At 44.2% G+C, this 144179-nt stretch overlaps 2 protein-coding genes, 1 long non-coding RNA gene and 1 pseudogene across 4 annotated transcripts; 2 read left to right on the top strand and 2 right to left on the bottom strand.

Annotated features, from left to right (window-relative positions):
* Nucleotides 1-14697: 14697 nt before the first annotated feature.
* Nucleotides 14698-15042, bottom strand: LOC308423572 (homeobox protein Crxos-like; annotated as a pseudogene). The gene has a single exon. The product of its transcript is annotated as a homeobox protein Crxos-like (transcript).
* A 43307-nt stretch (nucleotides 15043-58349) lies between these two features.
* NDFIP1 (Nedd4 family interacting protein 1) lies at nucleotides 58350-96853 on the bottom strand. The gene is made up of 8 exons (XM_080920468.1): nucleotides 96605-96853; nucleotides 76873-76960; nucleotides 72513-72643; nucleotides 69887-69974; nucleotides 69096-69220; nucleotides 66081-66147; nucleotides 62916-63021; nucleotides 58350-59248 (listed from the first exon to the last, which is right to left on the bottom strand). Exons 1-7 carry the CDS (start codon nucleotides 96665-96667, stop codon nucleotides 62918-62920), a joined length of 666 nt encoding a protein of 221 aa, XP_080776594.1. The 5' UTR covers nucleotides 96668-96853; the 3' UTR covers nucleotides 58350-59248; nucleotides 62916-62917.
* Nucleotides 96854-102030: 5177 nt separating this feature from the next.
* LOC308423368 (large ribosomal subunit protein eL31-like) lies at nucleotides 102031-105035 on the top strand (the record flags this gene model as incomplete). The annotated part of the gene is made up of 2 exons (XM_080920101.1): nucleotides 102031-102339; nucleotides 105015-105035. 2 exons carry the CDS (start codon nucleotides 102031-102033, stop codon nucleotides 105033-105035), a joined length of 330 nt encoding a protein of 109 aa, XP_080776227.1.
* A 2162-nt stretch (nucleotides 105036-107197) lies between these two features.
* On the top strand, nucleotides 107198-121459 carry LOC308423334. The gene is made up of 3 exons (XR_013975104.1): nucleotides 107198-107455; nucleotides 113579-113723; nucleotides 121312-121459. It is a non-coding gene; the product is annotated as an uncharacterized lncRNA (long non-coding RNA).
* Nucleotides 121460-144179: the final 22720 nt, after the last annotated feature.

Raw genomic sequence — 144179 nt, 5'->3', positions numbered from 1 at the left:
CCGCTGTCTGTTTTTTTTTTTTTTTTTTTTTTTAATTTAAAAAAATATTTAACTATGAAGGACCCTAGGGGCTTTTGACAGCCTTATACCCAACACCTCAGGTCAATACTAGACCAAGTATCAGCTTCCTGCCTCGGGTCAAGGCTAGGCCAAGTTCCATTCTCCACCCATGGTTCTTTGGAGGAGCAGGAACATTCTTGAAAAACCGAAGAATGTACTGACTGATAGTCACCTGACCCTTTGGTCCCAGAAAGAGTTTGAATATACATCATAATCTGCCAATACCTGCTAGCCAATAGATTCAAAAGTCAATATGCTTAGCCAATAAGTCTAAACTGTAACCTTGCTGATGTAACCTGTACCCCTAAAAAGTATAAAAAACTGTTATAGCCATTTGGAGTCTCCTTCTAGACACTCACCAATGAAGGGCTGATTGAGGACTGACCCCGACACCCCGAAAAATAAACCTCTTGTGTTTGCATCAAACTCCGTTCTTGTGTCTCACTTGGGAGGGTCTCCTGGTAGTTAAGACTCACTGGGAGCCTTACAACTATATTGGAGCTGGAGAGACGGCTCTATAGTTAAGAACACCGGCTTCTCTTCCAGAGGACCCAGGTTCCATTCCCAGCACCCACATGGCAGCTCACAACCAGCTGCAGTTATAGGAAGTCTGACATGCTCTTTGGGCCACTATGGGCACCAGGCACACATGTGGAGCACAGACACACACAGCTAAAGTACCCATATATACAGCATAAAATAAACTACATTTAAAAATACGCCTTGGGGTCTGGTCAACTTTGGTATGCAATGTTTTTTCGTTTTTAGTAGAGTCGTTGTTTTTAAGTTAAGCTTTATTTATGCAGACATGAGGATGTATGTGTGCCCCGTACATATGTGGTAGTAAGATAAATGGTAGGGATATGTGTCACCTTCCACTCTGTGTGTCCCAAGGCCTGGACACAGACTGCCAAGCCTGCTGGCGAACACCTTTGACACTGGCCTTTTATTTTATTTTATTTTACTGCCTTTTGAGACAGGTCTTACTATGTACCCGTGGCTGTCCTAGAATTTAGTATATAGTTTGAGCTGGCTTCAAACTCATAGATATCCACCTGCCTCTGCCCCACAACTGCTGGGGTTAAGAGTGCATACTGTTTGTCTAATATAGCTCAGGCTGGTCTCTGACTCCTCATCGTAGCCAAAGATGACCTTGAAGCGCTGTTTCCTGCTTTCATCTTCCAAGTGCCAGGATCACAGGCTTAAGGCTACAATAACCACTTTCAAGTGTTGCTGGGCAGGCATTGTCCCAAATGAGTGACATCCTTCAGTTCCATGACATTTTCTAATGTTTTAAAATTACATTTACTTACTATGTGTGCTTGGGGGCGTGGGGCACATATATGCCATGGTGTGAGTTTAGAACTCAAGGGGCAACTCCCAGGAGCCAGTTCTCCCTTCTGCCATTGAGTCATGAGGACTGAACTCAGGGTTGTCAGGCTCAGCTTTACCTACTGAGCCACCTCCACTCCACAGCTCCCAGGACTCTTTGCAACTCTCTCCCCTGTAAACTTACCTGTTCTCCCTTTTCTGTGTGGAATTGACTTCTTGCTGTGCCCAAGGCTCAAGTCCATTTTCCCTCCTCAGTGGGACCCTCTCTTTCTCCCACTGTTCCAGCCCCTTTCTGCCGTCAGCCTAACCTTCGGTATTACCTTCAGTATTATCCTGGTCATGTGCTCATAGATTCTTCTCCTCTGGCTTAAACTCCCTCCAGAGGGCCCTTGCTTTCTCCTAGTTGGCTATCCTTCTCCCCGTCCCAAGAATTCGAAGTCCAGAGGCCAAAAAGACTGTTGGAAATCCCTGTGCTTCTCACCTGGGATCTTCAGGACAGGATCTGGCCTCCTCACAGAAAGGCTCTCTCTACTTTAAACCGTGGGGAACAACAAAAGTTGTTTACAGACCTTTGAGCTGCATCTTGCCCACCTCCCGCAGCCAAACCCAAGCTCCCCTCACTGCCTGGTGGGTGGGTGATGGTCACAGGACAGGAAGATTTGGCAATCCAAGGTCACCAGGGAAGTTCCTCTGCTCAAGGAGAGGGTAAGAGCCATGAGAAGTTATATGTGAGCACCCCAGCTTTTGGCTGTAGGGGATCCACATTTCCAGGCAGCTTTGGTGGGGGCTGATCAGCCTAACCTGTCACACACTGGCTGGCTTGGAGCCTCAGTTTCTTCATTATACTCTCTCCTGTCACAATTAAGGTCAAGTGTGGCCACCTTCACAGTACTGGTTTTGTGTGACTGAAATAGGTCTCTAAGCCCCAAGCTCTCTGGTTGATAAAGAAACCCAGTGTCCACCTTACACGTTGGCAACATCTTTAAGTAAGATAAAGAGTACGGACATGATCCGGAAGTGTAAAATATAGGGCACACTAAGGAGAGGCTTTGTTTCTAACCAGTGACGTGATTTTAACGTTGATCTGTCATAGGCAGGGTTTCCTGGGCCCACGGGACGGATAAGGAAACCGAGGCTCTCAGAGCAACTTGCCTCCGGCTACTAAACAAGGAAATGGAAATTGTTTTCATTGTTTATGTTGAATGTATCCTGCCAGGATGTGGCAACGTGAGCGCAGGCCTCATCCAAAGAGATAAAATCCTGGAGGCTGGGGTGTGGTAGGGGAGGGGCCTCGGGCTGCAAGATGAAGATGGAGAGGGGCCAGAGATTAGGTCATGGGCAAAGGCTATGGAGAGTGGGTTTTATGATTTGGTTTCGAGTTGTAAAAAGAAGGCCTGAGAAGGACAGCCCTTCAGACACAGCTCTGGAAGGCGTCCTGGAGAAGGAAGGCTGGGACTTGGGACGGGAGAAGGCTGAGCTCGGAAGAGACCATGGCAGGGTACCGGGAATGGCAGGGACTGTTGGGTGTGGATGATGTTTGAAGCTTGAAGCTGCTCTGCAAATGGGTAATGCAAACTCCAGAGCTGTGGGTAAATCTATAGATTTACAGCAACAATCCCTAGGAATCAAGAGGCCCAGCCTGAAGGAGAGGCCAGTCACATAGATTGGATGCAGTCCTGCACCCAATGGGCTCTGCTGCTCTACATTAATGGAACACCTGGGGAGGGCCTGCTGGATCACATGGATAGATGACTGGCTGTCCCTAAGGAGACTTACCTACATCCTCAAGGAACTAGGAGGGAAATGTTTTTTATTTTGATCAGCTGTAGCCGGTCCTTTTCTCAGTCTCCAAGTTAGTCATTCCCCATCCTGGGTGGGCCACAGCCTTGAGTTTCCAGCCTTATAGTTACCTTGTTAAGAAATGCCTTAATGTAATCCAGGTTCTGTGGCACAGGCACATCTCTGTTCCCTGGGAGGTAGACATAGAAGGTTCTCAAGTTCAAGGCCCACCTGGTCTACTGAGTGAATTTAAGATCCACCTGGGAAATTAGTAAGACCCTATCTCAAAAGAAACAAGAAGGCAAGGGCTGGGGATATAAGGGACAAGCTAGGCTCAGAGATTCAGATTCTCCCTAGTGACCACTGGGATTGAACATGGAGCCCCATTTGAGGCCCTACAGTGTTTTCTTGGGAGCTAAAGCACAGCTCCCTCCATGAGGCCTTCCCTGCCTTTTCTAAGACAGAAGTTCTGTTTCTCTGTGACTATCCGTCTGGCTACACAGAGCACTCTCCATCCATAGGTGTTGTCATGATAAACCTAAAACCACCTATTGATGATTCTCACTCACTCTTGGGTCTGCCATAATACTTCTATAACTATTTTCCCACTAGACTTGCAGCACCCCTCCAGGCCTTAGGAATTCCAGCCAGTCCTTCCCCTTTTCTGTCATCTTGTTGCCTGGGAAACTCAGCACTTCCATTTTCAGCACCTAAATCACATCACTGAGGTCAAAGGCAAGAAAGCCAAGCTTGTCTTGCTAAAATGATAACACCCAAAGAACAGTTACAGGTTTGTCTGTCCAGGAAAGGACTGTGAATCCAAGACACTGGTCAAAGCTGTCAAGATGGTTGGTTCTCACAATCTAGTGGGCTTGTTGGAGTCTTTTCCGGAACCATCATCCCTCACCCCAGCCCCAGAATGAATCTCTGTTCAGCAGGGAACAGGTGCCCCGACCCTGTGCCTGGCTCTTTCAGCTTTGCCTTGAAAGGAACCCACATCGCCAGCCCACCTCCTCCAAGTTCAAGCCAAAGGAATCGGGTGTTTTTTTTTCCTTTCATCTTTTTCTTTCTCTTTCTTTCCTTCCTTTATTGACTCAGGCAGAGTCCCCTGTCACTCGGGCTGGCTTCAAATTCATTGGAGTTAAGGGTGGCCTTGAACTGCTCCTTCTGCCTCCATTTCTCACGCGGGGATTACAGATGTGCACAGCCACATCTGGTTTAGGATTTGTGTATGTTAGGCAAGCACTTTACCAACTGAGCTACATCCCTAGTCCAGAAGGGACATGTTCATATTTCAGTGCTGTGTCTCATCTCTCAGAGCTTAATTTCTTTACCTGCACAAGGGCACTCCAGAGACCTCAACCCACAGGACTGTCATCGGATCAAGTTCAACAAGGATCATAATTATTTTGCACGTCATGTGAGCCATTTACTAGAGTAGAAGCTTTGTGGAGATCATCACATTTAATCTCCCTAAGGACCCTGTGAGGAAGGCTGTTAACACCCTTTATTTTAGAGGTGAGACAAGCAACTCACGTCATGGCCCAGTGCCACATCGGGCTGGGATGCAGACCCCACCACCCTACATCTGAGTCTATATTATGGTCCCTTGACGTACACAGCTCCTCTATGAATGTGGCTTGAAGCCTGAGAGGCAAAAGTGCCCCACTGTGCTGGCAGAAACAAAGATATTCTAGAAAGACACCTCTCTTCTGCTATTAGACTACTGAAACAAGGCTGGGGCCCTACTATCAGCCGGAGGAAATGCAGTTCTGATAATGTCAGACTAACTTACAGGAGAGATTAGCCAGAGGCAACCATGATGGATGGGGCTTAGAGATACATACCTCTTGTCCTCTGTTTAAATGTAACCATCCCAGGGCCCTAATCTATAAAGACAGATGGCTGAACCCCAATGGTTAGGGAATTCCAGGGCCCAGGCTTGGTCCTAACCACTCCGGTAACAATATGGCTTATTGAACAGCTGGGAGCTTCCAATATGAGGCTCCCTTAGCCCTGACTAGTCTTCAGAATGGGCCTGGAAATCACCCAACAGTCAGAGGCCTTCTGAACCTGCTCCCGTTCCAATTCTGCATTCTTGCAAAAGTGCAGATTAGAACAGACCGTGACTGGAAAGCCCGACTTCTCCATGCTTTTTCCTCTGCAGCCCAGTCGGTCCCAGCGGTCAGCTGGAGCTCAGGCCTGGGTGAAGATTCAGAGCCTCCGTGGAGAAGTTGAATGGCTGATGACCACACTGCCTAATTTTGTTCTTCCTGTTTCTTTTATCTGACCTGTCAGATACCAGGCTGAATCAATAGATCAGGAACTGGGAGGCAGCTCCAGGTACCATCGGGGCAAGGAAGACTGGATTCCAAAGGAAATGATAGTATGAGATCATTCATTATAATATTTAGCTCCCAGAAGAAACCACTGTGAGCCCCATCCAAACCACAGACAGCTTTGGCAGCTGCGCTATCCTCTGACAGTTACATAAGCTTTGCAGGGAAGTAAATACCAACTCATCTCAAAGGAATTTTAAGGGGTAATAAACCTTAACCAGTCTGTGCAGAGAAGGTTCCCTTCCGAGGGCAGGACTGCGGTTTGAGAGAGGAAAGAACTGAGCCCTAGGGCTCTGGGGCAGGTTTGGGAGGCAGACCTTGTGGGCCAGACTGCGCATGTTCCTCAGAGATGCTAATTCCGCAGGCTCAGAGACTCCTTCCCAGTCTCTCTTCACTCGTACTAAGCAGGTCCAGGATCCCCCATTCCAGCTCATACACCATGAGGATCTGTTCTCTGTTCCTATAGATACTGAGCTTCCCATCACTGGAGCTGCTCAAGCAGATTTAAATGTAGAGTACTGGCTTTAAGGACAGGCTACTTCTAAGGTTTCACTGTAACCTCTCCAAGGTGAAGCATCTGCCCTCACCATCTAAACAAAAGGCACAGTAGTAGATGGGAGACCTTTGTACCCAGAGCTTGTTACAGCACACTAACTGGGTGATCTTGGACCGATGCTTTGCCTCTTCCTGCAAAGGACAGTCACTTCTGCCTACTTCCCCTGATTGCTGGGACAAGCGGATAAATGGCAGGTGTGTAAAAATCACCTTGCAAATTGCAAACTGTTTTGCCATCGGCAAGATGCCACCACAAGCCAGGCGCTCAGCAGGGATGGTGGTTCTCTGACTGCCACATTAGGTAGAGGTAGTCAGTTCCTTCCACAGCTCTCTGGATGCTCTCTTCCACAGCCTCTTTTCTAGGGGAACTAAGTCAAATAAATATGTTATGAGTAGGGCTGTAGATCCCAGAGACAGACTCCGGAATCCTTGATATTCTGAGCAGCATTTTCTTTTCCTTTTAAAATGTGTTTAATTTTGGAGACAGAATCTCAAACAGGGATGGTGTAGCCCTGGCTGTCCTGGAACTCACTCTGTAGAGCAGTCTGGCTTCAAATCCACAGAAATCTGCCTGCCTCTGTCTTGTGAGTGTTGGGATTAAAAGATTGTGCTGTACACCTGGATGTTTTTTAAAATTACATTTAGTGTGTGCTAGTGCCCCCCCCATGTCTGTGTATCTGTGTGTTTGTGAGGGAGGGCAGAGAGTGCATGCTCATGTCATAGTACACATACAGAGCTTATAGGGCCACCTGCAGGAGTGGTTTGGTCCTTCCACTATGTGAATCCAGGAATTGAGCGAGGATGGTAGAGCTTACTGGTCGGTGCCTTTATTGGCTGAATCATCTTTTCTCCACTTTACCCACTGTGCCTCATTCTCTTTACTTGATATTTGCATAATAACCGAGCCTATCTTACTTCTCAGGAGAACATTGTCTGGCACCAAAGCTAGTGCTCTGTAATGTGCTGGTAATTATTAATGTCTTAGCTAGCCAATCAACTTAATTTCTTCTAGTCACTGATCCAAGTTAAGGAATACAATATAAGATGAGTAGATTTTCTTTTTTTCCAAGATTTATGTTTAGTTTTTGTGTATGTGTACCGTGTGTGTTTAGGAGCCCCCTGGAGGCCAGAAGAGGGTGCAAAATCCCCTAGAACTGGACAACTGCAGTTTGAGCTGCCCGCTGTAGGTGCTAGCAATATAACCCAGTTCCTTCTCTGCAAGAACAGTAAACACTAAGTCATCTTCCCAGACCCAAGATAGGTGGACCATGTAGAGAACAATAAAGGCATGAAGGACATTTAATGAGCACGTACTACGTCCTGGGCACTGTGTTGTCCATATTACTATTCCATAGTAGTCATAGTGCCTTCGAGGAATCAGAGTCAGCGGTCTGTGCTTTAGTAAAAGACTTGTTCAAGAAGAAAGAGTGGATCCTTAATGGCATCAGTGTTTAGACAAAAGCAGCCTGGAATAGACCCTGTTTTTTTTTTTTTTTTTTTTTTTTCTTTTCTTTTTTTAAAAAATTATTTATTATATATAAATACAGTGTAGGTGTCTTCAGACACACCAGAAGAGGACATCAGATCCCATTACAGATGTTTGTGGGCCACCATGTGGTTGCTGAGATTTGAACTCAGCACCTCTGGAAGAGCAGTCAGTGCTCTCAACCACTGAGCCATCTCTCCAGCTCAGAAAGGCTGCTTTTAAGTCCAAAGTATTTGAAAATAAATGTCAAATCTGCGAGGACTTTCATGTTCGGGGGAGACTGAGTCTTACCCCTGCTGTGTAGACAGAGAGGATTATACTTCCAGAGATGGAGGTCTAGGGGTAGGAGTGGGCAAAACAAACAACCCCTAAAAAACAAAAACAAAAACAACAATGAAAACCACTAAGAGGCAAAGTTACCTGCTCTGCTCAGGCCAAGCCCAACATAGAGGTAACTGGGCTCTCTGAGCAACAATCTGGGTAACCATAGCAACTTCACGGTTAAGTCGTTCAGAGACTCCTTAGGCTACTAAAGGAGTGCCAGAGCCCAGCAGCCACATTCCCAGAGTGCTGGGCCCTAGGTATCCAGATGTCCCTGCTTCCTGCCCTCTAGCAAGAGCCTAAGCCTTGTCCCAGAGCTCTTACTGGCTGACCCCATCCATGGGACGAAAGCTTAACTCTTTGACTAGACCTCCACCTGTTTTCCAGACACACCCAGGCTTAAGAGTGCCCTAGAAAGGCAGAGGACTCACACCTAGCCCAGCACTGTGATCCAATTCTAGCACACTTGGAGATCTGAGATGAGGCCGCCGAAGGGCGCAGCTGGGAGAGAGTACGGCCAAAGGGAAACTCAGAAGAGAATGGAAATCTTTGGGAAATCCTGCAAGGGTGTAGTGTGAAGTCCACTACCAATTGGCAAGCAGGTTCTGCATTAGCTCTGAGGAAGGGTTCTTGGTCAGCAACCAGGAGGCTCCTGGTCCAAGTGTGTTGGGACCTGTTAGCCCACCCAAGCAAGGCACTTGTCCCTCAGCCTCCCCCACTTTGCAGACAGGCAGCTGGCAGCTTGTTTTATGAACATCCAAAATCCATAAGGAACCACAAAACCACACTGAGCTGCCGACAGCCAACTGCAAAGGATGCCAAGGCTGGGGGTGCTGCCTGATCCTCCTCCCATGGTGAGGCCCACCAGGAAGTCTGCCCTCTGGGAAGCAGGGCTGGGCATCTGCTTTTTCTCTGCCAGGCTTTGCTGATTTCCCATCTCTGTGAGCTGTGAACAGCTGCTTTTTCCCAGTGTAGACTTGAAGATGGGGAAAGAGAAGTAGCTGGTAACCTAGCTCCAAGGGTCGGGGAGTGATGGAGACAGCTTGGGACCTTCTCAAAGACCTGTAACCTTTCCACAGTCTGTCACAAACTTCTCACAAGGGGGACAGTCAGAAGCTTGGGGAACCTGGTAGCTGGAAGATTGTACGGGAGAAGGTGACCTTATTTTCTGAAGCTATTTGTCTGTCTTTCTTCCTTTCTTTCCTTATTTCCTCCTTTCTTTCTTTCTTTCTTTCTTTCTTTCTTTCTTTCTTTCTTTCTTTCTTATTTCCTTCTTCCTTTCTCTTTCTTTCTTTCTTTCTTTCCTTCCTTCCTTCCTTCTCCCTCTCTCTTTTTTTGAAACAGAGCTTTTCTGTGTAGCCTTGGCTGTCCTAGAACTTCCTTTGTAGACCAGGCTAGCCTCAGATTCATAGATCAACCTGTCTCTGCAAGCTAGGATTAAAGGTGTGCACCAGCAGCACCTCAGTACCATGTAAATCAAACATGGTAGTACATTCCTATAACCCCAGCACTCAGGAATTAGAGTGTCTTCGCTTATTTTCCTATTGCTACAATGAAAAATACTCTGACAAGCCAGGCACAGTGGCAAATACCTTTAATGAAAGTACTTGGGAGGTGGAGTCAGGCAGATTTTGTAAATTCAAGACCAGCCAGGCCTGCATAGCAAGTTCTAAGACATCAGGCCTACATAGTGAGATATCTATCTATCTATCTATCTATCTATCTATCTATCTATCTATCCCTTTCTCTATCCATATATATTTGTATGCATATAGAAATGTATATATTTGGATACATAGATAAGATATATTGATAGATAGATAGATAGATAGATAGATAGATAGATAGATAGATAGGGGTTATTAGATTGGCTCACAGGCTGTGGTCCAGGTGGTCCAACAATAGCTGTCAGATAATGGAAAGATTGATGTGCTCTGGTAGTTCTTGAGTCCATGAAGGTGGCTCTCTCAGTAATCCCAATCTAGCAGTAGAATCCTAGAGGATTCCTAGAGAGCAGCTGGTCTTCAGTCTACATTGGAATCCCAAAGAAGTTAATCTTTTGCTTTTTTGTTTTTCCAAGCCAGGGTTTTTCTGTGTAGCCCTGGCTGTCATGGGACCCGAGCTAGGTTAATTCTAATATCAATGAAGGGATACCTCAACAGCAGGATAGATAAACTTGCCAGCAAGAGTGAGTAGAAATAGGCGAAAAGCAGTGTCTTTCCTCCATATCTTTTTACGGCTGCCACTAGTTGTGGTCCAGATTTAGGGTCTTCTTTCATCAAATAATCTGATTAAGAAAATCCTTCACAGACATACCCAAAAACTTGCATTTTTGTTGATTCCAGATACGGTCAGGCCGACAGCCAAGATCTGCCACACACAGCAAGAGATAAATGTCAGTTCTGGCTCACAGTTGAGGTTAGTCCATCATGGTGGGGACATCACAGTGGCAGGATTAAGGGAACTGTTTCCATCACAACCGAAATGGTGAAACAGTAGCTCTAGCAGCACCACAGGGGCTGTACAGCCTTCTTTGCTACTGACCAGCAGACTCAGGTCTGCCACCACCCAGCATTGAGGGAGAGGCTTAAATCACATATCCCCCAAAAGAGCAAATCAAAATTCCAAGCTCTAAACCAGGCCTGGCAGCTCACACCTTTAATCCCAGCACTCGGGAGGCAGAGACAGGTAGATCTCTGAGTTTGAGGCCAGTCTGGTCTATAGAACAAGTCCTAGGATGGCCAGGGCTACACAAAGAAACCCTGTCTCAAAAAACAAAAGAACAAATAAATGAATGAATGAAGCAAAATTCCAAGCAGAGTTTCATTTGGATGTTTAGTTTCATATCCTAAATTGGGGGCCATCTGTCTCACTATTTGTGGTGGTTTGTATATACTCAGCCCAGGGAGTGACAGTATTAGAAGGTGTAGCCTTATTGGAGTAGGTGTGTATTTGTGGGTGTGGGCTTTTAAGACCCTCATCCTAGCTGCCTGGAAGCGGTATTCTCCTAGCAACCTTCAGATGAAGATGTAGAACTCTCAGTTCCTCCTGCACCATGCCTGCCTGGATGTTGCCACGTTCCTGCCTTGAGGATACTAGACTGAACCTCTGAACCTGTAAGGCAGCCCCAATTAAATGTTGTCCTTATAAGACTTGCCTTGGTCATGGTGTCTGCTTACAGCAGTAAAACCCTAAGACACTAGTAAAGGGTCACTAGGCGAACCTTTGGCCTTATTACAGAGCCCTGAAATACCTACTTCCTTGCTTATTCTGGAAGGATAAAAACTGAGGGTTCTCACCCAAAGGGAAAGCAGTGTAGACGTGCGAAGAGACTAACAGAGAAGGGCTTCCCCCCCTTTCTTTTTTAATGTTTACTTTCAATTGTTATTAAATATAGATAAGCTCAAAGTCCTCTTGGCCCATTTCTCTGGCTACCATCCCTTTCCAGAAGTGACCATAGGTGGTGTTTATTTCTCCAAGCTTGTCTTTGCAAGCACGTTCCCATGTGTATACAGATGGAACTGATTTTTATAGAAGCATGTTTCCTACCCCTACCCCTCACCCCCCCCCCCCCCCAGTATGTCCTGGAAACCACCAGCACTCCTAGCTTTACAAGGCATCAGTTTAGGAAGTGCCGAGTTCCATTTCCAGATGTCTCTTCCCTGTGAGGAGTCAGCTGGAGCCAAGAGATGTCTGTGCAGCAACCCCTGCTTATCTCTGCTGCTCCTCTGCCTGAAGCCTCTTACCTTCCACCTGGCCGGGTATGGAGGAAGCTCGGTAATGAAGGCTGTGCCTGCCAGGCACGCATCCCAACTAGATGCAGCTGAGAAAGGCAGACTAGGTGTACATGTGCCCCAGCTGGTTCTTGCTTGTTCTTACTTTATATCCCCTTCTTCTACTTGGCCCAAATTCTACTATCAGGTAAGAAGACAGTGGTGTTACTGGAGAAACTGCAGTTCCCTTTTGGGTCTTGGGACCAGAGGAACCTAAAACTGGGCTCAGAAGGAAGATCAAAGACCATTTTATTTATCAGAGTTTGGATGAAAAATAAAAGGGCAGCTGGTGAGGTGGGGGATGGGAAAGAGAAAATCGGTCAAGCCTTTTGAGTTAGGGTCTAAGGAAACCAGCATGTTCAGCAATGGAGGTTGTCAAACAGCTGTATGCTAGACTGGGGGTGGGGTGGGGGGGAACTTCAGAGAAAAAGTAAGAAAGCCCAGAGTGTCAGAGAAAGCTGACTTACCTTATGCTTGTATTGAGTATCAGAAAGGAAAGAATAGAAAGAAAAACAAAGTTATTCTGTTTGAGTGAGAGCCTGGAAGAGTGGACGGGCTCAGCACTGATACATGCCAGACACTCTGCAGGCCCGTCAAGAGACAGCTTCTGGGAAGTATAGTGTCTCATTAAAGGGACAAGCATTCCAACCATCACCTTAGTTTATCCTCAGGTGAATTATCATTCCTGAGGAGTGGTCTCCTGCCCAGTGATTGGTGGGCCCTGATGAATTAACTCAAAAGGGAGGAGACAGTATCATGTTTAATCTTTTCACCTGATCAGAATGGCAGGCCACTGGTAGAATTGATTCCGCTCTTTTATCAAGAGGAAGAAGCTTTGAGTATCAACGGAACCCCAATGTTTCCATATTTTCATACAGCATTTTAAACCCTAAAGAGAGATGTGATGCTTCCCCTCCTAGTGTCACTAGGGAAACAGTCAGGGACCATCACCAAGCGCAAAAGAGGGGATCATCTTAAATGGCTTTGGAACCTTTCTCACCATGGAGCAGAAACCTAGTGAGACCTTTGACACTCTTCCTCAATGGTTGAAAGCCTAAAAACTATTTAGAAGATGATCCGAAGTTGGAGTGTAGAAGGCTTTAGGATTTCTCTTCTCACTGACCTTCAGGCCCTGGAGTTCAAGGGACTCAGATAAATGGAGGTGAACTGCATCCTTTCCTGCTTGGTGCACAGCAGCTCCTGGAGACCCCAAGGGAAGAAGCCAAAAATGGAACCACACCATAGTAACCCAGAAGCTCATCATGGATATTACATACAGCTGGACAAAGAGGCAGGGTCATCACAGACATAGCAAGGAGGCACGTCATTATTTACAAGTAAGGAAAGAGGTGGGATTAATATATATATGTGTGTGTATATATATATATTATTGTACTACACAGTTAAACAAGGAGACAGGATATTATATAGTTGGTTGTGAGCCTAGCTTTTAACTGCTGAGTCATCTCTCCAGCCTTGGAGTTATAGGGTTATTACACATATAAACAAGGAGCAGCGGTATTATACCCAGGTGAACATTGGGGCAGGTGTAGCTAATCTCTGTAGGAGCTATCTATGTAGGGGAGCAGTCTTTGAGTCTTAAACAGCCTGGGGAGAAATCTCTGACGACTATTTTCTGCACACACTAACAACATTCACACTCAGAACACAAGGGAAGGCTCTGCCCTTTCCTGTCTAAGGTACTGAGGTTCTTGACATGGCTGTACCTAGGCCAACAATACACATTCGCTGGGGACTTTTTTCATTCCCTGCAAAGACCTTGTTTAAAAAGAAGAAAGAGTAAAGAAGTAAAAGAAACCAAAGAAAGAAAGAAATACATAGGACATAGAAAGTATGGCCGATCACATTTCTGGTCTCATGCCTTCCCTGCCTGATTATAACACAATTATTTTCCCATTTTGGGGCTTGAGGTTGACTTGCATTCGCTAATTAGAATTCCCAACTGTGAAGTGACCTGAACTCGAGACACAGTTGCATAGTTGAAGTTGCTCTGCTTTTTTCCCCCATGCAAACAGTATGCCTGAGCCACTTGCTCATCCAATAGCAATGAGAGATGTGTAGTGCAGACCTGGACTAAATCTACAGTCTGCAGCCGAGATCTAAGCAACCAGCCTAGCTCCCTGGACCCCAGCTGGCCAGACAGTTCAGCACCATATGCTACATTTAGTCATCGTCTTTCTTTGGTCTCCTTCAATTTCAAACAGTTCTGGGCTGTTCTGTAGCCTGCAAGAGTCTGGCTCTTTTCAACATGTCGGTCGGCAGGTCCACAGACTGTCTTTCTGTTTGGCCCTCTGATTAGATCCTGGCTGTGTGTCATTCAAACACATTTCAGGAAAGTGATACTGTTTCTCACGGTATCTGAGCATCAGCATGAGCTTGTATTTGCCCCATTGATAATGAGGTTCACTCCAATCACCTGATTAGTCTCAGGTCCCTTACACCCCACTGTAAAGTTACTCTTTTTTTTTTTTTAATTTAAAACCAATTTTAGTCATCAACAATTTCATCTCATCAGTGAGCCACTCCCAGATCTAAATCCCCAAACAGGTGCCTCAGAAGCCCCAATAGACCAAAAACAAACAAACAAACCAATAAAATACTCATGATCAAGGTCACAAAGGAAAAGAAGCTAGCAATGTTAGAGTTAATCTCATGGAAAATGGTTGTTCCGGAGGTATATATATATAAGTCTGGAATCATGCCTTGGGAAGAGGAGGCAAGAAGTCAGTGCCATACTGTGACAGACCTTGTTGACAGCTAGCCTGAAGTATACCACCTTTAAGGGGAGGATGTTAAAAGACCTGGAACCACAGGCTTCAGCCAGAGACGGACCTCTGGGATGTGGCTCTGAAAGTTCTAGTGGAGGCCCAGTTGGAGACTTAGTATCTGGCATACCATGTCTGTCCAGTGCTATCTGTCCTGGCACCCAGGAATTCAAATATGGACCCTGAGGTCAGTCAGGAGTCTGAAAGGGAGTTGGGGGAAGCAGTTTGTGTGCTACATGTTGGAGTGGCCCCATGGGGAAGGAGGATCAGCAACTGTGCTTACAGCTGGTTGAGGACTCAGGGGATTGGTGGGAATGAGCCTGTACTTCCAGCTTGGTGGCTGGCAGCAGAGGGCTTTGTGGGAAGGAGAAGAGGTATCATCCCGGGCAGTCTGCTGCAGCCTGGCCAAGGATGGCCAAGGATGGCTGGATAAACCAAGCCCCAACTCGTTCCTCCTTTAGTTTGAGTCTGGTGGCCATGATCTTTGGAGCCTCGAGGTCTGGGTATGGTTCCACCTTGAAGTGTTCCAGCTCTCCAAGATGCTCCCAACTGTACCTCTGGTCAAGGGGACCCAGGGTGTAGGAGGTCAGAGAATGCGGAAATGCCTCCATCTGGTCTGTGGCTCACTTCAGGTGTGAGGGAGGTCTGTTCTATGAATTTAGAATTACATCTCAGGTCTGTGTTGGGCCCGTTCAGCAGGACCCTTCCACCTCTGAAAAGTTACTTTTTACTCTTAAAATTGTGGGTACACATGGGGAGAGGAACAGGTACTTGAACCCATATGAATGTTTCTTTATATTAGTGCAGCCTTGTGATTTCTTTTATACAAATTTTACTATTATACACAAACTGATTATATGTGTATATGTGTGCATCTGAAAACATATGTGCAACTGCATGTATGTAGTGCCTACAGAGGTCAGGGTGGAGCATCAGATCCTCTATTATTGGGGTTGCAGATGGTTGTCTGCTGCCTAATGGGGGTCCTGAGAATTGAACCTCTATTCAAGCTACAGGTTATAGAACATTAAGCTGAAGGCATGGCTCTGTGGTAGAGAATTTGCCTGCTTCGTGTGAAACAAGCTCTGATTTCGATCCTCAGGAATGCAAAGCCAAAGGAAGGTATTAATGGCATTGCTTATTTTGATTTTGATATTCAAATTGTCACAGCTTTAGCCAGTGGGCAGTCTTTTGGTGGCTTCATTGGTGGCATTAACCTGTTTCCATTATCTATTTATTTGTATCACACCCGTGTTCTCTGACACAATAGAATTTCCCCTGGTCCTTTTAAACTTCTGTGTCATGTTATAGCAATCGGCCATTTCTCATGGGCACTATGGTTCCTGAGATTGTAAAACAAGAAGCCAAGGTCTGGGAGGTATGCCAAGTGCTAGTAGAAGTGCCTCTATGCCCAGACCATCTGTGTAATGAGCTAGGAAGCATTTATAGTTTGTCTACGTGTCTCTCTGTTTTTCTGGACCTTCGTGGGGCTTAAAAGCCATGAGTTCTGATAAATGCTTTCCATTCCAACCCAATTGCTACCACTCTCCACAAACGTAACTTCCTCTCCTGATGATGAGGTGTGGTACCCATTACTTCCCCATCATCATCAGTGTGCTCTCATCTCTCTCCATCACCACCTCTGACTTCCCATCCAAGCCCATCCCTCCCTTTGCTCAGATTCTGCTTGCCAAGGCAGGCTTTCCCCGTGTAAACCATCTTCACTTCAGTCCTTGAGAGTCGAGCTGAGGTCTCTGATCCCCATGGACTCTTTTTTTCTCCTACCCAGGCTCTTCCTGCCTACATAACAGTGCTACCCCACATCACTGGGACATTTCCGTACCCTTCAAGGCTCTGCATGCATCCTTGCTCCTTGTATGATGCCATGCCTTTGCATCCTCTTCCTCACAAGAAGCATCTTTTTGATGTTGACACTCTCCTAACTCCACCCATCCAATGCCTGCTTCTGGACTATGGGAGCTCTCCTCAAGGGCAGCAGGGGTCCTACCCATCTCTGTCCTACTGATTTGGGGACCAATCAGTTCAGAAAGGGATGAGAAATCAGTGGGGAGAAAGGCACAACTATGGTTGGCAGATGGGGACTAGGCTGCAGGGCGGAATGGGGAGAAGGGAGAGCAGCTGGGGGCCTACGGAAACTGTCTAAGGGCGGTAATGAAGCCTCAGGAGCAGTGGTTTTTGGAGGTGAAAAGGTGCTTCATTCTAGATGTGTCCTAGAAGCAGAGCTGATGCCATGAGCTCATGAAATACTTGGGAATTCAATATAAGGATCGTTTATTGTTCTTGCTTAGTTAAGGTCTGTGGTTGCAAGCAGAAACCCACCGAGATGAGCAGAAATAAAAAGATGAACCAATAGAGATTCTGGTTCTCAGAACCCATAGGGAGACCTCGTGAAGGGCAGAAGCCAGGATCTGAAGCCTGCAATGGCCTCCTCATCCTTAATCCTCCCACCCTACCCCCACCCCTACTGTCCCAGGTCACATGGACAATCATGAATACTGTTTCCTGCATGTGCTCCACATTTTCTCTCAGTAGAGCTTCTGTGTTCCAAGAATGTGGTAGAAGATGGCAATGAGGAGTAACAGCTCCTGTTCCAAAGACTGGTGGAGACTGAGTGTCTGACCAGTTTCAAGTGTCCAAAAAAATGTTAATGTTCTTAACAACATCTCGTGTGTTAGTTATTTTTATTGCTATGCAGAGACCCAACGACTACAGCAACTCTTATAAAGGAAAACGTTAAATTGGGCCTGGCTTCGGAGGTTTAGTCCATTATCTTGGCAGGAAGCATGGCAGTATCCAGGCAGATGTGGCGCTAGAAGACCTGGGAGTTCTACGCCTTGATTCACAGGCAGCAGGAGTCTGGGCAACACACTGGGAATAGTTTGAGCATATATAAGACTCCAGAGTCCTGCACAGTGACTCACTTCCTCCAACAAGGCTACACCTACCCCAACAAAGCCATGCCTCTGAATAGTGCCACTCCCTATAGACCAAGCAGTCTATGGGGGCCATACATATTCAAACCACCACCCCTGTGTGAGTCAAGAGCCTATCTTTTGTAACCAAGTGGCAGAAAGAACCTGAACTTGGTTTTTGGACCCTTTCTTGATAGGAATGAGGAAGTTGATAGATTGACCAGAAAGATCACCTTTAAAAATGCTCTACCAGTGACAATAGAGGTAGCTCAGTAGCTCTTCCAGAGGACCAGGGTTTAATTCTCACCTCCCACATAAAAGCTCACATAGTCTGAAATTCCAACTTCAGGGGATCTAATGCTTCCCCCCCCCCCCCCCCGGCCTCCTGATGCACCAGGTTTGCAAAGCCCTCATAAACAGAAAACAAAAATAAATAAAAGCAATTTTATCTATTCACAGATGGTCACACAGTTACAGATAGCTGTAAGCTGCCATGTTGGTGCTAAGAACAGAACTCAGATCTTTTGCAAAAGTAGCAAGTGCTCTTAACTGCTGCGCCATCACCTTTTATACAAAAGGACTTATAACAACCCAAAGCTGTAAAGCACACAGGTACACAGAAATACAGACACCGTGTCCTCAAAGCTAATCCCTAACTTATGAAGGAAACAAGCATCTGAAACAGTAGGAAGAAAACTCAAGACAGCAGGACTTCATGGCAGAAGCTTGGAGAAGCACCCACAGCTTCCAGAAATGATCCGAGCTCTACCTACCCCAGGCTGTAACCCACAGGACTCAGTTCACAGGGCAGAGGCTGTGGGGGAGGTGTTTGGTTACTGTAGTGGGAAGGGCAGGCCAGGGAAAGGCCCCTGAGCTACAGTGCCCAGTTACTTTGCAAGCATTGTGCTCTGCAGGGCCATGGATACCACACCACTGATTTATGACCTGTGCAGTCAGAAAAGTTAGATCTCTTGGTTTCGTTTTTGTAATAGCACTTCCATTAAACTGGCTTTGAGCCTCCCTCATATAAGTCCAATGGAGAGTGGTAAATGGCCCAAGAGGTCCATTCCTGGTAAGCAGGATTTCATGGTTTTCTATAAATCGTTTTAGAGTCCTCCCAACCCAGGCTCTCCTTCCTGTATTGAGGTTGACTTTATTCCCTGGAAAAGTCAACTCAACACATGCTGTACTGCATTTCAGACTCGGGGCCTAGTTTTGTTCTGAAGTTACCACCCCACCCCACCCCACCCCACCCCACCCCACCCCACCCCACAAGCTGGAGTTATCACAGAGAAAGGAGTCTCCCTTGAGGAAATGCCTCTATGAGATCCAGCTGGAAGGTATTTTCTCAATTAGTGATCAAGTGGGGAGGGCCCCTTGTGGGTGGTGCCATTCCTGGGATGGTGGTCTTGGGTTCTATAGAAATCAGGCTGAGCAAGGCAGGGGAAGCAAGCTAGTAAGTAACATCCCTCCATGACCTCTGCATCAGCTCCTGCTTCCCGACCTGCTTGAGTTCCAGTCCTGACTTCCTTTGGTGATGAGCAGCAATGTGGAAGTATAAGCTGAATAAACCCTTTCCTCCCCAACTTGCTTCTTGGTCATGATGTTTTCTGCAGGAATAGAAACACCTGACTAAGATAGTAGGTTTATTGGGAAACTGCTCTTGAGTTAGTTCACTGGTCCTAAAGAACGAGGATAGGGAAGTGGCCACCCCCCTCATCCCTGTGACACATGTCCTCTAACAAGATCAGACCTCCCCCTAATCCTTCCTAAACAATTTAACCAGGAAACAAGAAGTCAAAAAATATGAGCCTGTGAGCCCATGGGGGCTTTTCTCATTCAAACTACTACAGTTACCCATCAAGGAATTTGCTACGATCCACTTCTTCTAGTTAGTTCAACATTTATGACCTTAGCCAAATGGGTTCCTAACAAAACAGGCAGAATTCTGTCACAACTAATTTTGCTTGTCACTTAAAGTCTTAGAGGGTTAGCATATCTGCAACCTACAGTAAAATGCAGCCAGGACAAAGAAGGCAATGCATGTACATTCTTGAATTCTATTCTTTCCCCCTTGTCTTAGGGTTTCTATTGCTGTGAAGAGACACCATGACCATGTTAAGACTTATAAAGGAGAACATTTAACTGGCACATAGTTCAGAGGTTCAGCCCATCATCACCAGAGAGGCCTGCAGGCAGACATGGTTCTGGGCAGGTAGCTGAGAGTTCTGGGTCATCACAGGCTAAAGATGAAGCAAGTGAGCCACTGGGCCTGACTTGAGCATCTGAAACCTCAAAGCCCCCCGCCCCCACACTCCCTCAGGGATACACTTCCTCCAACGAGGCCATGCCCACTCCAATGGTAGTGCCTCTCCCTATGGGCCTGTGGAGGCCATGTTTATTGAAAGCATCACTGCTTTTCTTCTGTGGATGCTTAGGTTAGAGGAAAGCTTTAGCTTTGGATACAGGGAAGGAGACAAGAGTGAGCACCTCCCAGCTCTCAGCCAAGCAGCATATTCTCCATAGTCGACTTGGGGAGCAATGAACTTCCTTCCTTTAGAGGTTCATGAGACAAGTTCTGGGACCCTGGGATTCTCTGCTGACTGTGATATTCATCTGATTTGCTGACTTCTCCTTTGACTCAGGGGCCATGGATGTTCACAAGGAAATAGCACATAATTTAAAAAAATGTAAAACCTCCTGCACAGTTCGCTTTAGGCCGTACTTTCTGGCATGTTTCATGGAATGGCTCACTGGGAACTAATGTTGGGCTTTCGAAATGTATCTCAGTGGTTCAGTGTTTCCCCCGAATACACAAGGCCTTGTGCTTAGTGTTTGCATCTCAAGCATTCAGAAAACATTTTTTCCTTTAGAGGAATAGAATGTAACATTTGGGGCTGGTTACCATGGTACATGCCGGTAACCCTAGCACTTGGAGGCTGAAGCAGGTGGAGCCTGGGCCACATTGCAACCTCAGAACCATTTAGAGATGTATAATGAGAACATGAGAGACAGAGAGGTGGTGAGTAAGTTGGAGAGAAAGAGAAGGAAGAAGAAAGAGAAGAGGGAAACATTTCCCAAGTCTAGGAGACTGGGGAACACAAGCCTCCTTCCCAGGCAACACAATGCACCCCCCAGATCCCACCCCCAAATGAGGACCGGAAGGGACAATCACAAGGGAAGTGTTACCCCTGACTGTTTTGTCAGGAATGAGAATTTGAGGTCACCAGATATCGACACATTCAGTTCACAAAACGGCACACTTAAAAAGTTATGGCTGTCTGTGTGTATGAGTGTGGTCCCTGCATCTTAAAGAAAAAATGAAAGAGAACACAATATTTTGAGAAATTAAATGACAAGATTTCTCTATGTAGCCCCTGCTGTCCTGGGAACTCTGTAGACCAAGCTGGTCTTAAACTCACAGATCTATCTGACTCTGTGTCCCAAGTGCTGAAATTAAAGGCATTCACCAGCACTGCCTGGCCTTAAATATTTTATAGTTAATTTTATTTTCATATCTAAAGTGGAATTTGACCCTGATAAGCCAAACAAATCAAACAGATAATCTATAAGCCTATGGAAGGGTGTGTGAAACGTATAATTAGATGAATTATCTTAAATTCAACAGTGTCTACTACAAACTCCTTTTATTGGCCCAGCTCTTTTGGAGCTAGCTGATGGTATTTATTTATTTAGGTTTTCACGACAGGGTTTCACTCTGTAGACCAGGCTGGGCTTGAGCTCAGAGACCCACCTATCTTTGCCTCCCAAGTGTTAGGATTAAAGGTGTGTATCACCACCATCCATCGATGATGTTTATTCCTTAAGGTTGATCCATGGGTCAAATATGTGACCCAGAAAGTCTCAGAACATATGTATGCATATACTCAAGCCCACACGTGTACACATGCATGCAGTCACTGCAATTCTAGAGACCCCAGATGTTGAACATGGATCTTCCTTAATTTTCATAGAGTTCCCAAGGACCAAAACCAAGTGAGATCTGAAGAGGAAGCCGTGAGGAATGATTTTGGAACCCTTTGCAAACGTTGACCTGAGGGCATAAAAGGAAGAGACTTGAGTTAGAGACTACCAACGGAGAAAAACAGTTGAGTTTGGCATCCCATCTCTCACTGCTTGTTCACTATTCAGACTTAGCTCCAAAGTTGATTGTAGAGGAAGGAAAGGAGGAACCCACCCTTTCCTGCCCAAAGGACTATGGGAGGAGAGCAAGTGTCAGAAGAATCTAGACTAGAGGTAAGGACAGATTTTTCAGGACAGAAGGACAGCAGGTAGGCCAGGATCAGTAAACACAAAGGGGGTTTATAGCTTAGCAAGATGCCAGGCCAGCAGACAGCCAAGGAGCAAGGTCTCAGGAGAGGGCCTCAGTGCCTTCTGCTCGTGGTGTTAAAAGCTGAGGGCAGCTGCATTCTTACCCACTGTGGGAGGGAAGCTGTGGAGGATAAGGGGCAGGAGTGAGCTGAACTGATAGGCATGGACTGGAACCATAGGGGCAGAAGATGCAGCCGATACAGGGGTAGACCGTGGACGGACTCATGATACCAGCCAGCTCTCAGCCAAGGTAGAAAGACCATGGGGTTGGAGGTTGGTCTGTTGCTATGTCTACAAATGCTAAATTCTCAGTCCCAAGATCTGGTTGCTGTTCAGACAGATGAGTGTATTCTCACGTACACCGGCATATGTTGTGTAAACCTTGTTCCCCAATTTCAAGCTGACTGGTTAATAAAAGGCTAGAGCCTGTGATTGGGGAGTAGAGAGAGAAAGGCGGGACTCAAGGTTCAAGTGATGGGGGAGCTCAGTAGAGACCAGGGGGAGAAAGAAGAAGATAGAGGGAGAGAAGGTCATATGCAGAGGAGATCGACCGTGAGCATGTGGCCAGGACAGGCTGAGGAACAGAGGTAGCCAGATGAGACTCCAAGAGTAAGTAACAAGGGGTATGTGGTTTGGATATAGGCAAGAACAGCATAGAACCTGTCCAGTCTAGGCTTAGAGCTTGTAAATAAAACACAAGGTTTCTGTGTCTGTTATACAGGCTAGCTAAAACAAATAATTCCGTTAGACTCCCCTTTATCCCATGGGTTCTCACAATGCCTCCCTATACACTGTTCAGATAGGGAGAAAGGCTGAATTTAGTCTGAAGGGGGGTTGAAAAGCTCAGACCTCATGGGCAGTTGCAATTGCTGGCTGTGTTTGCTCTTCCTGCCTCACAGCAAGTAGGAGCAGGGTGGGGTTTCAACCCGGACAGGATAAAATGTGCACCCTACACTCCCTCTGCTCAGCTGAGAAAGTCTGAAGAAAATCCCATGGTCCTATTACCAACGAATGTGATGTTGCTTTTTATGAAACCATGCTACCTCAGGACAGGATGCAGTGAGCTAACTCACCTACCAGACTAAAAGTGGAGTAGCCTAGGATTGAGCCATTGCTTCTATAAACAGTGAATTGCTTATTTTAATAGGATGTTTTTTATTCTGGAATGAGTTGTCAAGGGGTAGATCAGTGGCTTCCCAGTGCCAGGTGGGTGAGTGTCTTAAGGTTATTGTTGCTATGAAGAAACACCATGACCAAAAGCAAGTTGGGGAAGAAATGTTTTTTTTGACTTACTGACACATAGTTTATCACTGAAGGGAGTCAGGACAAGAACACAAGTAAGACAGGAGCCTGGGGCCAGGAGCTGATGCAGAGAACATGGAGGGGTGCTGCTTACTGACTTGGTTTGTTCAACCTGCCTCTTTATAGAACCCAGGACCACAGCCCAGGGGTGGCCCCACCTACAATCAATCAATCACAGTGGTCCTTGGTTTTCCTCAGAGCCTATAGTCTGGGCATTGAAATCAGGAGGTTCTAGGTATGAATGTGTGTTGTCTACTGCACCCCACCTTCTGACCGTGAGCTTTCTCTCTCTGAGTCAGGTGCTCTGCTGTAGGACAGGGTTTCCTGCTAGGGACAGGCTCTTGGGAGAGCAGAGTCGAGCTAAGGAAGCAGCTGGTACAGGCCCTGGGTCCTGGACACAACAGTGATCAGCCTGCTTGCCTGGAAGGATCGTTACTATTTCCACCCCTACTCCCTTCTTTTTACGGTACTATAGGACACGTGACTGCCAAGTGCATTAAAAACCAAACCAAACCAAAAACCCAAAGTAAAACATCTATGTCTAAAGCCACCTTCGTAGTGTGCTACCTCATCTTACACACACACACACACACACACACACACACACACACACACACACACCTCACTGTTGGACTGACAGCCCCAGGCCAGCACCTGTGTCCCTTGGGGACTGTGCTGAGCTGTGGCATAGCTATCCCTGTATCCCTAGAGCCCAGCCTGAGGCCTGGAACACAGCAAGCGGGGCTCCTCTCTGGGGGCACCTCACTTTTGTTCTCAAGGTTTCCTGGCTTCTTCTTTCAGAGGCCTCTTCAGAGTCAGAGCCTTGAGCTCTGCCACAACTGGTGGTGACGAGTCTTCAACTTTATTTTTAGAAACTGTCCGACATTTGGAGCCCAGATAGGAAAAAAAAAAAAAAAAAAAAAAAAAAAAAAAAAAAAAAAACAGTCAGAGAGTGTGTCAGATAGTGCTGAGTAAGACCATTTTTGGTCACAAGTAGGAGCAGCTGAGGCCCTGTGAACAGAGAACTCTGGCAGGAATGAACACCCAAGTGTGTAGAACCCACTGGAGCTGGTGGTCACTCAGCTGCATTCACCACACCAGCTAGAGATGCTTCTCTAACACCAGGAGCCTGTTACTATGATTAATGATAATAATAATAATGATAATAATGATAATAATAATAGTCTTCTTTTAATGAATTTGTTTTTATGGGTGGGGGTGTTTTGCTTGCAAGTTTGGTGCCCTCGGGAGCATTGCTTCCCTGGAACTGGAGTTCCGGGCAGTTGTGAACCTCCCTGTGTGCTGGGAATTGAACCCGGGGTTTTCTAGAAAAGCAGTCAGTGATCCAACCACTGAGTCATCTATCCAATCCCTTAATCACTTTCTTTTAAAGAACAACGAAAAAAAGAGGATTAATCTTAAAATCTGTGTTTTATGCAAACAGCCATGGACTCTCAGAAGGACACATTGTGACAGATGCCAGGAAAGGCCTCTTCCGGCAAAAATTGGGGGTGGGGGGAGGGATGGAAGTTCCCATGGCTCTGTATTTTTCCATATAGCATTTTGTCTTTCACGTTTCAACTATTTGTGTGTTATAATCTATTAAATTATTAACAGCAACAACACAGGAAAAGCAGGAGGAAGCAGCAGCTCTCCTTTCCTGTATAATAAATATTTAACCTGAGTTTTCACTTAAAAAAAAAAAAAAGAGTAAGCCATAAAAGGATTAGCAGGAGGTTGATGGTCCCATTGGGCCTATTAGCACATCCAGTGCTGTTTCCTAGCCTGGCAAGGAGGTACATTTTGTATCCCCAAATTATATAGGTTTGAGGTTGTCAAAATATAGACTTTGACCTAATGAATAATTTGAGATACTTTGTTTTACAAATATCATACTCTTGGAAATTAAATTTCTAAAGGAATCCATCCACGTTACCTGGTACAAGTCTCCTCTTCTCGTTGGTTGCCTGGCAACCACTCAGATGCCTTTTCTCAATGCCAACAAGAGGAAGCATATGGACCAAGGAGGACCAGGGGACAGCCATTTTGTCCATGGCACCTCTAGAGTCCCCCCTGTGCCTTTAGGAAAGGGTTCCCAGGAGCCTTTCTGCTTCCTGTCTCAAGTGAAGCTCCAAAAACAGAGTTGGAGACTGTGAAAATGGGGTTTACATCTTATTCAGTCCAGTCAGTGTGTCAGATTTGCCAGGCTTCACAGCTTGGAGCGAGGGAGTAAAAAAGACCCAAGGGAAGCAACCAGCCCCGGAGACATGATCTGGGAAACAGCTAGAACCAGGCACTCTCCTTGGCTGGACTCAACCCAGAGAAGGAGGGGTTCACATTCAACTGTCTTTTCCTTCACAGGGTGCTGGGTGAGCAGACTGAAGAGGTGAGCCTGGTGCTGATGAGGGCTTCCTGAAGCTCCTGAGCCCACTCATTCCCTTCTCTGGCCCGAGACAACCTGACACCACGCCAATGAGTGCTGTGTGGCTTTACTGTATCTTATAACCGGATGGATCCTTGTTTGAAGTGGGTATGGTGACAAATCCTTGTAAGTTTGACAAACACTTGGGAGGCTGAGGCAGGAGGATGGCAACTTTGAGCCAGTCTGGTCTAGAGTATATAAGGAGACACTGACAACCCCAAACTACAAGAAGGTCGTATAGATGTTCTTGTGGGAGGGAGGTCTATGAGGCTTGGATTCAAAGCTTTCCAGAGGTACCTGACCTCAGCCATTAAAGCTGAATTAAGTCCCAGGCAATTTCACCATCTTCCTAGGGCCTGAATCTTTTTACTGCCCTTCTCTTGGGGAAGTAGGAAAAAGAGATGGGAAAACCCAAAATGGGTATTAAATAGCAGCTTTTCTTCCCAGTCTTACAGCCTATGCCTTCCTTTGCTTGCCCAGCCTTGGCCTCACACTGCTACGCTGCCTCACAGTTCTAGGAAAGGACAGATCTTCTCTGGTTGGGAATTTCAGGGCACACTGGACAGGCATGTCTGAGTAAGCGAATGCAGAGCCAGGGACAGCGGCTTAATAATTTGCTCACCACATCCTGAAACCCTCTACTACTGAGCCACCTGCAGAGGCTCTGAACGGAGACCTCAGGGATATTTTTATTCTCTCTAAACCCCCTTCCCCACTCTCTCTCACCATCATCTTGTTCCTTGGATGACACAGGAAATACATAAACTTCTTCTCAGTGTGAAGAATAATAAATCACAAAAAGACACTCAAATACTACAATAGAAAGAAGATACAATTATTTATCTATCAGATTGACAAAGATGAAAACACCGGGAAATGTTCATCCCTGGTGAGGCTGTGGAGGAAGGAGTCTTGAGCCTGTCTTATGAAAGCAAACACGTACGGCTATAACCTTGTTGGAGGCCGTTTGGCAGTGGCTAGTGGGGTCTCAACATACCTCAGCACCAATGATTTGCTTTGAGGGCTTAACCTCAAAGCTACCCTTATATAGTCACAGGGGAATGTGAAGAACCAGTCAGCCACTTGGAGACATTGGTGAGATTTCAGCGGCATCCCACAGAAGAACCACTCAGACAATCAGAGTAATGTGAGAAATAAGAAGAAATAAGAAGGTTGGGGATTTAGCTCAGTGATAGAGCACTTGCTTAGAAAGGATAAGGCTGAGGGTCTGCTCCTCCTCCTCCTTCTTCTTCTCATTCTCTCTCTCTCTCTCTCTCTCTCTCTCTCTCTCTCTCTCTCTCTCTCTGTGTGTGTGTGTGTGTGTGTATGTCTGTCTGTCTTTGTCTCTGTCTCTCATTCCCTCCACCTCTGTGTGTGTGTGTGTGTGTGTGTGCATGTCTGTCTGTCTTTGTCTCTGTCTCTCATTCCCTCCATATCTCTCTCTCTCTCTCTCTCTCTCTCTCTCTGTGTGTGTGTGTGTGTGTGTGTGTGTGTGTGTATATAGAGAATTGTTGATATTGAGCCCAGAGCCTTGTGTATGCTAGACAGGTGCTCTTCCACTGGTCTACCCTCAGATTTTACATTTTGATTTCTTTTTATTTATTTACTTATGGAAACAGGGCCTTGCCATGTAGCTGGCTTTAGAGATATGCCTCCTCTAATGCCTCTGCCTCCTGTGTTGCTGGGATTTCATTGGCCACTATGCCTGGCTTGTACTGATTTTTACTTTTCAAAACAGTCTCACTATTTAGACCAGGCTGGCCTTGAACTCACAGAGATCAGTCTGCCTGTGCTTCCCAAGTGCTGAGAGTAAAGGTGTGTGCCACTACACTCTGCGTCAAATTGATTTTTAAAAAACATGTTACAGATCGTTTCTAGGTCCTTTTGTGTCCGTGCCTCACCGACTTGTCTATGACACAGTCTCATGGTTTACCCTCCGTGACCCTGAACTCTGTTTGTAGATCAAGCTGGCCTCTTGTCTTTGCATCTGGAGTACTAGAATTACACACACAGGCCTGGCCTGAATTCTGACACACCCCACCCCCATTTCAGAACTGTATAATCCAATGAAAGATGGAGGATAGATCCTAAGCCTGTTCCCTCTGGTCCCTGGCTCCCTGAGCTCACAGGGCAGGTGGATTTATGCAAGCTGTCCACTACTGGGCCCTTTGATAAATCACATGGTCTATGACTATTTCCCGTTCTCACAACAACCTAGACAAGTAGGCGTTCTTTTTTCCTATATTAGAAATGTGACCATTTAGGTTCAGAATGGACTGATAACACTTCAAGTATCACACATCTGAGCTGTGGAAGCAGTGTTTGAATGAAGGGGCCAAGCTCAGTGACCCCCCCCCCAACTACCACACACACCCCATCTCTGCCAGGGGCCTGATGAGGAAGCCGCTGAGTGCAGCATCTGCTGACCAGGTGTGCTGTCACAGAAAAAGACGGCATCCTGTCTCACTCTTCCATTGAACAAGCCCAGGGACCAGGTGTTGTTCGTGCAGCGTCTCCAGCCCCTTGGAAGGAAAACCCCTGCCTGCTTGGGGCTCATGATATAAGCCAGATATCAACCACGTGAGATAAGTGCAAAGATGAAGGCTAAGTAGAAGAAATAGAGGAGGGGTGCATGTGTAGTGTTTATAAAAAGATAGAGTGGGATATGGAAGTATGGTGAGGTGTGGGGAAGGGGATGCCTCTGAGGGCCCATGCCAAGGTTTCCCTTCCCCCTAAGGGACCAGCCACAGGACAGTATAGTATAGAATAGAGTTTATTTAGGGCATGGGGAGGGGAGCCAAGAGAGTAGTAAAGGCAGAGGGAGAGAGAGAGTAGAGAAGTAGAGGTCAACCATGATCCCTTGAAGAGAGGGGGGAGGGGAATGGGGAGAAAAGGGATAAAGGGGAAGAGGCTAAGGTTGCAAGAAAGCAAGAAAGGGCTGGAAAGATAGATGCCTCGGTGGATAAGAGCACTAGCTGCTCTCTTACAGAGGTCCTGAGTTCAATTTCCAGCTACCACATGGTGGCTCACAACCATCTGTAATAGAATCTAATGCCCTCTTCTGGTGTGTCTGAAGACAGCTACAGCACACTCATATAAATAAAATAAATCAGAGAGGGAGGGAGGGAGGGAGGGAGGGAGGGAGGGAGGGAGGGAGAGAGAGAGAGAGAGAGAGAGAGAGAGAGAGAGAGAGCAAGGTGGGGAGGTGACAAACAGCCTCTTTTATAGTGACTCAGGCCTACCTGGCTGTTGACAGGTGACTGTGGGGTGGAGCTTGAGCTCAGAATGCTAACAGCAGGTGTGTGTGTGTGTGTGTGTGTGTGTGTGTGTGTGTGTGTGTTGGTAGAGTGTTCACTCAACATGAAGCCCTGGATTTGCTCTTTACCACATCAAACAAGAATGGTGGGACATCTCTGTAATCACTGAACTTGGGAGGCAGAGGCAGGAGAATCAGAAGTTCAACATTAACCTCTGCAGTCTGGGCTCCATGAGAGGACCAGGGTTTGATTCCTATTGGGTAGCTTACAATGGCTTGGAATTTAGTTCCAGGGAACCTTAAGTCTTCTCTAGTTTCTGTGGGCACCAGGCATGAAAGCACACAAAACACCCATACACATAAAACAATACTAATAAAACAGTAACGTGAGAAATAATACCCGACAAAGGGAAAGAGTGGTGCTAACGTCATGTGCTGAGTGAACAAACTAATTGCTATGAAATGCTTACAGCTGACTGTACCGTGGAGAACCAATAACTGGGGTGATGTGCTAAAGCCTGTCTGTACAGGCTGTAAAAAAATGTGGGGGTGCAGAACAAACACAAGTTAGCTGAGTGTAACTGAGGGACCACCATCTGGACCAAAGCAGTCAAAAGGAGCCTCTCGGGAAGCTGGAACAAGCTCTGTTGGCAAAGCAAAGTCCTCACCCTGCCCTGAGGGCTATGCAGTGTCCCCACACCAGACAGAGGTGCTGCCAAGCTCCTGCTAATGTGGTTAACTGAGCCTTATCTCAGAGCAGAGCTGGCCTCGATGCCTGACCTGCTGGGCTGACCGCAGGGAAAGCAACCGGAAGAAGCCTGCTGCTGCCCTCAGCAGGAGGGTGGATGGTGGCCTGGGCTTCGGAGGAAGTCTACAGAGTGCATTATTTGTTACAGGGTGAGGAGGAAGCTGTAAGTGGTCCTCTGTCCTCCATTAACAGCAGGCTGGAGTCAGACTGGAGCCGCAGGCTTCACAGTCAGCCTTGTTTTTAAACACACATGGCCAGTCCAGGCCTTTTAACCCCGAACACCCCAGGGTTCCCACAGGAAGAAAACAGTAGTCTTTGGTCTACAAACCCCACAGCTGGGTGTAGCTTAGGGCATTTCTTTTCAGCTCAGAAACAAACAGAAGATAAGAATATTGTAATTTAAAAAGGGGGGGGGGGAGGGCTGTACTTTTAAAATGAATTATTCCAAGTCAGAGACTCTGGACACTTATAATTTGGTTATTCCCAACTTGCTATTGTACATACACAAAGCTAAGAGCATATAAAAATAGATTACTCTTGTCTGCAGAGAAATACAAATTATTTCTACTTCACACCCCACTAGAGTATCTTTTCTCCTTTTCCCCAAGTCCTTCTCACTACTGAAAATCACCTAAAAGTTCTTGAAGGGCTGAGGCTGTGACCTCTGTACAAGGCCACAGAATCTGTTCTTTGGAAAATGTACACCCCACAATACAGCTGTGTCCTCCCTGGTCACACTGACAGGTGGACAATTCTCTGTCTATGATTGATCTGATCCCATTTAGAACAAGAGAAAACCTCTTAGGGGTGTGCCAGGCTTGAAGTCAGAGGCCCGTGGTCTCTCTTACTGAACATGAAGACCTTTGAATGAGTGCCTAGGTAGAGTGTGATCTGATGCTCTCTTGGACAGGATGCACTTTCTTGGACAGGCTTTCCGTGGCCCAGCAAGAGTCCTTCACCTCAAATGTACCTGCAGACATGTGAAGGCTGCTAACAACATTCTCTTTAGGGAACTTGGTCCAAGGCCTGTCAGCTTCTAGACTCCCCCCCCCCCCCCCCCCCCGGAGGAGCAGGGCCCTGTCTCTTAGCAGAGGCATGAGGGCCTGGAGGCTAGTTCAGACAGGTTTCTGTCCTTTAAACCTCACAGGAAAGGAAGCAGTCGACCCAGGTGAGGGACAAAGGGGTTCATTTCCAGAGCCTTAGCGCTTTACAGATTGGAGTTCTGTGCCACCATCTCCCAGCTTTCCCTGCTCCCAAACCCAGAAGAAAGGCTGAGGCTGGAGGATGAGAATCCATAGCAGTTAGTCATGCTCAGTGGGAACTGGCCGGTTTCTAAATGCAAGCTTGATTACTAACAGATATTCAGTCCCAACCCTACACATGGTCCACACAAATAAACTGGAAAAAGAAAGTCAAATTAAATACGGACCAGGAAAGAGAGATAAAGTGCTGTGCGCACAGTGCACACAAACTCACACACTCTTCTAGTTAGCATGGGGAAGAAAGCCAGGGGTGGCGATTTTTAATTAGAAAGGAGGGAGCTAATAGTATCCCTGGGCCATGCCACAGAGTGGCTTTAACTCTTGCCACTCCAGGCTCCGCTCCTTACAGTAATGACCTTGCTGCCGGAGAAAACATGGAAGAAAGGTATTTATTTAATTCCATTTAACTTTAGAAGTTTTGTGTGTGTGGTGTTTAGATAGCTTAGGTGCTTGTATTTGAGCACGCACACACACAGGAGTCAGAAGAGCCTGTTACAAGTCTGCCTGTACTGTTCTCTGTCTTAATTTCTGAAACTGAATTGAAGCTCAGCCTTTTGGGCTAGGCTGTCTGTCTAGCAAGCTCCTAGTATATGCCTGGCTCTGTCTTCCAGTGTTAGGGTTACAGGTGACACACACGGGGTGGGCTGGAGATTTGAACTCAAGACTCTTGCTTTTACATAAGTGTTCTTACCCAGTGAACCATCTCTTCAGCCCCACACCCAAAGAGTTTCTAAGCCTTATTAACAAAAGAATCCTTAAGAAAGGGATGGAGGAAAGACTGAAGAGGGAAGAGGAAATGGAGGGGAGGGGAGAAGAATAAGGAGGGGAGGGAGGCATGTCTTTCAAAGCCTGACAGTGATGGTTCCACCCTCAGCCCTCTGGATTAACAGCCACGTGACTGGGGACTCACCTTTAATCTCGGTTTCCTTGTTTGTGGAAGGAGCCAGTGTGGCGTTGCACAAAGCTGTTGTCAGGATTAAAAGAGAAAGGAGATAATGCATGAAGAGCAGGGTGATTTCCCACTCACAGCCTTGGAGAAGTGGTAGCCACTCCCTGGCCGCTGTCAAATTAGCTTCATTATTACCCCGTCTACTCCTTAACTTGTCGAGGGAGGCGGTCTTCTCCCCTAGGGAACTGAGAGAATGCAATAAGCTTTCTCCCATCCATATTGATTTCAGCCTGTGGGGGGGGGGTAGTGGGCAGAAGTAGTCATTGCCCTTCCTTGAGCAGATTGAAACAACCAATCCCACCCCACCCCACCCCACCAGGTCAGCTGAGAATAAATCAGAACATCCTGAATGAGAGACTTCAGCCTCTGCCTCTATCCAAATTAGGACCTTGGATGAGGCCCCTTGTCCCCGATTTTTCTCTGTTCAGCACCCCTCTAAAAAGCCTTTGACTCTACCTTAACTTGTGGCTAAGATAGCTCAGTCCAGGCAGCCACTTGACCCAGTCTGCATGAGAGGGACAAGCAGGAAAAAAAAAACAGGCCTGAATCTTTCTAAAGCAAAAATCAGTCATCTTAGAGGTTGTTCTTCCGACCCTGTGAGTGCTCTATAATCTCGTTTAAGTAGCTAGCATGTGGATAACAGTGTGGGAGGAACATAGTAGGTATGTATGTCATAAATATCTGTTAAGTGCCTGACTGGGTAGATGAAAACACACGGTGGCTATTCTTAGCATGCACATTAAGACGGAAGAGACACGCGTGAATCGTTCTCCCTGCCACAGTTTCCAGTTATAGGGTCCCCCAAAAGTGGTTTAATTGTGACCTCCAAAAACATTTCTGATCTTACGAAATTCATTTAGAAAAAAAAAGTTTTTGTTTTGTTCCCCTCGCCTTTTTGTGTTCCTCACACAGTGGACTCAGGACTGGACACGCAGCCGCCGTAGGAAGCAAGTGTAGAGTCAAAGGTGATCGATAATTGTATTTACGGATGCCAAGGGCCACAATGTTTACTGACACAATTGTCCGAAGGAGGCGGTGGTGCCCGGAGCCAGGCAGCTGTGTATGCTTCCTGCCACCGGCTCCTTGTCCCGGATATGGCGTCGTAAGAGCAGACCTGGCCTGGAAGCATAGTGTAGTGGTCACTGCAGGGACCTTAAGGAATGCAGGGTGTGGTAATAGTGTCACCAGTGGACATTCAGCATTTGTACGGCAGCACACCCCACGCTGGCTGACTTACATCTGAGATAACCTTTTCAGGGGACCAAGATCTTGCCATGTGTCCCCAAGCTGGACTCAAACACCTGGGCTCGAACACTTCTTCAGTCTCTGCCTCTGGAGTAGTTTGAGGGATATAGCAACAATATAGTCTTTAATGCTCACAGTCTTACCATGTGGGTTTTATTACTCACACTGCATAGAAACAACTGAGGGACACGAAGCAACGTGGTTCCTCTACTCCAAAGAGTTCATTACCTCTGCGATGCCTGCCCGGCCCCATCCCACCCATAGGCATCTGCTGGGCATATTTTCCTTGGATAGAAGGCTTATAAATGGATACCTTGTCCCTGCTGTGGTGCGCTGCAGGGAGATGCAGACATCATACAAATACATCAGACAATCCCCCGGTCTACACAGGGGAGCAGTCTACTCAGCCGACTCCGATCCGGGTGGAGGAGGGCTGTTCCCGAGTCCTACAGCCTGGAACCTGGAACCCTATAACCCAGGTAGTAGCCCTTTCTAAATGCCTCCTTGTCCTTCAAAGCTTTGTTCAAAGGCTGCTTCTTTCTGGAGTCTTCCATCGTCCTTCTCACAGTCAGGGGCAGAACCACTGTTCTCCTCCTGGCCCCTACAGTTAAGGGCATCGTGCCCACAAGGCAGGACTCCACAGGCAGGAATCCGAACTCTCTCCTTTGGCATAGTACCTTCAGCATCTTGCAGAGTGACCAGCCTGACACCTGACAGGCCCTTAGTAACTGCTCTGTGATTAGATGTCTATGACTCCCAGAAAAACAGAAGAAAAGTAAGCCCTCTGCCCCAAGGTACATCCATGTTGCCCTGTCTGCTCTCAGGGAAGCAGCTGCTGAATGGACAGGAAGGGGCGGAAACAGAAGGAAGAGAAGCAGGAAAGACCAGACAGCCCTGGGCAGGAGCTCACTCAAGCAATTCAACGCTGCCCTGGGTGGGCGTGGCCCTCACTTCACAGACAGGCCCAGCAACACTATCTCTGCCCACCTAACATCCCTTTTATTGGCTCCTCACTTGTACTGGCTTCTTTCCCTGTGTCTAAGATGCTACCTCAGATAATAAAATTTCTCTCTCAATCAAGGGAGCCAAAGAAGGTTCTTAACTTGCCGGCCCCAGGCTTTCCAGCCGTGGGAACAGGAGGTCATTCCCCAGTGGGCCCAGCTATTCCCATTTTCCCACCCTCTTCTCATCAGAGGATCTGAGCAGAGGAGATGAAGAGTGAATCTTATCACTGAGAAGGCCACAGTCGCCCTGCCGTGGACTGAGTCCCTCTGGCTGGCAGAGCAGGCGCTCTGCTTACTCAGCAACAGAACAGACAAAAGGTTTCTAGAAGGCCCCTCGGGCCTGAGGTACCAAGATATTTCTGGAGAGAGATCACATGTGCCTACAGGCAGGGGTGGCTGTCATTTATTGTTCAGACAGGGAACCCCTGTCAAGTGAAAGCAGTTCCAGGCATACCTGGGCCTGCCCGAGGCCGGCTGGGAAGCCTGGTCCCTGCACCTGTGCAGTTTGAGGACAAGGAACCTTCCCCAAAAGCCAGGATTACACAGAGTTGAGATTTATACCTGGGGCTGCTACTCAAACTTTCCCGGAAGAAATAGCCACTTTTTGAAGAGCTTAGCAGCCCATTTCCCCGGGGGTGACATCAACAGATACATGATGTCATACCATTAGGTGGCTTTTGCCTGTGTCCCCTGCTCACTGCTGTGGGAGGTCTGCACATGGCACTTGCGATTTCTGGGTAAAAGCAGCTGCTGAGTGGAGAAGAAGATGGCCCCAAACACTAAGTCTACAGAGAGGTTACACCAGGGCTCCTCCTGAGAGGCAGGAAGGTTTTAATTACCTCTTCCCAGGTGGACAGGTCAGGTGCCTTGCCACCAGCCTCTGACTTCTGGGTAGATTCCCTCTGTATAGCATCCTCTGGGGGGGGGTATGGAAGGTGTCTGTAAGGGTTAGCTGAAAGGAGGAAGAGTAAGGACCACGCTTCTCCTGATCAGAATGTGGGCGGGGACTCCCTGCTTCCCTTCCTTCCTCCCACCTGGCTGTACTCAGAATAGTCCTCAGATCAGAGGGCAGGCTCCAGGCTGTGGGACTCAGGAACAGCCCTCTTCCATCCAGCCCTGGGTGAGCTGAGTAGACTGCTCCCCTGTGTAGACTAAGGGATTGTTTGGGGTGATGGCTCAGGAGGCTTCTGTTGTATGATTTCTGCATCTCCCTGCAATGTGCCACACCAGGGACAAGTAGCCACTGGTGACCCCTTTACCTTGTGCAGGTTATTGCAGGAGAGAGAGAGAGAGAGAGAGAGAGAGACAGAGACAGAGACAGAGACAGAGAAGGAGAGAGAGAGGGAGGGAGAGGGAAGGAGAGAGAGAGAGAGGGAAGGAGAGAGAGAGAGAGGGAAAGAGAGAGAGAAGGAGAGAGAGAGAGGGAGGGAGAGGGAGAGAGGGAGGGAAGGAGAGAGAGCGCAGAGGACTGTATGAATCTCTGCAGAGAATGGCTTTCACCAGCCTGTGTAGCACACTATACAACAACCCAGGGAATCTTCTTTGGCTGGCCCTGTCCAGTCAGAGCCAGTGTGCCTGCCGGACACACAGCACCCTTATGAAACCTGCTCCCACTCCCTCCTTGCGTGGACTCTGGCTTCTACCAGGAGCTGCTGTGTCCCTTGTTTCTCTGGCTCATTCACAAACAATCTGTTTATTAAACTCATGTATGTTCACAAGTGTAATGTGTACATTCATCTCGGAACACACAATGATGGCCAAGGCCCCAAGCCAAAAGGAGACAAGGCTCAGGAAAGGCAATCCATATAGAAGAAATTTAAATACTAAACAGATGAAGTAACACTCAATCATCTTTGTAATCGACAATAAGTACATCTATGAAGCACAGTCAGGGTCACACTCCACCTAGTCAGGAACACAGGACAACACACCAGCCCAGGTACCACTCAGCATTGACAAGGCCTTGGCTCATGATGGTTTAGTCTTTCCAGAGAGCAACTTAGCAACACCTGTCAAGTACCATCAAGTGCCAGGTGGTGGTAGCATATACCTTTAATTTCAGCACTTGGCAGAGGAGGAAGAGGCAGAGCTTTTTGTGTCAGGTACCCAACCTCTAGGAGTTTCCCTTAAGAATTTACAAGAGGGTCAAAAGAAAAATCCACAAAGAACCTCACTTAAAAAATATTTATTTATTTGTGTATTTGATGTACATGAATGTTTCGTCTGCATGTACATCTGGACACCAGAAGGAGGCACAGAATCCCGTGGAATATAGTTATGGAGTCTAAGAACCACCTTGTGGGTGCTGGGATTTGAACTCAGGTCTTCTGGAACAGCAGTCAGTGGTTTTAACTGCTGAGCCATCTCCCCAGACCCACTTTCTTTTTCTTTTTATAGCACAAATGTAAACCTGTCCAGACGAGACCTATAAGAGTGAGACTGGTTATGTAAATAATGCTAGGTTCACTCAGTGCAGTAAGAGCCAGTCTGTAACACTGAAAATATAAGGGATTCATAAAAATATTTATAATGCATGTAAAGTCAAACAAGAAAGCATGAAATAGCATCTGTGCTGATCAGTACAACACAGGAATACCAATGCCCAGGAGCAAAGATCTGAGGGAGATATTAAAAAATAAAAGCACTTATTAAATTAAGGTGCTGTGGTTATAAGGCATATTTTTCCCTGTGAAGGTTTTCTTTACTGTGCAATATATTTAATATGTAGTTAACACAATATTGTTTCAATAGTTACATGCAAAATGGGGGAAATCCCAAAGCAACAATGTTACATGGTAACCATGACAACCTCATTTCTCTACACTCCTGTTTCATAGAACATTTGGTAAGAGAACAGTCTGGTGAGCTAGATGGGGTGCAGGTGTGGCTTGAACAGGGCCTGAATGGAAAAGCCACGTGGCTCTGGGTAGGTTGTGTAGTTTTCTTATCAGAAATATAGGCCGATGATATCCATCTCCCAGAGGCTTTTTAGGATAACGGATCAATATATGACAGGAGATCAATAGGTGATCAGGGTAGGGGATTTAGGGGGTTCCACACACCCATTTGGGCTGACATTTCCCACTCCACTTTTTACACTCAAGTATCAATCATTCAAACTGAACAGTGGGCTCCTTAAGGTTGGCCCCCGGAGGGTCAGCTGGGTAATAAACTGAACCACAGATGGTGTTTTATTACCATTAGGTGAATGTAGGACAGATAACCCTTTGGCCTGTTGTTAGTCAGGGCAAAGTAAGTAAAGACTGGAACACACATGGCCATTTGGAAAAAAGACGGACAGGAGCTTGTTCCTTTACAAGCAGAGCCAGAGTGAGGAGGCCCAGGATGGGGATGAGAGTTCCACTCCAAAGATCTTCCCCGCACATTCCAAAGGAATGAAGACCCTAAGTATCTGGGGAGGAAGGAACCGAGTCTAACACCCTTCCTTTCTGCTTCGGTGGAAAACTCTGGAAGCTCTGCAGCTGCCTGCCACAAACGCTCCTACCCGTGAACGTGCGAGAACACGTGTGGCCCTCTGGCTGGTTTTCAAAAAAGTAGGGTGATCTGGGGGGAATGAGGGAAATGAAGTTTCCTCCAGAGAACCCCAAGCCCTAGGTCACATTCATTATTCAGCCCTCAAGACTGGGGCTTCCCTGGCTCCTTCCTTGGAAAATTTGGAATTTAGCCTTTAACCCAACTTGCCAGAAGGAACTTAATTTCAGGGTAATAAGAGAGGGCCATTGTTCTTTACAGATCCACGATGACAGAACGGAAGGCCAATAACTAGGAGGTCACCTTTGCGAAGCTCCAGTGGAGCAGAGGGTTCCTTCAGGGATAATAAAAGACTCAGATGCTGTTGGGGAAATCTTGTCTTTGGTGAACTGGTTACTCAGGTGGCACCAAAGCACTGTACCCTGCACCGTGTTGTGTGCTGACTACAAGTAGAACCATGGCAAAAGTAATTCGACAGTGACTGGACCTTCTTACTCGAGACGGTCTGAACAGCAGGGGCAAACAAGATACGCCTCTTACTGGGAGACTCCAGGAAGGGGAACATGTGACCGTGCCAGAACAGAGTCAAGGTCACCACCCTAACTTCCAGCCTTCCGGAGAGGTGATGGCCAGGGAGGAGTCAAACATCACCTCCGGGAGACAGTCCGACCCACCCATAGGAGCAGGCATCCTGCCCAGAATCTTAACAAGGCAGTGTCTGATATCATAGAAGGAGGAGGGAAAGGAACCAGGAACGGTTTAGAATAAAAGTATCTCAAAAGCGATAACTACCAGGCTCCATGTCTGGTCCTGATTTGAACAAGTCAGCTACAGGCGATACTTTGGAGACAAGGGAAGAAATGCAGACGTGGATCTGGTATCTAACGGTATTTACAGCATTCATAAGTTGTGATACAGCACCGAAGCCGCCGAGGAACACACTCCTGCTTCTTAGACACGCACATGGAAATGTTCAGGGAAACTGCACAAAGCTCATAGCATACTTTAAGAGTTTGGCTTTTTAAAAAGGCCAACAAACATGACCAAATGTTACTGATTCCAGTGGTATCTGTACAGACGGAATACACAACATGTACGAATGTGTGGTGCCCAAGGCACCAGAGACAAAGTGACAGAAACAGACAAGAGAGTAGCAGCGGGGAATGATGTCACTTGTCAACTCATCCTGGCAGAAGGCGGGAGAAACTGGTACTAGAGAACTGTCCTCTGAATTCCACACTCATGCCTGCACACACACACACACACACACACACACACACTATTTAATACATTAATTAAGAAAGAGAAAGAGGACTGCAGAGACGGTTGAGAGCACTTGTAGCACAACCACAAGGACCGGAGTTCAAATCTCAGCACCCAGGTAGCAAGCAGAAAGTGGTCTTCAGGGGGCCTGTAGTTGCAGGTCTGTGGGGAGTGGAGGCAGGAGGACTGCTGTGTGTGACTTGCTAGCTGTCAGTTTAGCTGAAAAAGAAAATACAAGCTTCAGGTTCAGGGAGAGACTTTGGTTCAAAGGAATAAACCCAGTTCCCTCCTCTGGCCTGGGCTCCTGATCTGTCTACACACAGGTGCACAAACACCATACACAGGAAAAATTAAAATTAAATTAGGTAGGAACAACTGGGGAAAGATGCCCGACATCTACTTCTCTCTTACACACACACACACACACACACACACACACACACACACACACATATGTGCATACACATATGCACATACACACATACATGCATGTACATGCACACATGTACATAAATACACAAACACATATGCACACACAAAAACACATGTACATATACACACATATATACACAAACACACATGTACACATATACACATGTACACATAAACACACACGTTCATGCATACACACATACACAAATATGTGTATTAAATCTCAAGGACTGATCTCTTTCCTAGATTTCTGTTTATATGTACATACATGTGTCTGTGAGTGTGTAACACATAGTGTTTGGTGCCTGTGAAGGCCAGAAGAGGGCAGTGGATTTGGGTGCCCTGGAGCTGGAGGCCCAGTTAGTTGTGAACTCTGGAGTGAGCTCTGGGAACTGAACTTAGGTCCTTTGGAAGAGCATTACGTACTCTTAACATAGAGTCGTCTCTCTAACCTCCCTTTCCTGGATCTCTATAGCATTTTGCAGGAAGGAGAAGGTGGGTTCTAAAAAGTCCAAATGGCTAAAAGAACTCTGACCCCTCTGGCCTTAGTAGTCAGGCACTCTGTGTTCCAAGAGCCCTTCAGGAAATCACACTGTTAACCCACTCTTGAGATTAGGGAACAGCTCCGAGAGGGTAAGTTACTGTCTAAAGGTGGCTCAGCCATTGGGTGGTGGCTTTTAGACAAGAAGGCTCAGTGAAGACAGACTTCAGTCCTTGAAAATGAAGTTTGTCTGTTTCTTGTCTTGAAAGGTCCTTGGGGCTAAAATCTTCAAAAGATCTATCACCCACCCCCAACCTGGCCACGAGATTCAGGGCTAACTGGTCAGTTTCAAAGCATGGTTCACCATTGACTATAATCATTGAATCCTGTAAGCTTTTGAAAACCACATATCTGGTTTAAAAGTGCCCACCTTCCCTTGTGAAAACAGGAAGACACTCACTCACTAGAGGTGACATTCTAGCCACAGGCTTCTCCTCAACTGCTGCTACACTCACTGCAAGAACAGGGCTCTCTCTCTCTCCTTTCTCTCTCTCTCTCTCTCTCTCTCTCTCTCTCTCTCTCTGTGTGTGTGTGTGTGTGTGTGTGTCTGTGTATCTCTGTCTCTGTGTCTCTGTCTGTCTCTCTCTCTATCTCTCTGTCTATCTCTCTTTGAGGACCACAATCTCAGCTCAGTTTAGGAGTTCCTGGTTTGTAGGGACATACTGAGTTTGTGGTATACAGAGAGATCTCCAGCCCCCTCCACCCCGCCCCAGACCTCCCCACCACACAGTCTCTGAGTGGGACTTGAGGATCCATCAAGTGTGCTCCTGTTTCCCTCGTTGTTCTTCCAATGCCCCCATCACACTTGAGTGCTGTGGGCTGAATTGTGTTCTCCCAGAACTCCTAAGTGGAAAGCTGTGTGTGACTGCATTTGGAGACAGGGCCTGTGAGGAAGTCGAGGCATTAGTGATGTACACCCCGAGTGACACCTTTATAAAAAAGAGGCAGATGGCTCTTTGCCAGGCAAGGACTTGCTTGCCTTTGACAAGGAAGCAAGAAGGGAAGTCCTCGCCAGGAACCAGCTGAGCACCTTGAGCGAACTTCCCAGCCTCCTGAGCTGTGAGAAAATTGCTTGTGTTGCTTAAGCCACGCTGGCGAGGTATGTTGCAACTGCCCAACCTGGTAATAAAACAGCGCAGGGCGGTCGAAAAGTTTGAAGAAACACTTTCCCATGCGAGCGTGCTATCTGCACATGGAGGCAGTGGGAGACTGGAGGCAGGCTCCACTGCTGAATGAAGGGTAAACCTGCCCTCCCAGTTCTACAGTGGCAGACCTTTCTCTCCCCACGCCCCTGAACAAGCCGTGGTCTCACCCTTGCTCCCATGCCCAAGTCTAGCCTAGGAGATAAAGAAAAATAAAGTGCTGGTTGGGGAGGCGAGGGGGGGGGGGAGGCGGGGGGGAGGGGGGGAGAGGCTGCTCGCCTTGTCGCTGTCCCAGAGCGAGCACGGGGCCTGGCGGGAGTTGCTTTCCAACACGTCCCAACATGTGTTTCCAGTAACGCGGTTTGTGGCCGCTTTCTTGTTCTTATCGCTCCTCCAGTGACCTTTGCTGGTTACAGACTTACTGACTGGAGCCAGGTGGATTTGTTTGATTTCTGTTGATGTCATTAGGAAGAGGAAGTGCCAGAAGGGATTACCTCAAGTTTAAACTTATTTCCAGCAGAGTCCCGGGGCCTTTAATTACACATCTTGGGTCTGTTTGGTAAAGAAGTGGTCAAAGATGTGCTTTTTATCTCCCTTGGGATCTCCTGCGACTGGCAGCATTCCACGTGTGCCTGGCGTGCCTGCGGACTCCAGCCGGGCTGGCGAAGGGGGGGTGAGGTGGGGGGGCGGGGGAGGGCTGGCGGTTGTTCGGAGCTGAGGAGGAACCTTTTGAAAAGCAGGGCTCGGGAGTCCTTGACCAGACCAGGCCATTTTGGAGTGGAAAGAGTAGGAGACTAGGAACTGCACTCAGAGAGAACCAAGCATTTTGTTGGGGGAAGGTTAGAGGGGGGTGGGGGATGGGGTGGGACGGATGCTGGTCAGCTACTGCAGAATCACAAGGAATAAATAGTACAGTCAGAAAGCTAAAGCCAGCCAGGTTCAAAAGCAGACTTCCCTCCCTCCTAACCCACTTCATTTTTTTAATCGGCTCTTCATTCTTTGTAGATTTATTTCCTACTGAAAGAGTAACTCAAGTCCTCTGGATGGGCAGTGGCTGGCCCTGGCATAGACCAGGAGAGATGGAGCTATGGAGCTATGGAGCGGACAAATGCCATCTTCTGCTATCAAATATGCCTGGCCAGAGAGATCTGACCAGGGGAATCCTCTGAAGTTCTTTCCTTCCCACTCTGATTTCTCCAGGGTCCAAGGGGCCTCTTCCCCATATTGCATGCATGTTGTCCTTTATTCAGCTTGTCACATAAAGTCACTTATGGCCCAAGACACAAAAGCTTAACATGTAAAATGTAACTTTATTTGAGGGTTGGGGGTGGTGGCTTGTAATCATTGTAACCATTTTGATGAGGAATGTGGCCCACAAACTCATGTGTTTGACATTTGGTCCCTAGTTGGTGGTCTCTTTGGGGGCGGCTATACAATTTCTAGGGCGTTAGCCTAACCTGCTGAAAAGGATGCTGGGAGTGGGTCTTGAAGGTGGCATCAATGTCAGGTTCTGGCCTGCGTGCGGCCCCAAGAGTCAGCTCCATGGCTGCCTCCGAAGATGCCTTCCCTGCCCCCAGGACTGTCACTGAGCTGTCATCTTTCCTCCTTGAAGTCGCTTCCTATGGTTATCTTGTCACAGGGTCATGGAGGATTTTGCACATTCTGGAATAACCGTGAAGGCAGGAAATTAGAAATTTTTCTCTCCCAGTTTGTGTGCAAGCCAGCGGGGCAGGTTAAACATGCACACAATTTCAGATAACAGGACTCTTAAGTTTCCCTTTAGGTTTTGCTTTAGTTAGGATGGGATTTAGGAAGGACTACCTGGTAAGAATGGAAATAGGGACAGGAGAACCTTAGGATAGGTTCCCTCCATCCTAGGTGGGGACCCTTTTTTTTGTCTGCATCCCACCCCTGGCAAGACTGTTCTCCATTACCCCACCCCCACCACCAAGATCCAGCAATTTCCCTAGGCTACACCACACAGCTAAAGCACAAAGAACCTTTCTTGCCTGTTCCTGGGATAATAATTATTATTACTATTGTTGTCGTTTCTGAAATTATCATTATTACTAGTAATAATCATGATGATAATCTTTGTCCTGTTGCCCCATTAGAGTAATTTAAGCAGGTCCTCAGAGACACAGGCAAAGTCTCCCTCAGAAGAGGTGCCTCTGTGGGGTCAACCCAGCCACTGGTAGGGTTCTGGGCATCTTCGACAGCCCAGCCTACTTCTGAGAAGGAAGAGGGACTGCCGAGGGTGGGGGCGCAGTATGGATGTGATCTTGGTTTGCCCTCATCTTTGCTGCAATAGAGACACGCAGAGCCTTTATAACCTCAGCCATTTCTCCAAGGCTGATGCGACCCGGTGCCGGAGTGCTAGAGGCTGTTGTCACTGGGTAATACCAACACGATACCGGAGTGCCAAAGGATGTGCTCACAGGTGACGCCAAGCACAAGGAGGGCATGCCAAAGGACGTTTCTACGCTGTAACACTAACACAGTGTTGGTGTGCTGAAGGGTGTTCTCATCTTAATGTTTAACACGTCAGTAGCTACTTCATGGATATTATTTAGGATGAGGCTGAGTAATGGCCAATCTAATTAGACAATTTAAATAATAAGCTAATGGTATAATGACCTACAAGTAGCACAAAGTTCAGGAAACAGACATTTCCCCCACTGTGTGCCAGCAAGGTAATTTAACAGTGTGTATGAAATTACTATACTTATTTTAACCCCAGCTAATAACTTATTCTGACTATTTATTGGACGAGGAGTAGAAATTATATCATTTCTCCTCCTCGGGCGGTGGTTTGGTCGTGCAGACACAAACACTGCAGTTCTCCAAGCAATTCTAGAACAGTATTGGAGACGCTGGCTTCATTCTAGCCATACCATGATTTTGTCTAAATATTAACTCTTGAGAACTTCAACAAATCTTTCTAATCAACAATGGGCCTCAGCCCCAAGAGCTGTGAATTTAGAACACCCAGGTTCAGAGTTGGACATTGTAGCACATGCCTGAAATCCCAGCACCAAGGAAACTTTGGCAAGAGAACTGAGAGTTTGAGGGCAGATTGGCAAGACCCCTGTCTCAAACCAAACCAAACCTAACCTAACCTAACCTAACCTAACCAAACCAAACCTAACAAAATCTAACCAAACCTAACCTAACCAAACCAAGTGTACCAAAAAAAGGTTCAGATCCTATTTAATTATCTGTCTTGCTCTGTAACCCAGAGCAAATCATCTCTCTCTCTCTCTCTCTCTCTCTCTCTCTCTCTCCCTTTCCCTCTCTCTGCAACGTCTCATGTACTCCAGGCTGGGTGCAAACTCTCTGTATAGCTGAGGCTGCCCCCAAGTACTGGGATTGCAGCTAATTTACAACTCTTTGAGCTTCAGCTTCTTCATCTATAAGACAGAATTTAAAATCTCTACCCTAGAAGACTGTTCTGATAATTTAGTGAGATAACACCCATAAGGTAATTAGCAGCAACAGGTAAGGCAAGGGCATGGGAAGTATCGGTAGTGATAAGGTAAAAAACGAACAAAGTCCTTGGTTTTAGTCAAAAGGCCAAGGACAGGTGCCTAGGGGTTAAGAACCCTTGTTGCTCCTGCAGACAACCCTGTTGGTGACCTCTGCAGATGCCAGGCACACACAAGGTACATGCAGACAGGCAAACTTCTAACATATGAAAATAAAATAAATAAATCTAAGAAAAAACCTTTAAGATAAATGCAAAGAACTTTTTTTGGTTTTAAGAACTTTTTAAGAAATTAATTTTATTTTGTGTGTGTATACCTACATGTGTGGCATGTAGACATGTGTGAGGGTCAGAGGACAACTGGGAATTGCTTCTTTTCTTCTACCTCTGGTTCAGGCTTGGCATCATGCACTTTTACCTGCTGACCCATCTCACCAGTGTGTGTGTATGTGTGTGTGTGTGTGTAGCATGCACATGCATTTTTGTTAGTTAGTTTGATTTGGTTTGGTTTGGTTTTGGCTTTTTGAGACAAACAGTTTCTCTGTGTAGCCCTGGCTGTCCTAGAACTCAATGTGTAGACAAGGCTGGCCTTGAACTCAGAGATGTGGCCGCCTCTGCCTCCCAAGTGCTGGATTAAAGGAACGGGTCACCACTGCCTCTGTTTGTTTTGCCTTGTTCAAGACTGGACTGTGTAGTCCAAGCTGGCCTCAAACTTACAGAGATCCTTCTGCCTCAGCCTCTGGAAATCTGGGGCTACACCAGGCCTGACCTTATAGAACTCATTTCTAAAATAGGCTACTCATTCCCTTTTCTGCCCTGAGGGTGATTAATTTTCTAGGAAGATTTAACCCATACTGTCCAGAACCATCTTTGCCAGAGAATATGCAAGAGATATGCCCAAGAAATACGCAGAGACATCTACAAGTGTCTCCCGTCTCAGAGCTCACGATCCTCTAGCCCCTCTGAAGACTTCCTTTTTAACCTATTCTAGGATACTGCAGATCTGGTGAACAAGGGCTATCTCGGTCCACTTCCACACTCCTATGGCTTAGAGTCACCTTGCCCCATACGTGCACTCCTTATCAGACTCCAGTTGCTCTGGTGGCCTCTTACCTAGCCCAGACCATGCTGTCTTTCATCTCTATGAGGGTAGAAAGCCAGCTGTGCTTGCTCTGTTGGTACAGTACAGCCTACCGTGCACTGAAGGGGTTGGTGAGTCCAGTTGACTTTTCAATCTACAGGGGAAAGCCTGGGCTAGATAAACTAAATGCTGATGGTGTGGGTCTGCCCTTCTGTCGTTTCTACTTAAACATCATGAAACCCTTAAGTTTTGTGTTCTGGGCCTCCACAGCTGCCATCTGGGGTCCAATTTGGATATATTGTGGCTCACCTGGTACGGTAGGAGAAAGGTGGTTTCCTGTACCTTACCAGACAAATGCAGACAGGGAACACCAGGCTATCTTTACTCCTGGGAACTCACCATACTTATCACTTCACAGATTCTCAGCAACCAAGACTTAGGAAAAGTCTTCTAGAAAATTCTCTACTGATCATTCAAGCAGGACAGGTGACCAGCTCAAACCACGGCCCTCCCCATATCACCCTGGAAAGAGAGGCCTGACTCAGCTCACTGGAGGTGTGTGCTTGCCTATCTCTCTCTCTCTCTCTCTCTCTCTCTCTCTCTGTGTGTGTGTGTGTGTGTGTGTGTGTGCTCGCATAAGCATGCATGGTGAGAAATGTGTGGGGACCTGGTGAGTTTACCTGCTCTTAGATCCTGTATTCCCAAAAGGAAGTCAGAAGCAAGCTTAGAAACACTCCTTTGAAGACAGAAAACCCCAGACAGGGTTTGTGAGGTTTTGGTTTCAGTTTTTCCACAACCACCGAGTACTTACAGCTCTGTACAGCTCTGTGCCTCATGTGAATCTTTCGTGAATATCACTGGGGACCAGAGTTTGGCTCTGCCACCTGGGCAATCTGTGATTTCCTGGTGTGATGGCTTGTACATGCTCAGCTGAGGGAGTGACACTATTAGAAGGTATGGCCCTGTTAGAGTATGTGTGTCACCGTAGGCATGGGCTTTAAGACCCTCATCCTAGCTGCCTGGAAGTCAGTCTTCCACCAGCAGCCTTCAGATGAAGAGGGTGAACCCTCAGCTCTGCCTGCACCATGCCTGCCTGGATGCTGCCATGTTCTTGTCTTGATGACAATGGACTGAACCTCTGAACCTGTGAGCACATACAATAACAACAATAATAAAATTTAAAGTTAAAAACAAACACAAACGGGGGGAGCTCCAGAGGAATGACGCAGATGGGGCTGGGAGTATAGTTCAGGGGTAGAGAGCACTTGCTTATCATGCACGAGGTCCTGGGTTTGAGCGCTGCAGTGATTACAGTAAGTAAGGCCCATGAAGAATGAAGCAGGGTGCTGAGAACATAGTAAATACGAAAAGCCACCTGTTACTGTGACAAGCACCTATGACAGTCATTATATATTTACCAAAGGTTTAATGTTTCACATGGTGTCATTTGATACAAGTTTCCAACCAACAGAGAAACCGCTTGGACACTGTATGGTTGAAGACCCACATCCAACAAAGATCGTCTGTGACCCATCTGGTCATGTTCTGCAAATGGCCTAGGAGGGGCGCTACAGTTTCTGCCTCTATAACTCAGCAAATGAGTGCTTACTGAATTTATAGTGTTTTGATGGGATTGAACATTGAAGATTATTTGCTGGGGGAGCAAGGACTTTGCTCACTTGGTGGGAAAGAATGCAAAATAATCCCTTTCCTACTAATCTTCGAGGATCAAATAAATCCGCACATGAGCATCGACACAAATACTTGAAGGCATTATAAGAAAAGCAGTGCACCACACATTCTCATGGGGGGCCTAATAACAACCTTTGGGACTGCAGGAGTAAGGAAAAGAGAGTGGGTATGCAGCTACACAGTCCTGAGAAGAAAATGAACGCCCTAGATTGAATGACAGGTTGGGGCTTTAGTGTCCCACCCCCGGATTTAATGCAGAAGCTGTCTGGAGTGCTCAGGGCACCTTAATCTACTTTATCTTCTTTTTAGGTTTGTTTATCCCAAAGATGTTTCTGCATGGACATATGCATGTGTGTGCAGAGCCCACAGAGGCCAGAGAGGATGCAGGATCCCGTGAGCCGTATGAGCTGGTCCTGAGAGCTGAACTGTAGTCGGCTGCAAGGGCAGTGGGTGCTCTTAGTGCCCCATCTCTGCAGCCTCTACTTATATTATCCTTATTAAGAACTCAAAACAGCCTTGGTGCTGAGGATGGAGCTCAGGTGGCTCAGCACACAAAGGCCTGGGTTCAACCCCTAGGACCTCGTAAACCCAGTGTGGTACCCTGAGCCTGTGCGCCGAGAACTCAGGAGGTGGAAGCAGGAGAATCAGAAGCTCTCCGTCATCCTCTGCCACTTGCTAAGTTGGAAGCCAGACTAGGCTACGTGGGACTCTGTCTCAACAGAAAAGCAAACAACTAAAGCCCAGAGAAAATAAGCTAGCACACAGACAGGAACACCAAAGTGCAGGCCCGGCAAGCAGATGAGCTGGCTAAGGGAGGGTGTGGAACCCTAGGCTAACAGCTTCCCTCTATAGCTAGTTGGAAGGCCTAGGATGCCAGTCCTAGGGCGTTTCCCTCTGCATCCTTCTAGGCTCTCTCTTCTGGAGCATTTGGCTTTATGAAGAACTTTGGTGAACTTCTAAAGTGGATGATGATCACAGCTTGAAAGGTGAAAGGGCTACTTGTCTGTTGCTCGCACAGAGTAACCCGGCGGAATCAACCCAATGGCTTATTTGAGCTCACAGTCCAAGGTGCATTCCATCATAGCGGGGGAAGCCGCAGCAGCAGCCACACTGAAGAAGAGCACAATGAATGCTTCTGTCCAGCTCATCTCTCTCTCTTCTATACAGCCCAGGATTCCAGCCCAGGGAATGGTTGCTACCTACAGTAAAGAAATCTTCCAACTAATTGGCCTAATCAATATATTCCCCCAGAAGCATATCCAGAGACCATTTCCCAGCTGATTGCAACAAGCCAACAGTTGGGATTAACCATTGCATCAAGTAGGACAGAGAAACATTGTGACAAACTGTCATCCATACCCAAATCAGCTAGTAAAAATGAAATGTTTACAGAGCTGGAGGTAGAGCTTCTAATGCCTGCCTGGTGATATGTTATGAGGCTGTCACACATGCACATGCACGCACATGCACACGCGAGTGCGCATACACACACACACACACACACACACACACACACACACACACACCAATGCTACAAAAAGCCATGTAGAGCCAAGCCTATCAGCTTATGCTTGTAATCCCAGCATTAGGGAGGCCGAGGCAGGAAGACTGCTGGGTTTAAGGCCATGACTTGGGTCACAAAGTGAGTTCAAAGGGCTTTGGGTATACAGGTGAGACCCTGTCTTAAAATAAGCCAGTCAGGTTGGAGAGATGGCTCAGTGGTTAAGGGCACTGACTGCTCTTCCAAGAGGTCCCGAGTTCAAATCCCAGCAACCACATGCTGTAATGGGATCCAATGCCCTTTTCTGATGTGTCTGAAGACAGCTACAGTGTACTCACATAAATAAATAATTAATAAAAAAAATCTTAAAAACAACAATCCAGTCAACAAATGGCTTTGGTTCATTTTACACAAAATAGTTTCTAATCACTTTATAAACAAAACGCAATAGGGAAATGAACTTAACAAAAAGAATGTCTGCCTTTAATCCCAGCACTCAGGAGACAGAAGTAGGTGATCTGACTTACTAGAAGGAAAGGTAAATGTTTTGCAGAAAATACATGGTGTGGGCGCCCGTAGCTGTTATCTAACTGGATGGTGAGGCAGTTACACACTTGGTTTATTAGTGACTTTCCCAGAAAGGTTTTAGGAACAGACTTCCCATAGAAGTTCAAGGCCAGCCTGGTCTACATAGTAAGTCCCAGGCCAGCCAGGGCTAAACAGACCTTGTCTCAAAGCAGTAACAAGGCCGGACTGTAACTATTTTTCAGGAGTTGAGAGCGCTGGACTCAGGCTCTGTTCCTGGCACCCGCATACTGGCTCACAACTTGGAACTCAAATTCTCCAAGGGAATCTGATGCCCTTTCCTGGCCCACACAGGCACTTCATGAACATTTACATGCATGCAGGTAAAACATATACATATAGACCTTTTTGAAAAGAAAGGAAAGAGTGCTTGCAGTTCTCCAACAAGAGCAGTTGTCCCCTGCACCCACAGGCAGCAGTTCACAACCACATGTAACTCCAGGGCCAGGGTTTCTTCCGGCCTCATGGGCACCTTGATAGATACACACTCAGGGACATGGACACACACAAATAAAAATAAATCTAAAAAAAGAAATTACAACTTGCTCATTGCCAACACAAGACCCAAATCTCATTTGTGTTGTTTCTGAGGAGGATGAAGACCACACACGGAGAGAAGATGACCTGGTGACTTGGAGTCTGAAATGTAGGCAACATTTCCTAGCTTCCTTTCAGCTGTCTGATGTCACCCAAGAAGTGCTCCAGGGAGCTGACTTGGATAAACTTTTGACCTCCGTCTGGCCCTGATTCCTAAAACTTTTATGGGAAAGTCACCAATAAACTAAGTGTGTAACTGCTCCGCCATCCGGCTAAAAAATAACAGCTACCGGTGCCCACAACACGTATTTTCTGCAAAACATTTATTTACCTTTCCTTCTAGTAAAATACTCACTGATATATGAAGGACCGTAAAAATGTCCACAGCCTGCAGTTAAATCCGCTATGTTCTTACAGGTTTTCATACAGTTTCTGGGTGGATCAGGCATTACTTGAGAACAAGCACCTAATGAGGGCCTGACTGAGATTAGCACCAAGGCACAAACCCCGTCATTTGTCCAAGTACAATGTCTGTCCTGAGAGTTTCAATGTCTCCATCTGAAAGATCTGATTACCTGTTAAAATGGCCAATATACTTCTAGCAATGAGTCACTTGTGTGAAAATGCCACCATAAAACTCATTAGACTTTTGGGGGTTTTCTGTTTTGTTCTGCTTATTTAACTTTAAACTGCAGTCTGGTGAATTTAATTCATCACGTTCTCACTAAAGTACTGCAGCAGCAAAGAGAACCTCTCCGCAGTATCTAGTGTCTTCTGGGAGGCAGAACATATGTAAAGAAAAATGACCTTACTCGGGACTTTCCAAACTCCTTAGTCTTTCTTTTAACTTCTGCTGACTCCCTTTTATGGGGTCAGGGGGCTTCTGCAATCAGCAAGCAGTACAACCGATGGTCGGGATGATCACAGTGGGACAAAGAACAGAAGGTGTCCATCTGCTCCATCCTACACCCCCGCCCCCAGCCCTTTCTCACACACCAGGCTTTGGTTCCTAGGCTATTGCCCTTGTCAGCATCTCCATCTTCTCCACCTACAGTCCCTTAGCAGAAGGATTCTAAAGGCACATTAAGGAACAGCACACCAATAAAATTCCTTCAGAATCAACAAATGTTTGCAAAGAGGCCAAGGTCTAGACGGTGATTTTTGTCTCCTTATGTTAAGAGTTCAGGATAAAGGGCTGGTGAGAGGTGAAATGGCTCACTGGGTAAGTGTGCTTGTCCTGGAAACTTAATGACCTGACTTTAGTCCCTGGATTCCCAAGACGAAAACTTCCCAACGTTGTCCTCTGACCTCTACACACACGTATTCACGCTCACACACATACGCTTCTCATGCAGAAACAAATAAAAACGCCTAGGCAGACAGAGCCTTTCTGAACTACTGACTCTTTAAAAATGAAGCAACCAGCATGGATAAGCAGACCCCATGCTCTACCAAAGCCCGATTCATTCGCTCTTTTCCCTCGTGATGACGTGATGACCTAGCACTATACTCACAGAAGGTCCCATTAAGGAAAGTGCAGGCTGACAGTAGCAGGCAGCACATCTGTTGCTGTATCATCTGTCACTGACGTGGGCCCATATAAACCTCTAGAACACTGAGGTCTTGCAGAAGCTTTGGTCCCTTTACCCGTGGATCATTCTTAACAGGAGGATCTACCATGCTTCTGTTTGTATTTATTGCATTTTATTTGTGTATGCCCTCGGTATATGTGCAAATAACTCAGCATGCTTCCTCTAGGGTGACTTGTGTTGACAATCAACAAGAGTAGACTGACTGCATTGCCTAGGGTGCCGGTCTTAGTAATCAGTAAGGTAATGGTAATCAGAAGTGATGGCTGTAGTCTTCTCTTCATGGCTCTGGGAGACTGCACACACAGAAGCAGTTCTTAGAAGGGACACAAATGCAAACTCAACTGCAAGCTGCATTCAGGCCAGGCTGCATTTCTCTTTTATGAGATAGTCTCACTGCAGCCCTGGCTGGCCGGGAACATACTATATAGACTAGGCTGATCTCAAACTCACCAAAGCAGCACTTCTAAACCAGAAGGTGGCATCTGGATTCTGCTTTTTCTAACAATGCTGTATCAAGGACTTATTATATTTTCATTAGGCTTTGTTCCACTTTGCCCCGCCAGGCTGTATCACTCTTCAGATGTGAGTTACTCTTCATTGTCACCTTGTCTAGATTTAGAAATCACCCAGGACACACTCCTTTGAATATGCCCATTCTGAATTTCCTTTTACTGAAGGAAAAGGCAGAAAGCAGGGGACACTGCTTCTCTCTTCTCTGCTTCCTGGCCAGGGCCACTGCTCCACCATCCCCTCCCTCCACACTTCCAAGTCTCCCTTCTTAAGCCCCGAGCCAAAGAAATCCTTCTTCCTTTTGGTCACAGCAATGATAAAATTAACAAACACATCAGACAACTAAAGAAAAACAATGACGGTCTCCTTAGCCCTCCAGGACACATCTTCTAAGACTTCAAGGAACCACTTTTTCTCAGTTTGGATATCTATCAGCACATGATCACTAACAGATGGGAAATATCTTTTCATTTCCCACATGAATGACAGGGCTGCTGCTTGTGGTGCTGAATAGTGGTCGCCAGGCTTCGCAAACACCAAGCACATGCTCTCCCACCATGCTGTCCCCAGCCGGTAGGTGATTTTAATTAACTGCTCCTGGAGAAGCAGGGACAATATGCAAAGCAAGTTGGAGGATGTGGGTTTTGCACACCTCCCATCCCAACTGGCAACTGGAGCAACTGTCTGCACAAATCTATGGACACCCCGTTCCTTCACAATACCCTGTGCTTGGTTTAATTTACATTGAAGGCTGGAGAGATGACTTGGTGGTTCACAGTGCATACTGTTCTTGCAGGGGACCGAGTTTGGCTCTTAGTACCTGAGGCAGGCTGCTCACATACATACACCCACACACAGCAACACACGCAAGCACAGTTAAAAGATAATAAAAAGCCAGGTGTGGTGGCGCACACCCTTATTCCCAGTGCTTGAGAGGCAGAGACAGGGATCTCTCAGTTTGATGCCAGTTTTAAGACCAGTCAGAGTTAAGTGGTGCATCTCAAAATCCAATAAACAGGAAAACATCTTAGATTTATATTGTAATTTTAGTGGTCTTAAAAAATTTGTTTATGGAAATATAGAACATTCTTATTTCTTTGAGGCAGAGTTTCTCCCTGAACCTAGGGCCTATTTTTTTTTCCCTCAGCTTGTCTGAAAGCCAGCAAGCCCAACAATCCTGCCTTGATGCTGGGGTTACAGGTATATGCTAGACCCTGGACTCATTTTGTAGGTGCTAAACTCTGGGCCTCATGGTTCTACAAGTAGTCTCAACACCCCTGAGTTGTCTCTCCAGCTAATGTTTTGATAAAATGTTTATTTACTTATTTATGTGATATGTATGCATGTGTGCCTGCATGAGTTTACATGTATCATGTGTGTTCAGAACTCCATGGAGGTTAGAAGAGACCAACAGACACCCCGGAACTGGAGTTATGGTCAGTTGTGTGCTGCAATGTGGGTACTGGTGATCAAATCCAGGTCCTCTGAAAAAGCAACACATACTTCCTTATTGTTTTTTGAGACAGGGTTTCTCTGTGTAGCCCTGGTTGACCTGGAATTCACTTGGTAGACCAGGCTGGCCTCAAACTCACAGAGATCTGCCTGCCTCTATCTGCCAAGTGCTGGGATTAAAGGTGTTCGCTACCACTGGCAGGCTGTAACATGTACTCTTAACTACTGATCCATCTCTTCAATTTCCCTTGTTTTTAATTGCTTACTCATGCCTGTGGGGTGTGTGTGTGTGTGTGTGTGTGCTATAGAATACATGTGTGGAGATTAGAGGAAACTTCAGGTGTTGGTTCTTGCCATCTACCTTGAGTCGGGGTCTTGTTCTTCCCATTGGGTATGACAAGCTAATCCACCCACAGAGCATGAAGGGGTGCTCCTGTCTTTGCCCATCTTCCTATAGAAGCACTGGGCTCACACCCATTACTGCATGGGTCCAAAGAATTTGAACTCAGGTCCTCAAGCTTGCACTCGAACAGCAAATGCTAACCTCCCCGAGCCATCTCTTCAACCTCATGTGTCTTCTGCTGCTGGTGGGGAAGGTGGAGGTAGAAGGCTGTATGGAGATGTGCCCAGCTCCAGTTACCTTACACTCTTATCCCCACCACTCTGCAAATGAGGAGTTTAAACTCAAAGATGTTTTGTTGTTGTTCGTTTTTTTTTTTTTTTTTTTTTTTTTTTTTTGAAAAAGAATAAAAACAAAACAGCCTTTTAAGATTCGGAATCTGGTCTCTGCTCCTCCTGTTCCAGAGATAGTCTTCCCATGCAGTGCCAGCCTCGTCCCATATACAAGATGGTGAAGGTCGGTGTGAATGGATTTGGCTGTATTGAGTACCTGGTTACCAAGGCCGCCTTCTGCTCTGCATATGAGCTAAGTGGAGATTGATGCCATCAATGACCCCTTCATTGACCTCAACTACATGGTCTCCATGTTGCAGTGTGACTCTACCCACGGCAAATTCAATGGCACAGTCAAGGCTGAGAATGGGAAGCTGGTCATCAGCGGGAAGCCCATCACTATCTTCCAGGAGCGAGATCCCGCTAACATCAAATGGGCTGATGCTGGTGCTGAGTATGTTGTGGATTCTACTGGTGTCTTCACCACCATGGAGAAGGCCAGGGCCCACTTGAAGGGTGGGGCCAAAAGGGTCATCATCTCTGCCCCTTCGGCCGGTGCCCCCATGTTTGTGATGGGTGTGAACCATGAGAAATATGACAACTCCCTCAAGATTGTCAGCAATGCGTCCTACACCATCAATTGCTTATCCCCCCCTGGCTAAGGTCATCCATGACAGCTTTGGCATCATGGAAGGGCTCATGACCACTGTCTATGCCATCACTGCCACTCAGAAGACTGTGGATGGCCCTCTGGAAAGCTGTGGCATGATGGCCATGGGGCAGCCCAGAACAGCATCCCTGCATCCACTGGTGCTGCCAAGGCTGTGGGCAAGGTCATCCCAGAGCTGAATGGGAAGCTTACTGGCACGGCTTTCCATGTTCCTACCCCTCAATGTATCCACTGTGGATCTGACATGCCGCCTGGAGAAACCTGCCAAGTATGATGACTTCAAGAAGGTGGTGAAGTAGGCAGCCAAGGGCCCACTAAAGGGCATCCGGGGCTACACCGAGCACCAGGTTGTCTCCTGTGACTTCAACAGCAACTCCCACTCTTCCACCTTTGATGCTGGAGCTGGTATTGCTCTCAGTGACAACTTTATGCAGCTCATTTTTTGGTATGACAATGAATACGGCTACAGCAACAGGGTGGTGGACCTCATGGCCTACATGGCCTCCCAGGAGTAAGAAACCCTGGACCACCCACCACCCAGCAAGGACACTGAGAGCAAGAGAGTGGCCCTCAGTTGCTGTGAGTCCCTGTCCCAACTCAGATTCCAACTCTGAGCATCTCCCTGGCAATTTCCATCCTAGACCCCTCCCCATAATAACAGGAGGGGCCTAGGGAGCCCTCCCTGCTCTCATTAATACCATCAATAAAGTTTGCTGCACTCACAAAAATAAAAAATAAAAATTAAAAAATAAAAAATAAAGAGAGATTTTGGATCAAATTAAACTGAACCTTTGAACAATACACTTAGTTTTCAAGTAGCAAATTTGACAAGGATACATGAGGGGATTAAAACACTATGCAGTAGGGCTGAGTTTGGTGGTGCCCAACAGGCAAATCTATGAGTTTGAGGCCAGCCTAATCTATGTAGCCTGGGCTACAAGGTGAGACCCTGTTTCAAAATATGAAACCGAACAAAAACACTATTCATTAGATGGAGTGCTTAAAATCTTATCAACAGGGAGACCAGCCTGGAATAGCAGGCCTTACACAAAAGCAGAGTTTTCGTAGACATGTGATCACTGGGGATACAGCCTCTTGCTGGAATAGGGATGAAGTTGGTTGTGCTGGCAAACTTGAGAGGCTATGGCAAGAAAATTGCTGCTGAGTTTGAGGCCACTCTAGGCTATACAGTAAATTCTAGCCAAGCAGGGCAACAACAATCTTGTCTCAAACGAAGCAAAACTGGGGCTGGAGAGGTGGCTGAGCGTTAAAAGTGCTGATCAATCAGGAGAACCTGACTTCAAATCCATGATACACACCGATCAGTTCACAATCACCAACACCTTCTTTTGGTTTCCATAGGTACCCCACTCTAGCACATTCAAAGGGACACACACACACACACACACACAAATGAAAGTAATCTTCAGCAAAGTATGAGGATGATAAAATACAAGGTTCAGAAACATCCTTTCTTTCTCTTTTCCCTTAACCTACCCTTTCCCTTTGGGAGTTTTTTTCCCCTCCCCTAGCAGCTTATGAATATACTCAGAGCCCTCCAGTTGCAAAGCACTTCTTGCGGGTGTTAGGTGAGAACTACCACACAATAGCACAGTGTGCACTGAAACTGCAGCCCCTCAATACTGGTTTGGTAAGTGTCCGGTCAGCCCACCTCACTAACTGCACGGGATGCACACACTCTAGGAGCTCTAAAATCGGCAAAACAAAAGAAAAAGCAAACCATCTGTGGAAACACACTTTGCATTCTGCATCTTGTTACACCTTCATTATTTCCCAAATCACCTTCACTGAAAGGTGGACATCTTCCAACTAGATGGAAACGAACCAGTTAAAGGCCAGCAGAGGGGACAGATCAGCTGCATCTTCCCAGCTGTTACTGTTTATTGTTTTTTGTTGTTTTGCTTTGTTCCCCAAGACAGGGTCTCACTATGTAATTCCAGTGTTTACTATTTCTCAATAAGAAAGCTTTATCAATGCCCTTTACTGCCATACAAAGCAATTTAGAGCTTTTTAGAAAAAGAAATTGATAATAAAGAATATTTTAAACACAGCATGCCTACTTCAAACGGCAATGACAGAGCTCCGTGGTCCTGAATGAGGCCTGGTGTTGAACCAAGTGTGTTTATTCCCAGCCCTTCAGCTATTAGTTTCCTTCTTCTTGTTCCAATCTCTATTTACCCTTTATCCTAGTTTATGCTGTTCTGCAAGATGATTTAAATGGTCTCTCTGCTGATTTTTCATACTTACTTTCATTTAGAACCGTAAGAGGTCATAAACATTTCTGAAGTGTATTGCTGGTATAGTCTAGTGGAGGAGGACTTCAGAGACAACCTGCAAGTAAGAATAAACAGCTGGACATGGTGGTGGCGCCTTTGTAAAGCTAGGGCAGGAGGGCGTGAATTCAAAGTCAGCCTGGGCTCTAGAGGAAGCTGCTCATCCTCCTCACAAACAATACTATAGGTTACAATTATTGGCACGTCACTCTAGGCAAGGTGCAGTAATACACACCGTCATTCCTGTACTCGGGGCAGAGGCTTGAGGACTGATACGAATTCAAGGCCAGCTGGGTCTACGTAGTAAGCTTCAGGCCAGCCAAAGCTACATCGTGAGCATCAGTCTCAAAACAGACAGACAGGCAGATATGAACATTTTTAAGAAAGGAAGTAAAATCTCACAACTCACACACATACAGAACAAAGCGATTCCAGGAGCTTGGACATTTCTGTTTGCGGTATACAGACACCCTGACAGACCTCCTATGTTGTTCACAGATATTTATAAGCAGCAGACAAATGAGCACTTATAAATGTGTAACTATCACACATGCTAATGCTGGTTTACTATACAGTTTGACAACCTTGTTGCATTTTTTAAAAAATCAAATGGCTGATAAAACAATCACTGGTCTCTAAACAAGCAAACGGGAATAAAAACATGGAGGGATGAGGACCCTTCTGTCTCAGGCTGGTCCAAGCAGACTTTCTATTGTTGTGGCTACACAATGAAGCCTCCTGGGTGTTTCTCATCAGCTTACACAGGATTTTCATGCTCCTCTTATTTTGGTCCATGGTCATTTGCAGAGGCAATTTGTAGGAAGGTTGTGAGTGGGACTTCTGTTCCTATATGTGAACCAGGAAATGAACTGTGTGCGGAAGTGCAACCGTAATGTGTTGAATAGTTTTATGTCAGTTTGACACAGCTAATGCTGGGAAGAAGAAACCTCGATTGAGAAGACACCCCCAGCTCCAGAATGACTGGTGGGCAAACCTGTAGTGCATTTTCTTGATTCTAAACAGTTCACTGTAGGTGGTGCCATCCCTAGGCAGGTGGTCCTGGAAACTATAAGCTATGAGAAACAAACCAGCAGGCAGCACACTTCCATGGCCTCTACTCCAGTCTCTGCCTTGAGCATTCATTCCTACCTGCACCTCCCTCCATGACAGACAGTGTGGCGGAACTCTACATGGATGTAAACCCTTTATAAGCTGCTTTTGGTCATGGTGGTTTTTTTTGGTGTGTGTGTGTGTGCGCGCGCGCGCGCGTGCATGTGTTTAGGGACAAAATTTCTCTATGTAGCTCTGGCTGGCTTTAACTCAAAGATTCTTACCTCTCTGTCTGAGTGTTGGGATTAAAGGTGTGCACCACCAGACCTGGCTTGGTCATTGTGTTTTATCACAGCCATAAACCCCTAAGACACATAAAGTTTTAATTTTTAGTGTAAGATTAGAAAATGTTTTTTTTTATAATCAGCAAATGTAAACTCCAAAATTAAACACTAATCTACAGTAAAAGGTGCTACACAAGAGACATTTATTAATGTTCTATTGTATTTACAGTTTAATAGAGCAACCAAAGTGAGCTAACTAGCACTTGGGCAGCAAGCACATCATTCTACAGTTATAACAGTTGTAAAAGCTAGGAGTACAGAATGTTAGGGATCCTCTCAAAAGTTCCAAACTAATTCTTTGCTCCTGACCCTCTGAGATTCTATCCAGTTTTCAGAATAATATTTAATATTTAATCTGAATCTGTCTTTGCTTTTTCCATTTTATTTGAACTACACAGAACTACAGAATGAAAGGTAATTTCTGAATATAGACTATGAAAAATTAATGCTTATTTACCAATTGAGAACATTTTTGTTAACATTACAATAAACTTTGCACTATGATTTTGCTTCCAGATGTTCACACAGCACAATTAAACATATTTCTAGATTAATTTGAACAGGAAATATGGATTGTATGCAGAAATACAGTCATAATCAAAGTTTTGACTTCTGAGAAAACCCCTTTTCAAACATCCAGCCTTATACATAGCTTACACTAATCTGTAATTTCAAAAGGCTTTGAGATGGAGGGTGAATAAAGCAAGATTGCCCCCTACTGACTATAGGGACATGGCTCATGCTATTTTAAATGACTACAAACAATATATAAGGCATTATTAATACATCACAGACTTGATTGCAAGAGCTTTTTCAAACATTAACCACTAATGATTCGATGATTACAGAATTCTGCATTAACTATTAACATTTTACACCTAAGAACAAATAGAGAGAAATGATCTTTTTCAACAGTACTTTATTTTTTAAAGCAGGTGACTGTCCTCTATTCTGGTGGTGATTCACTTCCTGCAGGTGCTCTCACTTCTCAGGGACTTCATCAGAGCAGGAAGCCTTTGCCAGAAAACATCTGCCAGAGAAGGACACTCAACAGTCAAACTCTAGTTAGCCTATTATGTTGGTTAAGAGCAGGGTATAGTCAGAGAGGACAAGATGCTTGGAAACACACATGCTGCATTTCAACATAATTTGAAAATTACTATAAATGAACACCATTGTAGCCAATAAAGTCAATTTTCAGTTAACACCAAGCCCCTCCTCCCACTATAAATAACTGGCATGTTCTCTCTGAAGATTTATTTTATGTGTATGGGTGTTTTGTCTGCGTGTCTGTTGGTGCACTGCATGGGTACAGCACCTTCTGAGATCATTAAGAGGACACTGGAGCCTCTGGAATTAGAGTTAAAGATAGTTTTGACTATCATGTGGGGGCTGGGAAATCGAACCAAGGTCCTGTGGAGGAGCAGTCAGTGCTCTTAAACCCTGACCATCTTTCCTGTCCCAGTATGCTCTCTCTTAAAAAACAAGTCAGGGGGCTGGAGAGATGGCTCAGCACTTAAGAACACTGACTGCTCTTCCAGAGGTCCTGAGTTCAAATCCCATGGTGAGTTTAAAAACCACATGGTGGCTCACAATCATCTGTAATGGGATCCAATGCCCTTTTCTGGTGTGTCTGAAGACAGCTACTGTGTACTCATTTACATAAAATAAATATATCTTTAAAAAACAAAACAAAAAACATAAAGAGATTCTCACTTTTTTCTTCTGTTCTAACAAAGAGAGAAAAAAAAAAATGGAAGTGGCGGTTCTTCATCCCATACTTGAGTCTCATTAGGACAGATTAAAATGGACTATTTCTCAATACATAGCTGTTACCATTCATTTGACAATTCTGTCAGATCTCACACAGGAAAAATTCCAGTGAGGATGCCGATGATGTCACCTTCTATGTAAACTGGGGCAAAGGTAGAAAGTGAATATACACACTCACCTGTCCTAGTGCACAAATGTGCACTTTAGAAATTTAAAGAACCAAGGTATTGGAGCTGGAGAGATGGCTCAGTGGTTAAGAGCACTGACTGCTCTTCCAGAGGTCCTGAGTTCAATTCCCAGCACCCACATGGTGGCTCACAACCATCTGTAATGGGGATCTGGTGCCATCTTCTGGTGTGTCAAGACAATTATAGTGTACTCATATACATAAAATAAATACATTAATCTTTAAAATAGTTTTTAGTAAGAAGAAAAAAAAAAGAACCAAGGAATCTAGGAAGCATGTTTTTCAGAATATATGCAATTCCTAGTCAACTTGTAAAAAGTATTATGACAGAAAAATACACTTTTAAAATGGTGTCTGTGTGTGTCCCTGCCCTGTGCTGAGAACTCAAGTCAGGGCCTTGAATGTTAAGCAGTTATGTATCACTGAGCCAAATCCCCAGTCCCATACATACAAACTAGTATAATTCTCAAGGAAATAATGTGGGAGAAAACTTTAAGTAACTCTTTATTGAAAAGCCAAAAGAAGCTCAGAAGTCAGAGGGACAATGGAACCCCTAGAACTGGAATTACAGATGGTTGTAACTACCATATTAAGTGCTGGAAACTGAAACCGGGTCTGCAAAGAACAAGTACTCTTAACTGCAGAGCCATCTCTTCAGACCCCATAGACTACTGGGATCACTCCACAGTTGTTTTGTTACCCATAAGCCAAGCTGGAGGTCCTTTTCCCCAATTCTAGCTTGTGTCAAACTGACATAAAACTATCCAACACACTATGGTTGCACTTCTGTACACAAATCATCTTGTTTGTCCTGCATTCTGGATAGCCTAAGGAAGTCTCTACTCTTTGAACTTTATATTTTTAGACAGAGTCTTTCTATACAGCCCTGGCTGTCCTGGAAATATGTACACCGGCTGGCTTCAAATTCACAAAGATCTGCTTGTGAATATACAGCTTGCTTTTAACTAGGAATATCAACCACCAAAGGTCAGATTCAGTGAAGTAATGCCAAAATACTTCACACAATCAGGTTTTACTGTATCTTCTAACCAAAATATTTGTTGATTAAAGAAAGCAAATATTCTACATGTGAATCTGGATAGGTTTGAGTCTTTTCAATGAACAAAGGTTGTCACTCATACCTACAGAATCTTACTGTTTCCCTCCCAGGGATTCTGAGAGTTAATTGGTAAGAAAGCAATTAGATTTGTAAACACTGCTTTCAAATCCCAGTGCCTTCATCTGGGCTCAAGACACCTGAGTGATTTCATATCAACTACCATATGAGGCTGGGCAGAAAGCAGATAAACGTCTGGTGCCCTCAGACAGGGCCATTCATTTACTCGTGTGCAGGTTTCTGAAAACCTTAAAAGCACACCACAGAAACCCTGCTCAAACCATTCCCGGACCAGTTCCCACAGCACTGTCCTAAAGACTGGTGATACAAATTGTGCCAAGCAGATTCAAGACTTTATAAAACCACTTAGAAATATTACAATTTTTTTTGGGAAGATCAAAGCTACAGAACATAATCCCATCAAAATCCCTAAGAATGGAAAACGGATGGTTATATGCAGTCCCTATCTTGACTAATATTTGTTGTGTACTAGAAGACGAACAAAGTATGCAATCCCCCAGCACACCCAAACCTTCCCTACTTCTCCCTTTTTTCTCCCTGCCCTTTCCAAGGGGGAGTCAAACCTTGTACACTGAGCTATACCCCCAAGCCTTTCAAATATCATTCTATGTAAAAAATGAAGATAGTAGACAGAGAAAGGGGTGATCTCACACCACTGGGAGATTCACAGCTACTATTGAATTCCTACAGGATAGTTCTGTTCGCAAGGATGACCCACAGTCACCCTGAAGTCTGAGCTGCTGTCTGTTTCTGTTCTGTTCTACACCTCAGGAGACTGAAGTTTTCCCACACATAGCCTATTTCCACAAGTTAAGTTCTACTATTATTTAAGATTTGTGACAACTGTTGCACACCTCACAAAAACTTTTCTAGGCCTTTAACTGGACTGGCTTTTAAGTGGTGCTCAAGGTTTTAATTTATCAAATACACAATCACAAAAGGCCAAAGGAGGAAGAATGAAGTATGCAAAGGCATAGCCTTGTCAGGACTCTGCTATACTCAAGCTACCTTACCCTTCAGGTAGCTGCTGGTAAAAGACGGGAGTTAGCCATTGGGGAGAACTGTGTGAATCAGTTCAGGGCTTAGTTCCGGTCAAGGTGTCTGTCTGTCTGTCTCTCTCTCTCTCTCCTTCCCTTGGATCTGAACTCTCTCTCTACCAGAGTGATAAAATCTGGTCATGAACCTGAAAACAGGCAGCAAGAAAGGTCTAAGGATTAATTGCTGTCTTAGTGGGCTTGTCCCTAGAGCAAGCAAGAGGGCCAGTTCCTGACGTACCTGCTGCCTTCCCCCAGGGCCTTCTGGGACTCTGTGAGATTGGGGAAGGAGGAGGAGCCCTGATGGGCACAATCATGCCATCAATACCCTACCCAACAGCCATTACTACCGAGACCTTGCCTGTACGCTGCTAAAATACTTCTCCTTTGCTCTCATCAACAGCCTTCTGCAGACACCACCCCAAGGGGGGAAAGCCAGGACTTTTTTATGGCCTCCTTACAATTTATGTGCCCCATCAGACAGAGTCTCACTCTAAACTGACCAGAACTCTGCAATGAATCACATGATCACAACAGCAAAGGAATATCCCCCCCCCCCCAATACCTTTAATAAATAAAGAGAACTCTGGTCCTGGGGAGATTTGAGAAAGTTTCTGGCATCTTCCGAACTTTTGCATAATTGATAAATCCTCTGAGAAACAGGAGAAAGCCTAATTGAAAAAAGAAAAATAGAGAATGATTTTCTAATTTCTACAGTAAGTCCCTTTCTTCCCCAGAACTTCCCCCATTATGATAGGAGCATGCCATTTCCCTGCTGAAGCCTATTAACATGGGCAATTTTCCCCAACATCTCCAAAAAACTTTTCTATCAAATTATCCAGTGGGATATTCTCAACAGGAAGGCAAAAATCTCAAGAGTAAATGACTGGTTTGTATAGGATCTAATTGGTCTCAAAAGGAACTGGAATGTAAAATGGGCCCAAACATTTACATCTGGAGGACTCACTGGGAAGCCTACAGAACCTCCTGCTGAGCTCCCAAACGACATCCACACAATTAACTCCAAAAGGAAGGATTACAAGTGGGTTTTGTTGTTCTATTTTCCGAAATATGGTCCCAGTAACAGACTGCTCTCCAACTTGCTATGTGGGAGACTCCCAATTTTCTTGCCTCCAACCCTGCAGTTTTCTGGGATTACAGGCAAACACTACCAGAATTCTGCTCTTAAGCTTAATTCTAAGTCTTTTCTGTTATTTCATTTTCTGCCAACAGTACTTAATATTGTCCACTAGGTGTCAGCATACACTTTTGTAGAATTCCAGTTTTCTACCACCCCACCCCACCCCACCCCACCAGGGTTTTTCTTAGTAGTTCAGGAAGTTGTCCTAACTGTCCTGGAACTTGCTCTGTAGACCAGGCTGGCCTTGTATTCACATGCCTCCTAAATGCTAGGATTAAAGGTGCGAGCCACCACTGCCAGGACCCAGTTTTCAATGGGAAAGGTGGTCTGACAGCAGCAGACTCACACATTTACCCTCAAATGATGAGAATCCCCTCAGATGAAAACACACTCTTAACACCATTTTAATAAAACTATTGAGATACAATCTGCAGGTTATAAAGTTCACTACATACAATGCCCTGGCTAAAGTGTACTTATTGATTTATACAAATGACAGCCACCATCTAATCTGAGGCATGCTTGTCACCACCCCCAACCCTTGCACTCAGTAGCTGAATCCCTCTTCTGGTGTGTTTTAAGACAACAACAGTGTACAATAAATAAACTTAAAAAAAAAATATCAATCTATCTTCCATCAAACACTGATACAGAAAATCAAGCCATTAAATTCCTTCAATTTATATTGTAAACAAGCCATCTGAAAACTCCTCCTGTCTCTCCTTTGATCCATCTGGAATTCAGTCTACCTTTAAAGCCAGTAGGTGATCAGCCTTACTCTTCATCATCTTTTTCAAATGGTGCTGTGTATTAAAGCCAGGGACTGAGCATGTTAGGCAAACATTCTAGGCCACTGAGTACTTCCCTCAACCCAACCTTTCTCTCAGAGTCTGAGAGAATAAACAAGCCAAGATATTATTCCTCCTGAGCCACTCATTTTTATAAACTTGTGAAAATCAGGTGGGGAACATCACCCTTTCTCTTCCGGGAGTCTGTAGATTCTAGTAAGGAAGAGTAGCTAGTGCTCCAGTACAGGAGGGCAGAGAATGATACCATGGATGACTTGCATTTTCAAGATGCAGGCATGGTGGTGCATTTCTATAATCCAGTACTTGAGAAGTACAGGCAAGAAGATAAGTTCTAGGTCATCCTCAGCTACATAGCGAGGTCAAGGCCAGCCTGGCCTACAGTGAAACAAACGCAACCAAAAACAAAGGCCAGGTATAGTTGCACAAGCCTTTAATGCTAGCATTTGGAAGGCAGAGGCAAACAGATCTTGAGTTTGAGGCTAGCTGGTCTACAGAGTGAGTTCCAGAATAGCCAGGGCTACAGAAAAACCTTGTCTCAAAACAAACAAACAAACAAACAAAAAAGAAGGAAAGAAGATCTAAATTAGGAAGGATTTTTGGCAATAGCTAAGAGTCACATCATAAGTGCCAGGCTTCCAGCAGACAGTGAGGATGATGTCATAGATGCCTAGTATCAATCCTATCACCTTTCTAGACACTTTGCTTTTAATTATGTGTGTGTCTGTGTAGGGTATAAGCAGATGCTGTCAGTCAGACAGAGGTGCTGGGAATCAAATTCAAGCCCCCTGCAAAAACACAACGAACTTTTAACCACGAAGCCATCTTTAAAAGCTGCTGGGTGGCTCTGCTACTGCTCTGCAGACAGACAGCAGTGCTAAAAACAGTCACTGTAACTATGTCTCATCTTTTATCTTTATAAATAACAAAGCCATATTAAAATAACTCATCCAATACTAATTTCCTTACTTTAACCATTAGGAAGAAAATAACTTAAAATAAACAAGAAAAATAAAAGTGGTAAGTAATCTGGAGGTTAACAGCCAGACTGCCCTCATGTGTGCATGCACAAGTGCGTGTATGTACGTATATATTTACTTATGTATAGGGGTTTGGGTTTTTCATTTGTTTGTTTTTGAGACATGGTTTCTTTGTGTAGCCCTGGCTGTATTGGAACGTGCTCTGAAGACCACCAGGCTGGCCTCTAACTCACAGAGTTCTGCCTGCCTGCCCCTGTCTACCACGTGCTGGGATTAAAGGTATACGCGACCACTACCCAGTCTGAGCATATAGTTTCCAATCTTCCTTTCACTATAAAATAAGTCTTCTTATCAACGGCGAACTACAGAATTCTGGGAACCCTATAATTTCAGAAGTTATGTGTATTAGAGCTATATATACATTCTCTGTGGTCTATTGACAGATCTAACAAAAGATGGCTCACATATATACATTTTAATACATTAATTACAGTATACTTATAGTAAACTTGGGGAAGAGTTTGAAAACCCTCTGTGAAAGCTACACTGTAGAGTCATTAGCATTCCCCACCGATCACAAGTAAACAGGAGAAGCATTCACAGACTCCACTAAAGTGTATGCTACTCTACTGGTGGATAACAAGCCTTTAAGAAAGAAACATCTGGAACCTCATTTTAAACTGATGAATAAATACTGTACAGTGAGATGAGGCTTTGCTAAAGTAATTTTAGCTGACTATTTTAAGACATTAAAAATTTTAAAGATAATTTTAAATTTATTTTCTTATATTAAAAGCACTTACCTAAAACCAAGAACACCCACCAGAGCCAGTACTGGCCATCAAAGTATCCAGGGAAATAGGTGGAAAACTGAAGGAAGAAGAAGAAGAAGAAAAAAAAAAAAGGCAAAGACTTTATTTCAGCCTAACAGAAAATTTTCATATACTAATTTAGGGGCATATAAAACACAACTGCCATCAAGACCATATACAGATATTTTTAAATGTATTTATATAATGTCCATGTTTTACATGTACACAAACACACACACACACACACACACACACACACACACACACACACACACACACACACACTGGTGCCAAGAGAGCATCAGATTCCCCTAGAATTAAGAGTTATAAATGGGGACAGAGAGATGGCTCAGAGCTTAAGATGACTGCTCTTCAAGAGGTCTTGAATTCAATTCCCAGCAACCACATGGTGGCTCACAGCCATCTGTAATAGGATCTGATGCCCTCTTCTGGTGTGTCTGAAGACAGCTACAGTGTGTGTATATATATATATATATATATATATATATATATATATATATATATATATATATACATAAAATAAATAAATCTTAAAAAAAAAAAAAGTTCTCTGCTCTATTACAGACTCTTCCTTATTTTGCAAGTACACAAAAGAATGTCTTTTGTTTGTGTTCAGACCAGGGGGTGGGGGATGGGGTTGTCTTGCTCTTTCTGCTTCAGCCTCCCAAGTGCTGAGATAACTCGCCTGTGCCACCACACTCAGCTCTTAGTTTGTTAGGAAAGTTTTTTTTACAATCCCTGGCATGGTAGTACATGCCTATAATTTAGCGATCCTCCACAAAGTGATTCCCATCTGAATACGTTTCTATTTCTACTGTGAGCACTCAGTACTAGAAGCAATAATTCGGCTGACATCACTGCCTCCATGCTAGTGAGGTCCAATTTGTTCCAAACCTTGACTTCTGACCTTTTTATCATGTAGTTCATGGTAATTGTATACCTTTGCCAGAAACTGGCACAGGGCATTCTTTTGGAAAGTAAGAATTCAAGGCCTCTGGAAAGAGAAAAAGAATACAGATGGCCCCTAACAAAAGCAATTAACTTAACCGGGTATGGTGGTGGTGCATGTCTTTAAACCCAGCACCCAGGAAGCAAAGGTCTACAAAGTGAGCTCCAGGAAAACCAAGGCTATTACAGAGAGAAACTGTCTTGAAAAACAAATTACAAAATGAAACAAACAAAAAGAAAAAGCTGTTACCTTTATGCTAGTACAGGAGCAATACACATTCAGTAAAAACTATCTTTTGCATTTGAGTCTTTCCTCAGCCCTGTGATAGAGGGTAGGATGGGAGTCTTTCAGGATGTGGTGGGAGCCAGCCACAGCGCTCAGTCAGCCTGGATCACAGTGCAAAACAGCCCGTGCACTAGCATGCTATGACATAGGCTGAACCACTCAGCAGGGCGAGTGCATGCATATAGTTCATGTTCCTCTGTGAAACACCAGCTTTTACATCTGAAAGGAACAACTGCTACAGTGACAGACTGAAATTTCAGCTCTCCCTCTTGATGCTGAACTAATGAACTTCTACAGCAGGACTTGTTTATATAATCAACACCCATTAATTAATTATGTGTGTATTGTTTATGTGTACTGTGCATGCATGATGAAGCATGTACCTGTGCTCTGATACACAGAAGCCAGAGCAGGACATCACAAGTCTTCTACCACTCTTCACCCAAGCTCCTCAAGACAAGGTCTCACTAAACCAGACGTTTGCCTTGACTAGACTCGCTGGCCAGCGGACTCTGGGGTCCCCCATTTCTACTTCCAGCACTGTGGAGGCTACAGATTTGTACAGTTATTCCCAGCTTTTTATGTGGGTGGAGACTCGAACTGAGGTCCTCACACTTGAAAGTGCTCATTCTCACTGCACCATCTCCCCAGCCACTGTATGCCAATTTATTGCCATATATTGACTTTAAATATTTATATAACTTTTACTGCTGGGATTACAGGTGTGGGTTGCCCATGTGTGGCAGTAAAGCACACTTTATTGAACCCACTGGTGAATCTGATTCAACATCCAGACTTTCTATTTTTGTTTTTCAAGACAGGGCTTCTCTATCTATCCTGGAACTAATTCTGTAGATCAGGATGGCCTTGAATTCACAGAGAGCCGCCTGTCTCTGCCTGTCTCTGCCTGTCTCTGCCAAGTGCTGGGATTAAAGGTGTGCATCATTACCACCAGGAAACAACTAAACTTCTCAAGTATACTTTGTATCAGATGGTAAACATGCTCAGCAGCTCCATCAAGACCAGGCACTTCATCAAGGAGTATTCTGGACTATTCTGAGAACACTGGGGATGGCCCGAGCCCTGAGTTCTAGAAGACTGAGCTTAAGCATATCCTGGCTTATTAAAGAATTTCTAGAAACCCAGGCCAAGCATCTTGTGGACCTTGACTCCCTCTATGAAACCATTTTAAATAGCTGTGTAGCTTTGAAAAAATTAAAGGTTAGTTTCATTTTTTAAAGACCTTAGATGTTTTAGAATTTAAAGTATTTTATGTAATTTCACCTGGGTATTTCCATATTAAGAAATAAACATTTCTATAAGTTTATTAAAAGAAATTTCCTATAGAGCAGTAGATATTTCTGTATAGCCTTAGTCCTAGACAAAAAAAATTAGGGAAAGATAACACTGTGAGATTAAAATTTCAAGAGAATTAACATGAGGAATGCCCACCTTTTGTAAGATAGCAAAGAAAGCCTTTGTATCATAAACTCCAGACTATAAACATTCATTAACATATCTTAAGCATCAAAACAACCTGTAAGACAGATCACCTGCTTGAATCTGAACATGAGATATGGAGACAGGAACTGTGTGCAGTTGATTTTAGCTCACTTTGTCGTGGAACCAGAACAAAGACAAACCAAATTATCACTTTAAATGTTGAAATAACAAAATGTAAAAATGAAAACATTCAAAGTCATTCTAATTACTGCCTCTCTTCAGTCTATATTCTCTGCTATGCAACTTACCCTGACAATAAGGATCCACTTAATCAGAGAAAGACCAAATCCTGAGATGGCGCCATACCTTCCCGCAGCTGAGGTGGTCAGGCAAAAAGACAAGAAAAACCCAATCCAGTTGAAGAGGAATGCCACTGTAAGAGCGGAGGGGAAATGTTAGCCAAGAACAGGAGTGTGTTCTGCAGCAGCCTCTGCTTGTGTGGCTTTCCTGAGGATATAAAAGACAACCTATCTCGCCCCACAAGCACCATTTCTTCCATCTCCCTCAAAAGCAAAAGGAAAGACTCTGAGTCTCATGCGTTATCCTCCACGGGTGCTGCTCACAGTACCCAACCTGTTCCTGTCTTTGCTGCCATACAGGTTAGTAAGTAAACTAAACCCTTTGGAAATTAAACTGGAGCTCCAGAGGAATGTGATTCAAGTTTCTCTGCTCTGTTTTCTGACAGCTCTTAGCATCTCTTCTTTTGCACTGCGTTTTCTGTGCTTTTAACAGAGTAAACAAAAAAGTGCTAATTGCAGAGTAAGGTGCATAAAAACATAAATGTGACAACATAAAAAGCAGGAAAGCAGATTGATTTGATTAAAAAAAGAAGAAGCAGCAGCAGCAGCTTACAGGACAAAACTCATCAGACAAAGTTGCTGTGCTCCTACTCAGCCACCTGGGTATGAGCAGGTGTGACAGCAGGGGACCCTGGAAGATTAGATTTGGCCTGTGTATGAATGCAGCACTCATAGCTGCTTTAATCATACTTTCCACTGATGAATTCAGAGCACTCAGGTGTGTAGGAGTATACACTTACTGAAAAAAGTTAACATAAAAATTCCATCATTTCCTATCCTCAGCTGGTCAGCATCATCAAAATCATCCCGACCCACAAAATCTTCATCCTAAATGAAGGAAAAAGAATGAGACACGGTCATAATGAATTACTTCTAGACAAAGACATCACATCAGGAAAAATACAAGGAATGAATACAAGGATATAGGGGTGTGTTTATAACTGGTTCAATTCAGAACTATAAGCATTAACGCTCAGCAACTTAGAGCAGAAACAATCATTTTAGTATCTCCAGAGCCTTCTAAACTAATTATTTATTTCATAGTCCAAGTTACTGTTCTTATTTTTTGAATTTAACTTATTTTTATTTTATTGGTGTTTATGACCTAATGTCTGTGTGAGGGTGTCAGATCCCCTGGAACAGGAGTTACAGACAGTTGTGAGCTGCCATGTGGATGCTGTCCTTACTGACAGATAGGATCTGTCCACTGTAATCTGCAAAGACAATTATTATTATTACAGTCTAGAAGAAACATGGCCCTGGCTAACACCAAGGTATTTGGCTTACCTTCTCAAATGATGGAGACTGTGTATGGAATGATTTGAAAGTAAATTGGATACAACCTCAAAGTAAAACTGACCACACTTTTACATAGCTCAGTAAGGGCTTCATATGGAAGTAAAAATGTCTTTGGGACAAATAAAACTTGTTTTTATAGCAAAAAGGATTGGAAGATCCCTAACAAATGTTGCAGGCATTCCTTCTGGAGATTGGAACCTATACAGGGGCATTGGTACTGGTCACTTTCTTTTGTAATTTGACAATCTTCCTCCACTGCTGGAAATTTTTATGATACATAATTTATTTTATACTTTTAAAAATAGCAAATATCTAATATCCTCACTTATTAATATTAACAGAATGTGATTCCAAATTGAAACTAGTTCTGTTTTAGTATTTATTACTCAAAGATATACTGCAAGAATAGCTTAGGTAACCTCTGAGAGCTGTACCTTTAGTTTTCCTTTGTATCCTCTGTATACCCTGTGACTGCTTCTATACACTGTTGCTAGGTTCATGCTTTCAAAATACCACTAGTCTTTTCATATTCTTGTTCAAAATTTGAAGATTCTCTATAGGCTACACACTAGCTGCAAGTGTCTCAGTTTATTGTTCCAAGGATATGACATACGACAGCTCTGGTCACATCTCCAGACTCCCTTCATAAACTCCTTGCTCACATAAAACTAATCCTTCTATCCACAAAACCCCTAGTTGAACAAATGTATGTTCTAGGCTTTTCCCTCTATCAAAACTCTTAAGTTATCTACAAACCCAATCTTCTCCCTATGGTCATCTAGTAAAAAGACACAGTTCTTGATGGCCACAGCTGTTGTGCAGTATAGGAATATTTGGAAGCCTTTTATCTAAGCTGGATGTTAAGCTCCATGCAAACAAATCTCCTTACTTAACCACTGCAAAATACATCCGCCCTGCAGAAAGTACCTTTATATATCTAGCTTTAAGAAGTTCCTAAGCACACACACTTGCCTAAAGAATTTTAAGTGTTCTGTAACTAACCTGAGCTAATTTCTATATTGATCTATTCTCCACAGATTCCAACAGGTCTTCAGAGTGCACTGACAAACTTACATGGAAAAGGTGAAGGAAACCTAACTCTCACTGGAACCCTGGACAGAAGTTAAGCACCATTAAAAGTGCTAGACCAGGGAGGAAACACTTCACTGGCTGTACAAGTAGGCTGTTTGGGTCTACTTGGTAAGTTGGCTATGAGACAAACTCTCCTGGCTTGCTTCCTCAGTCTGCAATGTCAGACCCATTTGGTCTTTACTTCTCTACTTTTAAGTAGAGCTAGGGGTCCAAGGCTGCACACGAGCAGACACACTAGAAGGTGCTGCCTACTGCTGCCACTTGCTGAAGGTCTGCTTGTTTTTGATTCCTTCCTTCCAGCATCCCATGTATTTCAGGCTGGCTATGAACTCAGTATGCAGCTGAGCATGACCTAAAACTTCTACCTCCTGTGTGGTGGGATTACAGGTATGTGCCACCATATTTGATGTATGTTGTGCTGGGAATCAAACCTGTGCTCTATACATGCTAGGCAAGCACTCTACCAACTGAACTGCACTCCTACTCCTATCAGCATCAATCTTAAATCTCTGCTAGCTCCCATCCAGCAAGCTGAAAGGGATCTGAACTTACAAACGGCATAATGTGAAATGTTTGAGGCACAATGTTTATGTGGATGATGCTAGGTCTCATGAGTTTAATTCAATGATGTCATTTGTAGTTTCTTCTCTTCATAGGCATTCGTAACAGCTAGCAGCCAATACCAAAGTGTACAAATCAAGGCATAACCAGTCTATCTCCTAAATCTTCTCCCCTTACCCCTGGAAGTTGAAAAGGGAGGTAGTAGTAGAAATATCCTTAGGAATACAGGAAAATGAACAGTCAATGATTTTCTGCCTAGTGCATCATATTCAGGAAAAATGCTTAGTATTCAAAAATACATATATGCTTAAAATTAGTGATCAAGACAGTTCTAGTAACTAGATAGTGGATTAATGAAAATAACTGAATTCCAACTAAGCAGCCCAAAACAGCACAGACAAAGAAACTGCTTACCCTTCCAGGAACCAAAGGGATCGTAGCTTCAGCCTTGGTTCTCTCAGCCTCGTCATAACTGGGCAGTGTTGTAGCCACATTATACGATGGGGGCTTTGGAAACCCAGATTCATCTTTGTAGTCAAAATATGCTGCAGAAAAAAAGGAAGTAACAAAATCTATCTGAAGCAAAAGATATTCATAAATGAATGTAACAACACTCAGACTGATTTTTAAGTGTATATTTAAAAACCAAATTCATTATGCCTACTAAGAAAAATTCTAGCACTCAGAAAGCAAAGGCAGGTGGATCTCTGTAAGTTCAAGGGCAGCCTGGCCTACAGAGCAAGTTCCAATCTAGCCAAGACTACATAATGAGACTGTCTATAAATAAACAAGTAAAAATAAAAAAGTAAACAAACCCTCACATTACATCCTTATTCCCAATTGTTTTGGCTCACTATAAATTTAACAGGCATTGACTTCTGTGGAACTGGGAATCAAACCTAAGGGCCTTGTGCACTGTAGGGAAAAACTATACCACTGAACTGTATCTCCAACCAGCTTTTCACTTTTTATTTTGCCCAGGCTACCCTTGAACTTAGAATCTTCCTGTCCCAGACTCCTAAATAACCACTAAAACTGGTAATTTAAATAATTAAAGAAAAAAAAACACATAGGAAACACTTTACATCAGCCAGCATGATGGCACATCCCTGTGGTCCCAGCCCACCTTAGGCAGCAAAGTAAGATCTCCTGTCAAAGGGTTAAAAAGCCTTCACATGTGCACCAAGAGCTATACTGTGGTTTCCACTTATTAACAAATTTAAGAAAACACTTAATATCCATGTGCTCTTGTTCTTACACTCATGTTTTTACTTCATATTGTTCTCTGATGTGCTGAGGTAACTAATTTGGTTATAACATAATTCTATGAAATCCTTATTTCCTCTTTTGAACAGTAAATTTTTAAGCTCACCAACTACTCTTTCAAAGATTCAGCTGTGTTTTCCAGGCTGGCCTCAAACTACCATTGCTCTGCCTTGACTTCCAGAGTACTGATATTAGAGGTGTGAGCTACTATATCCAATAAGTTTAAAATTTTTACTGTAACACATTATTGAAACTATACATCATCAATGACCCTCGCTAACAAAAAACAGAAAGGGAACAATAGTCTCCCTCTTCCTTTTCCTCATATTCCTCCTCATCTTTAACATCTCAAACTGTCTCCAGTCTCAGCCTTCCAAGGACTGTTACAGGCATGACCTATCATGCCCAGTATTCAGGGTGCTGAGTGTGGTGGCTCAACCCTGTAATTCTAACACTTCCCATCCAGGTGGAGGCAGGAAAACCAGAAGTTCAAGGTCATTTTCCCTATACCTAGTTAATGCAGATAACTATAAGAGACCCTCTCAAAATGAAACAAAAATTCAATATCCATTTTAAAAAATAGTAAAAATAAAAAACTTCTTTAATTTGGTCACAAATGTCTAGAAAATACCCACTAGGTAGGATCCGGGCTATAATAACCCAGTGACAAAGCACCTGTCTCATATATATATAAGATCCTAATTTCAACTCCAGTACTGCAAACAAATGCTAAAAGAAAACACAGCCATTGGTAAATTATTAAACACTTTCTTCCTCCAGATTAAGAGAACAAAGAGCTGGAAAGACAGCTCAGAAGTTGCAAGTGCTTTCTGCCACTCCAGAGGCCTCCAATTTAGTTCCCAGAACTGCACTGTCAAGTCATAACCTCTTGTAACTCCAGCCCCAGGGGATCCCATGCCCTTTTCTGGCCTCTGCTGGTACCCACACAAACATGTTTATATAATTTAAAAAATACATACATATATATATAGTTATTGTAAGCCACTAGCTGTACCTGAATATACCAACAACAAGCAAAATCTCAATAAATGGGGGGTGTTTGACCATGTCCCTAAATTGGAAGGCATTACACAGATGCCAACTTTTGTGTGTATGTGGTCTGTGGTATATGCATGTATGTTTGTGCTGAACACTTTTGTGTCTAAGCATACGTACATATGGGAAAGGTAGCACTGCATATCTTTCCCTATTACTTCTCCCTCATTTTATGTGTGGGCTTGTGTGGGAGAAGGTATTTGGTGTGCCATGTGTGCTTATGCACAAGTTCATGTGTGTGTACATACATGGAGGCCTGAGGTTAAAAATGGATACCTTCTTCTATCACTTGGTTAGACTGGCTGTCCAGAGAACTCCTGAAATCCACCTATCTCTGCACACTAGCATTGCAGTTACAGATATATATGAAATCCTCCTTAAACTCAAACTCACTCCGTCTCTGTCTCTCTTTCTCACTCACACACACACACACACACACACACACACACACACACACACACACATACACACACACACACCCTCCACAACTGATAATGACCCCACTAATTAGATTTTTCTATCAGAGATTATATCTACTTATAATCCCTATGTAAAAAGGAAAATCTTTAGAAAAGAATACATAATATAGATTAATAAGGTAGAAGTATTTGAGAAAGGATATCTAAACTGACTAAAAGATGGAAGCAGGGAGGCTGGAGAGATGGCTCAAAGGTTAAGAGCACTGACTGCTCTTCCAGAGGTCCTGAGTTCAATTCCCAGCAACCACATGGTGGCTCACAACCATCTGTAATGGGATCTGATGCCCTCTTCTGGTGTGTCTGAAGACAGCTATAGTGTACTCATATACATAAAATAAACTTAAAAAAAAGTTGGAAACAGTAAAGTCAAGAGTTAAGGCAAACCCCAGCTACACAGAATTGCTTGTATGGGATATGACAGGGCTGGGAAACAAACCCAGGGTCTCATATGGCAAGCAAGCACTCCACCACTGAGCTATATTCCCAATCTCTTGGTGTCCTAGTCTTAGGCTGACCCAATGACATAATTTACAGTTCTTCCAAAGTCTGAAACTTAGCAGGGTAAGTTTCAGGAGCTCACAAATAAAACCATAACTACTATAAGAAAACTGATATGCAAGAAGACCAAGAACAGAGCTTAGAAACTAAAGCCAGACTAGAGGCAAGATGCTGACCTATGTCCCGCACAATTAAAATGGTGGCTTTAGGCAATGCAATCAATCTCAAACCAACTATCAACAGCCTTCCCAAGTGCCAAAATAAAAGGATGCTAAGGCTGTTAAGGCTTTACAAAGATGAATGCCTTCAATTTTCCTATGATGAAGTAGAGGCTGGGGTTCAACAGTAGCACATGGTTCTATCTGCCACTCTGCCACAATCCTGTTTTATAAAATATGGAAGTGGCTATATCCAAACTGATGAAGTAGAGTTAAAGCAATAGCTCAGTGACTGAGTACTTGTTACTCCTGCAGAGGACCTGGGTTCAATTCCCAGCAACCACATGATAGTTCACAACCATCTGTAGCTCCAGTTCCAGCAATTGCATAGGCTGCATGCAAGCAAAATACTCTCACATAAAATAAAATATATAAATCTAATTTTAAAACAAAACTGGTGAACTTTGAAGGACTATAGTAAAAATGATAATCAGAAACTCTAGTTAACAAAAGCTCTACTAACATTGTGTTTTTCCTCATACACATGAGAAGCTTCTCTAGTGAAAAAAATGATGAAAACCAGGTGAACTCAGTTCCTTAACCCTTCTTTCCTTTCTTCTTTGTGTTTTTATTTTGATTTTGTTTGTTTGTTTTTTAAGATTTATTTATTATATATAAGTACACTGTCACTATATTCAGACACACCAGAAGAGGGCATCTGATAGATCCCATTACAGATGGTTGTGAGCCACCATGTGGTTGCTGGGAATTGAACTCAGGACCTCTGGAAGCACAGTCAGTGCTCTTAACACCTGAGCCATCTCTCCAGCCCATCTTTGTTTTTGAAACAAGGTCTCATATAGTCCAGGCGGCTGACCTCCAACTTGCTAAGCACTTCTTCAGGGCTGGTGTTTGACATCACAATGTGAAATGATCCCTCAGTTTCCCCTTCCTTTATAAGTCAGTTGGAATAAACCTGAGCTCTCCAAAAAGGCATCATGGTAAATGGGGTTTGGGGACTTTGGCTTCCAGAGTCTTCCTTTTGTTTTTCAGAGGGGTCATTTTCTCTGTGTGCCGTACATGTGTGTCTGTTTCCTCACCACCAATAAAGTCCTTCTTTACCAGCTGGAAAGAAAAGAAGGGTGTGTTCATCTGCTTTCTAAAGTAAGATAACAATAATACCAGTTTTCACCTTGGGCTATAAACTAAAACTCAAGCCAAAGAAAATGTATGGAAAGCTGAGAGGACAAACACCAACCAACATCTACTGGACGAGTCTATGAGGAAGTGTCAGGTGGCCCTGGCCTCAGCACCCACCTGCACTCTCTGCAGAGATGCTGCTGTATGGTGGAGGAGCGTCACCCGCAGTCTGTTCAGGTTCCCCAGGCTCCTCTTCATTCTGCAACTAAATAAAAACATCAGATATTAACACACATAAGACAAACTGTAAAAATGCAAACCTAAAGCCAGAGTAGCCTGTCTGGAAGGCTGCCTGGAATTGTGTTTGTTTCTTGTACCTTAAGTGTGCAAACTCTTCTAAAGCATCCTATTCCCAGGAAGAAATACTTTATGGCAATAATCAGACAAAAAAAATGACATAAGAATGATACTCCAATAGGGATGGTACATCTACATAGACCCAGCACTTGAGAAGCTGAGGCGTGAGCATCCAGAGTTGTAAACAGGACTGGACTACATAAATATGAGGCTTATCAAAAACCAAAAAAAGCTAAATGTAGTCCAAGCTTGCCCCAAATTTGTCAAGAAGCTGATAAAGGCCTTGAACTCCTAACCTTGCCACCTCTGCTTCTCAAGTGTTGGGATTACAAGTGTGTGTCACTATGCCCAGCTATCAAAAATAAGATTCAGGAAAAAATATAAATGAAGAAAACCTGACAACTTGGATACTTATAGAACTGTTACATGAAAAAAAGGCTGATTATTTATCACACTACACATTGTATAATTTTGTTTGCAAAAGGGTAATTATATAAATGGGAAGGTCAAAAATGACACAAAGCTACAATTCAGCACTATCTCTAGTAATGGAAGTAGAAAGGATTTCTTCTTGTTTACATCTAGGCTCTAATTTTCAGAACATTCATCACTTGCATAATTTCTTTAAACTCAGAAAAGCAATCTGGTAGGACAGATAATGAAAACAGGCAAACCAAGCCTTACCATTCTATTTAGCTTGTGTGCAAACATTTAACAATAATGAGACAGTTCTGAAAACATAAACTCCTAGGCTTGTGTCAGCACACTGTCTTTTCCCTATCTAAGTCTTGCTCTTGTTTTGGGTGGCTAGATTTTCAGTTATCTAATTCCGTGTTTTAGGGCTAGGAATCAAACTCTGGGTTTTAAGAATCCCAGACAAATAGTCTACAGCAGAGCTGACTCTCCAGCTCCTCCAGTTATTTTAAATGTCTGTCTGTCTGTCTGTCTGTCTGTCTGTCTGTCTCTTTCTCTGTGTGTGTGCCTGTTGCTGCTGCTATGGATGGCCCAACCAATTCACTGTCATAAAAACAGAGATGTTTCAATAGACTATAGTTTTTAAATGAGCTGTCCTAGACTGGAGTTAAACGATAAAGGGGATTTACTGATGTAAGCAATAAAGCCTGATCCTGTTTTCAGTATTAGCACACAGGAAGTCAACTGAGGTGCTTGTGAAACACCAGCTCTGAAGCACACTTTACAAAGCAGTCCACAGTGAACTGAGACAGAACAAAGCTTGGGGTTCTGACATGAAGCAGAGACCATCTCCAAACATGTACTATATAAAACTAGATAGTACAAAATTTAGTTTGACATTTTTTAAAATTCTTATCTATTTATTTATAAGTACAGTGTAGCTGTCTTCAGACACACCAGAAGAGGGTATCAGATCTCATGGTTGTAAACCACCATGTGGTGCTGGGACCTCTGGAAGAGCAGTCAGTGCTCTTAACCACTGAGCCATCTCTCCAGCCCTTGACATGGGTTCTTAGGCCATATTCTTAGCAGCATTTATCATCCAGATGATTTTTGTCCCCACCCTATCCCCTGCCCCCAATCCTCACGCTGAGTATGAAATCTAGTACAAGCATTTTACCACTGATTTTCATTTCCAAGCCTTGCTTTTTTGAGACAGAGTTTTCCTCTATACCTTGGGCTGGCCTGGAACCACTAATTCTCTTGTCTCAAATACTGGGGCTACAGGCATGTGTTAACATTTCTGGCTTGAGCCCATTTTTTAGCTCTAACAATCTAAGCTTAAGCTTACACTTACTAAGGTAAATTTTCCCTCAGAAATGAAAACACACAGGTAAAACAGCTATAGGAAAACAGATGTTCCAGGGACATCAAATAATCAATTATTCAAAGAGCTCCTGGAAGCAGGGGTCTCCTCAACCAATGGTCTTATCTGAAGCCCTAGAAAGATGCTCTCAGCCTCCTCATAACTAATCAGCACGGTATGAGAGAAGATAGCACCAAGCAAGAGAGAACAAGGAAGAGCAAGATGTAAGAATGCAGACTTAACTGTAGCAGTTGGTATTTCTGTATTTCAACCTAGCTTGACATTTCTAATCTCCTTTAAAATTCTGGAGTCTGGTCAAAGCAAGCATGTTTTCTCTACATAACTTGGTTTCAGAAAGGAAGCCTGGCAGTTCTAAGAAGCACAGACATTCAAAAAACTCAGGAGGTAAAGAAGTCTGCCATGCCAATAGCTCTAAGATAGGTTGCCTGTCTCCTAGCAACCTGGAAATGTGATAACTCTTCAGCACTGTAACAGATAACAGATCAGAGAAATTCCAGCCTTCTCAGAAACACCATCTCGTTGGCAAGGAAAAGAGAAACAATACCAGGTCAAGATTCCCCCCCCCTTTAAATTCTTTTATTATTCTTTTTAAACAAATGGTCCCAGGGATAGGGGACCAGGGGAAGAGAAAAGGAAAAGTGAGACTCCAGACTCACAACCTCTGATCCCCCCCCAAAACACAGCATTTTAGAACCATACATTTTCAACTAAGAAGAGAAAAAACAAAGCAACACCCTCAACATTATGACTACGAAGGCCCCACTTGTTGGGCTGACAACCAACTCCCAGCCTCCTCCTCCTCATGCAGAAATCTAATGACTTCCACACTGCTGGCGATTAGGCTCAGGAAAGCCACTCTAAAACACAACCCTATTTGGAAGAAGGAGCAAAGGCCACATATGCTGATCACCATCTATGTTCAATGATCATTTGCTGAACAACAGAAACTTAAGCATTTGCACTCTTACACTTTAGGACCTCAACTATCACTTGCCAACGAAACAGTGAAATATGCGCACCACAACTGAAGTGCAGAATGTGCTGGGGAACACTTTACTTGGTTCCCTAATGGATTTTGCCCACTTTCCTGTTCTGTCCCTGGAGACTTTTCTGGTGCAGCCTACCCATCCATGTCCCTCTGGATGCTCACAGGGAATGAGCATGTTTTTTCAGGGTCAAGGCTGGAAAGGATCCCACTCAAATGAGCCCAAGTCTAGCTTAACTATCACAGTATGGGCCTGCCTGTAGTGAGTGGGTCTTCGAGGCAGGTCTAAAACGGGGAACTTAACTCAGAGCACACCAAATGCTACTGAGGAAGGTCTCAGATGGTTACTCTGGAGACTCACAAATACCATTAAAGCTTGGTATTTCCCCTCATTACATCGTTTTTGTTAAAATTCAAACCAGTTTTATCTATATTGTGATAAACAATATATTACTTTTTAAAAAACAAACAAAGCCAAAACATTCCTTGCAAATGTACAGAGAAGGCCAGATGTAGAGGTTGACACCTATAATCTCAGTACTTGGGAGGTTGAAGCTGGGACATTAAGGACAAGCCCAGACCAGCCTGGGCTGCTACACACTGAGATCCTGCCTGCCTGACTAAGGAGCCATATACAAAGTGCTAAGTTTAACATGAAAAAAGCTTAATATGTTCTCTTTCCAGCAAGATGAAAATAAGCCAATAATGCAATAATCTGAAATTTTCAGTGGTTTTTTTGCTTTGTCTTACACTGTGTCCTGACTTTTCCATAGTCCCACTTTGTGTATGGTCTTAATCTGACATGATCTTTTTTGGTCTAGGTAACATTTGATTTACAAAGTATGTATTGTGGGGCTGGAGAGATAGCTTGGCAGTTAAGAGTACTGACTTCTCTTCCAAAGGACCCAGATCCAATTTCCAGCACCTGCATGGTGGCTTACAACCATCTGTTAACTATGTATGTGGTATACCAACATATATGTAGGCTAAACACACATACATACAAAACTTTAAAATTTTTAAAAATTTATCTTAGGACTAGAGAGGTGGTTTTTAGTACCCATGGCCACATGGCTTACAATCACCTGTAACTCCAGCACCAAGAGCTCCAATGCTCTTCTCTGACCTCTCCAGGTAACTGTGCACACCTGGCATATAGGCAGAGATAGACACAAAAACACATGCAGACAAATAAATAAAAATAAAGAAAATTATAAAAATAAATCTAAAAAAAATAATCTACCAAGAGCTGCTATTGTTTTGTTTTTAAAATTAAGTCTATAGGGCTGGAAAGATGGCTCAGTGGTTAAGAGCACTGACTGCTCTTCCAGGTGTTGAGTTCAATTCCCAGCAACCACGTGATGGCTCACCACCATGTGTAATGGGATCTGATGCCCTCTTCTGGCCTGCAGACATACATACAGGTGAACACTGTATACATAATAAATGAGTAAGTCTTTAAAAAAATGTCTATAAAATATAGTACATCTAAAATAAAGGGCTCATTCTCCTTTGAATCTAGGTACTGTGCCTATTAGAAACAAATATAGCATTTTAAATGAAAATCTGAGCCCAGGTACAATGACACTTGCTGGTAGTCTTAACTTGTGGGGAAACTGAGGCAAAAGATTCATTTAAGATGAGCAGACTAAGGCCAAGCTAAAAATCCTGGAAACCAAGTATCTTCTAATCTCCATAAACAAAACAAAACTGCTAGTTATGGGTGGGAACACAGGCCTATAAATCCCAGAAAGTTAAGAGGGGGGAGAATCAGGAAGCCAAGGTCGTCCTTGGCTGTATAGTAGTAACCAAAAATTCTCACTGCATATCAGCAATGCTCTAAATCATAGCAAATGAGACAATGTAATTACCAGGAGGCAAACATGCATTTCTGTAGATAAACACTGAATATGGTATATTACTGAAACTCAGACATAGCCAGAGAGTGAGAACTGTACATTTTATATTAGATCTAATGTAACTAATACACTTTAACCTCATAAAATTCTTTACTCTCTCTCTCTCTCTCTCTCTCTCTCTCTCTCTCTCTCTCTCTCTGTGTGTGTGTGTGTGTGTGTGTGTGTGTGTGTGTCACACACACACATGCAACTCTACTAACTTGATATTGTTATATAAGGTATATTTTAGGTAATTCTGAAATGGTACAAGAAACTCAACTATATAAAAGGCAATCTGATCTAAAAACGAGCAAAAGAAGGCTGGAGAGTTAACTCAATAGGTAAAGTGCTTACCATGCAAGCATGAAGAAATGAACTGAGCATGGTGGGTGTATGCCTGCAACCCTAGCAGTGGGGGTGGGGAAATAAACAGAGGCTGGCTTGGGCCCCTGGCAGTCTACTAATGGCAAGGGGAAGCGCCAAGCTCAGTGAGAGACCCATCTCAAAAACTAAATAAAGCGGAGCGCAAGTGAGAAAGGCATTCTGATGTCAACATCATGCCTCTGCACACTGTCTGCATAGGCAGGGCACCTGCACACGTGTGCACACACTCAAACACACTGCAACACACACAGGAGTTAAACATCTTTCTCTAAAGACAGTATACAAATGGCCAGTAGACATAAAATACCCAAAACTGTTAGATCATCAGAGATACTGTGACATAACAATTCATATCCACTAAAAAGACAGAAAGGGGTTCTGATGCATATAGAAAGATTAGAACTGCTGGTGGGGGTAGAAAGAGTGTTTCTCAAGTCGTGAGCCCAGAGTTAAGACATATGTCCACACAAAATTTGATGTTACAGAACTACTTGTAATGACCAAAAATTCATCAACATACAAATGGATACAAGATCTGTGGTTTATCCATACAATGAAACACTATTCAGCCAGAAAAAAGATAAACTGCTATGAAATAAATAAGCTTTTTATAAAAGCATTATACTAAGAACAAAGCCACTAACAAAATACTATATGTTGTATGCTTTTATTTATATAAAAATGTTCTCAAACTGCATTTTCATGGGGAAAGATTAATGGTTGTTGGTAGCTAGGATAATTCGGGAAGAGTGACAGCTGACTGTTGATATATCTGAATTTCTAGCAAGGTCAGGGAAAATAAAAAATGTGTTTAGAAATTAGATGGTGTAATGTTTATTCAGTCTAATGAAAAAAAACTTAAATTACTCTATACTTTAAAAGAATAAGCTTGAGTTGGAGAGATGGCTTGAGGGTTGAGGGCACATACTACTCTTGCAGAGAATCTGGGTTTAATCCCTTGGCCCATAATTATCCATAACTTCAATTCCACTAGATATTTACTCTCTTCTGACCTCCAAGAGTACCAGGCATACATACAGTGAATGTACATACATGCACACAAAATATTTATTGTATAAACATAAAATAAATCTAAAAGGATTTGAAAAGAATTTTAAGGAAATAAATTTTAATTTAAAAAGGTAATTATGTTTTCTATTTTTCAAAAAGCTAAATCTACACTATTAATTTTACTTAAAGCTTAAAATTAACTATTCTACATCACTGTTTACTTGCTAAGTCAGTATCTGTCACCCTCAATGAAATGGATCCCATCAATAGTCCCACAAATGACCATAGAACATGTCTGAACAGGTGAAAATTAATTGCACTGCACACATGGGGTGCACAAACATGTAGACAAAAGTACCCATATAAAATAGTAATTTTAAAAATTGCTTCTTTAATATTCAGTGTTCCCTGGGAGAAAAGCAGTTGCAGGATATTTATTCACACAACAGTCCCCAAGATGTATTATTTACTGGAAAAACCCTGTTTCTAGTTGTGGTGTGGCTCAGCTCTTAACACACACCTTTAACCACTCTGGCTGGAATATAGTCATGCCCTTAGTGAACATTTTAAATCCAGAACAACAGAAGTAAAGTGAGGTGGAAACTTAAGGGTTCTTTGGAAAGTCAGTCATGTTGGATGGATGAGGTTTTGCTGAGGCAAACGGGTGAAGGAGTGTTTTCCTGAAGCAGATACAGGTTTTGAAAAGATGTTCTGCCAAAGCAAGTACAAGAAAGGGCAGGTGATGAAGGATTCTTCACAATGACATGCATGTATTGGTTCACCTTGCATTGCATAGTTAAGCTCCATTTGTTGGGACTCCATTGAGAGGAATGCACCAAAAAAACTTCTGGTGGTGTGCTAGAGTTTCTTACTGCTGACTCGGGCTGATTGGCAGAGTGATGTCAGCTGAGACAGATGCACGAACTGAGAGGCAAGACCAGTTGGTCTTGAATCTTCACTGATCTTCACTTCTCTAAGAAAGCCATAGCTGAGAACTTTTCCTGGCATGCCTCCTGGTCCCTCCTGCTGACTATGCAGAGGCTAAGGCCCAGCTACCTATGTTAGGTAGTGCCACCGCTGTTGCTAACCTGACTCTACCGAACCGGACCGCTGGTGTATCCATGAAGTGTTTGCTGCTGACCTGTGAACTGAACTGCCGACTTCCAGACATCACAGACGGGAGTTGCTCCAAAGAACCTTTCTAAACAGGTCCACTTCCCTTGTATCCTTTCTTTTCCACAAAAGATGGTGGGTGATGGGCTAAAAGGGAGGTTAAAGCATTTAAGAACCATCATTAAAAGTAGATCTTAAAAAAAATTAAAGTTACAGTAAAGTTAGTTTGTAGAAGAAAGCAGCCATGTTTAGAAGTGATGTCTGAGTGTCAAAGGGATGAGTCAGAGAAAGATTTGACAGGATAGGATACGCCCAGCTCTCAGGAGGAAAAGGAAAAAGATACAACACAAGAGAAAACAGCACAGAGGAAGGGAAGGAGGAGACCGTTTCACCAGGGCAGTTTCACAGAGACAGATTGAAGAGAGAACAAGTTAGACACAGGTAAAGACAGAATGAGCCAGAAGATTACAACAGATTGCCAGAGTTAGTTTTAGGCCAAGGAGAGCAATTCAGTCAGAAACCAAGAGAAAAGCCAGACTGAACCAGTCAGCTTGGAGAGGACTTTGAACCAGCCAGCCAGAATTCAGAAAGAATTAGAAAGTGAGCTTATTAAGCAGTAAGTCTCAGAGGCTGAAAATATTCTAGACCTAGGTTAGCAGATTTGAGGCAGTAAGCAGAGGTGACAATTACTTCTGGAGAATAAAAAAATGCTTTTACCAAAAGAACTACAAACAAGATATCAAAAGACAACTAGGCTGAAATCCCACTGAAGATAAAAATCATAATTACTGTCTTTTCTATTTTAAGAGCTGTTGTTTAATCCCAGCTCTCAGGAGGCAGGAAGCAGAATGTCTGAATTTGAGGTTAGCCTAGTATACAGTGAGCTCCAGATCAGCTACAGCATACATAGTAAAACTGTCTATATGCACAATTGAGGCATTTAGACTACCCAACAGTGTCAGAAACAAAAGATAAATGCTTCACTCTAAGAGGCGATCCTCATGTTCATAGAGCTTCTGGTTAAAAGCTGTGTGGCTGTCCCTGGTAATATAAATACAGCAAATGAACACTTGGTTTGGCAGGGGAAATGAATCCTTAGAAATGAGAGCAAATACAGCCAACTGTGATCACCAACATCATTTACTTTAACCCATCATTCTCCATTTTCAGTCATATTGACCAGACAACAAGGTAAATACATAGTAGGTAGACACATAGTAGGTACTCAATTCCAATTCAACTTACCTAAAAAGACAAAACTCTGAACAAAGTCACTATTCATCTGCAAAAGCACTAAACAGCTGCAATTATGGTGCCAGATGTACCTTTAGCTTACGGACCTATGGGATCAGTGTATTTTGTTCAAATTATTTCCAGAACTGATGGCTCTATCAAGACACTCAAGTAAATGGCACCAAGCTTTAGTAAAATCTGAAGCCAAGAGTCTTCCAGGCTAATGGCTTGCCTTCAGTGGGCTAGTATTTAATAAAGACTGGAAATGTGTCAGGTCTAAAAGAAACTCCATTTCCCCCAATTCTAAAGGCAAAAGGGAAATTGGTTTTCGGTCATGCTATTAGCATACTAAAGCACTTGGCCTCCAGGCTCTCAGTATCACAAGTGCCTGTTAAACATTTCAGAGTCCAGGTTGGCAACTAACTCTTCCCTCCTCCTCCTCTAGCCTAAACTTCCCCAGCTCATGGGCTTCTCTGCCCACTCCCTTTCCAGCTACTCATTCTCCATAGAATCCTATCTCAGCTATAGTCTTTCTCTGCCTGTCTCCCTCTCGATGTCTCTCCCTCCCTGACTCTGTCCCTCTATCTCACTGCTCTGTTCCTGCTTCTCTCATGGCCAAGTCCACCGAGTCGGCAGTAGTGGTGGTTTGGGTGTCTTGGCCCAGTAAGTGGCACTATTAGGAGGTGTGGCCTTGTTGGAGGAAGTGCATCTTTGTGCAGGATAGGATTTGAGAGGCCCTTCTGCTAGTTGACTGAAAATCAGTCTTCTCTCCGAATAAGATGTAGAACTCTCAGCTCCTCCAGTGCCATGGAAGCTGCCATACTCCTGCCTTGATGATAATGGACTGAACCTCTAAACTTGTAAGCTAGCCCCAATTAAAAGTTGTCCTTCCTTGGTCATGGTGTCTGTTCACAGCAATGGAAACCCTAATACAATGGCAATGTTCAGTCTATTACTTCTCTCTCTGCTCTCAAATCCTCCAGATGCCTCTGTGTGTTCTCTCATATCTACATTTAAAACTTTCCCTTTAACCATACCATGGGGACACAACCTCATAATCTTAGCCTTGGAGGCTGAGATAAAGGATAGAGAATTTGAGGATCTCAAAAGAAACCAGTCACACTTCACATATTCTAACAAGAATAATGCTTTTATAAACCAGTACACAAAGATTTTTTTAAAAATACCTTTCCTACATTATGACATGCTGAGAAGAAACTGTGTCTAATAAAGAAAAACACATAGGAAATAAAAATTCCCAGAATTCTTTGAATCTTTCGGAGATGTACAAGCTATAACATTCTCTACTTACTGGGCAGGGTATTTCCTTTTATCACTAAATACTGTTTTATGATGTGACTGTAGTGGCTGAAATTTAAAATATTTAAAGAGGAAAAAAAGTTCATTTCTCAGAAATAGTTTTTTTTTTAGCTCTAAAGGATAGCCTTAATTAGGGATAGCTAGACACAACAAGTATAGCAGCAAAGAACTCAGCATCTGAATACACAGAGCAAAGACCAACCCCAACAGCCTTAACTAGGGAAAGCTAGATGACAACAATTTTACCAGCTCACTTTAAAATTCAGTGAAGATATGCCTACCACTGCTGAGGGCCTTTCCAAGGTAGTCAGGAATTCTCATCTCAATATTGTCACTAAAATGGAAAGTCTTAGATCTAAAATCATTTGGATTAAATTTATTTGAAAGCTATGAGCTCAAAGCCAGACTGGCCCACAAGAAAGGTGGAAGAAGAGAATCAGCTCCACAAAGCTGTCCTCTAGTTTACACACATGCATCATGACATATGTGAGAATCCCATCCTGTTCCTTCCAAACATACACACCTACAGCTGATTTAAAACAACAATAACAACATTATTATAGGGACCTGGAAAGATGGTTCTGTGGTTAAGTACTTTTCCTGTTCAGTTTCCAGCACCTACATCTGGTGCTCACAAATGCCTGTAGCTCCAGCTCCAGGGGATCCAATACTCTTCTCTTCTCAGTGGGTATCCACACACAGATAGCACAAATATACACATAATTACTTTTAATTCATAAACTGACAGACTAGACAACTAAAGGTAATACACACCTGTAAGAGCAGTTTTTTAAAAAGGTATTTTCTGTCTAAAATTATGCACCAATTTATAATGTTTCACATAAACTTACCTATGTATACTTTAGTGGCATTAGTCAGGGCTGGGAATGCACTCAGTGGTGGAGCATTTGCCTTACAGGCTACAAGGTACTGGGTTTGATCTCCTGGCATGAGGAGTCTAGAAAGACGTTAATATTCTTACCATCACTCAGCTGCTTCGTGATAGAAGTGGGACAGTTGCCAATTCGATGTTTCAGTAATCTTTACATCCTCTTCAGTTATCCCCGTTAGATAAGGCCCAAGGTAAAACTAGACACTAAAGTATATATCACAAGCTTCAAACCTGAATGGAGCTCAGTGGTAGAGCACTTGGCCTACCGTGAGCAGGCCCTGGCTGAGATCCTCATGGTAGAGAAAGGGAGGGAAAAAGTATTTATTTAGGAGAAATTTTATGAGATGTCTGAATGCCATAACACAAAGCTCTCACAAAGGGAGCTTCAAAAACCTGAGAGGACTACTGTTAGTTCCCCAGTCTACAACATTTCCCAAGAAATTTACAAAGGCAGCATAAGTAAATTCTCTAAAAGTATGTCCCTTTTAAAAATAGAAAAGGCTGGGGCTGGAGAGATGGCTCAGCACTTAAGAGTACTGGCTGCTCTTCCAGAGGTCCTGAGTTCAATTCCCAGCAATCACATGGTGGCTCACAACCATCTGTAACAGGATCTGATACCTTCTTCTGATGTGTCTGAAGACAGCAACAGTGTACTCATAACATAAAAGAATAAATAAAATGTAAAAAAATAGATATATTTAAAAAAACAGAAAAGGCAAACATGACCATTAATAGGAACACGAGGAAACTCTGTTTATACACACACACACACACACACACACACGCGCGCACGCGTGTGTGTGTGTGTGTGTGTGTGTGTGTGTGTGTGTGTGTATATGTATGTATGATATATTTATATGTAAAGAGACAGGTGTAAAATCCTATAGACCTTTATAACACATAATAAATCTTAATAAAAATCCATTTAGATGAAGCCAAGCATAGTGTGTACTCTTTAATCCCAGGTAGAAGATAGATCTCTGAGTTCAAGGGCCAGCCTGGTATACATAGAGTTCCAGGACTGTCTCAAAAAAACAAAACAAAACAAAAAACAAATAAAAAAAATTAATTTCACTGGCAGGATGATGGGCAGCCCATGACAAAACTATGTCTTATATATGCAGAGAGTGCCTTATATCTCAAGAAAGTAGGGGAAGGTAATTCTAGAACCTAGTAGTTGACAACTATGTGTGTGCCCTGTCTTCTGCAGAATAAGAGAGTTTCCTACATGAGTTAATCATTCAGATACCACTATATACATAAAGAGAGTTAGAGATAAGAGTGTCAAGTTAGCTTTGGATAATTTATTTATGCAAATATTGTTTATAGGGCTGAGGGTATAACTTAATGATGAAGCACACATGCAGCACACAGAAGACCAAGGGTTCAACACCCAGCACTTAAAAGAACAAGTGCACAGGCATTTTCTATCTTTGCTACCTTAGAAGACCAAGAACTAATGATATCCAGGGTAGATCTGGTTTCCAGTATCACTGTCTAAAAAGAAAGTAGCATTTCTTGGGCAACATGAGTTGTTCTAAGATGGTGTAAGAAATGATGAAATTTGTCCTAAAAGGAAGTCCTTTAAAACAACACAAAGATGTAGGTATGTCAAGAAGAACAGGTATAGGATACAGGACCAACTGAGAATCCCAATGGTCAGCCCCACCCCTTCCATATGAGCAGTACGTATCATCCTCTCACACAACCTTGTTCTCCACACAGCATGGAAGAGGGCCAGAGGAACTTTATAGAAAACCTGATGAACACAAAAGCCTTGCTGTGTACATGTCTTTGAGCATGTGTCTTCGTCCATATCGGGAGGCCAAAAGTGGACAGAAGGTGATTCCCCAACCACTTTCCATTTGTCACTTAACTTTTGAGGCAGTATCTCTCAGTGAACCTGAAGCTCATGGAATCAGCATGGCTGACTGGCCAGTAAGTCTCCAGGGATCTTCCAGTCTCCATGCCCAACTCTGTAGGTAAGCCACATAAGATCAGCCTGCACTTTGCATGTGTGCTGGCATTTAGAGCTCAGATTCTCATGACTGCAGGTGCTTCTACTGAGCCATCTCTTCAAGTTGTTGGCAAAATAAGAAACACATAGCCTGGTGTGGTAGTGCACACCTTTAATCCCAGCACTTCAGAGGCAGGTGGATCTCTATGAGTTAGAAGCCAGCCTGGTCTACACACTAAGTTCCAGGGCAGCCAGGACTATATAGACTCTGTCTCAAAAACCAAATCAAAAAGAAATTATGTGTTCAGAAAATTGGGTGAGAACCTAATTTACAGGCAAGGTATAATAGGTGATTTCTATCACACCTGTTCTAATACTACACATGAATTAATGCAAACTGTTTTTCTACCTCCAGCCACCAGAAGCAACTGTCACTAAAAGGTTTACAAAACCCAATAGATCTAATACATGTTTACCAGCTGCCTAGTTTATTGGCAACAATGACCTGAGGGGGGAAAAGATTATCTTCAACTTTATTTTCAGCATTAACCTACAACTAACTTTTTTTTATCTAAATGGGTATAGTTATTTACAAGAATATGATTCTCACAAAGCAGTTGTATTTATTAAAAAATAACAAGATAAAGAAATATAAGGATTCATTTTAAAGCCTATGTAATCCTAGCACTATAAAAGTTAAAGCACAAGGGTCCAAAGTTCAAGACCTGTCTGTGCTACACAGTGAGACCCAGTCTAAAGCAAAACATCAAAGTCATTCTCATGGTAAGTTTTATTTTTATAACTTAATATAGTAGAGCATATTGTAATTAATGTTTGAAATAAACATGTATGTCCAGGACCAGCAGTGAAAAGTCCTTAGAACAGAATTCCCTGGGGGCAGCTAGCTCAACTGAGTCTTGGCTTCTGTCCAAACCAGGAAGTTTTGTTCTGTTTACAGAGCACAGAGCTATGAAGCCAATAATTCTCCCTTAACAAATGATGGCCAGTGGACCCAGCCAAAAAGCAAGAATAGATCAAGAATCCACCAATGCTACAAAAAAAAAAAAAAAAAAAAATGATGCAGAGAACAAGGCTTGCCAAGAGTGAGCCAATTCAAACACATGGGACAATCACAGTTCTGTAGTCAGTAGTTCCTGACATTTACAAATACTATTTCCACATTTCTAACAGATTAAAAAGAGCTCTCAGGGACTGCAAGATGGCACTAGCTACCAAGCCCAATAACCTATATTCCATCTCCAGGACCTGAATGATAGGAGGTTGTCCTCTGACCTCCACCATATCCACAAAAGATAACATAATAAAGGTTTTTGTTATAGTTCTTATGATGCTAGCCCCATGTGATATCCATTTGAAATACCATTCTTTTCTATATTTCACATAAAAATGTGTATACATGAAATAACAGCATAATGGTATATGCCTATAACTCCAGCTCTTGGAAGATTGGCGCAGGAGGACTGTTCCAAGTTCAAGGCTAGCTAGAGTCTCAGGCAGTATAAGATCCTGTTGTCTCCAAACATATAAAATGAAAATAACAAAAAATTTAGTTGATTCAAAATATAGTATGAATATAAATGAAATAATAGTGGCTATTTATTGGTATTTACTAAATGCAGGTGATGGTTTCTATAAGGTTTATCACACTACACTACTTGGTATGTATTTGAAATACCAATAATAATCCCAGAACTTGGAAGGCGGGGACAGGCAAGTCTGTCTCTGTGAGTTCAAGGCCAGCCTGGTCTACATAGCAAGTTCCAGAACAGGCAGGACTACATAGTGAGACTTCCCCCTGCCCCCAAAGTTAAAAAATATAATACCATTAAAAAATAATTTCAGTTTAGATGTGGTGGTATACACCTCTAATACCAATTTATGGGTGACAGATATAGTCAGAGTTCTGTAAGCTAACCTGATCTATAGAGAGTTCCAGCCCAGCCTATCTGAAAAAACAATTATAGCAATAGCAATTTCTACAAAGGCAATGTACAAACAGCCAATATACTGTACTTAACTAATCATTTAGGAAACAGAAATCAATACAAAGGAGATGGCTTCACAACCCATCAACAGATAGCTAGTACCAAGAAGTCAGAAGAAGGCTGGTGTAGAGTGTGCCTGCCATTAACAAGGCCTGGCTTCCATCCCTAGCACTGCAAAAAATAAAATTAAAAATTAAATATAATCAAACTGTTGTTGAGATTATGAAGAAACTGAAATCTTTATACAGTGTTGGCAGCAATGCAAAATGATGTGCCTATGATGGATAACAGAATAATAGTTCTAAGAAAATTTAAAAAGGATTATCAAACTTTCCAGGAATTACACTTCTGGGTATATGCTCACAAAATTCAAAATCAAGGACCAAGAGAGATTTTTATACCCATGTTCTCAGTGCATTATACACAAAGACTAAATATCCATCAGCAAATGAATTTATTTTTTTAAATGTAGCATAGGCAGGCATGGTAGGTGTAGCATCAGCCTGTAACCCCAGAACCTGAGAAGTGGAGGAGGCAGGAGTTCAAGGTCAGCCTCAGTGTGTGCATGTATGTTGTGTGTAAAATGAGGTCAGGCCATGGCACAAGAGATTCCATCTCAAAACAAACATACAACAAAATACTGTTCAGCCTTAAGAAAGAAATTCTGACACCAACTATTTGGATGAGCCTTGATAGGACCACGAAAAAAGAAAGCTACAAAAAGAAAAATAACTGACTGCACTTACAATGGAGTCTAATTGACAGGCTGGAACAAGCAAGGCGGAGTATTGTTTAATGGGTGCTAGACACAGGGCTGGTTTCAAACATATGTGAATGTACTTACCGCTGGCAGACTTTGTTCTTAAAAATGCTTAGGATGGGGCTGGAGAGATGGCTCAGTGGTTAAGAGCACTGACTGCTGTTGCCAAGACCTGAGTTCAATTCCCAGCAACTACATGGTGCTCACAGCCATCTGTAATGCCCTCTTCTGGTGTGTATGAAGACAGTGACAGTTTACTCAAATAGATACAATAAATAAATAAAATCTTTTAACAAATGCTTAGGCTGGGAGGTACTCAGTGGCAGAGTATACAGTTACTCTAAATTCAATCTCCAACATCAAAAGAGACAAGGGAATAAAGAGTTAATATAGTATATTTTCTATGTGTCTTACAGAATTCTAAATTTTTTTTCAAAGATACAATTTATCTATCTTCCATAAACAATGTACCTATGTTTGTTTAAGACGGGCTTTCACTATGTAATCCAGACAGGCTTAGAGGCTACCATCCTACTGTCTCAGCCTCCAAAGCACAAAATCACATTGTGTACCAAACACTGTGCCCTGCTTCAATATCTTTTACGAATTTTCTTTGATGACTAACAATTTGGCCACAAATACAGCAAATAATCTTTAAGACTGACAAGACACAAGAGACAACCTGTGATACAACGGCAGCTTCTGAAACTTTACAACAGCTCACACAGGGCACCACCCAGCTCTTCCAAGATCAAGCCTCACCAAATGCATAGTTTCACCTGTTATTTCCCTCATCTATCAAAATGTCCTTGCAGAATACTCAAGAGAACTAAACCCAAAAAGCTGTCATCCCCACGCCTGGTTTGCCGTCTGGAATGCTATACAAACTGACTGGCGATGGCCACAAATAAGCAAGTTCCTCAGCAGGCTGTGAGCTATGTCTAAAACAGCACATTCTGTGGTGTGCTTTTAATGTATATTAAAGCACTGTCTATATATAGAATTCAAATATCTCAAAACATCTGGCACAAGGTAGCAAAATTCATGATACAGAGGCAAAGATCTGTCACAACTGCAATAAGGAAAATGGATGACCAGCAATTGATGTCCTCCTTGAGCTAGCCACAGCTGGGCATGAGCCTACCTAAACCTTTCTGAAACACTGCTCAACATATATTGAATATAGTCTACGTTTTAAAACTGCAAAAAGGAGGGAAAATCATGCTACAGGGAAACTAAGCCCAGCCTGTCTATAAACTGTTAGTATACTAAGTTCAAGTTGAGCATACATCAATAAAGACCCATAAAAGCAAAAGAGGCCAGCAGTGTTAGCAATTCTGAATGAACCCTAAGGCTTTCCATTAGAGTTGCTTGGCTGGAGGATCACCTCAGAACAAATCAAAGTAAGTGACAAAAGCCATGTGTGACAGTCCAAAGAGTAGCATGTTCCTATCAAGTAGCCTGGACAATTCACCAGCATTCTATAGTTCAAAGCCCTTTCAATGTGCATAATCTATTATTACACACTACAAAAGAAGTTATAGGTGTGTGAGATAACAAACGCCAGGAAATGTTAAACTATATTCTTAGGAACTACCAATAGTCATGGCTCAACCATACAATTACATGTCACATAGAAAATAGCTAATAGAGGGACTAGAGATGAAAGTGAACAGCCCTGGGAGCTGGAGAGACGGCTCGGAGGTTAAGAGCACTGACTGCTCTTCCAGAGGTCCTGAGTTCAAATCCCAGCAACCACATGCTGACTCACCATCTGTTATGAGATCCCATACTATCTTCTGGTGTGTCTGAAGACAGCTACAGTGTACTCATATACATAAAAAATAAATCTTAAAAAAAGTGAACAGCCCTAGGTTGTAGGCCCTACTGTCAATACTGAACAAAAAAAAAAAAAAAAAAAAAGAAAACTAAGAGATTTGAAAATCCAATTTTACTAATGATCATGTGCCTTTGTACATGCATATGTGCAAAAACACACACATGAAAGTGAATGCACATGCCTGAGACTATGGACACATCAAACTGTGATTATGAGCTCGTGGAATGGCATGAATGTATAAAGATGTGCTTGTCTATATTCATGAGTATATAATATACATGTATACATACATTTCTGCTAATGGATACAGCCTGTCTTTGGGCCATGAGCCTCTTCTATAGGTGAATAAATGAACAAACACTCTTGTTTTCACCATTCAGCAGTTTTGTGAACTTGAGCAAGTCACTGAGCCCCTCAGAGTTGACTCTGCCATCTACAAAATGAGAACCTTGACTCATAAAAGTATTATTTAGGGCTCAATGAAGATAGATGTAAACCGTGTCTGCTGTGACTTGTACACAGTAAATCAACCAGCACTCCTTATCTGAGCACATGCATACTGATCACACTTTTGTATATTTACATAGCTCTAATCTACAAGAATATGTGCCCATGTATGAACTTTTGGGAATAGATTTGTATCTGGCTAGACTTTTTCAGTTTTGATGTTTTATAATTTCTTCTAAGATTGTTTCATGTTTTATTGAATTATTTTCTCAAATTTATTTTGTTGTTGCCAAGGCTTCTATATCTCAGGTTGGGTTGCAATTAATCTGGCAATGCAGGCTGGCCTAAAACGTTCAATCTTCCTGCTTCAGCCTCCCAACTGCTAGGATTATGGACATGAGCCACCATGCCCAGCAAATTGCTTTGAGAATAATGATACAAAGATGGCACATCCCTAACATAACCTAAATTCTGCATAATTAAAAAAAACTAAACACCAAGCCGACAAAAGCATAATTTTGTCAAATTTTCTGTATTATAGAAGCCAACCAATATTACCCCAAAGGTCTGTAAGATGGCAATACAAAGAAAATCCATAGCCCTTCTGCCCATCCAAGCTGAGAATGGAAAGACCGACGCTATAAGGTTCGGGGGTCTGTAAACACGTCGATGAAACTAGTGACATCTGTGACTCGAATTTATTAAAGCAGGAAGCACACGGAGTCTCATCCAAGGTCATAGAATAAAGGCGGTGAAGACGTAAAGATCAGTCTGCACAGCCACAATTTGGGGCGTTTATGAAACCAAGAGGCTAAATTCTTAACTAGTCATTTCAGGAGTCCAGGGAGAGGCGGGGGCGGGAAGAAGGGAGGATTACAACACAACACTGAAGACAGCAAAACAAACCAGCAACTGATCGCGACAGGGTTAATCTGCAACACGCGTTAATCGTCCCGGTTTTATAAACATAGATCACTTAATTCACGCCATTTTATGTCGAAAAAAGCAGGACTAACATTTTTGTATGCAAGTAATACTGAAAACATTTGAAACTGACAAAACAGAAGCAGCTGCCCGCGGTACGATCAACAACTCTCTGGCTTAACTCCCAGGATTACGTTATATTTTAGATTAATACCTAACCCCCCCCCCAAAAGTCTCTAAATTCCCGAGGAAACCCAGTCACACACCGGGAGGGGGAAAAAAATCTCTTTTCCCTAGGGCCTCAATTTACAGAATCACACAGCAGATAATAACCCAATCATCTGGATATATTTCCTCCCTCGATATGCTATTAAATCTCTTAAACGTCATTTCTAAGCGTGCAAAATACACCCGGGCACACGCCCTGCAGCTTCAACGAAGCCCTACATTTTGGGGCCTCTCCAGCCAAACATCTCCTCTTCCAAATCGATTGAAAGCTGCGGGCTCCTCTCTGGCTTCATTTTTTGACTCGAATCTTTAAAGGGAGCTGGGGGTGGGGGGTGGGGGTGGGGGGGATGGGTTTGGACAGAAACGAGGCTCTGAAACCCTGAGTAATCGCACCTTGCTGCGGACAGCCGCCGGCAGAGGTACCGGTGATTACGATCTTTTCTTCTGAACCCATTTCCTTTACCTTTTTTTCTTAATTTTTTTCCCCTCGCCCCCTGACTTTCCAATGACATCAAACCAAAGCTGAGAGAAGGAAAAACCGATGCCTCTTGGTCGCAGCGCCTAGAGCGCCACGAGTTCAGCCTCCGGGCCCCACCCGACCTGGGAACTGGGGTTAACGAGGTCCCGCCCGGCTGGCCCGAGCCGCGACAGGCCCAGGCCCAGGCCCCGGGGTCCAGCCCAGGCCCGGCGCGGCCTGCAAAGCCCCGGCGTCGAGTGGCCGGCGGAGGGCGGGGCAGGCCCGGGGCCGCTCACCTGCTGGTACCCAGGGCCGCAGGCCGGCTCCACGGCCGCCAGCGCCGCCAACGCCAAGGCCATGGCGCAGCAGGCCTCAGGGAAGGAGGGCGAGCGAGAGAGCTGAACGAGAGCGGGCGCCGCGGCTGGGGGTCGCCGGGAGGCCGAGAGGTACGCGCTGCGGCGTGTAGATGGCCGCTGCCGACGCTAAGACGCTCTCCTCCCGCACTGAGCACCGCCGCCGAGGCTCCGCCGCGGCCCCTGGGGAGAAGGCGGGGACGACGATGACGACAAAGCTGCGCCGCCCCGCCCTCTTCGCTCTCTGCCCGCCCCTCCCCGCCGGGCCGCGCCCCTCACCCCTGGCCGCAGCATCCCGTAGTCACTGAAGTCGCCTCCTTGCAGGGTTGAGGTTCCTTTCCGTTTCCTACCTTATTGCCATCCTCAGACGTGAGGGGCCAGTCAGCCACAAAGTAGAGGCCTTATCCCGCCAGTCAAGACCCTGAGGATGTATGTACATTCACATTCAAATATTCTCAAGTAAAGTTTTATTGTAACATGGCCTCTTCCTTCTAATATGGACTGCAAACGCTAAAGAATGTGTTTTACCCTTACAGGAAATAATCGCTGACCCTATAGATTAGGTTATTTTAATAGGGCCTAATGTACTCAGCCGATTAGTAGTTCTTCTGTTGATACAGAAACCATATTACCTGAAACAAAACTCTCCGAGGAAGTGATATGAAAGGCAAAACTTGAAGGATTTAATCTAGATAACAGGAACATGTGCTGAGATTATGGCAAGAGAGAACCAGCCTCGTCAAACTCAGAGCTCTCCTCGCTTGGGTGTAGGTGTTCCTAGGAGCAGTGACCCACAGATGAGGAAATTGTGCATGCAGATTCATTATTTTACTCACTGACTCTGAGCTGATGGGGGGAAAGTTGGAATGCAAGCCAGCTCTCTTAACCATTATGGCACAGTTACCATTGTAAGCTTGATGGTAAGAGTGTTTGTCTTCCATTTTCTACAGCATACAAATAGCATGGCTATATGGCAGGCAGAGACTGTTTCTTTTTATCACATCTCGCTGTGATAAAAGAATCGTCACTAATCACACATCCAGCAGGGATGAGGGACTGGGAAGAATCCTTCACTCCTTAAGGCACGTTATAATTTCTATTTCTTTTTCATCATTTTCCCAAGTTAGTATTCTGCAGTTGATTACAACAGTAGGGCCATCTTGACCTCTAATTTTTTAACTTTAGATATATCTTTATGTATTAGTTATATTTTTTAAAGCATAGCTGCTTTGAACTACCCTAGGATTTTCATTGATAGGAACATGTTATAATTAATTTTTAAAATTGCCAGGCAGTAGTGGCACTTGCAGCCGGTAGGAGTCAGATCTTTAGTTCAAGGGCAGCCAGGGATACACAGAGAAACACTGTTTCCAAAAAGAAGAATTCTATAGAGCTGGAGAGGTAGCTCAGCCGTTAAGAGCACAAGCTGCTTATCCAGGGGACCCAGGTTCAATCCCTAGCACCCACGTGGTGGCTCCCAACCATCTGTTTTGTAACTCTAGTCTAAGGAGATCTGAGTCCTCTTTTAGCCTCTCAGAGCACTGCAGGCACATAGTACAGAAACATTAATGCAGAGAAACACCCATACAAAATACATATTTAATTACACTTGAATAACATCTAGATGTGTATATTTTTCAGTCTGTGCTTCCACATCCAAGTCCCTATATAGCTTCCTGTTTCTAAGTATTAGCATTGACTATTTGTTTATGTGCAGAGAGTGGAGATAAATTTAGAGATATGTGAGAGAGGAGATAAACTTAGTGATATGCTAAGCTAGGATGTCTGCTAAGCTACCTGGCCCTTTCCTTCTTTTTCCTTTTTCTCTTCAGTGCTGGGAATGGAAGACAGTGCCTTGTACGAGCAAAGCAAGTACTTTGACTCTGAGTAACATGTCAAGCCCATAAAGACAAACTTCAAATGTTATTTGCTACAGTTAACTAGACAAACTCAATAAACCAGACAAACATAATGTCCTTCCATGTGGTCTTACATAAGAAAGCAGGGGGAGTCTGGTTTGAAATTTAAAAACATATATCATCAGTGGAAAATAGAAATCAGGCTACTCTTTCTAAATTTATAAGTAAGAAAAAAATGAAAAAGCTTCTGTCTGTCCTGTCACATATGGCTGTTACAACAACTGCCACCATCTTGCTGGCTGGTTCTGAAGGAGTTCCTGTCTTCTATATCTTATTTTTCCCTTAATATCTATATGCTGCTTCCATTTGAGTCCAATATGTAAAAATTATATAAACAATAGCCTTTCTCACAGGATTTGCTCTCAAAACCCAAAGAAAATCTTTCATTTCTAATTCTCCTTCCAAACTCTTTTTTTTTTTTTTTTTTTTTGATACCCTCAACCATAATTTTTTGAGTAACAATATTTTGGTCTCTATTTTTTTTTCCTCTCTGAGTTCCTTAAGCCTTTAGTACACAAATCAAGATTATTTATCTTGATTCAGTGAGTGCCTAAACTGGAAATTGGAAAACTTTTTTTTCTCTCCCCCTGACTTTCCAATGACATCAAACCAACACAGAGAAAAGAATGGTGTCACCAGGTTGGAGACCTCAGGACACTGGAGTCGCAGCTGCAGAGGCCTCCAGTCAGTGCGCAAGAGGCCGAGTGGCTTGTCCTGTGGACCCACCCTGGCACACACCAAGCAAACAGGGAGGGTAATCGAAGGCTGAGAAAACTGCACCCGGCTTCATCTCCAGATGTTGCTAAAAGAACTTCCACTAGGAAAGTTATTAATTTCAGCTTGCTGCACTTAGAAACTTATTTCCCTAGAGAGCCACAGTAATATTTTCCATGCACAACACTCCTTATGTGACTTGCTGGTGCAGACTCACTCATCCGTCCTAGGAGAGAAAGAAAACATTATGGAAAAGTGGGAGTTCGGCTTATGTCTGCATCACTTTCCTTCTCTAAGTTAGATAAAATCTCTGAAGTAGATGTGGCCTTCCATGTGCACAGGAGGCTTGACCTAGGCAACGCTCGGCTCCCCAAGTAGTCGAGGGTCTGTTCCATCTGTTCAAAGCCTCAGTGTCCCATGTGAGCGGCTGCGGCTGCTCTTACAGAGTTCCAGCTGAACCAGGCCGTTTCACTTCTCCTGGCTGAGTGTTTTCTTTTAGTCACACTGCCTCGCCATGAGTTTTCTTAAGGACACTGGTGGCTGCTGCTGCTGTAAAGCACTTCCCGGGACTTGGACACTCTCATGCGCCATCTCTCTAATCCTCATAACATCTGCACTCAGCAGATGACCAGGTTCAGGAAATCCATAGCTCTTGTTCAGCTAGGGAGAAATAGAGCCAAAGTGAAGATTCAAGTCTGCCTGACTTAAAATGTGCGCGCTGTTCAGTGCATGCAGAGAAATACAGGGCATTGAAGGACCAACCTTTTGGGTCTTCGCAGTGAAATAGATAATAGGCACATATCAGAGATCAGGTTTAATGTCAAAATTCCAAGTTGGAGCTAAGGCCCACAGCTCAGTAATGGAGTACCTTTGTAGCACGGGCAAGGGTTTAATCCCTAGACAGACAGGCATGTACACACACGTACGCACACGCACACACAGAGTACTACTTAATTGCAGCCCCGTTGAGCTGAGGAATCGTGAAGAGAGTTATGTGACCAGGTGGGATAATTAGGTAAGGACAGGAAAGAAAGAGTTTTAACTGAGGAACAGGCTTCTCTGCATTGGGAAAGGAGAGAACACATAGAGTCCTGAGCATGCCTGCACAAAAGCTTAGCTCAGCGCTGACCCTTTATGTAAAGGGACAGAAAATAACTAGCCCAGGCTCTGTGGACCACAAGCTGCCTCTCACTGATACTCTGTGTACACTCGGTTACCACTGGATCACAGAGGCAGCCGTGGATGTTGCTGAGCAAACTGGCATAGTTGTTGCTAAGGTTTAAATGTTGCCCAAACACCATTCCCAATGTACTTGTATTGAGTCAGGCATGGTGGCACATGCCTGTAGCCAGAACCTGAAGAAGGGCTGAAGCAAAAAGGGTCACCACTCCAGAGCCAGTGCAAACTACTGACCAGAGCCTGTCTCCCAAACCAAACAAAAGGTTATCAATGGTACAAATGCACGCTAGACTTGGAATAATCTAATTAGAGGCCTTGTTGATTGCATTATTGATAGTGACCCGGAGATGAACGGAACAAGAGATAACACCAAGACCAAGGGAAAATCGTCCAAAATCGTCCAAAGATACTCCTTTATCATGAACAAAGTATATGCTTTATATTCATCTATTTTATGCTTGTGAGTGTTTTATTCACATGTGTGTCTGTGCATTACACATGTGCCTGGTAAGAAGAATGCACTGAATCCCCTGGGAATGGAGACAGAGCTGGTGGCTGTGAGTCAGCACATGGGCTCTAGAAAATCAAACTGAGGCCTTTTGCAAAAACAAGTGCTCTTAACTACTGAGCCATCTCTCCATTCCGCCAAGTATATACTTTAAGACTGAGTGGTCCTGTGTCCCAGAAATAATGCTATAATTGGACCATAAAGGTTGCCACACTTGATAATGCAAATGTGCATTGTCTACCTCCAATGTCAATTTGGCTGATCTGAAACTCGCTTGTGTAACCCAGGCTGCTTTTGAATTCGCACAAATCCTCCTGCCTCCACCTCTGGGTGCTAAGGTTACAGATGTGCACCAGCACACCCGGCTCTGAGTGGTCCTTCATACGCATAGACTTGAACCTGCCCAGGAGCACACATGGAGGCCAGAGTTTGCCTTCCAGTACCTTCTTCCACGGCTCTTCGCCGTGTTTTCCGAGACCGACTCTTTCACCGAACCCAAAGCTTGCTATTTGGGCTAGATTGTCTCCACCTGCCCCCTGGCCAGTACTAGAGTTACAGGCACAGGCCCACACCCAGCTTCTACCTAGGTGCGGCGGATCTGAATGCTGGTCCTCAGGCTTGCTCTGCAAGTATCTTACCAACTGAACTATGTCCCTAGCCCAAAATATAAGTTTTTAAAATGAGGATTACGCAGAGATCAGGCTGTGCCATGCCCAAAGATATTCTATGTTGTATAAAACAGTGACTTTTTTTTCCAGACTGTGCCTTGCCCTGAGAAATTCCATCTTACAAGCAGCAGTTGACTCTGTTTAGAAGATGTGGGATGACTGCACCTGAGTGGACATGTGAACAGTGCCATCTGTCTGGCACCACTCACATGGCACGGACTGATATATGACTTATTCCTGGGAGTAGAATGTTCCCTATAAACGTATCTGTTTGAGATGAGATTTTAGAGACAAATGTATGTATTCAAAGCCCAAGAACTCAATGCAACTCTCCTTCCCACAATCCCCCACGCCTGTCCTTTCCAACTGGAGCCAGGCAGAATGGCTCCTGCAAAGAGTGGCAAGAAGAAGGGTCGCTCTGCCATCAACGAGGCGGTGACCAGAGGAGACACCATCAACATTCACAAGCGCATCCACGGACTAGACTTCAAGAAGCGTGCCCTTTGGACACTCAAAGAAATCTGGAAATTTTCCATGAAGGAGTTGGGAACTCCAGATGTGCACATTGGCACCAGGCTCAATAACGCCGTCTGGGCCAAGGGAATAGGGAATGTTTTGTATCGCATCCCATTATGCTTGTCTGCAAAACACAGTGAAGATGAGGATTCACCAAACAAGCTCTACACATTGGCAACTTTTACATTAAAAAAAAAAAAATCTAGATGTTATTTATGTGGATGATAACTAACCTGCTGAACATCAAATAAAGTTAGGAAGGAAAAAAAGCCCAAGAACTCACTGGACACAGCAGACCAAGGGAAGTGTGTGATTCTCTCATCTGGACCCAATAAAGGAGTGAACTGAGAACACCAGGGTGTCAATGGCACCCACACACCTGTCATCTGACCACCCTGCGTGTGCAGCAAGGGGCAGACAGGCAGAGACCTCTCAGCTACCCCAGGAGCGGCAGCCTGACTTGGCCTCACTTTGATGTGCCTTACTCAAATTGCTACCTCCTTATCTTAATAATTAAGATTAAAAATAAAGGGGTCATTGACAGGGCTCAGCAGGTAAAGGCACTTGGGACCCACATGGTGGATGGAGAGAACCAACTCCTGCAAATTGGACAAGTGTATACACACACACACACACACACACACACACACCACATCATCACATTAAATAAATAAAGATGTAATCAGAATTGTTTAAAATATTGTAATAAAAGGATCTGTATTTATGTATTCAGGGCTATTGAAAGCAGAGCTGTCTGGCAAATTGCTGCCATCCTACCTTCTGAATTTTATTGTTAATCAATAAATTCCAGCGTTGTGTATGTTCTGTGTTCTGGCATACGGTGCTCACAGTTATTTCAAACTGATTGTTCTATGAAATAGCAGGCACATGCTGCTGTGAAGGTAGAAGTGACTCTTTTGTAAGGGGAAATCACATCTGTAGGTGTGGAGATCTGGCTGTGTTTTTCTCTAAGTTACTCCTCATTGTAGAAGTCAGAAGCTCCTAAGCTATGCCTCCTCCTAAGTGACTCCATTTTTAAAAGCTATGCAAATAGGAAGGCAGAATGACGCTGCACCTAGTTTTGCTTGTGAACAGTCACCATCTGCTAGCACAGACCGTGAGACGCAGACTGACGACTTATTGATGCCAATGGAGCATCACAGCCTGTGAACTCAGCCATTTACATCAGACACACATGGACACAACAAAAACCATGTCAGGAAACACCAGGCCTGTGAGCTCATCACTAGATTAACAAATAATGTAATGTCCTTATGTGCATCATATAAAAGGAAAAGTGCCTAACACCACAGGGTACATTGCCTCCTCTCACAGCAGGTGTGCCTTCCAGAGCATGCGTCATAGGAGTCCCAGATCACAAATTCCCAACTCAGTCTCTAGGCCTTCAGCTGAGCCTATAATGACCCAGAAACTGTCATCTGTGCAGATCCACTGTGCTTTGACAGTCCTTTCCCTGAAGAGTATGGACTCATTATGTTGATGACTAACCACCTGCAGTAACTCTCCTTTTCCATGTATCAGCTCTCTGGTACCTTCAGTGATGCTCCTTTGGTCTCTGCAGCCCCTTTAACCCCATCTCAACCATGATATAATCCATATATCAGGATGTGACATGTAAACCAGTATACCTGGGAACTGAGAGCCAATAATCATGATTGGAACAGAATAAGAGAATGAATCCATGTCTGCCCGTGGTCACATGTGTCAAGTAAAATTAAAAATAATGACTTAAAGATAATGAAATTGGCATATCTTGTGTATATATTGTTTTTAAATAAATCCAGACACCATGGAAAGCCACAATCATAGCCTCTATATGATTGACACAGCTCCCTTGAAACAAACAAACAAATCTCTATTTGTACACTCCTCTTCATACCCTTGCCAGGGAAAGGAGTTCTAAATCTCAAGAGACTCTTCATCAATGAAGGCCCCAATTATATCTGTATTAATCCTGTGTTTGCTTTTCTGTCTTGCGCCCCACGTCCCGCTGGCAGGAATGATGTGCGACAACAGGATTCTTCTGCAAACAAACTTTATTGTACAGTACTCTGAGCAGGGGTCCACATGGAAGAAAAATTCACTGCTTATAAATGCCCAGAAGACTCGTGTCGCTACCTGATTGGTGCGCCCTCCAGTAACTCATTAGCATGCCCTGAGAGTGGGCTGTGACATCTGTGGTACATGCACACTACGTCTCTCGGTCTGGGCAACAGCTCTGTTTGCTGAGTCATCGGCGGGAAGCTGACGCCATCTTTGAGTGCGGCACAAACGGCTCTCAACACTTTTCCTGGTTGTTCTCCTAATTTACCTGAAGTTCTAGGTTCTGTTCTATCGCTATGAGGAGATACCGTGACCAAAGCAACTTTAAAAAAAAAAAAAAGCATTAACTTAAGGACTTGCTTACCATCCCAGAGGTTTGATATGCTATCATTAGACAGGGAGCATAGCAATACACAGGCAGACATGATGTTGGAGAAATTTGTGAGAGCTCTTAGTCCCGATCCACAAGTTCCAGGCCTGGCATGGACTTTTGAAACACCAAAGCCTACCTCCAATGACACACCTCCCAAGTCTTCCCAAACAGTTCTACTAATTCAGGGACCAAGCATTCAAATGAGCCTATGGGGGCCATTCTCATCCAGACAACCTCCCGTACCTAATCTGCTTTTTTAAAAACTTTGATTTAGCCAAGAATATTATTGCAAACTGAACTCCAGGACACCCTATGACAATTCCTCATTCCCCGGGGAATCTCCCATGTACACGACATGAGCCTATTAGTCACCTTTCATTTGTTCTCCCCTTTAATGTGTCTTTTGTTACAGGAATTTCAGCCATCAATTTAGAAGACTATTGGTGAAATTATTTCCAGTTCTTGGTTTCTGTGGCTGACCAAGAAGTGTAAGAGAACAAAACCTCCAGACAAAGTCAAGCCTGATCTCCATCTTTGGATACAATGTTCCCAGCAGCTGAATTTCAAGTACCTTGAAAAAGAAAGAAAATCAGGGAAGAAGCTTGACTCCTCCAAGCGTCAGGGCTGAGTAAGAAACTAAAACAATAGCTTCTCACATTTCCCAGGGTGGTAGTTTTGCTTGCTGCATTTAGGGAGTTTGCAGGAGAAACACAATTACCCTAGGGAAATTACTAAAGCTTGGAGCTATTGTGTTCCCTAAGATGTGTCAGGGGGAAAGTGGTATGTGCTCTTTATGTGCTCTTTATGACACAGAGGAGGAGCTACCTTCCGGGCTCCCACTGGAGGAGCCTCAGGTTGGTTGCAGTTGGGCTATAGTCCGGGGCCACACAGGCTGGTTGCTACAGGCTTCCATAAGATGACTCAAGGCCACAAAGGACACCTTGACTTTTCAGATAGGTGGAAGCTCTGCCTAATGACTCAGACTTCTCTTTAACATTATCCCAAGAAGGCAACATTTTCAGTAGCCGAAGCCCAGGGACAGGACAAAAATAGGCCCCTTCCATTTCTCCTTAGAGTTAGCAGTGAATAAAGTTGGGCTCTTATATGGACCTTAAACTCTAGACAGCCAAGTGGTAAAGGCTTGTCACTGAATGTATTACAAGGTAGTGGAAACTTTCAAGGCAGAGAAAAAAAAAAATTCAATTCAATTAAACTTTTTAAAAAGCCAGACACCACGGGCCTGCCAGGAAGAAGTTCAAGGCTAGCAACTGGGCAACATAGTGAGAGTCTATCTTAAAACAAAACAAAAATGAGAATTGGGGCTTAATGGAAGCCATTACAGATGTGTCCACAGAGGGACTTGTGGAACATTTCTTTCTCTTCTCTGTCCCAGCTGTGAGGTGAGGAATACCATATGCAATCACCACAGTGTGCTACCTTGCCACACGGAGGCAATGGAGCTAAGGAACCACAGGCCAGGACTGCCAAAGCCAAAATCAACATTTTCTTACCCTAAGTTGTCTGTGATAGAAGGGAAAGCCAGCCAACACTAGCGACAGCACAGCATGGTATGGCCTCCTGGAAATGAGTCAATTATACAAGTCACAACTCCTCCCAGTTCATCTTCAAATGGCTTGATAGACACGTGCTGGGGCTGAGGCTATATCACTGGCTCCTGACACGCTAACCCATCTCAGCTACTGCCTTTCCTTCACCTCGTGAGCCAGTGTGTTAAACCCATAAGCAACATGGTCAGAGGCTGACTCATGCCTCCTTTATCACACTAACCTCCCCCAATCAAACAACCCATCTCCCAAAGCTTTCAGTTCAACGCTTTAACAAAGGTGTCTCTGATACCACTGCCCCAAGAACACTGCTTTAGGAACACCTGCATAGAAGCTTACTTTGTGTCAGGGACAGTGCTGGGCAGAATATACTTATTCTTCCTACTGTTCTTAGGGAACACATAAAGCAGGGTCTATTTCTATCTCGTTCTGTGAATGAGGAAACAGGGAATATAGACAGAAGTTAATTATTGTGTGGAGTGAAGCATGCAGGAGAGGGAGATGGAGAGAGAGAGAGAGAGAGAGAGAGAGAGCATGTCAGAAGATTAGAATCATTGTATATAGGTGATAGTAGAAACTTACAATTCTACCACTTGGGAAGCAGAGCAGGAGATAGAAGAGAAGGAGAACTAGGCCCTAGAGGACTTTGGAAATTATTTAATCATTTAACTTGAGCCTTTATTTCCTACAGATGAGGCACTTGAGAGACCAGGTCGCATGGTCGTGATAGGACAGCCAGAAAGTAGCTGTGAGTTACCATATATCCTTGAAGCCTTTCTGCTCCCTGCCAGGCTGAACTTTTCATGATCTGAAGCTATGTGTCATTCTCAGATGACAACCAAATATGATTTATTTTTAAAGGTGCGTTCTGTCTGTCTTCATCAGACTGGTGCGGTCAAACGCTAAGTCGGGGACAGCAGAAGCCTTCACCAGCTCAAGAGCTTAGTTACCTCAGCGGTGCTCTGAGCATTTCAGAAAACACATCTAAATATAGATTTGTCCACGGCTCTCCCAGAAGAGGTTGGTAACTCCAAAATGTCACCCTCTCACCTTTCAGAAATACAGCTCTGCGCGTCTACCTGGGATTGTGCACGGCCCTTCCTTTCTTGCCCCAGGAGAGGACTTTTTTCTTGTGTAGGGGAGAAGAGTGCCTCTCACCAGGCAGAAAAAAAAACCCTTTCCTAGGAACTTGGACAAAAACTGCTCTCTAAAGCAAAATGACATTAAGGTGGACGGAGCCAGTCTCTTGCTGCTTTTATGTCCTGAAAATGAACTAAAATGGAACAAGGTACGAAATCCCCGGAACTAACATGCACCTCCTTGTACCATTTCCTGCCTCTTCAAAATGATGTCAGGTGGGCTGGGGATGTGGTTCAGCAGTGGGGTACTTGCCTGCTATGCGTAAGACTCTGGGTTCAATCCCCAGCACACACACACACACACACACACACACACACACACACACACACACACACACACACTCCCAGTGAGTGGGAGATGGTACTAGTAATACCACTAGTGACATAGATTTTTCCAGACATAAAAACCAAGGGAGTTTCCCTGGCCTAGCCCTCCTGCCAGTAACTGTTTGTACACTGAGCTTAGAGCCACTGGCAGCTGAGCTGGACTTTGAAGTAAGCCATAGTACTTCCAAGAATTGGGGAGACAGGGAAAGAACTCGATTTACAGTGGGAGGATTCTGCATCCTTCAAGCCAGGTCTTGCCAGAAACACTTGCCTGCTGGCTTCTCGTCAAAACCAAGAGGCGCTTAAGGTCCACGGACACTTAATATCTTATTGGTGTTTCCAGCCTTTTTTATCTTACTCATGTGTTCAGAGTTTCAGTAGATTCTTACTCCACAGGCAGATTTCCCTGTTTAAAAATGCCATTTTAAGGACGAGGCATGGGAGTCAGTGGAGCACACGCTTAGCAAGCACAGGGTCTGTCCAAGACCCCTCTACCCCTCTAGCATGTGTCTGTGGTGTGTGTGTCTGTCTGTCTGTGTGTGTGTCTGTGTCTGTGTGTGTGTCTGTGTCTATGTGTGTCTGTGTGTGTGTCTGTGGTGTGTGTGTGTCTATATGTCTCTGTGTGTAAGATACAGTGGTTCTCAGAAACAGAAAATATCCTTACAGAGAGAGACCTGTGACTTTGATTGGGAGCAGAGAATGTGGCAGGGCATGCTGGACAGAAAAGACACTGTACGGTTTGCCTTCGGCCTTTACACGTGGTGTGATAGCACGGACCATGTACTCACTGAACACTACATTCCTGGGAAACATAAAAGCCATCCCAGCATAAATCAACAGAACAAGACCTGTGCTACCTGTTTCCTCAGCAAAAGCAAGTCAGTAGAAGTGGGAGGCACAGAAGGGACGCCTTTTGAGCTTTCAAGGCCGACGCAGTGCTGGTAGACACAGGAAATGCTACTGTCTAAACCACACAGTGAGTGCATGCAATCCTCCCTCTCAGTCGGAACTGATAACAGCAACCGATCACAGTGCTCCCAACAAGGCCAGACGCAGTCTGAGGCCTCCCCAGTCCTGTGTTCTGTTCTGTTCTGTGAGCAGTCACTAACGGAGGTGACAGGTAAAATGGAACAAACAGAGATACCTCTCTTTCCAGCTCTGAGTTACTTACAGAGTTCTACAGAGCTTCAGGAAAGGATGGACTGGCCCAAAGGGCTGTAGTGGCAGTAGAAGAAGCCACAGAGGAAGGCAGTTTTAGCTGGTTCCTTATAGACTGATCACACTTGGGTGGAGTGGGTAAACTGAGGTCAGAGGCTTGCTGAGGAGAAGATAGCCCATTCACTGAGAACAGATGCTTTTCAAAAAGCCTTGTTGCTTTTTTCTCTTCCATTAAAAAAATGATTTCTCTCTTGTTCACTCTCATCTAATATAATTATTATGCGGACTTGAGAGCCGTTACAGTGTGCTTAATGTTGAGGGAAAGGTGTCCAGCTAACAAGTCCTCTGATTCTAATTTGGATCCCAGCAAACCTCGGGTAGCACTGAAGGTCCATTAAGGGAAAGCAGTTAGCTCCTAACCAAAGGGACAGGATCTACATCTCGGTGAAGATAAGTCAGCATCTCTTTCCTTCACGGTTAAATCCAGTTGTTGGTTCATGACCTGTCTTAAGCCACCACCCTTCAGGAGGGTAGACTCACCTAACACTATGCTAAAGAGATGAAAGGAATAATTATTCTTTTTTTCCCCAAAAAAGAAAACTCTTATTTTTTTGAGATTATAGTATAATTACTTCATTACCCCCAACTCTTTCCTTCCCCCAAACCCTCCGATCTATACCTCCTGGCTCTCTTTCAAATCCACTCCATATGGTTTGTTTGAGAAAGCATTTTTCTCTCTTTCTCTCTTTTTTAAAAAGAGTCTCATATACCCCGGATTGGCCTCAAACTCAATGATGTGGCCCAGGATGACCTTGACTCTCTGATCCTTCTTGCCTTCAACTCCCAGTTCAAGGATTGCTGCTTTTGCTACCATACCCAGTTTACTCGATGCAGGGGATCGAACCCAGGCTTTTTCGAACACTGGCCCCAGCCTCCTTGAGTGTGATTGGTTCTCACATGGAAATGCACGTCAGACAGAGGAATGAGAGAGGAAATGGAGAAAATCGGCTTACTGGGGAAATATCTTATATTGCTACCCCCCACCCCTCCCAAATCTCATATAGTATAAATTGGCCTCCAAGTTATTCTTCAGCAGCCAAGGCTGGCCTTGAACTTCTGATCCTCCTGGCTTTGCTTTCCAAGTGCTGTGATTACAAGTGTGGGTGACTGTGCCCAAGGGCTTGTATATGCTAAGCAAGTAGGTACTCTACAGCCCTTCCCTTACTAGATGTTCTGGCTGCACTACAAATTAAATAGACATAAGGCATATTAACAGAGACTTTAAAACATCTTAATGACCTGTATACACAAAAAAAGTCCTTGTAAACATGGGACTGAGGAATGTCAGATGATTGAAGCTGATACAGCATCCTGAGCTGCAGAGAGGACAAGGGCGGCTGGTTTGTAATCCCAGCATGGGAGAGACAGGGGCAGAAGAGTTACAAATCCATTGCCTGCCTAAGCCCGGGGCTTCTGTGGAGTAGTAGGGGCACAGTTACAGGACAGCGAGGAAAAGGAATATGTGGTTGATAAAAGCTGTCTTATGCAGATGAAGTCTTTTAAACAATAGTTGTCTGAAGGGAGTCTTCAGACCCAGTCACTAGGCCTGAATTCAGCTCCTTGTCTCCTCTCTTGTAACCCAGTTAATCATTGCTTGTTTATGAGATTCCTGGACAGGGGACTTGTGGCAACTGAATGCCATTTGGAGGGTCCATCTTTAGATATATAAAGATAGCTCAGAGAGAGCCTGGAACCAGCTCCTCAAGCAATAACCTTTAAAAGGGTCATACTTTGGATAGTATCTTCTGAGCTGTTTCACTACTTTCCTTGTGTGTGCATGTGTGTGTGTATATGTATGTGCATGAATGTGTACATATATGTATATATGTATGTGTGTATGTGCATGCATGCATATGTATGTGTGTGTGTGTATGTGTGCGCGCGCATGCGAGGGCGCCTGCTCAAATGTAGGAAACCGTGTATGTTGGGCAAGGCCTATACCACTGAGCTACATTCCCAGGCTGAACGTAACCATTTTATTTATTTATTTTTTAACTTAACCATTTTAAAACATACAATTCAGTGGCTTTTTTTTTAAAAAAAACAAGAGTTTATTTTTATTTCATTGCACTGGCGTTTTGCCTGCATGTATGTCTATGCACTAATTACATGCAGTGCCTGATGAAGGCCAAAGAGGAGGTTCCTGGAACTGGAATCACACTCCATGTGGGTGCTGCCAACTGAACACAAGTCCTCTGGAAGAGCAGTTAGTGTTATTAAACACTGAGCCTCATCTAACTCCTTTGTGTTGCAAAATCATTACCAACTATTACTAGTTCCAAAACATTTTCATCTCCCCAAAAGGTAACTGAGGACTAAGCCAGTCTTTCGCCAGCCACACCATTCTTCCAGCCTCTCTACACTAATGAGTTTCTGTGTGACTTTGTGACTGCTTCTTTTTCTTAGCACAGTGTTTAAAGTTCATTCACGGCCCAGTATGTGTCTGCCCTGCAAATGTCCTTTGTTGTCAAATATTCCATAATGCAGATGCTGCAGCTGGTATATGGGTTTGTCAGCTGATGAACATCTTGGCCAGTGTCACTTCTTGCTTAGGAACAATGCTGCTGTGAATATTCATGAGCAAGCTTCTGTGTGAGCTATACATTTCTTTTCAAAGAAGTATTAGCTTTTATCTGAGCCCATACACTTTATACAACTATTGGACCGGTGAGCCATCTTGTCAGGAGAATTAGGAAGTCTATTTCTTCATAGCCTCCTTTCATTAAAGCCCAAAGCAATTTTATTGTAAAGGTTTAAATCCTACCAGTCTGCTATTTAGGTTACTAATAAGGATGCTTCATTAAGAAATTACTTAAGGTAGGCATGGTGAAATTCGCTTTTATTATTAGCTCTTGGGAGGTAGAGAAAGATGGATCTCTGTGAGTTTGGGTCAGCCTGGTGTATATACCAAGTTCTAGGCTAGCTAGTAATACAGAGTGGGATCTCTCTCTCTTTCTCCCCCCCCCCTCTCTCCCTCTCCCCCCCCTCTCAAGAAAAAAAAATATTACAGGAATTACAGAGTTGGCTTGATGGCTCAGTGATTCCAGAAGACCCAGATTCAGTTCCCAGCACCCACATGGCAACTTACAACAGCCATAGCTCTCCTCCAGGAGATCCAAGTCCCTCTTCTGGCCTCCAAGGGTACTGCCCACACATGGCATACAGAAATTCATGTGAGTAACATACCCATACACACAACATTGTAGAGGAATTTTAATCCAGCAAGATGGCTGCTCTGGCAAGAGATCACATTCAAAGATAAGATCCAGCTGGAATGCAGACACATCCTGAATTACAAACCCTTAGTACACACTCTTAGTACACACCTTCCATCCCCAACAGTGAAGGTAAGGTTAGTCTGTAGAACGACACAGCCATGTTTGAAAGTAACATCTAATTGAGGGGTAGAAAAAGTGACAAATCAGAGAAAGATTTGACAGAATGAGTCAGAGATAGGATCTGCCCAACTCACATGGAAACAGCAGAGGAAGAGAGGCAACTTAAGAGCAGCAAGTGAGGAAAAAAAGGTGTGGTGTAATGTGTGTGTGTGTGTGTGTGTGAGAGAGAGAGAGAGAGAGAGAGAGAGAGGGAGAGAATGTGTGAGTGACTGTATGTGTGTGTGTGTGTGTATGTGTGTGTATGTGTGTGTGTATATGTGTGTATGTGTGAGAGAGAGAATGTGTGAGTGTATGTGTGTGTATGTGTATGTCTGTGTGTTTGTGTGTGTGTCTGTGTGTATGTGTGTGTGTGTGTGTGTGTGTGTGAGAGAGAGAGAGAGAGAGAGAGAGAGAGAGAGAGAGAGAGAATGTGTGAGTGAGTGTATGTGTGTATGTGTGTGTGAGTTTTGCCAGGTCTGTTTTACAAAGACAGGTTACAGAGAGAATAAAGCTAGACATGGCTGACACAGAACACGTCAGAGAATGAGAAGGAGACAGAAGAGTAGAACAGATTACCAAAGTTAGTATGAGGCCAGGCAGAGCATTTCAGTCAGAAGCTGAGAAAGGCCAGACTGAGTCAGTCATCTTGGAAGATTAGGTTGTATGGAGGCTAGAAGCTTTCCAGGGATAGGCCTGGTGACAGAACAGAGAAGAAACTGCTCCAGGCTCGGCCCAAGATGAGTGAATATATAGCTTGGGCACAGCTCACATCTTACTCCTTCACCTGAGGAAGTAAAAGCGACATTTACACAATATAATAATATATTTTTAAGTTTTAAAGAGTTGCTTAAGGGGTTAGGAATGCGGCTCCATCAGTAGAATGCTATACCTTCCAGGACTGTCTGCCCAGGGGTGGCACTGCCTACAATGGCCATGCCCTTCTACATGCCACAGAGACATGTCTGATGGAGGCTTTTCTCGTTGAGGTTCCATTTTTCCAGATGACTCCAGCTTATATCAAATCGACAAAGAACAAATTAGTGCAGGAGGCCTAGAAAACATGAAACGTGGAGAAAGGGTATAACTCAGAGATGGGGTGTGTGCGTAGATGTGGTCCCGGGCTTAATCCCCAGCCTCACAAAAACACAAAAAGGTCACGTGGTTGAATTTTGAATAGCTTTCCATGCTGAGAGGGGGAGAAGTTAATGGACAAATTCTGGACAGCTTCATTGGATGTGTTTTCATACTCAGTGTCTCCCCAAAGCTCATGTTCTGGGGTTGGCCTTAGGAAAGCAAGTGGTTCATAAGGACTTTGACCTCATGAATGATTTAATCTACTTATGGTTTCAGCGCTTAAAAGATTTCCTGTGAAGGGCTTTGATTTTCAAACAAGCTCTCTCTACTCCCTGACCTCCAAAAGAGAACAGCTTTCTCTGCGCTTTATCACAGGCCTGAAGACGACAAGAAGCGATCTTGGACTGAAGCCATGAGCCAGGTACACTTTTGTTTCTTCTCATTGTTTTCTGCCAGGCAGTTTGTCGCCATGGCTCACTAACATAAGAAGGTAACATGGCATGCTCTTTGGAGAAATGACTGAGCCTGGAGATCAGATGGCACCAGAGAGGGTGTTCCTACAGGCCGTAGGGGACACGTATGATTTGAGTTTCTCTGTGACATGAGACTAGTTGTCTGTGCCCAATGATATCTTAGCTCAGAGAATGTTTCTTCAGCTCAGCACATCAAATTACCCCAATTTCGGGATGTCATGTGCTGAGCCTCACCATGGTGTGAAAATAACCAATTTTTTAATTTATGTACTACAGATTCAACTTTCTCTTTAATTTAATCCTATTTCAGTTTAGAAGTAATTTTTAATGATTTATTTATTTTGAGTATGTGCACTGTCATTGTCTTCAGACACATCAGAATAGGGCATCAGATCCTATTATAAATGATTGTAAGCCACCATGTGGTTCCTGGGAATTGAATTCAAGACCTCTGGAAGAGCAGTTAGTGCTCTTAACCGCTGAGCCATCTCTTCAGTTCTAGAAATAATTTAATTTAACTTCTCACTTCCCTTTCCTCCCTCCAAACTTTCCCATATATCTCCTTCACATTCTCCTTCAAATTCATAACCTCTTTTTAAACAAATTATTTGCATGCATATATGTATGCATATATATATAAAACCTGTTCAGTCTGTATAATACTACCTGTATGTATGCTTTCAGGGCTGACTGTTTGACACTGAAAAACCAACTGATTTACTCTTTCTTGTAAGTTTTAAAATTTTATTTATTGTTGGGAACACAACACGAAAGTCCTTAGGCCCACAGATCTCCAGGGAGACCAGAAATGTTAACAAATTTCCAATAGGAAAGATGTAAAAGCTGTTCTTCCATCCAGAAATCTTGGAATTGGAAGCAATTTATAGCCCAGTGATCTGCATCCTTAGTCGGGTCAAGTCATATCAAGCTCCTACAACCAGGACCAGACGTGGCTAGTAATCTAAATGACTCTTACAGCCAGGGACTCTCTCAGGCTTCCACAACCAGAACCAGAGGTGGCCAATCACCCAAATGGTCTCTACATTATATGACTGAGACCATGCTAGACCCTTGCTTAGACCCTTAGGACAGTACAGGTAGCCTATCTCTCCAACCCATCTTCTTGGAAAAAAAATTACATGTACCCTGAGTTGAGTTTCTATGTAATTACATTCCCTTGTGGACCAGTGATTGTGTTACACGAGGAAACTTTTTTTCAAATTACACTATGATTAAATTTGTTGGGAACAAACCTCCCGGCATCAGATTACCCAAAGTTGTGATCAAGGTTGATGATATCAAGCTGAACCAAGCTTTCATTCTCGCCTCTTCAAGGCTTGCTTTCCTGCCTGCCGGTGGCCACCTACAGGGGGGTCCTTTCAATTTGTTTTGTTTGATGACTCATTGGTTTGTTAAGGCAGGATTTCTCTGTGTATCTCTGGCAGTCCTGGCACTGGCTCTGGCTGGCCTCAAACTCAGAGATCCATCTGCTTCTACCTCCTGAGTGCTAGGATTAAAGTCACACACCACCAGCACTCAGAAATGTTATTTATTTTTAATTAAATTTGTATTTATTTGTCGTGTGTGCATGCATGCACAGTAACACTCACATGAAGGTCAGAGGACGACTGGAGAGCATCGGCTCTCTACCTTCCACCACATGGATTCTGGGTGTCAGGCTTCGTAGCAGGTACCTTTATCTTCAGAGCTATCTCCCTGCCAGAGGTTCAGCTTTTGAACGGTCATGAACATCTACTGTGTTTGCTGATGGATCTTGCGGCTCAACAGTTGCAGGATCACCACAGAAAAGGGACGATATGGCCCAAGAAAAGAAGAACGGGGCAGAGAGGTGTTTGATGGACCAGACACCCCCCTGAAGTCGTCAGTTCTGGAGAATAAGGATGATGTTTTGTTTGTAGTTGGGTGGTAGGTGCCTCGTAAGTGCACTGAGCTTAAGTCAGCGTGAGAGAAGGTGCATGTAGCGTGAGATTTCTCCAGCTTTTGCCTGTCCTCAGCCTCCATTCTTCCCACTCATTTCTGAAACACATGACACATGGCAGGTGATGTAGCAGGAGAGTGACCACCTGAAAGGGAAGTAGCCATCCTTCATCTGAGGATAGCTCCCGGGAGGGTGCGTGCCTGCGAGCTCAAAGCAGCGCAGCCAAAACGACAAGCTACACCTTTGACCCACTGACACTCAGACTTCCTCTGCTTTGAGCGTCTGACGAGGCATTATCACCATGTCCCAGGATAAGACTTCATGACATTTCCCTACGCTCGCTGTTAATTTCATGCACTGTTAGGTTTCCTGCTCCCCCTCCCCCCTGGGATGCCAGGACACCACCGGGAACACAGTGTGATCTGATGACATGCTTAGGTGGAAGAAGCCATAATTGACTCCAGAGAGAACTCATCTCTTAGCAACTGCCACCCTCAGAAAGATGGCTCTCCAGGTGAGAGAAATCCACGCACTCCAGTACCCACTGCCACCCGTGGCATTATGACCGTGTTTACCAGCCACCACTAAGCACAAGATGGCCACTGTGGTCCTGAGGCAGCACTCCCGGCAGCAGCCTGGTGGCGTTTCATGTCACTGCTTGGCAATCTTACATGATTTATCACAAACACTAGAAAAGGAAAGATCATCTGTTCCCAAACTCGACTCAGTCATACGGTGTCTCAGATCCTTTCTGTCCTACAGTACCTCAAAAATATAGTGTCCCTTTCTCCTAATATCAAAAGTCTGCAAGGTCAGAGGGTCCTTTGTTTGCCCAAAAAGAAAGAAAATCTCTACAAAGATACTTTTTAAAAATAAAATTTGGGTTAAGGAGATGGCTGGGTGGGTAAAGTACTTTTTGAGTAAGAATGAGGACCCTCAGCATGCACATACATGCTAGGTGGGTGTGGCCACCTACCTGCAATCCCAACATGTGGGAGGGGAGACAGGGGACCCCAGGATCAATCCCTATGAGTGACCCTGCTTTAATACATAAGGTAGATATTAGGTTTATAGATACTCACATAAGTACATATACATTTGCATACATATATGCACCCACATACAGTGAACATGTACACTTATGCATGGGTACAAACACATGCACACACACACACACACACACACACACACACACACACACACACACACACACAAATAAAATTTGTCAGGTAGAGTGGCCCATGCTTACACTGCTAGCCTTCAGGAAGCTCAAGATTGTCCTACCCTGGTCTAGGACAACCTGGGCTACACAGTGACACCGTCTTAAAAATGGAGCAGAGACTGAAGGAAAGGTCATCCAGAGACTGCCCCACCTGGGCATCCATCCCATATGCAGCCACCAAACCCAGACAATATTGCTGATGCCAAGAAGTGCATGCTGACAGGAGCCTGATATAGCTGTCTCCTGAGAGGTTCTACCAGAGCATGACAAATACAGAGGCGGATGCTTGCAGCCAACCATAGAACTGAGAACAGAATCCTTAATTGAGGAGTTAGAGAAAGAACTGAAGGAGCTGAAGGGGTTTGCAATCCCATAAGAACAACAATACCAACCAACCAGAGCTCCCAGGGATAAAACCACTATCCAAAGACAACACATGGACGGACCCATGGCTCTAGCTGCCAAGGCTTGATGTCCCAGTGTAGGGGGATGTCAGGACATGGAGGTGGGGGGGTAGGTTCGTGGGTGAACACCCTCACAGAAGCAGGGGGAGAGGAGATGGGATAGAGGATATGGAGGGGAATCTGGGAAAGGGGATAGCATTTAAAATGTAAATAAAATCTATCCAATAAAATCAGTAAAAAAAAAAAAAAATCAGAAAAAAATGACCAAACTAAATAAGTGAAAAGATAAACTTTAAACTTAAAGGTTTTTCTCAGTGGTAGAATATATACTATGGACTAGAGGCCTCCATTCAATACCCAACACCGAAAAAAGTTAAAAAATAACATCTAGTGCTTTTGAAGCACAAAAAGAGAACAAACCATGGTGGCTCACAGGGCCGCTGCATAGGCAATTCTTACCAGTGCTAGATAACAGTTATCATATTACATTAGTGATAAGGAGTCCCAGGAAAGGTGCGGTTTGCCAGGTTCAGATGGGCACACCTTTAGTCCCAGCTCTTAGGAGGCAGAGGCAGGCAGATCTCTGAGTTTAGGCCAGCCTGGTCTACAGAGTGAGTTCCAGGGCTATAAAGAGAAATCTTATGTCAAAAAATAGAAGGGGGGGGGGAGAGGGAGGGAGGGAGGAAGGCAGGCAGGCAGACAGAAGGAAGGAAATGTTAAGCTTGAGAGCATTAAGGAGAACCCACAGCCTGTTTTTACACTTTCTAATAGTAATAGTAACTATTATGTTACATGAATAAAGTTTCTTCTAGAAAATACTCACATTGTCAAGTGAAAAGTACAGGGGGCCATTGTTCTAGATGGGCTTCTGTGCTAGAGTTCGTCAGATTAGGCTGAAAAATCAAAACGGAGTCGCCTGTCTTGAACTTTGACATTCTGAACTAAAACCTGAGCTTTTCAGCCTTTTAGGAAACCAGCGGAAATGAGAGGTAAGAGCTAAACTACCCAAGCAGTCCACTTTCGACTGAGGAGAAGTTCATTTGCGTTAATCCTCACAAAGATGGCCCTAAGTAACCTAAGTTAGCCAATCTTCTCCAGTGTTCTGTCTCTGGTCTCCTCCAGTAACCATTACTGCTTTCTGCAGCTTCTCTGTCTGAAAAGGCCTTGGCAACTTGGCTCATTGGAATGCTTGTTTTATTGTTTGCAGTGAAGTGCCGCCCATAATAATACTAATACTAATACTAATAATAATAATAATAATAATGACAAATGAGATTAAAATAAAATGCTTTAATTTTGTCCTTTAGTGGATCATATATATTCTTTTTAAATTTTTACCAAAAGGGGATAAAGAGCCAAGCTTGGAGGAAAAATTTAAAAAACAAAACAAATACCCCCCCCCACACACACACAAAAAGTTCATGGTAGAGCACATGGTTCAAGACTGAAGGAAAATAAAGAAGAGGAGGAAATGAAGGTGAGAGAGAAGGGGGAGGAAGGAGAAGAGGGAGAAGAGGAAGGGACCCTACACTGATATTTGGTTGGTCAGTAGTGACAGGGTCTCCATATATAGCACTGGCTGGCCTGGTACTGTATAGCTCCGGCTTGGGTCCATCTGGCAATATAGCTTCCCAAACACTGGCATGAGCTGCCATAGCCACCTGTGGTTATTTTCTTTCAGTTGAGTAACACACTTCAGCATTCTTTTCTGAGCCCCCCCGACTCACTCATCCACATGACTTTCCAACACACGGATGTGTCCTCGGAATCTGGTGGGTCCCTTGATCCGCTTGAACACCGCCACACTTGAAAGTGACCGATCGCTTCTAATGTAAGTTCCAGACACTCATTCTGTGTCCGGCAGCTTGAGGTCATCTGGCAAACACCACTACAAAACAGAACATCTGCAGAGGTGGGGTGGGAAGGCAGGACGCCAGGATAAGGTATAAATGTCGCCATGCACCAGAGTGAAGATCATTTGTAGTGAGTCCTAATCGGCAGTGTCACGTGATGGGGCTAAGGGGTATCACAGCATTGCTTCATGCAGAGGCTTTACATTAACGGCATTGCCTAAAACTATCCTTTATTATATTCATGGCAGATATAATGGTACACCTTCTGAGTCTACTGGGCCAGTGTGTCTTTCTGTAGCCAAGATGCCTGGACAGCAGGGCATCTTAATCTTAATACAAATGTGTGTGTGTGTGTGTGTGTTATATGCAGGTGCATGTGAACGCCTGTGTCTGTGGAGGAGGCTAGAGGCGAATCTCAGTCATTATTCCCCAGGTGCCTTCCTGTCTTTCCCTTTGCAGATCCACCCAGAACCCCAGTCATCACTTTGTAGCGAATGCTCCCAGAGTAGCGTGCTGATTGGCAGCCTTCAGTCACATATTCACCACGTGGCAACTCAGATCCGCCTACCTGAGATCAGGGGAAAAATCAGTCACCTATAAAAGAGTACAGACTCGTTGGATTATACTCAAGAGATCTGTCTTGTCCCAGCTCCTAACCATAGAGGAGTCAACTCTAAAAGAAATACAAACCACATGTGCTAGTTTTAAATATTTGGGGGCTGGAGAGATGGCTCGCTGGCTTCTTCCAGAGGACTGAAGTTCGGGTCACAATGCCCGTGTCAGGTCGCTCACAACTATTTATAACTCCAGTTTCAAGAGATCACTAGCTTCTTTGGACACTCTGTATTCACACCCACACACTAACACACTAAAAAAGAAAAAAACCAAAACTTTAACATTTCTGGCAAAGAAGTGTTAGCATATTCTCTGAGCTATTTTATTGGGTTCTTATATCTGTACCTCCCTTCCAACCTTTATTCCACCCTAATCCCTTTCAACCTCCCAACACTAGGTAGGAGAGAACGAGGGTTAGAGGGAAAAAGAGGGAAAAGGCATAGATCTCTTTTAGCCAACAAAATGGACTACTTCCTGTTGATTAGGGCCGTTGGGTTCCTTGGGGCAAGTCCAATCTTTGTTGTCAGAATATCCAGCAGTCCAGTGAACCAGAAACCTAACAATAGCAAATGCAGCAGCAGGAGCCAGCAGTATCGGGGACAGCCACCTTCATAGGCCCACTCGGGGCTCTCCCATTTACACCCTCTCCAGAGTCCCCAGAATTAAACTATCTGCAGCTGGCACTAAATAAACAAACAAACAAACAAACAAACAAACAAACAAATAAATCACACCCTGCTAGTGCAGGAGGCACATCATACTCACCTGCTGTGAAGCAGTCTCTTATCCCACACCTGGGATTAAAACAAAAACATATAACATATTGACATAGCATAACTGGGTTTTTAAAGAAACCGAATTCCTCACTACAAAGAAGCTCAAAGAAAAGAGGTAAGATTAATTTTGACAATTTATCATATTAAATCCAGCACATCTAAAGTATTAGTGACTTAATGTGCACTCAGTTAAGAAGGAGATATTTTATGTTTTGGATGTGGGAGGAACAAGGTCTTCTTACATTGCCTAGACTGCCCTCAAACTCACAATCCTCCTGTCTCAGGCTCCCTAGAAACTAGGATTGTAGGCATGCATCACCATGGGTATAAAATGATATTTGACATTATTTACAACACACTTTGTCTCATTTCTGCTCTACAATTCTATTTGAACTAGTCACATTTCAAGTGCTTAGCAGCCACATGTGACAGGGGACTACCTCAGCGAACCAACAGATCTGGATTTCTTGGCTGGGATCAGCTTGCTGCTGCTCCCAGCATGCACCTAGGCAGCCTGGGTCTGCAGTACTCCAACCCAGCCATTCTCTTGCCTAATTCAGTTGTCATTATTGCATGTCTGCTTTTGGGCTCAGATAATTGTGCAGGATTAATCATCATTGGCTTTCGCAGTGCACATAGCAGAAACACATTTGTTGCCAAATTGCAATTACAGCATTCTTTCTTTAATGGAGGCAGAGTTAATGTCTTTGTGTTTCCTTTATTGCAGAAATGAAATTAAAGCCGCACACACATGGCTCACAGAAACCCACAGCTCCATCAGGAGATCGTTTAGGCTTGGAGGGAAGATCATTAGACTGGTTTTATCTGAAGCCCAGAAAGCATTAGGAAAACAGATAGATGTCAGAATGCTGGTTGATCAGTTGCACTTCAGCTCTGCTTCCCAAAGGTAATAAATACATCCCTCTAAAGTGTTAGTGTGTCCACATTCTCTTTATTTGCTGTATCCAGGTAAATGGTTCTATGAGGCATATACCTTTCTCACATGAAGAGGGTGGGAAAATACATGCTTATATACATACATATATAACACATACATGGATACATACACATAGATCAAACACTGGGCTTTGTGCAAATATATATATATATATATATATATATATATATATATATATATATATATATATATATATATATATATATATTTTCTATATAGAGGTATCTCTCCATATATTTATCTATATGTATATAGATATTCATTCATACACACACTACATATAGATAACTCTCTCCACATATGTATGTATATACATGTATACACACACACACATACACACACAAGTATACATATGCCTATAATATCAGTACTTCTGAGGCAGAAGAAGAGGGATCAGGGGTTTAAGATCATTCTCAGTTACATAGTTTTAGCATGAACTGTTGTGAAGCCAAAACATGAGCCACATTGTTTTAGTAGCCACATTGTTATACATTGTTATTAAGTCTTTATACCTTACAAGACTATGTTTCTGTTTCCTATACCTCACGTACCCTGTGAATCATTTTCAACCTATGATGAACCTGCAACCCCAAGACATATGCTCACCCATTTGCTTTGCCAAACTCTGGAACACCCATGATGACTCCCCTTCCATGTGATGAATTCTTACATTTATCTACCCACAGGTGACCTTGAGTCCTGAACCCCACCTCCAGGTGCTAACAGCCAATTATCTCCAGAGCTGTTTTCTAGGATCCCTAACCCTTCTTCATAAAAGGGACCTCAAAACCCAGTGAAGGGCTGCTCTCTGAAATCCTAACTTTGGAAGAGACAGGAGGTTGCCTGATTCTAGATATAGCTCGCTTTAATAAGTCCTAGAATTGTTCCCCTCACCCTCAGGTCTAACACTGCACTAGGACCTGTCTCAAAACCGCAGAACCAGGGGGCTGGTGACATGACTCTGAGGGTAAAGGCATTACTGCCAAGCCCGATGACCCGAGAGTGACACCCCCCCCCGGACCCATAGTGTAGGTGAGAGTTGACTGCCAAAAGTTGTCCTCTGAACTCCACATGTGCACAGGCAAACTAAATAAGTAAATAAAATGTAAAACACACACACACATGTTCACACGCATGCACACCCAAGTATTTGTATACATGTCCCCCCTCCAGCAGAAATGGTTACAAATCAGACTTACCCATAACATTTTAAGAACCTATATATTTTCTATAGTTTTTTTTTCAGGTGAAGAAGAGCAGTAACAGCTTTATAAGTCTCTTATGTTTCCTTCTAGAGGCGACTTGTAACAGTTGCCTAGCAATTTTCTTTTCCCCTGGAGTGGGCACTTACTGGGAACTGGAGTTGCAGTGCTGGGGTTCGACACTGAGCTTTGTGCATGGTAGGCAAAAATTTCACCAGCTACACCCCCAGCATGTGCTGGGCACACACTCTGTGCCACTTCAGTGCCAAAGGATAATAAAAACGAAGTCATTAACTCTTACAGCAGTGCCGTATTAACATAGCCATTTCACAAAGATGAAAACCACGTACGAGAAAGACTAAGCAATAATAGGCTTAAAGCCACGTGCCCACTAAGCAGTAAGATCAAGATTCAAACCAAGGCCTCCCTTGCTGAAGTTTGGATGCAATATGAAATAATATCTGAGACAGAAGGCCGCCAAACCTTGCCAACACTCCAGTGGTCTTGGGGAAAGGAAGGATGGGTGTCTGAGAAGGGAAGAGAGGAGAGATGAGCAGGGCTGGGAAGTTGTTAAGTGGGAATACCTCAGAAAATAAAGAGATGTGTAAGTGTCTGGGAGGGAAAGCATTGGTCAGCCCTGACACAGAAGACCTAGACTCAGGTTCTCTGTAAGTCACCTCTGACCTCCTTAGTCGACCTTGAACAAACCACTTGGTTTCCATCACTGTAGAGATAGTGGCTTTGCCCAGACTCCCTGAGGACCTATTCGATTTAACTAGTTAATGGTTATATACTAGTTTGAATAAGCAAAGAACCTTATATAGGTCTTGTTAGCACAGAACTAAGGTCTTGGTGATTATATGTGACAAAGGCAGAGCAAGCCCTCTTCTGTTTTACTGTTTTAATTAAACCATTGGACACTGCTTGGCCAGACCACCAAAAAAAAAAAAAAAAAAAAAAAAAAATCATAGCATACCATATTCATTAGCCAAGTTGACTCTGAGGGACGAAGTCAGTGATATTTTTGGAATCTGAGTACTCAAGAGCCTCATGTAGAGAGGGTGGGCATGGGCAGTAAGTAAATAAATATTCGTTGAATGATTAAGTCAAAGAGAATATGATGCTTGCTCACAAACTGACCATTATAAATGTCAAATTTCAGGTTTTTCGAGGAAAAAAAAAGCTATTTTATTTCATGTGTACAAGTAGTTTACCTACATGTATGTCTGTACCACTTGCAGACCTAACACCTATGGAGGCCAGAAAAGGAGTTACAGAAAGTTGTGAGCTGCTTCATGGGCTCTGAGAATCGGGCCGTGTCCTCTGGAAGAACAGCCTGTGCTCTTAACTGCTGAACCCCCGCCAGCCCCAGTTTTAGGTTTTATGGGCCTCCAGTATGGTGTCAGTGGTTGGCTTAAGGGTTGGGAATGTTCTCCCCACAGAGCGCTGTGGATCTCTTCATCAGCAAGCACACAAGGAGTAGGAAGGCCAACCCCCAATGGCTGGCCATTCTATAGCAACCCTCGGGCTATACCTCACAGCAAAGAGGAATGAAAGAGTCCACAGTTGCTCTTGTGACAGGATGAACCTGGAACAAAGAAATCTTCATTTGTCCAACCCAGGGTGAACACACAGAGTGGAATTCAGAAGTTATTTTAGTAATAAATGCAAGTAGAAAAAGTATGAAGAACATTCTCATCTTTAAAGGACCTCAGCTGCTAAAATAAAGCTGCAGTTAGAGATCAAAGCCACATCTCAGTCACAGTCCCCTCAGGCTGGGAAGATGGCTCAGAGGGCCTTGGGTCAGTGCGCTGTGTATTCAGATGCTGTTTTCAGTGCTGGGAGGAAGCCAAGGCTACACTGGGCAGAGGGTGTTCTCAGTGAGCTGGTAGTGAATGCCTCACTGCGTAAACCTCAAGAACTCTGCTGTTGAGAATCATCCTTAACCCTCATCGTCCTTACCGGCTTCATCTGGCCTTATTCTCAGACCTCCGGCCTCACAAAAATGCAACACCCCAGGCAGAGAGCTTTTGCTGGTTTATTTTGAGACAGGTCTGGGTTGCTATGAAGCCTGGCTTTGCTGAGTTGCAACCCTCCTGCCTCAGCTTCTTCAGTGCTGGGATTACAGAAGTGAGGCGCCATGTCCAGCCTCTGAAAAACTGTTCTCTTTCATTTGGAGGCAGCGTCTTATGGAATCTAGCCGGACTTTGATCTCACTATATAGACAAGGATGACCCTTCTGTTCCTGATTGTTCCACCTCCACCTTCCAAGCTCTGAGATTATAGGCATTTACTACATCTCCTGTTTATGTGGTGCTAGAGATTGAGCTCAGGCTCTGCCTGTTAGGGAAGTACTCCAGCATCTGAGAACCTATTAAAAAACTATTTTAGTGTGAGTGAGTAAGTGTGTGTGTGTGTGTGCGCCTGCAAGAACGACGCGGCACACGAAATAGAATCCTTCTGCGGTAAACTTTATTATCCTCGAGAACCAGCACTTGTTACACGTGACGAAAAAGACGAAGAAGACCAAGAAGTCCAAGAAGACGAACAGGACGAACAAGACGAACAAGACGAACGAGATCCACGAGACGAACGAGATCAACGAGAGAGCGGAACTATCTAGCCCGTCCCCTTATAAAGGGATCAGTCCTCGCCTTGGACGCGGAGCCCCCTGATTGGTTGAAACTCATCAGGCCCTATGACGCCACGGGAGAGGTAGAGCTCAAGAAGTGGAAAGTTACCCAGCACGTGCGCACATGGCTTGTTTACTGCTAACTCCAGCCGGATGTCGGCGCCATCTTGTAATGGAGAATGTGCAGGCGGCGCCCCACACGCGCACGCGCGCGCTCGTGCCATGGCATGTATGTGGAAGCCAGAGGACAACTTTGTAGAGTCTGTTCTCTCTTCCACCTTTCTACTGGTTCCAAAGATCAAATTCAGATCACCCGGTTTACTTAGTGAGCAATCACCCCCCAACCCAAGGACAGCATTTTATATACCAATAATACCAATCTCACCATGCCATCCTCACTTAAAACCCTTCAAGATCTCCCCTGTCAGCAGCGCTATAGGAGGGAAAACCACTCACGAAGCACACACACACACACAAACACACATACACACACACACACACACACACACACACACACTCAAAGAAGAGTGTTTCGAAGTATTTAAACCGGGATGTGGCTCCGAGATGGAACCCATCTTACAGCAATTATTTCCTCCTGTACATTTATTTAGGGTCTGGTTTGTCCACGGAGGAGCTGGCGAGGCTGTGTATGTAACAGCTTGTTTCCTGAGCAGGCAACAACAGGAAGCTTTCTCAGCTACATTTCAGAGACATCAATCGTATGATAGGAATAAACTACAAAGCCAAGTGATAAAAACTGCTATTTCATTCATCCTTAAAGTCTCGAAAGGGAAGCAAGATGAGGTGCCTGCCAAGGAGCTCAGTGCAACTTAAGAGGGATTTCTGGGTCATGAAAGGGGCATTCCCACAAGCTGTAGGAGAAACTGAGTCACTACTTAGGATGACAATTTCAGCTGTGGGTCATCCCATGGGCCCTTCATGTCACAATTTACAGGGCCCTTTCTGACAAATCTTCTTGATGGATACACACACACACACACACACACACACACACACACACGGTTATGGAGCTGGAGTGATGGCTCAGCAGTCAAAATCATTCATACCTCCATGTGGTTCTCAGCACCCACATGGTGGCTCAAGGCCATGCAGAATTCCAATTCCAGGGGATCTAACACCATCTTTACCCTGTTAGAGGGCACACAGGTGATACACAGACATGATGCAGGCAAAACATTCATATTTTAAAAAGTATAATAAATCTAAAATGTTAATTTTAAAGTTAACTAATTTTTGAAAATCACAAAAAAAAAAAAAAAAGAAAAAAGAAAACCTGGGCTTGGTGACAAGTTCCTGTAATTCCAGCATTCAGAGTTAAAGGCAGAAGAATCAGGAGTTCAAAGCTAGCCTAGGCTGCATGAGACCTTGTCTCAAAACTAAAACAAGGGCCAGGGAAATGGCTCAGTGAAAGCCAAAAACAGGCACTGGGTCCCCTGAAGCAGGAATTACAGACAATTGTGAGCCACCTCACCTGGGTGCTGTCATCCAAATGCAGGTCTTCTGAAGAGAGCAGCAAGCACTCTTAACCACTGAGCCCTCTCTGTGGCCCCTCACACCTATGTACTTGCTGAGAAGGAAAAACAGATGAAATAATTCAGTTGAAGAAACAACCAATTTGAGTCCCTAAATACACACCACCACTTTTGCTTCCCGGTACCTCAACTAATTGATTTGGTATTTTGTGTGTTTAAGTTTTTTGTTTCGGGGGTAGGGCTGAGGGTGAGGGTGTTGTTTTCTACATGTCATCATATTTTTTATTTTGTTCTCTACTTCTCCATAACTTGTTGTAATTTTTTTTTTTGAAGCAGGATTTTGTTATGTAACCCTAGATGATGTTCCTGATTCAACCTCACAAGATTACAGGCGTGTGCCATCATCTGGCCCTACAATTTGCCTTTTTCATTTAACATGTTGTCTCAGCTTTATTCTGGTCAATACACATAGATCTACTTAGTTCAGTGTAACCACTGTTTACTATTCTACTGTATAGATATAAAACGTCCTTGTGTGTGGCATATGTTCATGTTCATGGTATGTGCACCTGTGTGTGTGTGTGTGTGTGTGTGTGTGTGTGTGTGTGTGTGCGCTTGAGTGTAGACCAGAGATCAGTGTCAGGTGTTGTGGTGTTTTGAAGAAAGGTCCCCAGAAGATCAGAGATCTGAATGCTTGGTCATGAGGGAATGGCACTATTAGGCATGGCCTTGTTGGAAAAAGTGTGCCTATTGGGGTTTCAAATGCTCAAGCCAGGCCCAGTGTTTCTCTCTTCCTGCTGCCTGCAGATTTTGATGTTGAACTCTCGTCTACCTCTCTAGCACCATGCCTGCCTGGATGCTGCCATGCTTCCCACCATAATGATAACGGACTGAGCCCCTGAACTGTAAGCCAGCCCCAGTTAAATGTTTTCCTTTATATGAGTTGCTGTGGTGGTACACACCTTTAATCTCAGGAGACGGAGACATGTGGATCCCTGAGTTCAAGGCTAACCTGGTCTACAGAGTGAGTTCCACGACAGCCAGGGAAACACAGAGAAATCCTGCCTCAGCAAACAAAAAAAATAAAGGAGTTGCCTTGGTCAGGACCCTGCCTCTGTGCACAGTGCTCCCCCACCCCAAGTCCTCCGTCACAGCAATAAAACATTGACTATGGCGGTATCTTCCTTTCTATCTTATTCTTCTGAGTCACAGTGTCTCGCTCACCACCCAGGCTGACTGACCAATGAGATCCCAGCCTCACCGCTCCCCACCCCCGCCATGCGTACTGTGTTACCGATGCTCTTTGCTGTGCTGGGTTTTCACAGGATCAAAACTTGGATTCCAGTGCTTGTTTAGAAGGTGCTTTACCATCCAAGCCACCTCTCAGCCACAGAGTATTCCTCTTAATGAATATTAGGTTGATTATATATATTTTGTTATGGACAATGTTATGTGTGAAAACTGTGCAAACATAATTTCTATAAAACAGAGGCAGAATATATGAGTTAAGGTGTATATATATTATGTATATATATAATATATATTATTTTTAAAAGTGTGTGTTTGTGCCTCTCTCTGTCTGTCTGTCTGTCTGTCTGTCTGTCTGTCTGTCTTATTCCCTAGAGCTGAAATCACTGGTAGCACTGAACCTCCAGGAACTGAACCCAGGTCCTCTTCTTTAACCACTGAGCCATCCCTCCAGTCTTATATTTGATTTTTTTTTCTTTCCCTTTCCTCATAAATAATTTTATGCAATATATTTTTATTGTATGTTTTCTTTCCTACAACTCTCTCTACATCCTTCTTACTCCCATACCCTCCCCCTCCCCCAACCCATCCCCACTCCTTCTGAGATACTTCTAAATTATCCTCTAAAAAGAAAAGTTCTGGAGTCTTTTTCTAAACAGGAATATAGAAAACGATCCAGGACCGTGCTTTTCTGCCTTTGGACATGTGACCAGAAACTGCTGTCAGTGTTCAGCAGCAAAATGAAGCCTCAGATCCACAGGACAGTGAAGCCTCACAGCAAACTGGGCACTCCAGGCTGCTGTGAAGGATGGGTCAGAGAAGGGAGCACAGAGGGGGCTTGTCCTCATCCCGGCCTCCTGCAGGCTGGCTACTCTGCTGTCCCAGGCTGCTTTAACAGCCATGAAGACATAGCACAGAGACGGGAGGACTTGGGGTGGGGGGCAGCATTGTGCACAAAGGCTGTTTGTTTCCCTACAGACCTCAGGAGACTGCCACTCAAAGCCCCCTGGGGGAAACAGATAACTGCATGACTCAGACATGCTCATCCCACTGAGCATCTTTCTGAAGGATGTGATGTAAGAGAACCAGGAGTGACCTGGTTTTTATTCACATCCTGCAGCCTGCAAGCACGAACTACCCTTTCTTTCATTCTCCAAATTAAAGATTAAGATAGACTCCTTGCCAGAGTTTCTGTGAACTCCAGGGTGGTTGCTCTTGTGTCCTGGTCACCTCTTGCCCCTACTTCCTGCTTCTTGATTCACGATCAGTCTCTGTTTTCTCACCCCATCATTATTGTCTGAGACACAAGTGGTTTTACTGATATTCATGGTAAAGAATTATAATGTACCATGCAAGGGATAAGGGGCTATAATACTACAGGCAGCATTACAAGGAAAGCCAAGCATCCCCCTTCTGGAAAATTCTGCCTCCTCTAAACCCTGAAAGATCTGCTGGCTAAACTTCCCAAGTCCTAGCCTTCTGGCCTTGCCTCTACTACAAAAGTCCTCCGCCACCTTCCCAAATTGCTTCCCAAATCTCCAGCACACAACTTTCTAAATTCCTGTTGCTTTAGTTGGTACAGTAGTTTAACTGTCTTAGAATTACAGAGCATTTAACAAGACTCGTATTTAAATAGAGGCAGACTAACCATATTCTGCTTACTGCCTATGTAACTAACGTTCAGTGAGTTACTTAACCTATCTGGGCAACAGTTTCTTATGAAACAAATGTATTTAAATTTGTTTTTGTTAGAACAGTAGCATGGTATCTGGCAGGCAGAAGCTTTATAAGCGGTCTACTTTCAACCTGGGAAGGTATACATCCAGGTGTCTTCTTTGGCCATGGCTCATCACCAATGTCACCGTAGCACTCCAGAGCTGAGTTTTGAGTTGGAGACCAGACAGAGCTACTCACAGAATGATGACACTTGCCACCACCTTTGGACAGCCAGGAGTTAGTTCACAGTTAGGAAAAAAAATCTTTTTGGTTCACATGAGGTTAAGGAACCTATGAACTGCTTCTGCCCACCAAGGTTTCCTGGAAGACATGAGGAGGCTCTTGGACAACTTGAACTTGGAAGTGATTCTTGCAAGTCATAGCCAAGATTCAACTACTCCTACAGCCCTTTGCGCACATATACAAACCTTTTACAGATTGCTCTCTTAGGCCGGACACTTACAAGTCTTCTTTCTCCTACATTCTATCCTCAGTGCCCAACACCCTGGCGGGGTTCCCTGAAAATTCTCTATCTGTACTTCTACTGTCCCGCCATGGTGTGATAGTTTGTAATTGCTTGGCCCAGGGGGTGGCACGTTTAGGAGGTGTGGCCTTGTTGGAGTAGGGCATGGGCTTAAGACCCTCATCCTAGCTGCCTGGAAGTGAGTCTTTCACCAGCAGCCTTCAGATGAAGAGGGTGAACCCTCAGCTCTGCCTGCACCATGCCTGCCTGGATGTCATCATGCTCCCACTCTGATGATAATGGACTGAACTTCTAAGCCAGCCCCAATTAAATGCTGTCTTTATAAGAGTTGCCTTGGTCATGGTGTCTGTTCACACCAGTAAAACACTAAGACACCTGGCCATAAGCTTTCAAATGGGCCATTGAAGCCGTCTCTATAATGGGCTCTCTGCTTCAACTCTTGCCTTCTTCTATGTGCACATATGTGCACACATGCCTTAGGATGTGTGTGGAGGTCAGAGGACAATCATGGGTGTCGGCCCTCAACTTCTACTTTGTTTAAAAAGAGTTTTTCATTCTCCCACTGTATACAGGCCCATGAGCTTCTCAGATTCCTCTGTCTTCACCAGCTTGTATATGGGTTCTGGGGACTTGAACTCAGGTTGTCAGGCTTATATGACTATCTTTTTACAGGCCATTGTCCACTAGGCTAGTAGTGGACATAAGTCCTTAAATTAAAAAAAAAAATGGTCATGAGTTATGTAGTATTTTGGATCAGAATGGTCTCTGTAGGCTAATAATATGTTTAAATACGTGGTTCCCAGTTGGTGAAACTGCTTGGGAAGGATTAAGAGGTGTGACCTTGTTGGAGGAGGTCTGCCACTCAGCGTGGGCTTGAGGCTTCAAAAGACTTGCACCATGACTAGTGTGCTCTCCCTGCCTTCTGCTTATAGATCAAGAAGTGAACCATCAGTTCCTCTGCCAGTATACCTTCACTCTGCCACCACGGATTCTAACTGTCTGGAACTGTGAGCCCAACTCAACTTTCTTTTCTGAGTTCCATTGATCACAGGGTTTTGTCACAGCACTAGAAAGGTAAACAAGACAAGTGAGGACAGAGGATATAAAGCTAATTGTCTTTCTAAGTTTTATTCATACTCTGCCACAGAGTTCCTGGGGTTGGTAGGTAAGTGCATAGAAATATTTGATAGTAAGACTATAAAGTCCAATGTGAGGCTCCACAGCTTCCATTCAGAATGGCTACTTTTACTGGATCGAGTTCATTGAGATGTGTAGATATTAGGCCTGGTTAATTTCAGTGTATAATTGTTTTGCAAATGTTTTATAATAAAGCTTATTAAAAATAATAAATACATTTCAAAAAACTGTTAGAGTATTACATAGTGGTCAAGCATATTGCCTTGTGAGATTCTAGAGTCAATCCTCACAGCACATATAAACACACAGACAGACAGACAGACAGACAGACAGACACACACACACACACACACACACACACACTTGTTCTTTTTTTCTTTTTCTAAAAGAACCCATTGCTTCTATCACCTCAGGACTTAAAGCAGGGCAATACTGTCTAGGCTTTCTCCATCTCACCGTCATGAGTCCAGGCTCCAACATCTGCCGCCTGCCTGCACTTCATGAAGGAGTTCTGCCCCCTCCCCACATCTGTGGCTCTTTCTTTCTTTTTAAAAATTATTTATTTTCTATGTATGAGCACACTGTAGCTGTCATCAGACACACCAGAAGGGGGCATCAGATCCTATTCCAGATGGTTGTGAGTCACCATGTGGTTGCTGGGCATTGAACTCAGGACCTCTGGAAGAACAACCAGTGCTCTTAACTGCTGAGCCATCTCTCCAGCCCCCTATAGGTAGTTCTTCCTATCCTCAAAAGATACCTTCCCTGGTCACCATTTCAAATCAGCTTGCCTTTCAACTTCTCTGGCTCCTACCAATTAATGCATTCTCTTTAGCCTCTCTTCTCTTCTCTTCTCTTCTCTTCTCTTCTCTTCTCTTCTCTTCTCTTCTCTCTTCTCTCTTCTCCTCTGCTCTTCTCTTTTCTAGCCCTTTCTTGCTTCTCTCTCCTTCCCTTCCCTTCCCTTCTCTTGTATATAAACCATACTCTCCATGAAGGCAGAGCCTCATCTGTCTTGTCACCACTCTGACCCAGCATTTTGCACCTCATATAATTTGAATAAGCAGATGAACATGTGATTGAGTTCATAAAGAAAATGAAATTGAATCCTGTCTTAGTTAGGGTTTTGCTGCTGTGAAAGACACCATGACCATGGGAAGTCTTAATAAAGGACAACATTTAATTGGGGCTGGCTTACAGGTTCAGAGGTTCATCCAGTATCATCAAGGCTGGAAGCATGGCAGCATCCAGGCAGGCACAATGCAGGAGGAGCTGAGGTTCTACATCTTCATCTGAAGGCTGCTAGCAAGATATTTCTTTGCAGGCAGCTAGGAGTAGGGTCTTTTAGCCCAAGCCCACAGTGACACACTTACTCCAGCAAGGCCACACCTCCAAATAGTGCCACTCCCTGGGCCAAGCACTTACAAACCATCACAGATCCCTTAGGTGAACATGTGATCTAAGGAAAGATGCCTGAGGTAGGGGTGATGGCAAAGGAAGTCCTGCTTTGTTTTCATCCTGTCATAAACTCTACATCCATGAAAAGGAAGAGCTACAGCCCTGAGTGCTGATCTCCATCAGCTGCTGCCTTCTTCCACCCACCAGAGAGCACACCCAGTTGCCATAGCAACAGACGACTGCTCCAGAATCCAAATAGTGATGTTTGTATCTCTTGATACTTCTGGCTGGAGAGGAAGGATGTGGGCAGCCCACAGCTGTGTCCTTGCTCAACCTGCTTCTGGCCTGTCCTGGTCACTTAGTAAAGTGCCCTCTCCCACCCCTCCGTCTTCATCTCACATCTCCCTGTGAGACTCACTAGAAGCACCCACTTCAGATTCCTTACCTGTTTCCCTTCTCCTGCTCGGGCAGAAAAGAAGATGACCAAACTCATAGGCATCCTGTCTAGGACTATGAACTGGCAGAAGAACAAAGGCTTTGGAGTCTCTCGTGGCTCACAGCTCTCTAGACTGCCTTGAGAATACTTTCTTTCTAATCCCACTTGGTTGATCTAACTACTCTCCCTTCAACTTTTGGGTCTCATGGGCAGCCTTTTTTGTAACCTCTGCTAAAGGATCAAATATGGCTTTCACTCACCCAAAGCCTTTTGGTGAGTTTTTTGTCTCTCTGCAAAACAACCTTTAGAACTGCATTCTTTTAGCTAGATATGGTGATGCTTGCTTTCAGTCAGAACACTGGAGGAGAGGAGGCAGGAGGATCTCTGTGAGTTGGAGACCAGCCTGATTTACACAGCAAGCTCCAGGGTAGCCAGAGCTACACAGAGAAATCCTGTCTCAAATGATTAAAAAAGAAGAAGAAGAACATATTATTCTGTGGAAGGAAACTGAGGTAGGATCACTCCCAGGTTACAGCGTGCTAATAGGTGCAGCTGTGATGGGAGCCCTGCCTGCTCGTACTCTAAACCCACGCACTGGCCACCACCCTACAGGGAGGCACAAATAGTTCCATGAAACATATTTAACTTCTCCATCTCCAACTCCAGCTGGTTTCCTGGGCCTTCACGTGGCTCCCTCCCGGTCACGGTGGCCAGCAGTTGTTGGCTGTGTCCCTGAGGCATCGCACGGATTTGATAGCAACTCACTCGAGTGAGAACAAAGGAAGCATTTTTAGTCCCTTCTTTAGAAACCTTGACTCCTCGCCATAGGCACAGCACCTCGGATTGGCTGTTACCATGGTGACTGGCTGCTGATCTCTGTCCAATTATGTCAGCCCTGAACTGCAGGACCACTGTGCCCATTTCCTGCTCCCCTGCCAAAGCCCACTAGCCCAGCCCCTCTGACCTGCAAGCAGTCCTGAATGCCCATGCTTTCTAATTACAGCTTCCCCTGCTCGCTGAAACCCCTGTGATCTGCATTGAACTTCTCCTCCCAACAGCACATTTATCATGCCCGGCCCCTGGTTCTTTATCTGTGTCTTAAGACGCATTGATTATGCATCCATCCTTGTACTAAGCACACTCACACACCCCACCGGGCAGACGGCTTGGACACACAAACTTCGCACAGCTCACATTCAGTGTCTGATGTTGAGATGATTCTGAGGCAATCACAAACTAGCAAGAACCTTGCCCTTTCCCTGGCAGTGACAGTAAACACCCACACAAACAAAGAAGTAAACAAATGCAGACTACACTGACTATGATGAAGGAACAAAGTGGGTTTTTCTGCTGCAGCTGGGTAACCTGAGGACATGGCTGCTCCGAGGAATGGTCGAGAGCAAGGATTTTGTTGTAGATGAGAGAATGTAGCCAGAGGCACCTGGAAGAGTCCAGAGCAGAGAGAGAACTCGGGAGACTAAACATTACCAGCAAAATGGACTTGGCCACTCAAGAGGAAAGGGAGAGGCAAAGAGAGAGAGAGGAACGAAAGAGAGTGAGAACGAGGTGTGGTTGAGAAGGGTTTTAATGTAGAGATGAGGGAGAGAACAGCCAGAAGTGTCTGGAAGGATTCAGACTGAACAGGGCCATGGGGGATGGGAGAGGGGACTAGGAGCCAAGAGCAGGGGACAAAGAGAGGAGCCAAGGACCAAGAGGAAGCAAGACTGAAATGGCAGGTCTATATAGGAAAGTGAAGCTGGAGAGGGAGGTAAGTACCGGGTGGAGCCACAGGTACTGAGTGAGCCTTGTCCAAGGTTTCTCTGGGATCTGACAGAAAGGGAAGAAAGAGGGGGAGACCCAAGAGAGCACTTGGCAGGAAGGCAGGGTTATACAGAAGCTGAGGGGACCCCAGGAGCTGGAGGCTCCTGAGAAGAGCCAGGACGCCAGCATAAGCTCTGTCAAGCGGCTGAGTCAGGACTTGAGCATGAACTTCAGTATGCTAATAGGCTCAACAGTTAGCCATTAGTCCCCAGTTTCTCTTGGACTTGACAGGGATAGCAGCTGGGGAGTTCAACCCTTAACTCTACCCCCTGTCTCTTTGGCATGGCTTAAAGTGAAACCAACTTCCTAGGGGTGGGTGGCCCTTTGGCCGCCTTTCACCAGCAGGAGTCTTGCCTCTTATCTAATTGCCTGATTGCAGTCCTCAGGATAATCTCCTATGAAGGGTATGAGAAGAGAATCACGCTGGGGTTTATAGCTAATCTGCCCCCCACCCGTGTCTCTTAAATTGTAGTGAAATTGTTCTTGAGCTTCTGTTTGAGTCCATTCATTCGTTTTTTATTAGTGAGACCGAAAACTCTAAGAGAGGATCCTGATTTCTGCTGTACCAGCCTGGGGTAACAGAGAGAACATTCCTCCATAGCTTACAGGTGCAACTTAGGCTCTGCCCACAGAACAATTTCTCCCTACCTCAGACTGGGTGTTGCAGCTCTTCCTGGACCTCTCTCCCCAGAGCTCGCAGCAGGCACCCCAGGTTCCCCCAGGCACCCCCTAAGTTGTGACGCTTTCTATGGCAGAAGAATTCTGATGTCAGCTGCCACCCAAATCCAGTTTCTGGGGTGATGTTTGCATACCCCAAAAACACAGTAGGGCACTTTGCTAAGCTAAACACTCTTCAGCATGAGCCTTCAGAGAATGCAAGAATCTTGAGGAAGATGTTTATTTAACTTACCTCCTATCAGATTCCCAGGGGTCTCACTTCCAACAACCTGGGCCAAGCCTGGGGTGAGTGTGGATGGGGTTGGGGTGAGGTAGGGGGTGGGTAGGGCCAATCTCAGATTCTGATTTGGGAAGAAGAGCACGCCTCTCTGTGCTGAATGAGTTCTTACAGGGTTGAATAGGAGAATCATATGTTATTCCCTGCTGCGTGTCCTTTGAGATCAGAATGGGGTCACATTCAGATTCCTGATACTGCCATTGAATGTCCAATAAGCACATGCTGACCTAAGGCTGGGGATAAGGCTCCTTGATAGACTGTATGCATAGTATGCATGGTGCTCTGAGTGCAATTTCAGTGTCACAAAAACAACAGAAAACTAGCCCAGCAGCCTGACAGGAGCATAGGAAGAAAGGCCTCCTAACGATGGAGGTCAGAGATTCTGTAAGGGCCCGTGATTCATCGAAGAATGATACCCCAGACTCAAATGTATATAAATACAAGGAGAGTTTTATTCTGCAGAAGTCCAGCATGCTGGGGTCTACCATCTACTCAAAGGCCCCATTTAAAGCACATTGGGGGAACTCTGGGGTAGGTGACCCTTGTCTTGCTCCATCTCTAGGGACATTCCAGAACCATTGTTGGAGCCTGGGGTGCTGGAGTCTGTTGCTATAGAAGTCAGGAAACTACTGCTGACCATTGTCCTTGTCTCAGGCCAGGTGGAGGGGGCAGCTTCAGAGACCTGGACCTGCCTGGATTTGCCCAGTTCTTGGAAAAAGAGATTTAGGCCTCTTCTCCTGAACTGCCAATTTGAAGCCTGTCACGGAGTCAACCGAGCCTTCTCAGTACCTCATCAAGAGGAGCAAGGCTTCCAGTCAGAGAAGAGGAAAAGAACCGACTCTCTTGTCATTCTTTGTCTCTGTTTGCATTTCTAATGCCTGCCCTTTTTACTGTGGGGATCAGTGAAGACTAGAATTCAAAATCTCCAATGCTGGATTTTAAAGGATTCAGTGACAGCCACCTGAGAAGCTGTAGTCTTACAGGCAGGATTCCAGCTTCCCAAAGCGATTTCTAGTGAATAATCATTGCCCTCTTTGTGGACTCAGAAGACCTGTGTAGGATTGGCTAGTTCGGGGGGGGGGGGGGGGGGACTCACATACAGGCCCAGAGCTTTAACTGAGAGTCTGTTACCTCTAGAGGGATGGGGTACCCACTGCCATACTGCTTCTCCCTCTAAAATGTTATGTGAAGAGATCACTGAAAGTATTGGTTCCCTGAAAATCTGATTTCCCTTTTTCATCTCAGGCCAAGCAAGCACTCGACCACTGAACCATTTTACCACCCTGCCTTCTCACGGAGTCAGATTTCTTAGGGTCACATTCTCTAATGTCTGACCTTGAACTCCTGATCATCTTGTCTCCACCCCACCCCCAAATTCAGGCAATTACAGAAAAGTTTCAGCACACCTGACTTACACCTTTCCAGTGCTAAGATTGAATCCAGGGTCTCCTGCATGCGTGCTAAGTAAGCTTGCCAACACTGAGTGACACTTGTCGTTTCTGAACATCACCTAAACTGTTATATGCACATTATTTTCTGAAAACAGAAGGCTCTTTTTATCTTGGTCTCATTTGAAACACTGTATCTAAGAAATCACTTCTAAATGCCTTCACTCCTGTGAATTCTAATACTGTCAACAGGAAAGGTGATGGTTTCAGAAATATACACATGCATACAGTTTCCTGAGCCAACAACTAAAATGACCCTTGGAACAAAAGGGTCATTTTGTAGCTTTGTCTTGTTCTATCACAATTATAGAACCCCACCTCAATTCCCATGTCCTGAGCCTGAAGAGGACTCCGTGTACTGAGCTTCCTGGGGAGAACCACATAGTGCTTCCGATTAGCCTGCTGGAGGCCTCAACCCCAAATTCCCAAAGACCTAAATGTATTTGAATTGCTGCTATCCTGTGAGAACCGGCTTCCCTAGCCTCACCCAAGAGACTGGAGGATTGGCCTCTTTTATCCTACAGGAGCAATCCCAGAACTACAGCAAGTGTAGCTGCCTCCACAGCTCCCTTACACCACCACTGATTCTTAACTTATCAGAATGATGCAACCCAACACACTCATGGGGTCTGTGGTGGTTAGGGTATACCTGGACCTGGGAATGGCACTATTAGGAGGTGTGGTCTTATTAACATTGAGAAAGATATCATATACACACATATTGTGAAAATTATGTCACCTGCCACAAATATCAGGCTATAAAAGCAATTTAAAAAATCAGTTGTTCTGTTAAAAAAAAAAAAAAAAGGAGGTGTGGTCTTGTTGGAGTAGGTGTGGCCTTGTTGGAGTGGGTGTGGCCTTGTTGGAGTGGGTGTGGCCTTGTTAGAGGAATTATGTCACTATGGGAGTGGGCTTTGAGAGCTTCCTCCTAGCCCCTGGAGGATACCAGTCTCTCTCAGTTGTCTTTGAATCAAGACACAGAACGCTCAGCTCCTTCAGCACCATGTTTATCTACTGCTGCCATGCTTCCTGCTATGATGGTAATGGATAACCTTTGAAACTGTAAGTCAGCACCAGTGTTTGCCGTTATAAGAGTTCCTTGGTCATGATGTCTTTTCACAGCAATGGAAACCTTAACTAAGACAATTGTTGAAGCAATTTTCAACTCCAGTAAGAAAAAATTGGTAAGTAGGAGGGGACAGGTGGACTGACTCCTCTGCTTGAGACAGAGCAAATAGAACTTTCCTACTGAAGGCTCTTGCCTCTATCACCTGTACAAGAAAATGGACACCGAGCAAGTAACCCATCAGATCAATGAAGCTGTGCTTTCACTTCCCGGTGTCTTAATTACAATCCCTGTGGCTATGACAAAATAGCCTGACCAAAACAACTTAAGGGAGGAAGGGCTCACGGTTCAAAGCTACAGTCCATCACAGCAGGGAAGTCACAGTTGGGCATGCAAAGCAGCTGGTCACATTTCCTCTATAGCCAAGAAAAAGCATAGAGCAATGGATACCTGTGCTCAGCACCCCTTCTTCCTTTGTATCCAGCCTAGGATTGTAGAGAATGGTGCCACCCACAGTGGACAAGTTTTCCCACCTCGATTAACCTAATCAAGGCAGTGTCACACAAGCATGACCAGAGGGCTGCCTTCTGGGTGTCTCATATAATTGACAATTTAGCTATGGTATTCGGAATCCTCAGATGTGACTGATCCCTAGGTACATCGATGTACACGTGTAACCCTAGGTCCTCAAGAAGCTGAATCAGGAAGATTGCTTGACTTAAGAAGGTGGGACCAACTTGGGCAGCATAATGAAACCCCATCTCCAAATAAAAGAGTAAAGTAACATTGACATACTCTTATGCTGTTACCCAGCATCCTATTCCTAAGTATTTATTTATTATAAATGAAAGCATATTGTTTTAGTTAGGGCTACTATTGCTGTGACAAAACACAACCAAAAGCAATTCGGAGAAGGGTTTATTTGGCTGATGTTTCTACATCATTGTTCATCATCAAAGGAAAGTAGGACAGGAACTCAAATAGAGCAAAAATCTAGAGGCAGGAGCTGATGCAGAGGCAAAGAAGGGATGCTGATTATGGGTTTGGTCCTAATGGCTTGCTCTGCCTGCTTTCTAATACACCCAGTACCACTAGTCCTGAGTGGCCCCACCCACAATAGGCCGGCCCCTCCCACATCAGTCACTAATTAAGAAAATGTCTCTACAGGTTTGACTAAAGTTCTAGCTTATGGAGGCTTTTTCTCAATTGAGGTTCCCTCCTCTCAGATGACTTTAGCTTGTGTCAAGTGACATAAATCCAACCAGCACATGTCTATAGAAGCTTTATTAATAAAAACAAACAACCTTTACCAGCTTGTATAGGTGAACAAATTTAGGAATAGTCACGTGGTAGAATACTACTTAGCAATAAGGAGTGATTGGTTGCTGATATGATACATTCAGCAGTGAAGATGAATCCCAAGACAGCATAAGAACCAAAAGAAACCAGGCACACAAGAAGTGCATGCATGCATGTAGACTAAGTGATCGTGAACAGGCAATCCTAGTCTGTGTAACTGAATTAGTTACTTGTCTCACTGCTATTACAAAACACCTGCCAAAAGCAATTTAAGGGACGAAAGGTTTGTCCTGGCCTACAGTTAGAGGAGCTACATTCCATTGTCCTGGGGAAAGGCTTCCTAATAGGAAACTAGTTGGTTCAAAATCAGCAAGCAGAAAGTAAACAGGAAGTAGGGGTCAGGCTCTACCACCTTAAGCCCGCCCCCAGTGAGCCACTCTAGCAAGCCTCTACTTCCTAAGGTTCCAAGAGCTGTTCAAACCCCACTGCTAGCTGGTGGATTCATAACTTTCTGTTACTGTGATTAAAAAAAAAAAAAAAAAAAAACACCCTAAGCAAAGGCATTTTAAGGAAGGGCTTATCTTCCTTTACAGTTCCAAAGTGCTACAAATTCACAGTGACAGGGAAGGGCATGGTTGTAGGAACCGGAAGCTGACATATCACCTCTCAACTGCACACAAGAAGCAGAGAAAGCAAGAAGTAAGTGGGGTTACTCTATAAACCCTAAAGCCTGCTCTCATTAAGGGATTAACTCCTACAAGGCTGCACCCTCTAAGGGATCCATAACCTCTCCAAACAGTGCCACCAAGTGTTCAAACACATGTGCCTCTGGGGACATTCCCCATTTAGACTTCAACAGTAACTGAAATCAGAAAGATGATTATCCCTGGGTAGTGAAAAGAGGAAATAGCTGTTCTCTGTCGTGATTTGAGTTTTGGACGTTTTGTTTGTTTGTTTTTGTGAACCCGACAAAAGCTAAAGTTATCTGAGAAGAAGGACCTCGAAAAATGCCCTCACTGGGTTGGCTTGTGGACAAGTATGTGGGCCATTTTTCTTGATTGACATAAAAGGCCCATTCTACTGTGGGTGGCACCATCCTTGGGCAGGTGGTCCCTGATATGTATTGGAGAGCAAACTAAGTGAGCCAGGGAAGCTCACTGAGGAGGAAGAATTATTCCCCATTGCTGCTATCTTAGTTCCTAACATGGAGTTTCTACCCATAGTTCCCTCCATGATGGAGAGTCAGTCAGCTATCAGATGAGATAAATCCTTTCCTCCCAGAGTTTTTTTTGGTCGTGGTGCTAATCTCAACAATAGAAAACAATCTAATATAGATGTACATGTGAATGCATTTATCAAAATTCATCTCATTGTAGGTTAACTTAAAATACTTTTTGAAAAATTCTACTGAGTTTGAATCTTTAGAGCTTAAACATTTGTGCTGTTTTTGCTCTAAGGCGGGGTCTCCCCGTGTAGCTCTGGCTAGCCTGGAACACTCTAGGTAGACCGGTCTGGCCTTGAACTCACAGAGGTCCACCTGCCTCTGCCTCTGGAGTGCTGAGTGAACACCACCACACTCAAGTAAATTTGTATTTCAACATCATCCCAGGAGGTTCATCTATGTGGCCCTCCTTGGGGACGTTGGCTCCCAAGCCAACTCTTGTTGGATCCCTCAGCTAACCGTCCTGAGCAAGTTTTATAGCTGTTACTAGGAAGGACAATCTTAGAGTAGCCATTGCTTCCTGGGCCTCCAATTCAACCACCCAGCAACGTGATGAAACAGTCTTTGTTTCACAGAGAAACAGAGAATGTGGCACTTGGGATCACTCAGTCTCGTAGCAAAGGCACTTCGTTCAGCCGTCCCCTTGTTCTCTGCTATCTGTTTGTTCATCCATTAACAGTTAAAGTAAGTACTGTGTGAGGTGCTCTCTGTTCCCATCCCCCACCCCAGCAGACTGTGGTGAGAAGTGATAACGTTAGTTTCTACCTTGGCCTGGCCTTGGGGAAGAATGCAGAGCCAGGGCTCTTTTGGTTTTAATTATCCAAGTGGTTAGGAAGACAGGCAGGAGGGTTATGGTTATATAAGCACAGATAAAGGAATCCTCTGTGCTGTTTACTTTGGGAACTTTCCAGAAGCTAACATCAATAGCTTGCCGTGTTAAAAATGGGTTAAAATCATTATCAGATTATGAATAATTCACCAGGCACCCCTGCTACCCATTACATTTTGTTCTGCATAATTGCTTCCTGGAAGTCTATTCCCAGAGCAGAGAATTGGGAGTATCCATGAAATTGAACATTTCTGCCTTTGACAAGTAAATTTAAGCAAAATTATAAATTAGTTTGAGTCTACTGCTGCCTGTCCTCTTTGAGCTGATATGACTAGTTTTTTTAGTAGAAGAATGAAACACCCTTTCATGCCTTCGGGCACTTACACTGGTACTCTCACACACACTCACACCCTTCAAACAGGAAATTAGTCACCTATAGTCCCAAGGCTTCCAAGTATACTGGAAAGCTCAGGATATACTGGGGCATAGATGGTACTAAAAAAAAAAAAAAAAAAAAAAAAAAAAAAGTATGCCTAAGGGGGAATCAGAGTCAAATCACAAAAATTTCTCTGCACTACCAGGATACAATAATTCTGTATTTTGAAAAAAAAAAGATATGTAGTTCATACTACAGAAATTCACCCTTAAAAGTGTTAAAAATAGGGTTATTTATGTATTCACAAGATCGGGTATAGGGGTACATGGTTCTAGTTCTAGCTGCTGAGGAGGTTAGACAGGGAAATTCCTTGAGCCTAGGAGCTCAACACCATCCTTGGCAACATTGTGAGACATCATTTCTTAAAAATAAATAAGTTACGACAAGGCCTGAAGACACCATATCTGTTTCTTTAAACAAACAAACAAACAATAAATTATTACTTTAAAAAATGTGTATGAGTGCTTTTCCTCCATGTGTGCATGTGTATCAAGTATGTACCTGAGGAGGTCAGAAGTCAGGAACTATAATTATAGAGGGTTGTGAGCCACACACACTATAAGTATGTGCTGGGAATAGAAGCCTAATATTCTTTACAATCAGCAAGTGCTCTTAAACACTGAGCCATCTCTCTATTCCCAAAACACCATTTCTCAAAAATAAAGTACAAGCGTGTATGGTGATTCACGTCTTTAATTCCAGCCTTCAGAATCTGTATAAGTGTGGGGCGCCGCCCACACATTCCCACGCATTCGCCATTACAAGATGGCGCTGATATCTGGCTGGAGTTAGCAGTAAACAAGCCATGTGCGCACAGGCTGGGTAACTTCCGCTTCATGAGTTCCGCCTCTCCCGTGGCGTCATAGGGCCTGGTGAGTTTCAACCAATCAGGGGGCTCCGCGTCCAAGGCAAGGACTGATCCCTTTATAGGGGAAGGGCTGGATAGCTCCTCTCTCTTCTGCCTCTCTTCTTCCTCTCTTCTTCCTCTCTTTCTCCCGTTGGTTTTCGGCCATCTTGTGGAGCTTGTTCGTCCTGTTCGTCTCCTTGGATCTCTTGGTTTTCTCTGTCTTTTCGTCACGTGAAGCAAGTACTGGTTTTCCAGAGCAATAAAGTTTACCGCAGAAGGATTCTATTTTGTGTGCCGCGTCGTTCTTGCAGGCGAGACGGTTGCGCGGGACATATAAGTTTGAGACTGTCTGATCTATAGAGCAAGTCCTAGGCCAGCCAGGGATATATAGTGACACCTGGTCTTCCAAAAAATAATTAAAATTAAACAAATCATTGTCTGGGCATTTGCATCTCCATTTTCTCCCTCTGCTAGCCGCTGGCAACCAATAATCTTTCTGTCTATACATTTTGGACATTTCACACAAATGGAATCATTCAGTGTGCTCTCTTTTCTCACTGTCTTCTCTTGCTTAAATAACATTAATATGGGCTGGAGAGATGGCTCAATGCCACTCTTCCAGAGGAGTCAGGTTCAATTCCCAGCACCCACTTGGAAGCTTACAGCCATCTCTAACTTCAATTCCAAGAGATCCAATGCCCTCTTTTGACCTTAGTGAGTATTGCATGCATGTGGTACATAGATATACATGCAGGCAAAATACCCATGTACATAAAAATAAAAAGATAACATTGACAAAGCTCATCCATATTATAGCATAAACCATTCCTTTGTATTGATGACTGACTTTCCATTGTATGGATATATACTATGTTTATTCTCTTATCAGTTGTTGGTCAGTTGGGCTATTCCAACTGTTTGGCTATTATAAACTGTATTGCTGTAAACACTGATGTTTGAATCTTTATGTG

Source organism: Micromys minutus, assembly GCF_963924665.1.
Source record: "Micromys minutus genome assembly, chromosome: 8".
Classification (NCBI taxonomy): Eukaryota; Metazoa; Chordata; class Mammalia; order Rodentia; family Muridae; genus Micromys; species Micromys minutus.
This window is presented reverse-complemented; position numbering and strand designations above follow the sequence as displayed.

Coding starts and splice junctions, on each gene's coding strand:
- NDFIP1 (XM_080920468.1), bottom strand. CDS start 96,667: ATGGCCTTGGCGTTGGCGGCGCTGGCGGCCGTGGAGCCGGCCTGCGGC. Junction 72,644..76,872: donor CATCTCTGCAGAGAGTGCAG/GTGGGTGCTGAG, acceptor TTTTTTCTGCAG/CATATTTTGACTACAAAGAT. Junction 66,148..69,095: donor AGTGGATCCTTATTGTCAGG/GTAAGTTGCATA, acceptor TTCTTCCTTCAG/TTTTCCACCTATTTCCCTGG.